Source organism: Lontra canadensis, unplaced genomic scaffold, assembly GCF_010015895.1.
Source record: "Lontra canadensis isolate GAN:19392208 unplaced genomic scaffold, GSC_riverotter_1.0 scaffold41, whole genome shotgun sequence".
NCBI classification, from domain to species: domain Eukaryota; kingdom Metazoa; phylum Chordata; class Mammalia; order Carnivora; family Mustelidae; genus Lontra; species Lontra canadensis.
In genome coordinates, this window is record NW_022631035.1 from 10,709,464 (window position 1) to 10,819,742 (window position 110,279).

Here is a 110,279-nt window from a genome sequence, read left to right on the forward strand (position 1 = left end):
TGTAGCAACATGGACAGGACTGGAAGAGATTATGCTGAATGAAATAAGTCAAGCAGAGAGAGTCAATTATCATATGGTTTCACTTATTTGTGGAGCATAACAAATAGCATGGAGGACAAGGGGAGTTAGAGAGGAGAAGGGAGTTGAGGGAAATTGGAAGGGGAGGTGAACCATGAGAGACTATGGACTCTGAAAAACTATCTGAGGGGTTTGAAGGGGCGGGGGGTGAGAGGTTGGGGGAACCAGGTGGTGGGTATTAGAGAGGGCACGGATTGCATGGAGCTATGGGTGTGGTGCAAAAACAATGAATACTGTTATGCTGAAAATAAATTAAAAAAAAAAAAGAAAAAATAATGGTAGTCCCTGAAATTGTCTTACTGGTGTTTCTGTCCTCTTTCATGAATGGTTATCAACTCATGTATACATCTAGGACATGTACTAATTACAGTAAAAAATCATGGAATGAGATTTTCAGGATTGATAAGCAGGGATTACTTACAGTTCTGATAATGTCTCCTATATTTGCTGAAAAATAAAAGCAACACAATCATGAAAGTTCCACCATCTCGCCTAAACTATTAAACTATGAGAATAGGTATTAGATACTGTTTTCATTAGTATAATTTTCATAGTGGTCGTTGAGAGTGAGGGGCTTGGAGTCCAAATGCGGCTGTGGACTCACATGTGGGCTCTGCTGTTATTTGAACATCTGCTGATACCTTCCACCTATAAGCCTCACTTTTCGAATCTATAACACGGTTGTGACTATAGCATCAATTTCATAGGTTTGCTTTCATTAGTAAACAAGGAAATTCGTTATAAACCCTTCCACGTACTTCCTAGCACACAGGATTCCATCAGCACGAGGAACAATGTCACGGAATTGCAGTTAAGTCTTAGGTGAAGGCTACTTGTGTGTATTTTTCTGATTTCTGAGAAGATTGAGCCTCATTTTCCCTCTCTCTGCTCCATTCCCTTTCTTTTTATTCTCTTTTTTGGACTTGGCTGTCTAATTTTTAATCGTGAAATGCTAATAAAGACTTACCCAACACCGTGGGGATTTTTTTCCTTCCTTTTGGAATCTGATTGCTTTTTATGAATGCTGGAAAGACAGAACAATAATTACCATGTGTCATGCTTAGCCAACCATCCACAGCTACATGGTCCCTGCAGAGTAATTGCACAAGAAAGACATGGGAAGAAACAAACAAACAAAAAAACACAAACCAACTTAGCAAGTAAAGAACATTTGACAGACTTTTTACACACGGACTGTGTCCTGTTTTCAGATGCCAAATTGAATAAAAACAGTTTTAAGTGAGGCAAACATTTGCAGAAGAGCCCTTGAAGGAATCTTAGCTGTTCTCCTAGAAAAAAGAAAACAATGAATCAGAGGTGCTTCTAAGTTCCTCACTCATTTTCCTGAGAGTCAAATTTGTTTTTAACCTTCCCCTTTGCACAAGGTGAGTGAGACATAAAGGACATATAGCCAATGCCAAGCATATTGATTGATAGTGTTAAAGTTATTCTATCGTTCTGATATTTCTAAATTAATGTGTTTTATATTGTAGACCTAATGAGTGATTTAATTTTTTTAAACTCAGTTATATAGGATTTTAGTGCAGGAGTAAAATGTAGGAGATACTCAGAAGTATGTACAAGTATAACTAATTTCTTTTGGTCAGATTTATACTTCCTGGGTAACATTTTGAGAATTCGTAAGGCAAGTATAGGCATTAGGACAAGTTACTTTTCTCTGTGGCTTTTTTTTTTTCTTTTAAAATGTCTTTGTGGATAGTTTCCTGAGCTTCAGACAGACCTGTACAGCCATAAGGTGAAGATGAATGTTTGATGTAGACGTTTTCTCAAATTTAATTTAGAGATTATTTTGATATTTGGTCGCTTTACCTTTTCTTTTATCAAAAAAGAAAAAAAAAGGAAATTCTCTGAAATTGAATTTGTGTATGACATCAACATTTATTCAAATGAATTTAAATAACCAGAGTTGTGATACCAAATCATCTCTGGAATTTCAAAGTGAAAACAGAAAGATCCCTGTTACACATCAAGATGACCTACAAATCAATGACCTCAGTCATACCCACTACTATGTTTTTGGTTTTCATCAGCATCTGTCTTATAATCTTAGTTCAAAAGGAGGACCCATGGATTTAATAGAAGAAATTAGCTCTTTGGGATTCTAAGAATGACTTTGATGTTATTTGACTTTGCCTTACTCAGTGGTTACCTAGATATTAAATAAGCATGCAAAAGCGTGCCATTCAAAGTATAGACTGCTCGTGGGCAATTCTCTGACAAAATAACTGGATATGTTTTATTTCTGTTATGCTTTTTAAAAAAAGATTATATTTATTTGAAAGAGAGAGAAGCAGGGGTGGGTGGGTGGGCAGAGGGAGAGGGACAAGCAGACCCCCACTGAGCAGGAGCCCAATGCAGGGCTCAATCCCTTGACCCCAAGATCACGACCTGAGCCAAAGGCAGATGCTTAACAGACTGAGCCACCCAGGTGCCCCTGTTATACTTATTTTCTTAAACCAAGTGAAGGGCAAAGTGTTTTTTGAATTCCAAGCATTGCTAACATTTTACTCCCTTATTTACTTTAGATTGTAGTAATGTCAAGATTTGGGAGAGAAAAAAAAAGTTACTTTTGAGACAAGAAAGGAAAGACCTCCTACAGCACTACCCTTGTTACCCATAGCCACAAGAGCCTGGAAAGAAATACTGACTGACAAGATAGTTTACATTCATTAATACCTTTACTCTCACAAAAACCCCTCCTGAATGTGTATCTGCAGTGTCGAATAAGGTATCAAGTCAGTGCATTTGAAGCAACATTTTCAAATGTTGAAATGTTTGAAAGCTTTTTTGTAATTGGACTTTTTTTGGTCTTTTCTTTCTTCTAGTTATTGCTGTACAATATTTACCTCACCCTCTCCATGAACAGGAGAAAATGATTGAAAGAGAGATAAGTATGTATCAACAAACTCAGGCCCTTTTATACAAGAATTTTCTTAAACAATGGAGAATGAAAAAAGAGAGTGTATTGGTATGGTTCACAATATCTATTTTTCCATATGAAAATCCATCCTTTAGTATTATGCTATTTTTTATTGCTTTTTTATAGTCACAAATTCCACAGGTTAGTTGATTGGGAATTCTAGATAAAATATTTTGCAAATATTGTGGAATGAGATATATTGCAGAAAAGGATAGTATTTATGGCAAATTGATGAGATCAACTAAAGAACTCCTAGGATAGCTCCTGAGAAGCAAAGTAACATTTTATTGACTTAGAAGGAGCCATTCTCCAAATAATTACTCCCTTTGGATCTTGTGGAGTCATTCTGATTTACTTGGAGCCAACTTTAGTGTTAGGGAAAAAAAATGAAATAGATTTTAAGTGAGTAAATGGTAGGACTCTACTGGGGACATTTTGATTAAGATTCTACTAGTTGGGAGGGCTGGGGGAAAAAAATTCTATGAGGAAAAATTAGGGAACCTTTTTTGGGATCTCTTTTCAAGTCTATGCTTTTTTATAAACATAGAATGGTTTAGGGAGCCAGATTTCTGATTGTCAATATCTTTGCATTCTGTTGAGTTCCTAGGACAAGGACATGGACATTAGGTGAAAGAAATTTGCTTTGTTTCCTTGAGATGTATCTGGGGCTGCCTTGGCTACATCGAGACTGTATTCTGTTTTAAAATAGTAACATTTCCCTGGGAGCTAGCAGAGTTCACATAGTCTTTCCATTCTGTGCAATAGCTCTTGAAGCATTCAGTTAGACTATTTAAACCACTATGTTGATGGGGGGTACATTTATAATAATCACCCACTAGAACCTTTTTTTTAAAGATTTTATTTATTTGATAGAGATCACAAGTAGACAGAGAGGCAGGCAGAGAGAGAGAGGGAAGCAGGCTCCCTGCTGAGCAGAGAGCCCGATGTGGGGCTTGATCCCAGGACCTGAGATCATGACCTGAGCCAAAGGCAGAGGCTTTAACCCAATGAGCCACCCAGGTGCCCCTAATCACTCACTACAATTTTAAAAGAACTTATCACAAATGTTTTAAATCTCAATGTAGAAATACTGGTCCAATAAACCCACATCCTTTTCTCTTCACCCACAACCCAGATTTGACAGGTGTTAATTTCTTGCCATCTTCGCTTCATCTCTGTGTCTCTCCTCTTTCAAGATATATGACACTTTACTGTCATACTTCAGCTAGAATCTACAAAATTTAAACATCTATTCTCTATAACCACTAATACCTTTCAAAAAATTAGCAAAAATTGCATATAATCATCTCATTTCAAGTTCAATTGCCTAAATTTCCTGAAAATTTCTTTTAAGAAATTTTAAGAAATTAAGAAAAATTTTTAAAGATTTACTTACTTATTTGCGAGAGAGAGCATGAGGGTGAGCATGAGTGGGAGGGACAATGGGAGAGGGAGAGAGAATCTCCACCAGACTGTCCTGAACGCAGAGCACCACATGGGGCTTGATCTCACAACACTAAGATCACAACCTGAGCCAAAACCAAGAGCCAGATGCTTAACCAGCTGCACCACCAGGTGTCCCTGAAAAATTTTTTTAAAGTTGGTTTTGATAAGCCCACAACCAATGAGACCATCTCTTATCTTGTTGAATATTCATATTCTGTATTTGTCTGATTCCTTCTTCATGCTGTCATTTAACTCATTCTTTTGCCTTCTTACATTTCTTTAAACAGAAAAATAGGTTGAAAAACAGCATTAACTTCAGGTTGAACATTTTTGGCAGGAGTATCTCATATTTAATACTAGGTACTTGTATTACATTACATATGAAGGCACGCATTCAATAATGGTTCACTATTCGGGTTGCTGTATTAGTGAGTTAAAATCAATGGACGCATTTTGAAAAGGTGTTTTCTTTAAAGGATAGGCGGTATTTGAGGAAGGCAAAAATCAGGGCAAAACGAAGCTCAATGCTCAATGACAATACTCTCTTTCTCAAAATGTGTTTGAATGTTTCTCGATATCTGAACCACTTTATAACTTGGTCCATTTTTCTTTTGTGTGCTGAGGGAATGGACAGTAATATTGCTTCTAGGGCTATATTTGTGTGTCTTTTCAGAACCCTTCAGAGCAATCCATCTTCCCGAACAGCCTCCTCATGTCCTGGGATGTATGGATAAATTTAACGACTCTGATCTGCTGTGGCGCATACCCCAGTCACTAACACGACACAGAGGTTAATGGAGAAGATGGCTTTGGCTTCCTTTATGAAAGGTGTGTTGCCCAGTCACCAATGTTTCATTATTATTATACAACGTGCACATGTTTAACTTTAAGTTCATTTTGCAAATTGAGTCTATTTGCTGAGGCTATGTTTTGGTTATTTTCAACTGGAACAAGGACCCTTACTCCACAGGCCACCTAGGGGTTGGTGTGGGGCTACAGGTGAGGGTAGGTGGGTGAGAAGTAATACAGACTTAACTGGGGGCATTTTATTTTAAGATTTTATTTATTTATTTGACAGAGAAAGACACAGTGAGAGAGGGAACACAAGCAGGGGGAGTGGGAGAAGGAGAAGCAGGCTTCCTGCTGAGCCGGGAGCCCAATGCAGGGCTCTATCCCAGGACCGTGGGATCTTGACCTGAGCCAAAGGCAGACACTTAATGACTGAGACACCCAGGTGCCCAAACTGGGGGCTTTTTAAACCACACACCTCTCTCATCCTTGAAATCTATGCTCTTGTGAGTCATTACTATTATATGATATGTAATCCAAAAAGTAAGGTTGGAATAGGAGAAAAAAAAATTTTGGACTCTATTCTAAATGATTTTACTTTTTACCCCAAGCAGTGTTTTCTGTTTTGTGATTCTTCATTGCAGCTTCTGGATCTCTGACTTCTGCCTGTCTCCCTTACCCTCATTGGCCATGTGCTCTGACTGACCAGCGTTCAGTCTACCCTGAGCTGGTTTCCCATGCCTCCCCCATTTGATCATTTACCACATGTCTTTTCAACTCAGGAAGCATTGACAAAAGCCACAGGGACTGATCTCCCTGCCTACACAGTGCATACTCTCTGCTGCTTTCTGTCCTTGGGGTCCCATGGCTCATGGGAGTCTATCCTTGAATGTGGCACCTGCCGTGCCAGCCTTTCCCAGTCAAGCTCCTCTCTTGTTGTATCATTCTACGTTTATCTGACTCAGCCTGTCCAACCCAAATACTCATGTTTTGCCCTTGACAATATTTGTATACTGCCAGAGAAAATCAGTGAAATTAGCAATGTCCTCATAAAAATATCTCAGCCTTATTCCATGTTTGGAAGGATGAATAGTTTTGAAAGATGTGGCTACACTATGAAAATAAATACCTTTTCCTTTTTCATGTATACCTTGTCCTGAGTGAGATGTAAATACTGTGTTAAAATCAGTAAAAATATTAGAACATAATACATGAAATTATTTTTTAAAAAGTCTTTCAAAAAGGAGGTCATATATTGGACTTCAGAGTTTCCAAGGTTTTCATTTGTAATGGATCAATTAACCACTTACTGAGTGGATTCCTTCTGAAGATTATGAGTTCATCCATGATGAATGTTTTAAACTCAATTCTAAGGGGTGATCTTGACTCTGAAGAACCTGTAGGTGGACTGTAACTACTTGTGACTTTGATACTCTGCTTATTTGCATGTAATTCATTTCTACTGGCATAGTACTTTCATGGGATAGAAATTAGTCCTCTTGGCGGGAAAAGAAAAACCTACCCAATTCTCAAGTATTTCAATTGATTATTTTAAATATTTTTTTTCTTTTTAATTTCTAATTAATCACCAAGGTGATACACCACCCTAAATAAAGCTAAGCAATAAAAACTGAAGAAAAAAGAAAATCCTAACCACAACTTCCCTCCCTACCATACCTCCCATTTAAATCTGTGGGTCTCTTTTTAGGATAATATGTACACACACACACACACACCTGGTCACACATATAGATGAATATATTCATGTATGTATATAGGCACACAGATTCGGTTTCTTTACTAAAATGGGATCACATTTTAAAAATGCTGCAAATTTTTTAAAAGAATTATTTATTTATTTTAGAGCAGGGGAGGGGCAGAGGGAGAGACAGAACCTCAAGCAGACTCCCCATGAGAACACAGGGCCGGAGGCGGGGCTTGATCTCACGACCCTGAGATCATGCACCTGAGCTGAAACCAAGGGTCGGATGCTCAACTGACTGAGCCACCTGGGGGCCCCTGCAAATAGTTTTTAAAAGACATGTCATTTATATCTTTTCACATATTTACGTTGAGCCTAAAACAGCCTGAAACGACTTTCAGTACCTACATGAGAAACACCAGTAAACCTAAGTAATTGCAACTTGGTTTTGTGTTCTCTAGGGATGAGTTGATATGATTATTGTTGTTGTTGTTTTTCCATACACGGGAGGAAGGATAATCATGAGGAATGCTGTTACAGAAATGATGGCTACGGCACGTTCAGAAAACTATCATGAAATGGTGGGAACTGTGTTTCGTGATACTTTTTCATATCAGCTGAAGTTTAGTTGGGGATACGAAGTCCTAAAGATGGAAGAAAACTCGGATTACGCAGGTAACTATATAAGAATTGATTCTATCTTTTTTGCTGCTTCATCAAATCCCCAGCTTGGAAGGACTGATAGAAATGTTAATAAAATCAAGAAAAGAAGTAATATACTTTTTATTCCTGAACTTAGTGATCAGTCTTTACTACAGAATTATTCTGTCCACCATTCAATAATACGATTCTTTATTCCTGTTTTGCAGAATGCTTTAAAAAATGCTCTAAATTGGGGTGCCTGGGTGGTTCAGTGGGTTAAAGCCTCTCCCTTCAGCTCAGGTCATGATCCCATCATCCTGGGATCCATCCCCGTGTCGGGCTCTCTGCTCAGTGGGGAGCCTGATTCCTCCTCTCTCTCTGCCTGCCTCTCTGCCTACTTGTGATCTCTGTCCGTCAAATAAATAAATAAAACCTTTAAAAAATACTCTAAATTATATAATCATGGGCTCTGAACAGGCATGTAGATATTTCCACTTCAGAGCCAAAGTTAAGGTTTTAATTCCATTGACTGTTTCCATTGCATAATGACGGGCATGTTTGTCTCCTTTCTTAAAGAACACTGCTAGGATTCTGATGATGAAGTTATTTGTCAGCCAACAAGATACTGTCAAAATGGGTTTGTGGCTTTTCAGATGGCCATTATCGCTGCAATTACAGAAGTAAGTGCCTAACTTACTTCTGTAAAATATAAAATATATAAAATATAAAAATATTTTATATTTTCTGTATTTTCTCCTTGTCTTCTGTCTGCACCTCCTCCTCTACTTAGCCTACAACTCTTAGGAGATTGTGCTCTGCCTCTTATTCTCAGAGGAAAAAGAAACTGATGGGAACACACACCCTGCTGAACTACAGACCTACTACTCCCTACACCCATCCTTTTCCTTTTGCCTCATCTCTGACGTCCTTCGTCAGTTCATAGGCTGGATCCTGTTCCTTCCATCATCATCATCAGGAAGGCTGCACCATGGATCTTCCCTTCTGTCTCCTCCTTCTTCAACTTCCCCCTCTCAACTAGATTCTTCTCTTTGGGATTGGGAAGTGTTGATTTCTTCACATATTATCAGGACCTTTCCTTATTTCCTCCTCAGGCAAGTATGTTAGCTCCCTCCTCTTAACGGCTAAATTTCTTGAACACGTTGCCTTCACCGAGGCTCCCCTCAACTCAGAACAATTTCTGTCCCCAATCACACCACCCGGATGGGTTTTTCTGAGGTCAGTAACAACTGTTAGTTAAAAATGGACATTTTTTATTCCTTATTTTACTTGATCTTTTAACTAAATAGCATAGTCTTCCCCGGATTTTCATGCACTTTTCTAGTCTTTCCTTCTCAGCCTTCTTGCCACCTTATCCAGCTTCAGACTCATGCTTTTTTTTTTTTTATTTGAAGATTTAATTTATTTATTTGACAGACAGAGATGACAAGTAGGCAGAGAGGCAGGCAGAGAGAGAGGGGGAAGCAGGCTCCCCACTGAGTAGAGAGCCCAATGCGGGGCTCAATCCCAGGACCCTGGGATCATGACCTGAGCCGAAGGCAGAGGATTTAACCCACTGAGCCACCCAGGCGCCCCAGACTTGTGCTTTTTTAAATCTATAGTTCAACAAGGTTCTAACCTAGACATCTTTCCCCATCCTATCTATGTTCTCTTTCCCCATCTACGTTCTCCAAACAAGGTTATTTACTTCCATAACTTTAATTGTAATTTACGTGCTGATAACTCTGAGAACCCTACTTCAACGTGTAGACCAGCAAACTTGTTCTGTAAGTGGCCCGGTAATAAATATTATAGGCTCCGGGGCCAAAGTTTTTCTATGATACCTATTCAGCTCAACTGTTGTAACATGAAAGAAACCGTAAACAGTACATAAAGAAATGAGTATGGCTCCATTCCAATAAAAACTTTATTTACAAAAGCAGGTGGTAGACCAGATTTGGTCCATGGACCGTAGTTACCTAACCTGTGCTCTAGTTCCATGTATCTGACTGTTTGCCGAATATCTCTACTTTGATGCTTCCTAAACGATTTAAACGAATATGTTCAAACCCGAATGTGGGTATTTTTCTCTTCATGTGGCTGAATCTTTTAAAAATTTTCCTATCTTAGTGAATGCAAGACTACCCACCTAGGTGACCCATTAGAAACTAGGGAATTATCAGAGAAAATTTCCTCTGCCTTACCCATTACCTCTTATCAGCCCTGCTAATCCTAAACTGAAATCCATGTGCTTCTCAACTCTGCCACCAGCACTAGTCCGAGCCATTACCACCTTTTGCCTAAACTGTGGGAGTAGTTTATTTCTCTAGTCTCACCTTTCTCCCTCCCTCCCCCACTGTCAGTTTTGCTGTGAGGACCTCTTTCCCGTGTCTCCAATGCATTGTACCCCTTCCTTCTTTTGCAAATGCTGTTTCCTCTGCTCAAATTTTTCTTCTCTATCCTCAACTTCCCTCCCTGCCCACGCTTTGTTTAGGTAAGATCACTGTATAAATAAATGTCATTTATTCAGGGAAGCCTTCCCTGTTTTTGTTCTCAGAACACCCGCTACTTCTCCTTTAGTGTTGTTGCTCAATTATAATCAAACTATTGATTGTGCAATGGGCTGTTTGATGCCTCACCTTCCTTCTCTGCCCCACTATGAAATGTAAAGCTCCAGGAAGAGTGAGGAATGTTTCTGTGGATTGGCTCTCTCTTTCCACCCCCCATCCCAGTATACTGGGCATGATAGACCTCTAATAATTTTTAAAATGACTCTTGGGGCCCCTGGGTGGCTCAGTAGGTCCAGCCTCTGCCTTCGGCTCAGGTCACGCTCCCAGGGTCTTGGGATCGAGCCCTGCGTCGGGCTCTATGCTCAGTGGGGAGCCTGCTTTCCTTTCTCTCTTTGCCTGCCTCTCTGCCTACTTGTGATCTCTCTGTCAAATAAATAAATGAAATTAAAAAAAAATAAAATGACTCTTATAAATAATGTCAACATTACTAATACCAGAAGTCATCAAGACTGTTCTGATGATATTAATAGTTCACCATATTTTAAAATGATAGCAATATGTAAGTACTGAAAATGAAAAGAAACAAAACATGTACCTTTTTTATAACATAATTTTTCTTTATTTCTAATATATTTTTCTGTAGTTAATGTAATAAATTTGTTTAATATCCCAATTTAGATCACGACAAATCATTCTATGATGGAAAAGTTGACATCAGTTATTGGAATGAATATGAGGATGCCACCTTTCATTTCTAATGGAGATATTATAAATAACCTGGTTTACTTTTATTTGTGTGGTTTATTTCTCCCCTTTTGTGTACTTCACATCATTAAATGTGACACGGGAAAGAAAAAAGTTAAAGAAACTGATGACAGTGATGGGTCTCCAAGAGTCTGCCTTCTGGTGAGTTAAGTTGCTTTCTTGCCTGTGTATCACACATTAATAAACAGAGAAACCCATTAAGTTATAAAAGAAATTAGATGCATTCAGGAGTTGGTTTTTTGCATGCATTCAATTTAATTAGCTTACCCGTACTACATTTTAAGATACTGGTAGTAGAAATGAAATAAGAATTATGCTTATGCTTTCCTGAGTTGAAGAATAGAAATATGGTGCTTGTATCTCTTAGCTATTGCTAGAAAGATGCTGCATAAAACACCATCCTAAAACCCGTTAATGTCAAACAACACTCATTTATTTCTTCTCATTTGTCTGTGGCATGACCGGAGTCTGGCAGATCCAGTCTGGGCTTGGCTGGGCTTGGATCCAAGTTATGGGTGGCATCAAGTCTGCCCCATGTGGCTCTCCTCCTCCGTGGTTCAGCAGCACAGCTGGACATACTCTTCTCCTTCAATCACAGAAGTGCAAGAGAGCAAGTCTCACTGCCCCGTGCATTTCAAGCTCCTCCTCAAGTCCTATTTGATAAAATCCCATTGGTTACAGCAAGTCATGTGGAAAAATTCAAAGGGCAAAAAAGCATATTCTGCCCGCCATAAAGCCAAAGCAAATCAAAGGGCCAAGCCCAGGATCAGTGATACGGGTAATTATCCCTTCGTGGAAGCGAAGCAGGGAAGAAGGGGTTGAAAAATTTGAACATTAAACTGATTTACCATGATGTTATCAAAGCTAGTTCATGCAGTTGGTCAATAAAGATGTTCTTCGGGTCAGACTGAGGTTTAGATGAGACAATATCTCTAAACAACTTAGCACAGTGCTGCTCCTGTAAGGCACAAGGCACAGAGTCAAATGAGTCTCTCTCTCTCTGTCTCTCTTCATTTGTCTATTGTCCCTTTCCCCATAGACTTTGGGATAGTATAAATAATAAAGTAAGAGTAGCAAACATGGAACTTTGAACCTACTGTATTCCAAGGACCACTCACAGTTTTTAGTGCTGTTAATTCACAAGAAAACCAAGGCACAGAAAAGTTAAGATTTTTGACTAAGAAACCTTCCATCCATCCTTCCTTCCTTCCTTTCTTTCTTTCCTCTTTTTTTTTTTTGTTTGTTTAATTTTATTTATTTGACAGAGAGAGACACAGTGAGAGAGGGAACACAAGTAGGAAAAGTGAGAAAGGGAGAAGCAGGCTCCCCACCAAGCAGGGAGCCCGATCCCAGGACCCTGGGATCATGGCCCCAGACGAAGGCAGCTGCTTGACAACGGAGCCACCCAGGCACCCCAAGAAACCTCTTTCTTTTAACCACTATGCTACATAACTCAAAAAGCTGAATAAAATGAAATTAGTAACAAGGTGATATTTTTCCCTTGATGGAGAAAGCAGTCTGTGAAATATGCCAGTAGAAATGCATACTGTATTGTCTTCAGTACATTTGGATCCAATTTGCTAAGTGCCTCAAATTAAAGAAAAACGCAGCTCAAAAGTTTTCCTGATAGAGAGCTGTCCAAGTTGGCAGGATTTACATTGGCTAGAGATTTTTAAAAATTAGTTAATATTGCATGCTACTGGAGGGAGTGTTTGTGTAAATATGCTGTGTCTTCAAACACAAGGAAAAGAGATTTTTACTTATTTTTTAAATAAAGATTTTATTTGTTATATGACAGAGAGACACAGCGAGAGAGGGAACACAAGCAGGGAGAGTGGGAGAAGAAGAAGCAGCCTCCCCGAGGAGCAGGGATCCCAATGCGGGGGCTCAATCCCAGGACCCTGGGATCATGACCTGAGCTGAAGGCAGATGCTTAGCGACTGAGCCCCCAGGTGCCCCTATTTATTTTAAAGATTTTATTCATTTGAGAGAGAAAGAGAGAGCATAAGCAGGGGGAGAGGCAGAGGGAGAGGGGAAAGGGGGCTCCCTGATGAGCTCGGAGCCCAATGTGACCTCGATCCCAGGATCTGGAGATCATGACCGGAGCCAAAGACAGACCCTTAATGACTGAGCCACTCAGGTGCCCTGGAAAAGAGATTTTTAAAATGAAATAACATGTATAAAAAAGTATGGATTTGACCATTTAACTTTGAAGAAAATACCATTACCAGATGCAGTCAAGCATCCCAGTTACTGGGGGGTTCCTGGGTGGCTCAGCTGGTTAAGCGACGGCCTTTGGCTCAAGTCATGATCCTGGAGTCTTGGGGTGGAGTCCAGCCTTGGGCTCCCTTCTGAGCAGGGAGTCTGCTTCTCCCTCTTACCCTCTGCCATCTCATGCTCTCTCTCTCTCTCTCAAAATAAACAAATAAAATCTTAAAAAAAAAAAAGCATCCCAGTTATTGGGGTAAAACTGATATATTTCTCATAAAGTCCCCACAGTTATTGTATATTTTACCCTCTTCCACTTTCTTCCTGATTGCTCACAAATTTTGCTATAATCTACTTAACCCAAATAAGGCTCAACAAGAAAGAATTTTCAGTTTTCAACAACAAAAAAAGAATGAATTTTCAAAAGATCTTGAGAGTAATTTCTTACACAAAACATCATGACTAGATCATGAGAATTATTTACAGTAGTCCCTTTCTAACTGTACATTTCTGTTACATGAAAGTCTAGCAATTTCAGTTCTACAAGCCATAATTATATTAACAGTTAAGAGAATTTGGTTTAAATATCCATGAATGATGGTTAGCTCATATTGAGGCAAATTTTTTTAGGGTGGAACAGGAAAACAAAGGTAAAACAAATGATTGTAAACAGAATGTTTTTGCTTAACTTTTTCCTTTATTAGATAATTGGCTGTTTGCCTGACATTCTTCAAAGATGACTGATTTTTTAAAATACCATTATAAACTCATGGATCTAAACATGTCTAATAAGTTTCAAGCCATTGTAATAAGTATTCCCATTGAAATTTGAATTGTTCCATCTTTGGTCAACGGGAACTGAAGGTTGGTTTCTGATTCTTTTTGTCAAGATTCTAAGTGGGTTTTTGGAAAAAAAAAAGAAAGAAAGAAAAGAAATAGGTACCTTGCTATTTTGTGTGGCAAGATTTCTTTTAGTTAGAAAAACTATTTCAGGAGCACTGCATACTAGAAATATCTTTTGCTATTGGATTGGTCATTGTATCTAGGCTTTTTTTTTAAAAGTTTTTATTTATTTATTTGACAGACAGAGATCACAAGTAGGCAGAGAGGCAGGCAGAGAGAGAGGGGGAAGCAGGTTCTCTGCTGAGCAGAGAGCCCCATGTAGGGCTGGATCCCAGGACCCTGGGATCATGACCTGAACCGAAGGTAGAGGCCCAACCCACTGAACCATCCAGGAGCCCCTGTTTCTAGGCTTTTTCAATAGCAGAGATAAAATCATGATGTATTTTCTACATTTTGTACATAGAATAACATATACATATTAAAGATAAATCCTTATGAATTCACACTGATACTTACAATTCAAATATAGTACTATTATACATATAATATGTCTTACAATACTAATAGTATTACTTCAATGTAACTGAAAGCAGTTAAAGTGCTTTTTTCCCACATGCTCTCCCAAGCCCCTCAACTGTTTATAGTTTAGTGAGTCTATACTGACGTGGTACAAACCATTTCTTTCTCCTTTTTAAAACATTATTTAGTCTTAGTCCTACAAGTAACTATAATTTTTTTAATCAAACATTTTTATTTGAGGTAGATACATACTCAGTTTTAAGAAATAGATTGCATGTACCCTTTACCTGGTTTCCCGCAATAATAACGTCATGTAAAACTGTCATGATATCACAATCTCATTGTGGACATTGATACAGTTAAGATACAGAACAGTTCCATTGTTCCATCATTATAGCCACAGTCAACTCTCTTCCTTATCCCCCATCCCTAACCCCTGCCAAACACCAATCTGTTCACCAGTTCTATAATTTTGACACTTCATGAATGCTCTATAAATGGAATCACATAGTTCATAACCTTTGAGGTTTTTTTTCCCACTAATTATAATTTCCTGGCCCTTCTTACAAGTTGTGTTTATCAATAGTTTGCTCCTTTTTATTGCTGAAACTATCCCATGGTAGCATATCTCTGTTTGGTTAGTTGTTCAGTCTTTCAAAGGGGTAAGGGTTGTTCCCAGTTTGGGAGAATTATAAATAAGATACAGTATAAATACAAATATATAAATATATAAAATACAAATAAAGCTGCTGTGAATATTGATGTTCAGATATTTTTATGAGCATAATTTTTCATTTCTCTGAGGTAAATACCCAATGGTATAATTTCTGGGTTGTACGGCAGTTTAGTTTAATAAGAAACTGCTTAACTGTTTTCCAGAGTAGACATACCATTTTATATTCCCAACATATAAGTGGCAAAAGCATAGAAAATAATTGTATTTGACTTGGTTTATGCTTTCATACATATATTGGAATTTATATTTGTCTAATATTCTTATTAATTCATTGAACACAGTATTGTGTAATTCAATCAATAGATCTGTCCATTTTTCTTCTTTTCTTCTCCTTAACTGATCTTCATATTTCATGCTCTCTTTAGTCCAATCTGTGACCAGCTCTTCTGAAAAATCATTATTATTAGGAGCAGATGTTTTTATATATGAAAGACTTACCTGATCTTCAAAAAATTAACTGAATAAGATTGTTAGGTATTTAGTTTTGTAGAAGATTTTTTGAATTTCAAATTGAATAATGAGAGCATAAGGAAAACTATGATCTTTTTAAAATTGGAATATAATGGATATATAATATTATATTAGTTTCAGGTGAAAAACATAATGATTCAATATTTGTATATATTATGAAATGATCACCACCATAAATCCACACAGGTTTACAACATTTTTTCTTGTGATGAGAACTTTTAAGATTTACTCTCTTAGCAACTTTCAAAAAGATGATACAGTATTATTAACTACATTCACTGTGCTGAGTATTTCATTCTCATGATTTATTTTATAAATAAAATAACTTGTTTATAATTTGTTTGTGTGCTTTTTAATCACCTTCACCCATTTTGCCTGCTCCCTACCCCCACCTCTGGCTACCACCAATCTGTTCTCCATATCTATGAGTTTGTTTGTTTGTTTTAGATTCTGTGTATAAGTGAGATTATATGGTATTAATCTTTGTCAATTTTAACTTAGCATAATGGCCTCAATCTTTTTTATTGCAAATAGCAAGATTTCCTTCTTTTTTTGTGGCTGAGTAATATTTCATTGTTTGAATATCTATATCACTTTTGTTTTCCTTTCATCCATTGATGGAGACATAAGTTGCTTCCATGTCTTGGTTATCGTAAATAATGCTGCAATGAGCATGGGGGGCACATACATGTTTTTGAATTAGGGTTTTAATCAGAGAGATTTCAATTTAGTATAAGGGAGTTTAAAGGTGACATTATTATATTTCCATTTCATATTTAGTTAGTCACTTGACTGAAAGAATCAGATTATCTGTAGTTATATGAATTTTAAAATTCATTCAACAATTGTAAAGTAATTCTAAGAACAGCTCAGCTAAAGAGTTCATACACAGTATCTTAAAACAAAACAACCGTATGAGGTAGCTACCACAATTAATTCCAATTCACAGACGTGGGTGAGAATGGAAAAGTCCTACCCATGACCACATGGCTAGAAAGTGCAAAGCCACAGTTTTATAGTAAATTTGACTCTGGTCTGTTTGTTTCAGAACTTGTACTCCTAATGGTTTTTGCATATGACCTCTCCAGACATTTACCTGTGTGTGACATTCTGAAGCAACACCTTGTTTCTACCATAGGCTCTCCTGGGGATTAATGCCTGCTGGTTTTGTATTTAAATTGTCCATTGTTATGGTTCTGATCATAACATCTATCCAAATTGTAGTAATTGTTGGCTTCATGGTGATATTCACACTCTTTGTCCCATATGGCCCGTCTTTGGTGCATTAGCCAAAGATATCTCTTAATTTGTTTTACATCTCGGATCTATGAGTAGATGATGTTTCTTCAGGATATTGCTATGGCATAGGCACTAATTTGGTATCTAGTTTTTTTATATGTTTTGAGAAAGTTTTTGACAGTGTGAAGAATTGATTAATATTGCTAAAAATGCTTCTCAAAGGAACAAGTACACCAATTGGAACTCTTCTTTCTTCCTTCAGATAGCATTGGCTTTCCTCCTGAGTGTGCTGATAAAGAAGCCTATCCCTGGGGCGCCTGGGTGGCTCAGTGGGTTAAAGCCTCTGCCTTTGGCTCAGGTCATGATCCCAGGGTCCTGGGATCGAGCCCCACATTAGGCTCTCTGCTCAGCGGAAAGCCTGCTTCCCCCTCTCTCTCTGCCTGCCTCTCTGCCTACTTGTGATCCCTCTTTCTGTCAAATAAATAAATAAAATCTTAAAAAAAAAAAAAAAGAAAGGAACCTATCCTTACCAGTTTGATTGGGTTTCTCTTCACTATATTTTGGGGACGTCTAGGAGTCACTGTATTGTACAGACAACTTTTTTATCTTTGGGATGGACATTAGGTCTTTTAGCCCCTTTGTCTTCATTGCTGGAATGACCCAGGTAAGGAACACAGTGATTTTATTTTATTTTTTAAATATTTTATTTTATTATTTATTTGACAGAGATCACAAATAGGCAGAGAGGCAGGCAGAGAGAGAGAGGGAAGCAGACTCCCTATTGAGCAGAGAGGCCGATGCGGGGCTCCATCCCAGGACCCTGAGATCATGACTTGATCCAAAGGCAGAGGCTTAACCCACTGAGCCACCCAGGCGTCCCACACAGTGATTTTATGATTTTATTTACTAGATTTTCAAAGTTATTGAAGAGTTTGGTTACTTCATGAAATTAGTGATTAGTCACCTTGTATTTTAAGAAGTTCTGTTGCATTCTCATCAAAGTAATAAGCAAAGAAGATAGATCATTTGTAAAAGCCTAGACAATTTAAAGAAGAAAAATAATTGTCCATTATCTAACCCCTCAGTTTGTCTGATTTATGTCCCCATTTAAAGAAGCAGTAAAATGTGGAGGTATGAGTAATAGTGAATAAGTTACAATGCATGAATCAGTCTCCTCTCTGCCCACGTACCAGCTGGGTTGCCTTGGGCAAGTCACTTGATTTCTGTAGCCTTCCTTTCTTCTTCTGCAGAAAGGGGATGTCAGTAAAATCTCCTCAATGGGGGGAAATGGGAGGGCTGACTGTGTTATTCTGTAACCATAATGCCAGTGCAGTTCCTGACACAAGCTATAGGAATGTGAACTATTGTCTTTCTTATCTTTAAAATGAATCTCTTCAAGTCCTCAATATTTATTTAATAGTTGAGTGTTTCTGCAATATCTTACCCTTAACATTTTTATATTTCCTTTACACGTCCTCCAGTTTCACTGCCCGCTCTGAGTTTCTCTTCCTACAATATGTTATTTTTGGCTTCTTGACCACTTCTCTAAATCCCCTTCTTTTAAAACTTATGTGGTAATCAATTAGTCAGTTAAATTTCTATTATTCAATTTGTCTTACTTTCTCAGATAGCATTTCCCACTTTTGTGGCAATAATTTTATTTGTAAAAAGCAGCACTCCTACTAACAACTTCACTGTGGATTTTTGAAGAAAAAGCTATTAAAATATGAACTATATTTGTCTAGCAGTACCATTTAATTAAAAAAAACCCTTTAGCCTTATAGGTTCATCTTTTGTTATTTTATTCTTTTTAATCTCAGATTTTACACATGGATTATTCCTTGATTGGCGTTATTTTTCCAGATCCATCTGGAGAGTCATACATAATGATGACTGCTTTCTTCATTCTGGCAGTTGATCTCGTCTCTATTTGATATTAACGTTATATTTTGAGCGAGTTTTGCCTGGTAAGTCATAGTGTGGTTACAGTTGAATTTAAAGCCATTCTGCTTCTTATAAGGTAATATCTTACTATTTGTTTGCTTGTAATTTAAGAAGCATTTCTGGTGGCAGAGGGAAGGAAACAGTTTCAAAATTAATAGAATCTCCTCATTGTCATCTCATTATTTAATGGTCGGACCAGAATTATTTGGTAAAAACAATTTAGACAAAAATAACTTGTAGTTCTTTGGGTTTTTATCTTTTATAAAGGTATGGGGTGTGTGTCTGTGTGTGTGTGTGTGTGTGTGCATGCGTGTGTGTGTGTTGGTTGCAGGTACGGAGAGAGAAGGAAACAACTCTAACAACTATTGAACACAATGATGTTTTTTAGTACTTGAATTAAACTTATGGACATTAAAATAGCTCATTAAACAGCTCATTGTGAAAATATTTTCTCTCTTTTGAAGAGTAGGTTATATGTAATGCTCTAGGAAACTTGTTCTTCGGAATATGAAGAAGGGACCAGTATAAAGTTAATGGATGAGCTGAGCTCTTCTCTTTCTTTTTATGGGATGACCAGCCTAACAAGAATGCTTTATAGAGTATCAAAAAAATCAGTAAAATAAGCTCATTAAATTACATAAAATTAGTTAAAAGTGGTTTTTAAATAATTATTGTTAAATTCCTATATAGAATGCATATGTCATCCCAGGAACTAATAAACTTATATTCCTTTCTGCCCACATAAAATCCACAAATTGTACTCATACATAATTCCTTCTCATGCATCAGAATCTGAATAGATCTGTCCTTTTCAAATCCTATTATTTTGGTGTCTTTCCTTAAACGTTTTCTAATTCAAGTATTCCATTTTAAAGCATGTATAGTTTTTTTTAGATATTTATTTGTTTCATTTTCTTTATCTCCATTACACTGTTATTTTAGAATTTTATCCCCTATGCCTCTTACTTGTTCCATTAATATAATTTCATTTTAAAACTTTATGGTCTATCATTTTGAAATATTGCATTTCTTATGCACTTAGCAAATTGCCTTCAAAATTACTTTGCAAAATTATTCTCATGAATAAACAACTTCTTAAAATTAAATGAAATTTCTTCTTTGAACAAAAAGTAGCATATAATAAATACATGTAACCTCTGAATCCAAGTTAACGTGTGTGCTTTGGCACGGGTCATAGACAAGAATCAGCACTCTAGTGTCCAACTGATTAGAAAATTTTACTTTCATCTCAAACCTGCAAAATGGAAAGTAAAATCCCAGATCTGATCTCCTGATGTATGCACTCACTCCCTTGTTAACATACATAGCAAAGGTCTTAAAAATTCCTTTTTGCTGAACCCTTAAAAGTGTCCCCAGCTAAGTTGGGGCTAGGATCTTCTCTACATTTTCATCATCTTTTTCCTTTTGGAATTTCTTATTTTCTCTTTTGCCCATTGTTTATAACCCTTTGTATATAAATCAAGTCAGTATGTTTTTAGCCCATCAGGCCCCGGAATCTAGTAGATAAAACTGAAATTCTTTCTTGGAAGTAGAGGAAGGCATAGTTAATGTTCCAAAGTTAATCTTCCCCTGTCATAACTCTGTGCCATATTGCCTATTTGCCCTCTTCTAAAGTTTTGTTTTTTTCTGCATTAACATTTTTTCCCAATACTTCCATCTAATATTTAATTTGTACTTTAATAGGTTAAATAGCCACTTTTTCTTCTAAGTTCTCTACTCATTCATAATTAGCTTTCTTTTCAAATACTATCCTAACCCCCACCCTCTACTATGGGAAGGCACAGTAAGTAATATTTATTTCTGGGAAAGTGGAATTCAATTTTTTTTTTCTGTTTCTATGTAGTCATATCATCAGAAAATTTTACCAATGAGTATTTAGTTCAGCATTTTGTACAAGCCTCACATTTTAGAGATGCCAAAGCAGTGGTCTGAGAGGTTATATGACTAGCCCAAGAACAAAGCAGAATTTGGGTGAAAACTTTGAAACTGACTTAGTGCTCCCCTTTTGGGTTTTTTTCCCCCACTGAATTCGATATTCATTATATTTATTATTTATGTCTTGTCTTTTGTCTCTAGAATGTAAGTCCCCCTGAGGAAGAGATGCTTGTGTTTTATTACACTGATATCTCCAAGCATCCAGAGCAGTCTTTGTCACATAGTAGGTGCTCAACAAATTCCTGATGAATTACATAAATGCATATATTTGTTTTCTTATTTGAACTTTCTTCCGGATATATAATGTGTTTTTCATCTAGAGACCACCTGGTGCAAAGAAGCTCTCAAATATTTGATGAAGGAATACAAGAATGTACTCTTCTTTTCCCTCAGCTTCAAGTAAAAAAATCTATTTCTTCTTTTCCTTCTTCTTCTTTTCCTCCCCCTTCTCTTTTTCCTCTCCCTCCTCCTTCTCTTCCTCCTTTTTTTTTTTTCTTTTTCCCACAAGTTTGATTAAGTCTCACTTCCCCTTACTTGGGTACAATATGTACTCTTTAACCCAAATTTTTATAAACATCTTTCAAATCCACATTTTTAGAGTAGCTTATATTTATTTTTTTTAAAGATTTTATTTATTTATTTGACAGAGATCACAAGTAGGCAGAGAGAGAGGAGGAAGCAGGCTCCCTGCTGAGCAGAGAGCCCAATGCGGGGCTCGATCCCAGGACCCTGGGATCATGACGACCTGAGGCGAAGGCAGAGACTTTAACCCACTGAGCCACCCAGGCGCCCCAAGAGTAGGTTATATTTAAATGTGTTTACATTTATCATTCTTTTTCTGGATCAAAATTTCCCATAAAATTGATACCAATTAGATATCAGATTTCATCTATGTATCTAATACATAACTTTGCTGATTAAATTTATGTGGGTCAATGGTCTGTGTTTTCAAGGCTTTCAGGGTTAGCATTGGAGACACTTCACAAATCAGTAATTAAATGTAGTGTAGGAAGTGTGATAGGAGAGGATACCACAAGGTTCTATGATAGTGTAAGTCCTCGGGTTGGTGGGAGGAAAGAATTTCAGCTGCATTTAAAGGATAAGAAAGTTTACCTGGTGGACAAGAAGGCATGAAAATTTTTATGGTCAAAAGGAATAGCATGTGTGCCGAGTAATGGGAAATGGCTGTAGTGTAGGGAAATGAAAAGTTATTAGGTAGAGCTAGTGCCACGTTTGGGTGTCAGATGTGGTTCTAATGTAGGAATTAATAAGTAGCTAACAAGAAATTAAAAGGGAAAATTTTTTCCAAATACACATCGTGCACAGCTATGGACAGGGCAATATAGCGTGTGAAGATCCCAGGGGGTTGAGCTTCACCTCCAGTTAAGTCCCTCTGTAGGTACCTGTGCTCGCTGACTCCACTGATCATGTGAAGAATTTGGGATTCTCTCCCCTAGTCAGTTCCAGTATTGGTGGTGATCCCTGACAAGGGTTTCTCTTGTTTTTGTCGAAATGACAAAAACAATGTGAAACTTAAATACCTTAATTCTTTCATTGGAAATTGTCTTTCATATTGTGAGATTATAGCCTTTACATATCTATACGTTTGTTGTGAAAATATTTTCTCTCTTTCGCAGTAGTGATCATAGCAAGATGGGAGGTTTTTTTTTTTTAATTGTCCTTAAAGCACACAGTATATATTTTTTTAAGATTTTATTTATTTATTTGACAGAGATCACAAGTAGGCAGAGAGGCAGGCAGAGGGGGTGGGGGAAGCAGCCTCCCCGCCAAGCAGAGAGCCCGATGTGGGGCTTGATCCCAAGACCCTGAGATCATGACCTGAGCCAAAGGCAGAGGCTTTAACCCACTGAGCCACCCAGGCGCCCCCACAGTATATTTATTTTAAAAAAGTATTATTCATCCAAGAAATTGAAGAACCTTCGAACCATGGGTGCAGGAAAGAGAGACAGATTGATGTAATCTATATAGGACTTTTCACTGCCGAGATTTATGTTAGGAAGATCACTCTGAGAGCTTGTGACATCACATATGAAGATTCTGAGTTGTTTAAATTACCCTATACTCTGAAAAATCTATTAAGTTTCCTCCTCTGATCACTAATAAATTCACATTTTTGTGGAGACATTATTAAAATGCCATCTCATTTTATTTACTTTGGTTCTTTAGATCCACAGCTGAACTCCCTATTAATTATTGCTCTATTTTCCTTTCTTACCATTTAACTATAAGTCCATTTAAATGTTAGACAATTTTTAATCAGTTATATTTAATATATTTAATATTTAATATATTTAATCAGCCCATTTGGCCTTGGAGTGATACCAACTACCTTGATGAAAATCCCTGTATAATTTCATGAGGCCATTCCAAACTTTAAGGATTAATCCATCTGGTTGAAAAAAACTACATAAAATAAAACAAATGAAGACATGGCAGAAACAATTTGATTTGTATTTATTTCATTTTCCTAATGAGTTTTTAATATGTCCCGTCCTTTCACTTCTGAGCCCTTAATTTTCTTCCTTTCTCCCCTTTTTCTATATGTCAGCACATATCCAGTCTTTTGCCTACCTTTCTTTTCTTAATAAATATTTTGTCTGATTTTCTTTTATCCTTAAGGTTTTGAAAAATTTGACTTTGGATTTATAGTGACTGATACACTCATTATTTTCAATGTTCATTTTCCTATATTATCAAAATAATATTTCTTCTTATACTGTGACAGAAATCAGCTTGTATAACTTCTCTTTTTTAACCACCCAAGTGGCTGGAAATCCTGAGAATGTTTGATATGATTTCCAACAGCTACTACTTTATCTTCTTTGATAAGCTTTTTTTTTTTTTAATGAACCAGAGCTGAAAATTCACCAAAGACCAAAACAGTCTTAACTTTAAAATCCTTACAATACTTTACTTTTAATGTGATAAATGTAATTCCCCAATTTAATAACTTAAATTCAAAATTGATACCAACCAAGAAAGACAAATACTGTATGATCTCACTTATATGTAGAATCTTAAAAAAAAAATTTCAGAAAAAAAACCACAACAAGCTTATAGAAAAAGATCAGATTTACAGCTGGAGGAAGGGGGAATTGGAAGAAGGATTTCCAGTTATAATGTAAATAAGTACTGGGGATATCATGTTCACCTCACCTCACATGAGGTGTATAGTCAGTACCACTGTGTGATACTTGGGAAAGTGTTGAGAACATAAATCCTAAGAGTTCTTATCACAAGGAGAACATTTTTTTCTTTTTATTCTTTTCGTTTTATTGTATCTATTGAGATGATGGATGTTAGCTGAACCAATCATAGTAACCATTTTACAATATATGTAAATCAAACCATCATGTCTTCAATGTATACAGTTATAGATGTTAATTATTTATGAATGAAACTAGAAAAAATAAATCATTAATGTGTAGAAAAAATTGGTATCAAGCTACACTAGGACAGACATCATTCTTTACCAATGTAGATGATGGATTCAATACCTAACTGTGTCTTGATTGATCAGATGAAGATGGCCCTTCTTTTTCCTCAAGTCTTCATTTTGGTCCCAACGTCAAAACACTCATTATGAAGTCTCTGAGGATTAAATAAATCCTGAGCATTCCTGATGACTCTTTTGAACCAGGGCCTCCAGAATTCCATGGAAAAGAAGCTATAAGGCAACTAACAAATGGTGCATACTTACAGGTAAAAGTTCAATAAACTAAGGGACAACAGAGCCAGCCACAGGTCAAATGTCATAGACGATGTGTTTTTTGAAAGTTCCTTTCTCTCAGGTGTTTCTGCCATCATTCCAAACTTTCGTTCATCATTTTTTTTCTAAGATTTTATTCATTTATTTGACAGAGATCACAAGTATGCAGAGAGGCAGGCAGAGAAAGAGGAGGACGGAGGCTCCCCCCTGAGCAGAGAGCCTGATACGGGACTCGATCCCAGGACCCCGAGATCATGACCTGAGCTGAAGGCAGAGGCTTAACCCACTGAGCCACCCAGGCACCCCTCATTCATCATTTTAAAAGTAAGTGTTTTTGATATTGTCAGCAGCAAAATTTAGTAGCCCTATTCATTTTCTTGTCCTTCATCTTTTACTTTCTATCCCGACCATTTATACCCTCCTCTCTGCATTCTCTTCTAATACACACAAACACACATATTATGATATGTATGTATACGCACATATAGTATATAAAACAGACACACGTTTCTTTGATTATCTGCCTTTAGGAAGTATATGGATTGAAATTTTGAAGTCGAAAGATTTCTCTATTATTTAGTAGCTTGGTAACTTTTTGCCGAACCATATGAGATCTCTAAACATCATTTTCTTCATTTCTAAGAAATGTGTAATATAATTCAACAGTACAGTGACTTCTTGAGGAATTTAAAGAATCAGTGAGATAATTAAATATGCCTGTTAGGTAACAGGAACTGGATAAATGTTAGTTATCTCTTTTTTTTCTTTTTTAAAAATCTTTATCTGTAGGGGTGTGGTTGATTGAAAGGGTATAAGTAAGAAATAATGTAGAGAAAAGCATTGATAAAGGTTTTATGGGAAAGCAGGAAGATGTATAGAAAATGACTGCCTAATTCTTAATGTCATCATAATTTAGTGCATGCTTCTTGTTTGCTTATTTTATTGAAGGAGATTATTGAGGAGTACTCCTAAATGACATTCCATTTATGTGAAGTGTATTCTGAGGACAAAATGGAACATAGTGATTACAATGTCCTCTACGGATTTAAACCACCTGGTTTAAATCCTGGCTTTACTGCTTGTTGACTGTATAATCCAGCTAAGTTACTTGCCTATGTCTCAGTTTCTGTGTCTTAAAAATGGGCATGGTACTGGAAATACGTTTGCTATGACAAGTAAATCAGCTACCTTGAGTAAAGCTTTTAGAATAGCGCCTAGCCCATAATAGGCATTCAGTAACTCTTTGCTATTAGGAATATCCCAGGTAAGTTCAATCAGATATTCTTAAATCGGTTCACTTATTTTGAAACAGGTCAAATGTGATAGGCAAATGTATCTGGGAGAAGGGGAAATGAGCAGAGAGACAAGAGAGGAAGGAAAAAAACTATAAACTGACACAGAAAGATAAGCGGAAACCCTCTATTCCCTGGAGTTAGAACTTCTCAAATTCTACCATTTCTGGTAGTTTTTCAAGCCCTAACGCCTATGTGAAAACTTAGGGGACACCTGGGTGGCTCAGCGGGTTAAGCCTCTGCCTTTGGCTCAGGTCATGATCTCTCAGGGACCTGGGATAGAGCCCCACATTGGGCTCTCTGCTCAGCAGGGAGCCTGCTCCCGCCCGCCCCGCAGCCTGCTGCTCTGCCTACTTCTGATCTCTCTGTCAAATAAATAAGATCTAAAAACAAAAACAAAAACAAAAACAAAACAACTTAGTTATTTCAGTTTACCATGTTCCTTACCATTAACTTACAGTAACTATGTTGACACCAGAAAATTTAGTTAAATTAACAAGCTAAATCAGGACTAAATCACATTTGTCAGTCCAGAACTTCACCCTTCAGCAACATGGTTCCATAAGTGCCCGGATATTAACCCTCAGTCACGTTCATCCAGTGGGCGATGAAGACACGTATGGTTGTGTGGTCATTCAGTTTTCCTAAGTGGATGCCACCAGCCGTCCTATTCAGTGGTCTTAGATCCAACTTGCTGTTGATGCTTTAACATGAAATGAGCATACCCCCAGGGACACGGAACAGCTCTAGCCTGTCTAAACCTGCATACTCTGTCCTCTACCTTGACAGCCCCTCTTATGCTTGCTACCCCAGTATGTCTCAAACCAGCTCTTTGGATCATTCTGGAACTGCTTCCGCATGGCAAATTAGTTACTTCATTTATTCATCACTCATTAGGCTCTCTCTGCCAGAACTAGGATTCAAAAATGAATGACAGTCTTTAACCTCAGGACAGGCAGAGCCTGGGGGGCAACAGGCACTTAAATAGATTATTAGTAAAAAGAGTGGTAGAGATGATGCAGAGAATAACCAAACCTAGGGAAGGATCATTCAGCCCAGCCTAAGAGTGGTAGGAAAGGTCAGAAGCAGGTGACTCTTGAGGTGAGTCTTATGGAAGGAAAAAAATCACGTAAATTGTGATGGGCATGTGAAGGTTCCTCCAAACAGACAATGCAGTGTGACCAGCATGGCACAGCAAGAAACAATCTGTGTATGTCTGAAGAATGACAAGAAGCTGACATTTCTGAGCTCAAAACACAAGGCTAAGAAGAGGGGGGAGAGGTAAATATTAAGAGATACGGGCCAAATCAGATCATGTGGGTTTTGTTTGCCAAGAAGGACAGGCTGTCTTGTATAGTGTGGGGGAATCACCAGGTGAATTGAGGGAGGCCAAGTAGACAGCGAGTCCTCTGGCAGATCATTTGGATAGCTTTCTGGAATGGATTTGAAGGAGATACAACTGGAGAAATGGAAACGTTCCAAAGGTTGTGTCAGTCTGGGTTTGGTCGGGACTAGTGAGTTGCTGGAAATATTGTACAAGTAAAGGGATTTGGTATGGAAATTAGTAATTTATAAAAGTACTAAGAATACAAGAGGGAAGGTCAAGAAAGTTGTAGCCAGAAAATCTATCCAGATGCATGGAAGTACGTAGGTCTCACTAAGTTTGCTGGGATCCTCTGGGAAAGTTCCCACCAGGTTTCTTAATCTCCAGCAGCAAAGCAGGGCTTGTCAAGAAATCTGAAAAACTGCTACAAACCTACAGTCTGCGCATGGGTCTGCCCCCCATGACCTTCAGAGAAAAATGACCTTTTTTCACTTCTGCTTTCCAAATCTTGCCCAAGTTCTCGCCAAGTCCAATACAGAGAACTATTTCTGGGAAGTTTATTCCTGGTATGTCCTCTGCATTGCAGGAGACAAGGGGCTAGGTTGATGGAAAGGGAAAACACCATCCGATTCAGAGGTTGAGGTGAGAAATGATAAGAATCTGGACTAGAAGGTCATAGACAAGTGATAAAGGGATAAATTAAAAGAGATTTCATAAAGTTAAATTCATAAATCCATAAGGTTAAATTATAGTAATTTTGTGGACCACAGGTTGAGGTGAGAGAGAGAGAAAAGAATCAAGAATGTTTTTTAGGCATTTAGTTGGCATTCCTGGGCAGATGTTGAAAACACCAACTGAGATAGAGAACACAAGTAGGACTGGTTTACAGGGGGAAATAATATAACCTATGTGGTATCTATGCACAGATGCAGAGCAAAAAAGCTGAATATGTACATTTGAGACTTTGAAGAAAGACCTAAAGACACAAATTTGGGAATCATTAGAATCTAAGTTAGAGTTGAAGCAATGAGAGTGGGCAATATCATATGGCAAAGATTTGACTGTGAAGACTGAGAAACAAACTGAGGGTTTTGAAGGGGAGGAGGGTAGGGGGTTGGGTGAGCCTGGTGGTGGGTATTAAGGAGGGCACTTATTGCATGGAGCACTGGTGTGGTACATAAACAATGAGTCTTGGAACACTGAAAAAAAACTGTGTCTTTTTACCATAAGTGTTGCTATTAAATAAAATTTTTTCTCTTAAAAAAATGGGGCAAATACATCTCTTTTTCTTTCAGAGCAAATATAAATTTTAATACGTTTGTGCAAAATACAAAGAATTGGTTTTCTTTCCTGATGCTCTGTGGCAAGGGGCTTCCAACCCATGCAGAGACCGCCTTCTTCCATATGTAAAATACTGCCCCAAAATAAACCCTAGGAAATGTCCTGGGCAAGTTATATTACAATGCATTTATGTGATGGCACTCTTACAATAAAGATTTGCTACCAAAAAAAAAAAAAAAAGATTTGAGAATAAGAAAAATAGTTGGTTAAATTTGGAATCCAGTTTAAGGAATCCATAAAGTATGCTGAGCAGAATAATAAGAGAAAGATATGGAAACCAAGAGGGTAGAAGCCAAGGAAATATAGCCTCGCAAGAAGGAAGGAGCTAGCAATTGTTTAATACAGCGTCTATTAAACAATGACCTGCAAGTGTCAGTGTCCGATGGATTCTGTAGAGTGTCTTTGGTGTCTTCACTGAGGATAGCTTCAGTGGAGTTATAGAGTCAGAAGCTATGTTGTCTTAGGTTGGGAATAAATGTGAGATAAAGCAATGGAAACATAAAGCTACCTGAATGGCTCATTTGGCTGAGTGGCTGCCTTTGGCTCAGGTCATGATCTCAGGGTCCTGGGATTGAACCCCGTGTCTTTGGGCTTCCCTGCTCAGTGGGGAGTCTGCTTCTCCCTCTGCCCCTCCCTCTTCTCATGTACTCTCTCTCAAATAAATAAATAAAGTCTTTTAAAAATTGGAAACAGAGAGTAGAGAGACTATATTTTGATAAAGTTGCCTGTGGAGGAGAAGAACAATTAAATAATAACTAGAGAGGGGTGCAGAACTGAGGGAAATCCTCTCTCCCTCCTTCGCTCTCTTTCCTGTTCTTTCCTTCCTTTCTTTCAATGGTAGCTCTCTCTTCATTTGCCAACTGAGAAGAATTGCTGGCATGTACGAAACGCCAGGTTTGATAAGGGTATGAGCAGGTCTGTGCAAGTCTCTTTGGGAGTGGTGTGAGATTTTACCTCTGCCCTCCTTGGATCCCATTATGAGGGTGACACCCTACCCGGTGTGGTTCAACATTAATCACAAACTGTCGTATTGCTGTCTTATTGACGGTTAACGTAATCTGTGTTACTAGAAAATGTACTTATTTCAAAGTTGCTTAATCATCTTTCAGAATCAAAAATGTTACAAAAGAGTATGATGGAAAGCCTGAAAAAGTGTAAGTATTGCAAGGTAAAGAGAAGACTTCATTGTTTTGATGCTGTTTTTAATTAAAAAAATTTTTTTTGTTGTTGTTTTCTGATGTTACAGACAGTCATAGTGGCAAATTAGAGAATGAGTCTAGATAAAAAGAAAAATTTTTTAAAAACCCACATTTCTACTCTGAGGGAGAGTCATCAATAATATAATTATAACATTTTTAAAAAGAAGGTTGTACTGCTCATGCTGGTTTATAATCTTTGACATAGATTTGTCAGACTGACTTTGAGATATTACTGGAATTGTTCTACTTTCACAGGACTTCTCATCACCTGTTTTGGGCTGTGGTCTTGTTTTTGATTCTCCAACAATATAATTCCGCATGTTATCTATCTTCAGAGAATCTCTTAAAATTTCTAGGTTGCTAACAGAACTCTATTGTTTCTCCATGGAGTTAGATAATGTTTCAAATATTCAAGAAAAATAAATTATCAAGTCCTGAGCACGTATATAGAAAAATGCCTGTGACCTGTTCTGGGTCCCCCAGATCCCTCTGGAGACCATGTTCACACTTTTGTGATACAAAACAGAGCAATGACCAGTGCCAGGGGAAATTTTACCAACCTCTCCTTAACCCGTGCTCTCTCCCTCCAAATATAGGATACATACCCCTTTGCTTCCATCCCTGGCCCTTCTGTCTCAGTTCTGGGAGCTTCAGGGAGCCTGCTTGTTCAGGCACAATGCTTTTCTTGGCTCAGAAAGCAAATACTCTGCTCACTCTGCTTTATTCCTTGTAGTCTTTGCTCTGTTCTTTAACATCGAATTAATATATTCTTTGGCATTTGAAGGATTTGGGTAGGGAGGAAGGTGAAAATTTATATTCTCAGTCTTGATCCAATTTCCCCAGAGAAATTAAAGTGTCATCTTCATAAATAGACACAAATATATAATTTTAGAGGGAACATATAAGAATACCAATAAATGAAGCACTGGGATACCTTTGACTCTTACAAACTTTTGTAAGGTCCATCCCACCTGAATATAATCTAAAGTCTAATTTTCACATTTTATTCTTAAACAGGCATATTTCTTGACATATATGAAGGACAGATCGCTGTAATACTGGGACACAGCAGAGCTGGTAAATTGACACTGCTAAACATTCTGAGTGGGTCGTCTGGTTCTACAGAAGGTAAGAAAATAATTTTAGAAGCAAGAAGACACACAAATGGCTCACAGACATATGAAAAAATGTTCAACATCATTCACCATCAGGGAAATTCAAATCAAAATCATACTGAGATACTACCTTACCCCAGTTAGAATGGCAAAAAATTGACAAGGAACAACAAATGTTGGAGAGGTTGTGGAGAAAGGGGAACCCGCTTACACAGTTGGTGGGAATGCAAGGTGGTGCCGCCACTTCGGAAAAAAGTGTGAAGGTTCCTCAAAAAGTTAAAAATAGAGCTACCCTATGACCCAGCAATTGCACTACTGGGTATTTATTCCAAGGATACAGATGTAGTGAAAAGAAGGGCCATATGCACCTCAATGTTCAGAGCAGCAATGTCCACAATAGCAAAACTGTGAAAGGAGCTGAGATGCCCTTCAACAGATGAATGGATAAAGAAGATGTGGTCCATATATACAATGGAATATTACTCAGCCTTCAGAAAGGGTGAATACCCATCATTTGCATCAACATAGCTGGAACTGGGAGAATTATGCTAAGTGAAATAAGTCAAACAGAGAAAGGCAATTACCGTATGGTTTCATTTATATGTGGAACATAAGGAATAGCATGGAGGACATTAGGAGAAGGAAGGGAAAAATAAAGGGGGGGGGGGAATCAGAGGAATTGATGAACCATGAGAGACTATGGACTCTGGGAATCAAACTGAGGGTTTTAGAGGGAAGTAGGGTGGGAGGATGGGTTAGCCCAGTGATGGGTATTAAGGAAGGCACGTACTGCATGAAGCACTGGGTGTTACACACAAACAATGAATCATGGAAACTACATCAAAAACTAATGATGTATTTTAATTAATTAATTAATTAATGATGACTAATATAACATTAAAAAAAAAAGAAGAAAAGAAGCGAGTTGGTTGATAAAGCAGGTTCCTCAATCAGATTGTGTAAAACAAAAACGTTTCTCTAAAGCAGGCTTTTTCACACAGTTGAGTAATTTAGAATAGGAACTATTTATTTCATATTTATATAAATTCATGAGAATGCTTGTATCTCCACTCTGCTATTGTCATTCCATGCCCTCTTTGCATTGCTGTGGAACCTGATATTTATGTTAAGAATAATCTGAACTTCTCAATGTATTAATTATGCAATTATGAAATGTGAAGTTTCTTCAATTAATACCCTATCTTAACACTCTTTCTAGAGTTACTATCCTGGTGTTGAATACTTTAAAATTTCTATTTACAGGATCAGTCACTATTTGTAATACTCAACTCTCTGAAATACTAATGTGGAAGAAATGAGGAAGAACTTTGGATTTTGTCCGTAATTCAATATTCAATTTGACTTTCTTACTGTGAGAGAAAACCTCAGGCTATTTGCTAGAATAAAAGGGATTCAGTCAGAGGAAATAGAACAAGAGGTTCTGTTGAACTCTTACTTCATTTTTTCATAAACAAAGCTTAATAGATGAAGTTCTTAGAATCTAATTATTAGAGGAGCTAATTAAAGTAAAATATTTTGTATTATGTAGAGTTTTTTTCGATAGATAAAAAGAGTTATAATGGAATTGGACATACAAAACATTTAAGATATTATTGCTAAAAAATTAAGTGGTGGACAGAAGAGAAAACTAACATTTGGAAATGCCATTTTAGGAGATCCTCGGGTAAGAGAAAAAAAATATTTTTTGAGATTAACTTTTTTTAAAAAAAGATTTAAAAAGATTTTACTTATTTGAAAGGGAGTGAGTGTGAGAGCATGAGTGGGGAGGGGCAGGTAGGGAGGTAATGGGAGAGGGATAAGCAGACTACCTGTTGAGCAGGGAGATCAACACAGGGCTTGATCCCAGGACCTTGAGATCATGACCTGATCTAAAGGCAGACGCTTAACTGGATGAGCTACTGAGGTGCCCTAAGATTAATTTGTATTGAAAGCTATCAAGCTATTATTAAAGTCCAAACTCTAATTACTAAATTATAAGGGAATATTTGTAACAAAGGACCATGAAAGCCTCTGAGGAATCCACTGGAGGGGCTGTATTTGAATCTAGAAATCATATGGGCTTCCATGCAACTTTCTAAAGATCCTCACTTGGAAGTAGAAGATGCTTTCACACTCTTCCTGCTCTGTAGGTTTTGCTACTGGATGAACCAACTGCTGGATTGGATCCTTTTTCAAGGCATCAAGTTCAGACCTTCCTGAAAGAGCATAAAACAAACCGCACAATCCCTCTTAGTACCCAGATCATGGATGAGGCTGACATCGTGGGTGGTGATTCTTGGTTTCTTTCTTCTAATAGTTTTTTAAGGATTGAATATTTGAGATATTCTCTATAATCTGTTTTTAAAAACAGAGAATCTTGTTTGTAATCCATTTGAGTGACTGCCTTGTAAAGATGAAATTTGCTTTGGAGGAATTCTGATTCCCCAGTGAGTTCTTAGGCCCATGCTTTATGTATCTTCTTGTCTGTAACTTTCTTCACTGTCTACATTAATCACAAGTATATTTAAAATTTTTTGAAAATCCAATATTTCTTTTTTTTTTTTTAAGATTTTATTTATTTGACAGAGAGAGACACAGAGAGAGAGGGAACACAAGCAGAAGGAGTGGGAGAGAGAAGCAGGCTTCCCGCTGAGCAGGGAGCCCGATGCGGGGCCCAATGCAGGACCCTATGTGGGGCTTGATAACAGGACCCTGGGATCATAACCTGAGCCAAAGGCAGACGCTTAACGACTGAGCCACCCAGGTTCCCCCTCCAATATTTCATATATAGTTTTTTTTATTGTTAGATTAAAAAAAACTTTTAGCTGGGATATATTGTTTTTAAATTTAAAATCCTTTGTTGTCCTCTTAGGAGGATGCTTTGTTCATTAAGCAACATGTTGAATGTGAACAAGAAAGATTGGAGAATTAGAGATGGAACAAATGTTCTGCCTAGGACATAGTGGCAGGTGGGGAAGACGAGTTTCAGTAAGTCAGGAATGGATGCAAGGCAGAATCTTAAAAAAATGAAGTCAGAAATGGACTCAGTGAAGAGAAATTTTTGCTGTCTAATGTGCAGTATAACCTTATTCTAAGTTTCCTCTATGAAATCTGACGTAAAATACACTTCCCCTCTTAGTCCATTTCCTCCTGCCTTAAAAAAGCTACAAAGCAGCCATCTCCAAACTTATTGTCTTAAGTCAGTAACTATTTATTGAGTGCATGAGTTGGAGGGTTGGAATTTAGGGTGGATTCATTTAGAAAGATTTTCATGTCTTTGACTGGATTTGCTTACATGTCTGGTAGTTGAGTGACCATTGGCAAGTCCAGTTAGGTAACCTAAGAGAGAATAGGTGAGAAATAGACCTAGGTTTTCACCTGAGCCCCTGGGAGTAGCTTTTTAATACGAGTGTCAATATAAGGGGTGGCATTTCATGTAATCCTCTGGAGATATAAGAAAGCCAATTTAGGGGCGCCTGGGTGGCTCAGTGGGTTAAAGCCTCTGCCTTCGGCTCAGGTCATGATCTCAGGGTCTTGGGATCAAGCCCTGCATCGGACTCTCTGCTCAGCGGGGAGCCTGCTTTCTCTCCTCTCTCTCTCTCTCTCTCTCTGCCTGCCTCTCTGCCTACTTGTGATCTCTGTCTGTCAAATAAATGAATAAAATTAAGAAAAAAAAAGAAAGCCAATTTAATATTTGGTGGAAATTGATGTACGTACAGTAACCAGTACAATGTATCTCCCTCATTAACATGTGCCTTGATATTTATCTCTTGGTTTTAAACATGTAACTTTCTAAATGTGTATCTTTCAATACAACATTTTTTGGCTAATATATCAGAAACATTTACAATTATGTTTACAAAAAGCAATTGATAATTTATGGGGAGCCTGGGTGGCTCCATTGGTTAAGTGTCTGACTCTTGATTTTGGCTCAGATCATGATATCAGGGTAGCGAGACTGAATCCTGTCTTGGGGTCTGTGCTGGGTGTGGAGTTTGCTTTAGTTTCACTCTTTTCCTTTTCTTCTGCCCCTCCCCTCTACTCACTCTTGAACTCTCTCTCTCTCTCTCAAAAAAAAAAAAAAGCAATTGATAATTTTTAACAAAACAATTGGCCCTAAAGTTCTGAAATTGTATTCCAAATCTACTTTATATGTCAGAATCAACTCTGATGTCAGAATATCACAGGGGATAATTTAAAAAGCATGACATATCAACAGGAGAGTTATTGGCATTAATAGAAGCCATTTGCCACAAGAAAGCAACCGTTTATTAAAAACTTTATTAATTTTTTAGTGGCCCGGAAGTAATAGTAATGTTTCATGTACTTTAAATCCTATTATATATATATGTGTATATATATATATAATCAATATATGTTTTTACATGCTAACCTGCTGTCTATCTATCTGTCTACCCATATATCCATATAATATGTATACTGAAATTTCCACTTACTTTAGTTACATTTTAGGAAGTTGCCTAGGGGTTTGGGGTTGACATGTAATGCACTGTATTTTTTCCCATTTAAAATAATTCAAGGCTCCCATTTAACACTTGGAAATAGAGCATCTTATTTTTTGGAAACTGATTACTGAAATTAACAGGAGATGCTGCTAACAAATACAAATTACTTAATAAAAAAACTGTCTTTTAATGAGTAGTGGTGTTGGAGATGAATTCAAAAGACTTACGCATTTTTTGAAATGTTAGTTTACACAGGAATGAAATGTGTAATCCAGAAAGAATTATATCCTTCATTAGCACATTTCTGATGCCACCTTAACAGCAGAAAGTGAAAAACACGTGTATATTTTGCCCTTGGAAAGAACAAATTTCCAGTAACTTACCATACGATCACATAGAATATAGCTAAGTGTCTATGATAGGCTGATTGCATTTTCTATTTTCCATCAGTTGAATTTTAAAGCTTATACACCTGACATTATTTATTCCTAGGACCTCTGCCTTCTGTTTTCAATTATCAGAAACCAGGTTTTAATGTGATAGCAACTAAAATTTCCATGAATGTATTGCACTGGAAAACTCAGATTTGATCTCTATGTCAGCATTAAATGAAGCTTTGAAATATTTTTTTGAAGTAGCAAAAACTTTTCATTTCTTTTAGAGACACTGATTAAATAAGGTCTTTTTTAAAAAACACTTGGAAGTAAGTCAACAAGGTCTTTGTAAAGTATTATTTTAATTGTAAGTATAATATGCTCAGTATAGAAAAATTAGAAAATACAGAGAAGGAAATATAATTTACCTATGCTTAATGAATTTTTAGGTAGATATACATACTTACACAAACATACACATGGTCCTAGTGATGCAAGAAATTTTAAATCTTATGAAAGAGAAAAGAGATGAAAAATAATTAAATTGATTTAAAGGACAAGAGAACATGGAAATATTTTTATTAGATTATTGTGGCAGCTTTAATATGAAAATATGTTTAGATTTGTCTATTCTGAGTAATCTTTAGGACTTTGTATTTTAGTGTACTTATTATCAATTTTAATTACATCATCTTATTACTGTCTGCTTTTTAGATCTTTACAGTGACCTTAAGAAGTGTACTGACCAGGGCATAATAAATTATGGTGTTTCCATGACAACTCTCAATGAAGTCTTCGTGAACCTAGAAGGCAAATCAACAGTTGATGGGCCAGATATACTGATGTGTGTCTAGCAGAAAATTAGAAAGAGAAAACAGAAAATGATGATATATTAATTCATATTTTGTATGTTCTTGTGTGGAATTCTGCCTAGAATGTTTATTAGATATAAAATAAGGTTGCCCACTTTTAAAAGTGTCATAATTGTTTTATATCTAACATAATCAGACTTGGTGCTAGGTAATGACTCTATTACAGTGCCCACTTCCCCATATCATCAATAGCTCTCTGCTAATGCCATGACTTCTGGCTTCATCTGTTACTTGCCATTTCCTATAAAAATGTACTCTTACTTAGGCAATAAATTAATTCTAATTGATGTATTCATAAAGAATAGATAAATAAGGTGATATCTTCCCTTAGTTTAGTTGGTAAAACTAATAATTAGAAGAATATAGGAGCTAACTATGTACCAGTCATTGTGCTCAGCTGTTGGGTTATGTTATTCTTAATTCCCATAATAACTTTGTTAAGCAGGGAGAAAACTGAGATTTGGAAAAATTGAATGATTAGTCAGAACCATATCAGCTGCTGTGAGGCATATATAGGATTCAAATAGGAGGTCCTTTCTGGACTTTTTATTGTTTAAAACTAGTGTCTTGAAATAGTCACTGGGATGTCAGTCATCAGTGATGAACTAATCCTGTGGAGGAGTTGTGGAGGAAGTGGAGACCTTGTAGAAATTCAGCTATAGGGGCACCTGGGTGGCTCAGGGGGTTAAGTATCCAACTCTTGATTTCGGCTCAGGTCGTGATCTCCAGGTCACGGAGTTGAGCCCTGCGTCAGGCTCTGCAGTCAGCATGGATTCTGCTTGAGATCCTCTCCCTCTGTCCCTCCCCATGTTCGTGTGTGTGCTTTCTCTCTCTCTAAAATAAATAAAATAAATTTTTATTATATTTTATATAAACCTTTTATCATTTTTTGTATAAACCTTGCTCTGCAAAAGTCCCTTAGTGAAGAGATGCTATTGGTATGAAAAAGTAAATGCTTCCCAAGAAGCCTAAACCACCCCCCAAAATGAATTTACTCACTCATTGCAATTAGAGTTGTCTGAACAACTTGAATATGAGTTATGGGTATTAGTAGCTTAACTTGTGAGAACAAATAGTCTGTTTTTTTTTCAAAGTTTGTAGAGAGAAAGTGCAAATAACATAGCCGGTTATAATGGTTTATTACATGGTTGTAGATGTTGGCATTCAGAAACAGGAGAAAGTCAGTGAAACAAGAGATACTGAAACTGATCTGAAATGCATCAGGCTCCTTCTTCTCTGTCTGGATTGAGAAAGGCCATCAGTACTGGAAGTCTCTGGAAACAACAGGTCTGGGCCATGGCAAGGCTTCACTTCTTACATTTGAGACAGGAAAGGAAAATTCTTTTGTCCTTGTAAATATCAGACTACTTTAAATCTCTCTCATCAATATATGCAAAAAGTTTAAATGTGAAGGAAATACGTCTATTAATTTCTTCACCCATTTAACAAAGTTTTTGTACTGCCTATAACTGTTATCCTACAGTAGTGAGCAGAGTTGACAAGGTCTTTCAACTTACATCTTCTGGGGAAGAAAAATACTAGTGAAATAATTACCCAATAAAGATGTTAATTGTTAAATTGTTAAAGATGTTAATTGTTCATTATATCACAAATCTTTATTGAAGCTTGTTATGTGTTAGGCATTGTTTAGGTGCTGTGGTGTTTACCTTCTGTTGGGAGGAGAAGGTAACAAATAACAAATATAAAAACTAAATAAGTTATATAGTAAGTTACACACAATAGAGTAAGGGGTTGGGAAAGTCTGGTGGGAGTTAAGTGTTCATTATAGTGTTGGCCTCATTGAAATGGTCACATTTGAGCCAAGAATGGCAAAGCCAAGGAAATTAGAGGGGGAGAACACCAGGGTAGAGCAGAAAGCATCAACTGTATTTGGCAAAAGGGAAGTCATGAAAGGTTTTAAGAAGAAAAGTCTGAAAATAGACAACTCTTTTTGCTTGACCACAGAGAGAAGTAGAAAGAATAGTAGTAGCCAAAGGGAGATTGAAATTAGGAGGACGTTTCTTTTTTCTTTGTTTTTTAATGAATGAGAGACATTAGAACATGCTTCAGTGATGATGGGATATGCTCGAAATAACTGAAGATGAGCTAACTGAGCAAGGTCACAGGGAGGGTGACAAGGGTCTGGATCCAGAGCAATATTGAGAACTGACTTTGATAGGGAGCAGAGACAGCATCTATGACAACAGAGAGGAACAATGATAGGATAGGTATGTTTTCTGGGGTTTTTGTGGGGGATGATAAGAACAGAGGGAGTTTCTATCTGATGGACTTCATTTTTTCCCTGTGAAATAGGCTGAGAGTGAGGAAGAGGGAGACAGAGCCTGAAGTCTGATGAGAAAATAGTCATCAAAAAGACAAGACTCACAACCTTATTAGAGAAACAAAAAGATTACTTGAAAAACTTTTACTCATGTCTGAGCTGGAAAAATGAATTCTAAGATCTGAAATAGTACATAAATATGTCCTCTAGTTTCGTGAAAATTAAAGTATGTCTAAAACAATGGCCAATGAAAATTGAAATTTTACTTGAAATTGTGCACATCACAAGTCTGAGGGCAGTGTGAAATCAGGTTTCTTTCCCTTTAAAACCACGTAGGCAGGCTGTTGGAGGCTCCTGGTTTTCCGTCAAATCATTAAACCGTTGTCCTATCAACCATCGCACCCACAGAAGAACCCACTTGGATCTCACCTTCTCTTTTTGATCCTCTGTTATCCTGGGACATCTTGCAATGTGAGAATGATTTATGGAAAATTTCGAGCCCATTTTCAGATTAATCACATTTTCACTTTATGTAACTAAAGGCCATATTTGCGTGTTGAATTTCCATAGGTTGGCATTTATATAGCATGTTTGTGACTTACAGGGAAAACGTTTTAGACCTACATTTTTATTTTCTTTTACTTAGGTTGCTGGTACATGGTATTCCTTTTGCCCCCACCATTTTCGAGAAGATAGTGCATCTGGTGTCTAATTACACTCATTGTTGGAAGCTTTCATCAAGTGTCTATTTCCTTCCTCTGAAACAATCCTCACAGGCTCCTTTTACCAGTCTGTTGGTCATCAATAATACAGGTGAGAAATAGGGACTCAATTTACTCTTGATTTTTATCATCAAAGACCTTTTGAAACAAAACCTGAGCAGCAAAACTCTACATTAAAAATGGCTTGAGATGCTGGGAGGAGAAAGTGGTGTGTATTCCACAGTTTGCTTCATTTTCAAATTAAGGAAATTGATGGGCACATTTTCAAATCAAGAAAAATAATGGAGGGGCGCTGGGGTGACTCAGTGGGTTAAGCCTCTGCCTTCGGCTTGGGTCGTGATCTCAGGGTCCTGGGATCGAGCCCCGCATTGGTCTCTCTGCTCAGCAGGGAGCCTGCTTCCCTTCCTCTCTCTCTGCCTGCCTCTCTGCCTACTTGTGATCTCTCTGTGTGTGTCAAATAAATTTAGAAAAAAGAAAAAACAATGAACATCATGGAAAATATCAAATTAACTTAGTTTCATAAAGTTTTTGAATGGGTTTTGAATGGGTTTTTGAATGGGTTACCGGGACAGTAAATATCATTGGTAGGTTAACCAGACATAGCAGTTTAGATAATGAGTAGGACTGATTTGTATCAGTAGGACAAGCCCAGGTTATAAGGTATATATTTTGTATATAGTATTTGTAGTTACAAATATTGTAGTTACATACAGAATTCTGGCAGAGTTCATAAAAATCACTAAGAAGTTTTATTTCTGTAAGAATTGCAATAAACCTTCTAACCCTTTAACTTTATAAGAATTATAAAATGTATTAACATATTTCTGAAAGGAGTCTGTTCCATTGAAGATGGTAGACCAGATTTCATGTCCCAGCATCAGAAGTAATTTCAGCCTATTCTCAGAGAGTGAAGGTCTTTACCATGTTCTTCTGGGTATTCCTTAACATGAAAAGAAATCATTCTTCTTTTCAACCTTTGTTGTTGATTTTCTTGCTGTTATGCTCCTTCCTTCATTGACTACATTAGGATCAAATATTGAAGACGTCGTTCAGGTGCTGAGGTGTCAGGATATACATTTAGAAGTGGACGACTTCAGAAATAGGAACGGCTCAGATGACCCTTCCTACAGTGGAGCCATAATAGTGTCTGGAGACCGGCAGGTATGTTTGCTTCCATGTACTCTTTTCTCATGAATGGTCTTTTGCCACCTTCTGATAGTTTAGATCTATAGGAAAGCACCTCAACTGTTTTATATCAGCATAATTTGAGTCCTTTTTGAGTAAGGTATGAAATTTTAATCCTTTGAAGGGCATGTTTTCTCTTAAAGATATCATCTTTTATTAGTGATTTTATTTGTTGCAAAAGCAATGCACGTTTTGCAACAACGTGTATTGTGGGCATGATGCTAAGTTAAATAAACCAGACAGAAAAAGGCAAAGACTGCATGGTATCACTTATACGTAGGAAAAAAAAAAAAAGTCAAACTCCTAGAAATAGAGAGTAGAAAAGTGGTTGCCAGGGACTAGGGGGTAGGGGAAATAGGGTTAGGCTGGTAAAAGGGTGTGCACTTTCAGCTATAAGATGAATATAAAGACCTAATGTATAATATGGAGACTATAGCTGATAACACTGTATAGTATAATTGAAATTTGCTGAGTAGAACATAAATGTTTTCATTTCACTTTCAAATGTTTTCATACACAAATGTGCACACACACACATACATATACATGTGAGGTGATGGGTATGTTAACTAGATGGGAGAAACCTCTTCACAATGTACGTGTATGTCAAATCATTACGATGTTCATTTTAAGCATCTTACAGTTTTGTTTGTCAGTTATACTTCAGTAAAGCAGAAAAAAAATTGCATGTTTAATAGAGAAATTTAAACATTACTAGAATATGTAATATAGAGGGTAAAATTCTCTAATTTCATTTTTTTCTACTTTTTTAATTTATTTATTTGAGAGAGAGAGAGAGAGAGAGAGCACAAGCAGAGCGAGGGACAGAGAGAGATGGAGAAGCAGACTGTCCATGGAACAGGAAGCCCAATAGTGGGGTAAGAGGGTGGTGATCCCAGGACCCTGAAATCATGACCTGAGAGGAAGGCAGACACTTAACAGACTGAGCCAGGCACCCCTCTAATTTTATTTCTTATTTTTTCCATATTATATTTCTAACTGTTAATCGTTTGGTAAATGTTTCCTACACCCTTTTCCTTTATAAAAACACAGACTCACTATTTATAGAGCCATCTTATATTTGAAAATATATTTTGTGAATTGGAATTGTATTAGAAGGTTCTGTAATTCTCTGTCACATAAGATCTAAATCTTTGACGTCTTCCCATGTTAGTGAATGTTCATCTATGTCATTTATAGAATAAGTCATTTGGATTACCAAAATAATACATTCTTATAATAATTTGACAATTCAAAAAGTGTCAAAGAAAAACTAATAGTCTCCTTCTCACCCTAAATTCCACCCTGGTAATTTATAAATTACACAATAAGTTATTTACTTTAAGAATGTGGAACTTGGATTTGTGTGTGTGTCTGTGTTTTTAAAGGATTACAGATTTTCAGTTGCGTGTAATACCGAGAGAATGATTTGTTTTCATGTTCTTATGGGAATTATTAGCAACGCCCTTCTTGGAATTTTTAATTTTACAGAGCTTATTAAAACAGAGCAAAGCACATTGCCTTTTGTAAGTATGGTACTGACTTATATAAGAGACAATTTAGCAAGGGGTAAAGGGCAAGAACTCTATAGCCTACCACCTGAGTTTGAATCCCATTTCTACTATTTATTAGCAAGTCTCTTAGCCATTCCTTGCTTCACGGTCTGCATCTGTAAAATGGGGAATAGAATTGTACCTACATTACATGGTTATTGTGAGGATTAAATCAGTTTCCTAAGTACCTAGAACAGAGCATTTTTCATTCATTCTACAAATACTTCTTGTCTACCTGGAACTTTTCGGGGCTGGGGATACAGCATGAACAGAATAGACAAAGGTTCCACTCTGTGGAGCTTACATTCTTGTAAGAGAGTTGGTTAGCATTCAGTCTATATTTGCTATTACTGAAAGATCAAGACACTTTTCAAGGGGTTTTATGTCTAATCTCAAATTTTTAATGGAAAAAAACAAACACATAATAAAATGTCTTGCCTTAGTAAATTAAATATAACATCACTTTCTATCCTTCCTGCTGATCTATTTTTCCCTTTATTACCACCTGATACTACACTATAGACTTGTTTTCATCACTGGCCTCATCCTTCTAGTCTAAATTCTTGTCTTCAGAAATGATACACAGCTCCCCAAGACATAGAACATTAGAAGGGCCAAGATCCGAAAGGATACTGAAAATTTTAAAATGACAGAGGAAAATAATAGACCTATTAAAGAACCACAATTTGGGCTTTGTTTGGCTCACTATCTTAACTAGTTCTTCCCATGTAACCTAGCTACCCAATACATATTTGCTGAAATCAGTGAATGAATGGATTTGCTTAAAATCTAGAACACTAGCAAAACTGCAAATGCAAATCCTTAGTTGTATATCACATCTTCCTAGGGAATTTGTTGAGTATGTGGTCTACATTGACTAAAGCCAGTGTGGAGAGTGTGTGAAATTTATGAGAATGTATGGCCCCAACTCTAACATTATGATTATTTAACAGTTCTGTAGTATTTTCTCTATCTTTTTAAGTTCTCAAGTGTCCTTTTGTGTGTTGGCTCTTTTATGTTCTATCACTTGTGGAATAGAGTGTAATTTTTGAGCATATATAATTTAATAACCATTCTCAGCCTTCAGATAATTCCTAACAGGTGTGTTTAATTATGGTAGATTAAAAAAGGACAAATTTTGGAAATTTATATATGCATAGTGGAGAGAGAATGGAATTTACAGTATGAAATTTTTACAGTAAGAAATTAATATAATGGCATCTCTATTTTTTTGCACGTGAAATAAGGCAATTTCTGTGCTCTTTTTTTTTAGCCTATTGTTATAACAGTAATAAATTACCCTGTCTGGGAAACAACTTAGATTTATAGTAAGACCTCTCCATGCCGTAAAGACTAAACATTTCTATAAGTCAAGAAATTATTTATGCAGAAAAGAGTTGCTCTCCTTTAATTATATCTCATAGCTAGGGACAAGAACATAGGAACACCTTCAAGGCAATTACTATTAGAGTTTTAGAGGCTATTATCTATAATTCATCTACTGGGAAACAGGGAACTGAAACAAATGGCAGCTTCCGAGAAAATCAGTGCAGCTCCAAAAAGTATGTGTCTTCATTTAACAATTACTTGATGCAAATATGAAAGAACCTGCACATGCTCTAAGTACACTCCTATAAAATTCAGATATTTTTTAAAAGTTTCTGTTGATATCATGGAGTTCCTGGGAATGGGACCTGCTATTAAGGGTAACAAAATATGGTTCCTTCTCTCTTTGTTTGCCATATGCTTCCATTCTGAACTTTTCACTATTTCTCAAAAACATATCTAATGTTTGACTGTAAGACATGTAATAATTTTGACAGCTTACAGATGTGCTTTGAACTTCCAGAATGTCTTAATGGTGGACACTGGTTCTTTGAATGGACCAGTATTTCTCTTGGTCCTTGCAAACTGTATTTCTCCTTACATTGGCATGAACAGCACCAGGGATTGCAAAGTAAGAGGAGAAGGGGAGGGGAAAGGGCAGGCAGAGGTGGGAAGGGGGAAGGAAGAGGAGAAAGATGATTTTATCTGACTATAGCAGTTAGAATTTCATTGTTTCATGCACTCAGGATAGCTCTTCAAGAAAAATATGTTTACACATAAATTATGTTGCTGCTCTAATCTCATTATAGATTCTATTAAATAGTTAATCATGATGTCAAAAGGGTCAGAATGTTCACTATTCAACACAGTGAACTTGCCTCATCTTTAAAGGGAATCATACTAAATCAACTATAGAGGTGAAAATGTGCTATTTTTTGACGTCATGTTGATATTCCACAATTCCAAAGGGAATTTGTATTTTTTTTAATTTTTTATTAACATATCATGTATTATTAGCCCCAGGGGTACAGGCCTGTGAATCGTCAGGCTTACACAGTTCACAGCACTCACCATAGCACATACCTTCCCTAATGTCCATAACCCAACCACCCTCTCCCTACCCCCCTCCGCCTGGCAACCCTCAGTTTGTTTTGTGAGATTAAGAGTCTCTTATGGTTTGTCTCCCTCCTGATCCCATCTTGTTTCATTTTTTCCTTCCCTAACCCCAAACCCCCCACTTTGCTTCTCAACTTCCTCATATCGGGGAGATCATATGATAATTGTCTTTCTCTGATTGACTTATTTCACTTAGCATTAATACCTTTTAGTTCCATCCACTTTGTCAAAATGGCAAGATTTCATCTCTTTTGATGGCTGCATAGTATTCCATTGTATATATATACCACATCTTCTTTATCCATTCATCTGTTGATGGACATCTAGGTTCTTTCCATAGTTTGGCTATTGTGGACATTGCTGCTATAAACATTCAGGTGCACATGCCCCTTCAGATACATTTGTATCTTTAGGGTAAATACCCAGTAGTACGATTGCTGGGTCATAGGGTTGCTCTATTTTCAACTTTTTGCGGAACCTCCATGCTGTTTTCCAGAGTGGCTGCACCAGCTTGCATTCCCACCAACAGTGTAGGAGGGGGGAATTTGCATTTTTACAAATAAGATATACCATATTTCCAAGCTTAGCTATGCTTTTGTAAATTGGCCTTTTAAAAATTTATGTGATAGTCATTTTTGTTTATCTACATCAAAGGGTAAATCAACTTCACAAGTAAGTCAGACTTTTCCTGTTGAGCCATTGGCTGTACATTCCCACACTGGGTGTCAGATACTTAGGAGAATGCTATTTTTCAGTCACAGAGACACTGTTTTCTTTGAGGTAGTATTAATATCTGAGATACTATTAATATCCTGAGTCCTGCTTACCTAAACTTTGGCTAGAAAGTTACTGATGCTCAGATTCACCATATAAAAGAATATAGACCAAAAAATACCAACAAAACATCCACCATCTACTAAAACATGCTATTTCTAAAGTTTATCAAAAATTAGGGGCACCTGGGTGGCTCAGTGGGTTAGGCTTCTGCCTTTGGCTCAGGTCATAATCTCAGGGTCCTGGGATCGAGCCCCGCATCAGGCTCTCTGCTCAGCTGAAAGCCTGCTTCCCTACCTCTCTCCGCCTGCCCCTAGGCCTACTTGTGATCTCGATCTCTCTCTATGTCAAAAAAATAAATAAAATCTTTAAAAAAATTAATACATTTTTGCATAAATGAAATACCTTTTCTACCTAACATTTCAAACACTTCTGTATACCTTCTGTTTCTTTATCAGCAAAAAATTCAGTCTCAGTTTATGGATTTCAGGCCTGTGTCCTTCAGCATACTGGATTGGACAGTCTCTGGTGGACATTCCATTATACTGCTTGATTCTTCTTTCAATATATTTAATTAACTACTTCATGATTTTTGAACTCATGTTTGCTCTTGTAAGTGATCATTTTTTTTCACCAGGCCAAATATAATAGAATCAAAACAAAAATCTGCTTTCATTAACACTGTATCATTAACAAAAGGCATATGTAAGAAAATTGCCTTACACAGCCTTATGGTCTAATTATCTCTCCATTTCTTGTCCCCACCGTGACCAGCCAGCTCTCAGCTTGTTATTGACCTCATTGTTCACAGGTGGTTTGCATAGTTGGTGGTCCAGCTTCTCTTATATTCTTCCCATACGTGATTTCATTCATCTTTTGCAACAGGAGAAAGAGTAGTGGCTTGTGGTCTCTTGGCTTTCTTATTCCAAGTATCTGTCTATGCAACTTGCACATTTATATTAAATTTCCTTAAAGCTTATTTTTAAAAATGGGAAGTTAAGTGTAAATACGTTACTTAGAAGAGAATGGAATTACATCTTTAGTACTTCCATTATTGTTGGATCATGTTCCTGGTTTCAGTATTGTTCATTTTCTTTTCCCTATTTTCCATCTGTTCTTTGAGGTCTTTCTTTTCTATCTGTGTTTCTTTGGAGGGAAGTAAATATCTGTAGAAATCCTGTGTGGCTAATCTATCATCAAAGACTAGAACACTTAGGAAAGTTCCCTCATTTTATAGAATGGCATCAGGTATGATTCCCAATGGAACTCAAGCCTCTCCACTCAATGTAGTTTTCCTCTTGAATAATACTACTTATTAAGGAAGAAGAAGAAGAAGAAGAAGAAGAAGAAGAAGAAGAAGAAGTAGTAGTAGTAGTAGTAGTAGTAATAGCAGTAGTAGTGTGATAGGTGGCCATATTGACTAGTAACATAAATATGAAAAAGTTTAGTTAATAATATCCCTTGTTGACATCTTAAGAAGATGCCATAGCTTTCTGACCATTTCAGATATTAAAACAGTTAATTAAGATCCACCTTAAGAACTAAAAAGCCAGCCACATCCAAATCATAACTTTAATCTCATTTCAAGTATGTCCTTAGTTTGGCGACCAGTAGTGAAAAAGGGAGCAAGGTCTATCTTTTCATTCTTCCTTTTTCTTCTGGATTTCCTTTTCTCCTGTATATCATGGGGACAGGATGGAAGTTTTAAGGGTAAAGAGATATAATATCTTACTTCTTTGGGGCTGTTACAGTCACAGTGGCCCATCTTTGTGGATAATATCCAAAGGTTGGATTTAGTGTGGACAGGAATGTCACAAGTACAACCAGTTGGAGAATTCAGTATGCCCACAGAAATCCTAAAGGCTACTTAATTGCTTTTTAGTCTGTAAGTGTCCTCCCTGCAATACCTAATCATATAATTCCTTGAGTCAATTTTGTAAGCAGTTGTGCTACAATAGTCAAATATCCTAACAAGGTAATACCTCCTTAACTATTGGAATTAGTCCTTGATCTATTTAGTTTTTTTCTTTATGTTTTCCAATAAAAGGTAGATTTGTCAGTTTCATCCTTTCATTTAATCAATTTTTGCTTTATATATTTTGAGACTACAGTTGACCCTTCAATAACCTTGGGGTCAGGGGCCCCCAGCCCTCTACATGGTCCTAAATATATATATCACTTTGGACTCCCCCAAAATTTATACCATTGACTGGAAGCCTTATTGATAAGATAAACAGTCGATTAATATATATTTTGTATGTTACATATATTATATACTGTATTCACACAGCAAAGAGAAAAAAATGTTATTAAGAAAATCATAAGAAAAAAAAGAAAATCGTAAAGAAGGGAAGATACATTTTCAGTACTGTATTTGCTGAAAAATACCCATGTATATTTTATAAACTGGGAGCACATATTTAGCTGACCTTTAAGTATGGAACTCTCAAGATGTCAAATTGGAGATGTCATCATCCTAAAATAATTTTCAGTTACTTTCCCAGGAAGTAGAACCCACAAAGAATTGCATAAGCCATCTTAGAGTATTATGACTTAATATGGGATTGCAAGGAATACTCACAAAGAGGGTTACTTTTCATTCTACTGAAGGTACTTGGAAGGAAGGACCTTAAGGACGGCCAAAGTCTTTGCCTCTCCATCCCCAAGCTGGAATAGGCATTTGTTCCCAAATCATTCAGATTTAGTGTTTACTTAATGGTCCAAGTGAGGTTTCAGACTTTGTTTCTGCCCTTAAAGAATTCCCTCACTGTTTTTCTGAGACTAGCAGGACATTTCTTTTAAGTGGTGTGGGTAAGGTCTTTTTAGGATATCTATTCCTCCATGTTTCTACATATAGAAGTCTACCACTAACTTATAAAAATGCAGTTTTGTAAAGCCCTGAATGTAGAATCTAGTTTATGGCAGATGGAGGAGTAAATATAGAAGGAGGAAGTAGAAACAGGAAGTGTTTTACAACTCCTTAAAATGTACTGTTGCTGCTGTTGTTTGCCAGAGGGAAGATTAATGGGAGGATTCTTTTTAAATTTCTTGATGTTTGGGACAAGATAGAGGAGGTAATTGGTGCAGTGAGATAATGGAAAGAAAGGGAGTAGGAGGAAGGAGGTAAGGTGGTCAAAGACAAGTTATGTCATTGCATTTACAGAATTAGAAAGTTTAACTCCAGTTTTCTAAAACTTAAGATATATTGCTCTATATTTTGTTAAGGCAAAACCTTTAATCTTTATAAATGGTATGGGCAATAAATCTTCAAGGAGATTCTGATACAAAACTATAAAATAAACTAATGAACCCTAGGATTTTTTCAGTTTATGCTTTTTTCCTTCAGAAAATGTTTCTTGTGCTTGTGGAGGAAGCATTATGTGCTTTTTTGTTCTATTATCACTTTCTTGTGTATCTTGATACCCAACATATCGTACATTGACTTGATGTATGGGCAGGTGACTCCTACAACAAAAAGAATAGTGGTTAAGAGTTTGGGGTCTAGAGTCGGATAGCCCCCGGTTTGAACTCTTGATCTAGCACAGACGAGTTAGAAGTTATTGTGCAAGTTACTTCAGTTAAATAAACCTCAGAAAATATGAGTAATAACAGCAGTACTCTAAAGGGTCAGGATTGAGTTTTTCAAAGCACATTAACTATCACAGTGCTCGTAAATAGTTCATCTAAGAACTTGGTAAATGCTAAATTCTCCATAGATGCCCAATATTCTATATTCTTCTCTTTTTCCTCTTTTCTTAAAACTACAGTAACTATGGTCCCACTTAACAAAGTGTTTTGCATAAATTGGACCCTTAATATGTGTCTTTTTTGATTGTTTGATGAATAAAAAACATAATAAGGAGAAATCCTCCTTACTCTTTGCCTTTCCAATATTCATGCATTGATATTGCATTTCTCTATGTGCCAGATGCTTTGCTTGAACAAAACAGTCTTTGCAATCAGAGCACTTACATTCAATGAAATATGTAAAAGAAAGCGATTCTTATTCAAACAAGATCAAACCATTCTTCAGAATGTCCCCTGGATTTGTAGTGGAAGGAGAACTGGAGACAGGGTGTCTGTTTAGGAAACTACCGAAAGAGTCTGAGTGGGAATATGGGTGGCTACGTACAGTGCTGTTATTTTTCTCTGAGGATATTTTTAAAAAGATTTTATTAATTTGTTTGACAGAGAGAGAGAGATCACAAGTAGGCAGAGAGGCAGGCAGAGAGAGAGTGGGAAGCAAGCTCCTCACCGAGCAGAGAGCCCAAAGCGGGGCTCGATCCCAGGGGCCCTGAGATCATGACCTGAGCTGAAGGCAGAGGCTTAACCCATTAAGCCACCCAGGTGCCTGGATTTTTTTTTTTTTTTAGTACAGTTGACACACAATGTTACATTAGTTTCAGGTGTATGATAAAGTGATTCCACAAGTAGATACATTAAGCTATGCTCATCCCAAGTGTAGCTACCATCTGTCACCAGACAATGCAATTACAATGTCGTCGACTCTGTTTTCTATGCTGTGCCTTTTATCCCCATGACTTACTCATTCCTCTGAGGATGTTTTAAACCTTTCAAAATTCCTACGTTAGTATCAACATGGAAAATTGCTTAACTATGGCAATAAATACCCACCTCAATATTTATTTTGTCCTTTTATCTTTGAAGTTCCCAAGTCAAATCATCAGTTAATTCTTAGTTATATCCTGATGGTGAAAGCATTTGAGGATATGAGGTGACAAAGTAAATAATATTACATCTCCTTCTTTTATTGTTGCTCTCAATCCATATCAGATAATGCAAAATCTTTTAGATATATATGTCAGACTATATTATAATCCTATGTTTCAGTTGTAATGATAGTTTCATGCTTTCTAAAGAAGAAATCTTAATAATATTGCTACATATCAGGTGAAAATTGAAAATGAGAATATCTCCTAGGAAAACAGATCATTCATAGAAAACAGCTTAAAATATTACATAGGACAGAAAATTATAATACCTCTGGCTATTTTTCTGCGAGATCTCATTACTTTTATTTATTTATTTATTTATTTATTTATTTTTAATTTTATTTTTTATAAACATATATTTATTTTTATCCCCAGGAGTACAGGTCTGTGAATCGCCAGGTTTACACACTTCACAGCACTCACCATAGCACATATCCTCCCCAATGTCCATAACCCCACCCCCGCTCTCCCAACCCCCCTCCCTCCATCAACCCTCAGTTTGTTTTGTGAGATTAAGAGTCACTTATGGTTTGTCTCCCTCCCAATCCCACCTTGTTTCATTTACTCTTCTCCTACCCCCTTAACCCCCCATGTTGCATCTCCTCTCCCTCATATCAGGGAGATCATATGATAGTTGTCTTTCTCCGATTGACTTATTTTGCTAAGCATGATACCCTCTAGTTCCATCCATGTCGTCACAAATGGCAAGATTTCATTTCTTTTGATGGCTGCATAGTATTCCATTGTGTATATATACCACATCTTCTTTATCCATTCGTCTGTTGATGGACATCTAGGTTCTTTCCATAGTTTGGCTATTGTAGACATTGCTGCTATAAACATTCGGGTGCACGTGCCCCTTCGGATCACTACGTTTGTATCTTTAGGGTAAATACCCAGCAGTGCAATTGCTGGGTCATAGGGTAGTTCTATTTTCAACATTTTGAGGAACCTCCATGCTGTTTTCCAGAGTGGTTGCACCAGCTTGCATTCCCACCAACAGTGTAGGAGGGTTCCCCTTTCTCCGCATCCTCGCCAGCATCTGTCATTTCCTGACTTGTTAATTTTAGCCATTCTGACTGGTGTGAGGTGATATCTCATTGTGGTTTTGATTTGTATTTCCCTGATGCTGAGTGATATGGAGCACTTTTGAGACTAAGAATCTATACACAGAAAACCATAAAGTACTCATGAAAGAAATTGAGGAAGACACAAAGAAATGGAAAAATGTTCCATGCTCCTGGATTGGAAGAATAAATATTGTGAAAATGTCTATGCTACCTACAGCAATCTACACATTTAATGCAATTCCTATCAAAGTACCATCCATTTTTTTCAAAGAAATGGAACAAATAATCCTAAAATTTATATGGAACCAGAAAAGACCTCGAATAGCCAAAGGAATATTGAAAAAGAAAGCCAAAGTTGGTGGCATCACAATTCCGGACTTCAAGCTCTACTACAAAGCTGTCATCATCAAGACAGCATGGTACTGGCACGAAAACAGACACATAGATCAATGGAACAGAATAGAGAGCCCAGAAATAGACCCTCAACTCTATGGTCAACTAATCTTCGACAAAGCAGGAAAGAATGTCCAATGGAAAAAAGACAGCCTCTTCAATAAATGGTGTGTGGGAAAATTGGACAGCCACATGCAGAAAAATGAATTGGATCATTTCCTTACACCACACACGAAAATAGACTCAAAATGGATGAAGGACCTCAATGTGAGAAAGGAATCCATCAAAATCCTTGAGGAGAACACAGGCAGCAACATCTTCGACCTCAGCCGCAGCAACATCTTCCTAGGAACATCGCCAAAGGTAAGGGAAGCAAGGACAAAAATGAACTATTGGGATTTTATCAAGATCAAAAGCTTTTGCACAGCAAAGGAAACAGTTAACAAAACCAAAAGACAACTGACAGAATGGGAGAAGATATTTGCAAATGACATATCAGATAAAGGGCTAGTGTCCAAAATGTATAAAGAACTTAGCAAACTCAACACCCAAAGAACAAATAATCCAATCAAGAAATGGGCAGAGGACATGAACAGACATTTCTGCAAAGAAGACATCCAGATGGCCAACAGACATAGATCTCATTACTTTTAATCAACATCATATCATCAGTTGAATTTGAAAAACTCAGTTTAATTTTATGCATGATTTCGATGTCTTTCAACACTTAAATTGGATTTTTCATGTTTTTAGTAAAGGTAAGCAATATTACCTACTGTGTGACTGGCCTTAACCCTGTAGCCCATTAATAAAATCTTTGCCCAATGTTGGAACAGGTGTAAAATTGAAAAGTTATTCAATGCTGTTAAGTTCTGAAATTAAGATTGCAAATCTTAATTTGAATAAGGTTCAAATTAATCTGAATAAGGTTGATGTCCATGTTTAAGTCTCTTTTCCTAAAATATAAGACTTCATGGAAGTTGTGACATATTGCGTTCTTTGATTCTTGCCACTTAGTGTCAATAAATTGCTTAGGAGGCATGATTGGTAAGGGTATGTATGTGTTGTTACAGAGCACTTCTGGGAGAAACAAAGCACTACTGAGCATTTGGGGAAACTATTGATAAATCTCATCTACCTCACAGTTCTGTACTTTATAAGTTCCACTAACAGGAAACTTGCAAGTGCCCTCCTTAACGAGCACAAGGTAATGTATGGAATGGTTGAATTACTATATTGTACTCCTGAAACTAATAAAACACTGTATGTTAACTAACTAGAATTAAAATAAGAACTTAAGTAAAATAAAAGAATACTATTTTCTTACTAGAAGGCAAATAAAAAATATATTCATTTAAAGGATGAATCAGAATAATTATAAAGCTATAGTTAAAGATATTTTGTTTTATTTTATTTCATTGAGCCTACTAAAAGGACTGAAATGATGTTTATTCTTAAAATGTGGTATCTGTACCATGCCAAACCCACTAAATGGTAGTAATTTTTAAAAATCCATTTTAAGGCTTACTGGCAGAAAAAAATATTTGACTCTTCTAAGAAAACATTCATTTTTTAATAAACTGAATAATGAGAATTATATAGTCTCCCTTGTTTACCTGTTTTATAGAACTGATAAAGTTGCAAAACTGGATTTAGTGCCTAACTTCAATAATTATCTTATTCTGATATTTAACACATTTATTTCTAGTTATTTTACAATTGTTAAAAAAAATAGGTGTCTCCTGTTATTTGGGTTTTAACACTCTGATCAGCTTCAGTTGGCTTCTGGAAGGAGATGAGAATGATGAAAACAAAACAATAACTAGAAAGAATACTGCAAGACCTCTAAGTACTGAGAATTTTTGTAGACATTAGGATACATCCAAACAAAATATATGGTATTTATATGTTTAAAAAAATAACAGGCTAGATGGGGGAAAAAAAGAAATCTGCAAATCCCTACTACATAAAATTGGAAGACAGAAAGTATTGGAGATTATAACCAAGGAAGAATGTCAGCTCATTAACAGACTTTAGTATCAGAGAACAAGTCTTATCCCAATTGATTGACTATATACTCTGACACCCCATGGAACATTAGGTACAATATATATGAATGTAGTGTGTAGATTTTATGTGCATCAAGCAGAGAGACTTTCATGTAGCCTTCGTTTTCCTTCAACAGCTAGCCCATGTATATATGAGACACTAGGAAGTTCTGGATAATGAAATCAGTGAAGGCCATGAGATCATTCTCTTAACAGTCTTAATCATAAGAGAAATTTTCTACCTGAATGTCTGTTGCATAGGATTCATAACTGTGTAATATACTTGTTCTTCTTCAAATAATGGCAAATTTAAATATCCTAAAAAATATTCTCTTACTATATTCTACATTCAAATATAATGGCAGCAAAACCTGAAGGTATTTTTTCTTTTTTTTTTAAATATTTATTTATTTATTTTAGAGAGAGAGCATGGGAGAGGGGACTCAGAGGGAGAGAGAGAATCCCAAGCAGACTCCCCACTGAGCACAGAGCATGAGTGAGGCTCAATCCCACGACTCCTAAGATTGTGACCTGAGCTGAAATCAAGAGTCTGTTACTTAACCAACTGAGCCACCCAGGTGCCCCAAAGGAATTTTTCTATATAGAGTCAAGGACAGTATAATGTATACCAGAAAAACTAAAGGCTTGATTGCTATTATTTTAATATATGTTATTGATATGATATGTGTCCAAAGACAATTTGAAGTGATTTATATATAAATACCACAAATGCTGTATGACTAAATTCATTTAACTATGTATTTAAAAAATACACTAATTTGAGTAATGAAAAATAAAAGTGAAAAATTAAGTGGAATTTAAAAAAATTTTTTTAAGATTTTATTTATTTCAGAATGAAAGAGAGATAGCACAATTGAGTGGGGGGGGGGCAATAGAGGAAGAGGGAAAGAATGTCTAGCAGACACCCCACTGAGTGTGGAGCCTGTTTGGGGGCTTAATCTCATAGCCCTGAGATCATAACCTGAGCTGAAACCAAGAGTGGGGTGCTTAGTCGACTGAGTCACCCATGTACTCCTTTAGTGGAATTTTAAACGAGAGAAAGACACTGAAGTAAAATATAAATGTTGTATCTTCCATGAGAAAAGGCAAATATTGCCCACTAAATTTGAATTCCATGATGATGCTAATTCTAATTCTTTCTTTGCCTTTAACCATACCTTCCGAATGTCATGTTCCTTTTTGTTATAAGGTGTCTGGAAATGAAGTGTGGAAAGGAAACAATGAGGAAAGATCCAGTTTTCAGGTCAGGAGAACATTTGTAAACATCTGGATATGATTTTTTGTAGCAGTACATTTGACATCAATTTATTAAGTTTGATTTGCTATCTAATTTTTAGCCAGGCACATTAGGCATTGTTATTCTGGGGAAAAAGCCCAAAATCGCATTGGACTGAATGCAGGTATACATAGTTTTGAAGTCATGGGTCTTCACCAATTTTAGGCAAGTTGAGTTTTTGTTCTCTGCATCTCTCTTAGTGGTTAAGCACCAAAGCTTGTTTTTTCTCCAGCTTACAGCAAGTTTAGTCCCCAAAGAGAGAACACGATAATGAGCTGGTGTGTTCAGTATGTGTGTAGAATGTTTTTAAAAGGAAAGAGAAGCCAATTCTGGTGATCTTTTATGATGTAATGTGGGGACAATCTGGATGGTGGCAGACGGAAAACATTATCTGAGGGAATTTCAAGAGCTAGTTGACAGATGGAATAAAAGGTTTTAAAGATAATAGTCAAAGAATGGGGCACCTGGGTGGCTCAGTCAGTTAAGCTTCTGCTTCATGGGTGCCTGGGTGGCTCAGTGGGTTAAGCCTCTGCCTTCAGCTCAGGGCATGATCCCAGGGTCCTGAGATCAAGCCCTGTATCATGCTCTCTGCTCAGCGGGGAGCCTGCTTCCCTCCTCCCCCCACCCCTGCTCTGCCTGCCTCTCTGCCTACTTGTGATCTCTATCAAATAAATGAATAACATCTAAAAAAAAAAAAAAAGAGCATCTGCCTTCAGCTCAGGCCATGATCCCAGGGTTCTGGGATCAAGCCCTGCATCCAGCTCCCGAGCAGGGAGACTGCTTCTCCCTCTCCCCCTGCCTGCAGCCCCCACCATGTCCCTCCCCCTCCCCACACAAATAAATAAATAAATAAATAAAATTTTAAAAAAGATAATAGTCAAAGAAAATATTTCAAGGGATATAGCTACCTACAGGGGAATCTTGTAGGTAACAAATCCATCATTTTTCTTTCCTTTAAGCAGAGGATAATAATTTAAGTGTAGAGGCTTACATTCTCTTGATAGTTGTACAGCTAGAATCACATTGTTGTGTTATTTTGTTTTCTTCGTAGGATCTCCCCAAGAAGTAGAGAAAATCATCCAAATCCAGAAGAGCCAGAAGAAGATAATGAAGATGTTCAAGTTGAAAGAGTGGACACAACAAATGCATTCACTACTCTGAACCTGAATGAGGTGAAAACAAGTAACTTGAACCCTTTACAAAACACTGGGCCAGGTAGCTTGTTCTGTAGAGTTGATGAACTCCCGGTTTTTATTTTCAAAACTTTCTTTTGTTTCTGTAACACTAGCATGTGTAGGTCATATTTAAATCCCATTCTTTGAAGTATCTGTCTTGTCATGACTCTGAATTTTCTCTTCTTCAGTTTTTTGTGGATCTTAACCTCTTGAGGTCTTTATTCATCAGTGTAATTCAAAACATTCTCTGATATTTTTATTAACCTTAACAAGATCTCACGTCTTTTGGAAGAGTTGCAGTTTCATTTAGCATTATATAGAAGCTGTGACATTAGTAACTGTAACTAGCAAGTAAATTTACACTGTATGAAAATCAATAAGAAAAACACCAGAAATGAAATTAGTGCCAAGGGCATAAGGCAAACACAATACATTTGATTAGGAATTAGTTTTCTAAGTAGTAAAGTAATCTCCATTCATGAACATACATTTGGGTACTTCATTTAAAACAAGAGAGAGGCTGAACAAAATCTGGTTATATTCATAACCTAGAACATGAAAGATAAAACTTGAGTGTACAACAAAACAGATAATCACATCAAAAAATGGGCAGAAGACATGAACAGGCACTTCTCCAAAGAAGACATATAAATGGCTAACAGACACATGAAAAAATGTTCATCATCATTAGCCATCAGGGAGACTCAAATCAAAACCACATTGAGATACTACCTTACACCAGTTAGAATGGCCAAAATTAACAAGACAGTAAACAACAAGTGTTGGAGAGGATGTGAAGAAAGGGGAACCCTCTTACACTGTGGGTAGGAATGCAAGTTGGTGTAGCCACTTTGGAAAACAGTGTGGAGATTCCTTAGAAATTAAAAATAGAGCTTCCCTATGACCCTGCAATTGCACTACTGGGTATTTACCCCAAAGATAGAGATGTAGTGAGAAGAAGGGCCATCTCTACCCCAATGTTCATAGCAGCAATGGCCACAGTCACCAAACGGTGGATAAACCAAGATGCCCTTCAACGGACGAATGGATAAAGAAAATATGGTCCATATATACAATGGAGTATTATTCCTCAATCAGAAAGGATGAATACTAGGGCACCTGGGTGGCTCAGTGGGTTAAGCCTCTGCCTTCAGCTCAGGTCATGATCCCAGGGTCCTGGGATCAAGCCCCACATTAGGCTCTCTGTTCCGCAGTGAGCCTGCTTCCTCTTCTCTCTCTGCCTGCCTCTCTGCCTACTTGTGATCTCTCTCTGTGTCAAGTAAATAAAAAATCTTAAAAAAAAAAAAGGATGAATACCCAACTTTTATATCAACATGGACAGGACTGGAAGAGATTATGCTGAGTGAAATAAGTCAAGCAGAGAGAGTCAGTTATCATATGGTTTAACTTATTGAGGAGCATAAGGAATAACATGGAGGACATTAGGAGAAGGAAAGGAAAAGTGAATTGGGGAAAATCAGAGGGGGAGATAAAGCATGAGAGACTGTGGACTCTGAGAGACAAACTGAGGGTTTTGGAGATGGGGGTGAGGGGTTGGGTGAACCTGGTGGTGGGTATTATGGAGGGCATGTATTGCATGGAGCACTGGGTGTGGTGGATAAACAATGAATTTTGGAAGACTGAAAAAAATTAAAAATTAAATTAAAAAAAATGAGTGTATAGAATATCTGAGATTTAACAGGAAAATCATGCTTTGTTTTGTTTTCCAGAAACCATTCATAATGGCAAGCTGTTTACACAAGGAACATAAAGGGAATAAAGAAAGTTGCTTTTCAATAAGAAAGAAGAAAATAGCCATAAGAAATAATCTACTTCTGTATAAAACAAAAGGTTTGGACAATGTTCCCTTTACCAGGAATAAATCCTTATTTATTTAGGTTTGAGACTGTGTAAAGGAGAAAATTTTACATTGTTTGAGACTGTTCCTCTATCTTGGTTAACATGTCATTATAAAAATACTTGACATGTTGGCAGAGAAACGTTTTCTGTTTCAATACCATGTCCCAATTCAAATGGTAAGAAACTCAGTCTTGGATCAGGAAGACCAATTTATTCTACTGTAAATCCAAAATCTTTCCATTCACACTGGAGTATAGAAGATTGCAAAGGGATTGTTTGAAAATGTTATTTTGTTTCAAAATATTACTAAACTAAGTGGTTTTAGGTTAGTCCAACTTTGAAGTACAGACATCAATGGTGACCCGTTCTTCCAGGTGAAGTTTCGGGATTTCTGTGACACAATGGAGCTGGTAAAAGTACTTCTATTAAAATGGTAACTAGAGACACAAAGCCAGCTGCAGGAGTGGTAAGTAAAGAAACAAATTTCATTGCCAGGGAAAATTTCACTTTAAATATCAATAGCATCCTTATATTTTTCTACCAGTAAATCAAATGATTTTTTAAGAAAACAAATAAATAAATGAAAGGTTTTATGAAATATCTCTGCATGTTCAAAAAATAGTGATGCTTAATGGTCACTCCCCGCCCCCCCCACGAGCTTGCAAGTGGGAAGAGGGAGAGAGAGAATCTTAAGTAGGCTCCACACCCAGCCCAGAGCACCATGCAGGGCTCTATCTCACAACTCCAAGATTGTGACCTGAGCTGAGTTGGAATGAGCCTCCAAGGTGCCCCTATAGCCACTTTTTTTTTAATGCAAGTAAAATTAATATGCAATGTTATGTTAGCTTCAGGTGTACAATATAATGATTCAACAATACTGTGTATCACCCAGTGCTCATTACCCAGTACTCTTATCTACTTCACCTATATTTCTCCCATCCCCCTACCAGTCTGTCAATCACATTTGTTCTCTGTATTTAAGAAAGCTTTTTATTGGTCTCAGTTTTTCTTTGTTCATTTGTTTTGCTTCTTAAATTCTGCATATGAGTAAAATCATATGGTATTTGCCTTTCTCTGACTGACTCTCTTAGCATCATATTCTCTAGGTCTATCCACATTGTCACAGGTGGTAGCATCTCATTGTTTTCTATGGCTGAGTAATATTCCATTGTAGATGTATACCACATCTTCTTTATCCATTCTTCTATCAGTGGACACTTGGATTGCTTCCGTATCTTGGCTACTATAAATAATGCTGCAATAAACATAGGGGGATATTTATCTTTTTGATTTAGAATTTTTGTTTTCTTTGGTTAAATACCCAGTAGTGGAATTACTGGATCATAGGGTAGTTCTATTTAATTTTTTGAGGAACTTCCATACTGTTTTCCACAGTGGCTGCACCAGCCTGTAGTCCCATCAGCCATGCACAAGACTTAGTGGCCACTTTTATCTCCTTTAGTAGAAGGAAGATTGGAGCAAAAGCTAAACTTGGATCTGACTTTCATTGTTTGATGCAGGTGGTTTTACAAGGCTGCAGAACATCACTGAGGCAATGGAAGATGACACCCTGAAGTGCTTGGGGTGCTGTCCTCAGGAAAACTCACTGTGGCCCAGTCTTAGGGTGAAGGAACACTTGGAGTTGTACGCCACGGTAAAAAGACTGGGCAAAGAGGACGCTGTTCTTAGTACTTCACGGTAGGGAGGGAAGGCTCATTCATACTTTGTAGCAGGAGGAAGGGGGGAACATGTCATTTCCTCATTAAATATGGAAAGGAGATCATGAACAAGGTCTTAAATTTAAATGCAAATAAAAAGATGGGAAACCTGAAGAAGAACCAAATCATAAGATTTAGTGTTTGTGATGATATTAATGGTCCTTCAGAATACTGTTTTCAGGTTGATGGTGCTAAGGTTTTCTATATTGCTATTTTTTTTAAGAGTTTATTTATTTGAGAGAGAGAGAGATCACAAGTAGGCAAAGAGGCAGGCAGAGAGAGAGAGGGTGAAGCAGGCTCCCCATTGAGCAGAGAGCCCAATGTGGGGCTCAATCCCAGGACCCTGAGATCATGACCTGAGCCAGAGACAGAGGTTTAACCCACTGAGCCACTCAGGCACCCCATATTGTTACTTTAGGTAGGAACATGTGTACCGTGAAATATCACAGTAGGGTTTTTTTCCTCAGACTGGTGGAAGCTCTCAAGCTTCAGGAACAACTTAAAGTTCCTGTGAAATCCTTATCCGAGGGTGTCAAGAGGAAGGTAGGAAGGGGGGTCGGGGTTACCCTGTGCACCCCGCAGATTAGTGCCAGATGTGCTGTTTTTGTTCTAGCTGTTCTTCATGCTGAGCATCCTGGGAGACTCGTCAGTGGTGATTCCGGATGAGCCGTCCACGGGGGTGGACCCTGAGGGGCAGCAGCAAGTGTGGCGAGGGGTGTCATATTAAGTGTAGAGTTAGTAGTAGGAGTCTGGAGTTAATATATATATATATTTACACTCCATTTATCTTTGAGGTTCACATCCTCTATTATTTAACTCAATGAAACTCAGTACAGTGCTCAAAATTCCCCAAGGAAGGAAAAAAATAGATTTTTAAGAATCTAATAGAATCTTGCCTGTATTTGTTTGGATTTTCTTTTTCTTACTCCTCTTCCCTGCCTCATTCTTCTTTTCTTCTTCAGTTACTGACGAACCTACAATCTGCTGCTTCTCTGCACTCCAACTTTTTAAACAAACATGACTTTACTCACTATTTCCCAGTCTCCAGCTTTTCATTCGACAAAGCCAATTAGTGTGGTAATAGAATTACATAATGCAGTGCAATTTTTTTCTTTCACTCTAGAACGGATTTTTTTTTTCTTGTAACTGAATACAAAATTTTCTATTATTCTTCATACTTCTTTCCGTTCACCTATTTTCCCAAATTATTTTCTAAATGCAAACACTCTCTTACTTTACCTTGAGGCAGGCAATTCAGACCATTGTTAAAAACGCAGAGAGGGGCGCCCTCCTGACCACTCACTCCATGGCAGAGGCTGAGGCCATCTGTGACTGTGTGCCCATTATAGTGTCCAGGAGGCTGAGGTGGGTGCCCGTCCATGCCCACACTTGGGCGCCAAGTTCTTGCAGAGAGAATTACAGTTCACTATGTTAAGCTCCTTGATCTAAGATCAAACACCTTCTTCTGTCTTTGCAATTGAGGAAGAAATTAAAGGACCAGTGTTCTTTTCTTTCAACTCTTTTTTTCTCTTCCTTGGATTAGGTGTTTTGGTTCCATTCAACATCTGAAAACCAAATTTGTTAAAGATTATTTTCTAGAAAGAAAAATGAAGGACTCCACTCAGATGGAGCCTCTCCACACAGAGATTCTGAAGCTTTTTCCACAGGCTGCTCGGCGGGAAAGGTAAAGGACGTTTTTGGCATGGGTAACAAGTGTACAGGTTTTCTAGCACACTGAATTTAGACTTGCGTGAATCTGGACAGGAAGAGAAAGGCTGAACTGACTTCTTTATTATAAAACAAGTTGTTTGGAGGTCACTTGGATGCATAGACAAAGCCACTGAAAGGTTATGTTCAGTGAATGCTTCATAGCTCCAAAAAGGTGAGTGGTGTGTGCGTGTGCACATGTGCCTGTGTATGTAAATGATGGAATCATCCAGAAATTAGGAACAAAGTACAAACAAAACCAGGAATTTAATATTTTTAATAGACAATGAAAATTACGCATCCACTTACATCATTTTTTCGAATGAAAAATTGTATTGAGAACTCCAATAACACACACTTATATGCTTGAAAAAGATTGACTTTATCCTGAATTAATTGTTTATTGCTCAGTTAATCCCCTCTATGGTTCTTTTAAATTTGTATATGATTCGCTATCAGTTACAAGCAAGAATAATAAAACCTATGTGAAGAGCAAAATGAAGTTGAATTGAATTTAAAGAAGCACACGGGGGTGCCTGTGTTGCTCAGTCGGTTAACCTCAGACTCTTGATTTCAGCTCAGGTCATGATCTTAGGGTCATGAGATGGAGTCCTACGTCAGACTCTGCTCAGCACAGAGTCTGCTTGGGATTCTCTTTCTCCTTTTCCCCCTGCCCTTCCCCCCTGCTCACACTCTCTCTCTCTCTCTCTAAATAATAAAATCTTAAAAAAATAATAATTCTTGAATACGTATTATATGCTGAAGACCATGTATAGAGTAGTCAATAAATAGAGAAGATTCTTTTGGTGCTTACAGCCTCTGGGGACAAGGCTATCAAGCAAATGAAGATACAAAGAAATGAGGAAATGACATTAAAGTGGGACTTTAAAACTGAGCAAAGTTTGGCCACTGAAGAGTGGGGATAAGAGGCACTCTTGAGAACACAGAATATGTAAAGAACTTGAGTCAAGATGAACTTTACCCATGTAGGGTGGCTCAGTTGGTTAAGCATCTGCTTTGGGTTCAGATCATGACCCTGGGATCCTGGGATTGAGCCCCACCTTGGGCTACCTGCTCAATGGGGGGGATCTGCTTCATCCTCTCCCTCTGCCTGCCACCCCCCACCCCTGCCTGTGCTCTCTTTCTGTCAAATAAATGAATAAAATATTTAAAAAAACCACATTTTTTTGGCTATTAATTTCTCCCCAAGGTTTTAACATTGTTATACATCTGATTTTTTCCTTCTCCCAGGTATTCCTCCATGATGGCATATAAATTACCAGTGAAAGACGTTCACCCTCTGTCTCAGGCCTTTTTTTAAATTAGAGGCAGGTAAGTTTAGACACACTTAGACTTTATCTATTGTGATATTTTCACATGGAATGTATACTATATGAATTCAAGCAGAAAAATTATATAATCAGTCAAAACTTAGAAAATTTCCACTGGATTCATCTTATAAATTCTATAGGGATTGTAGTACTGGCTCTACACTGAGGTATACTCAACCTTATTTTTCCTCTGCTATAAAAGAGACAAGAATATTCTGTCCTGATTCCATTGAATGGTATTGGAGGATAATTATCGACATGTTGTCCCAGAGAATACTGAGTTGAGCTTCTTGCATCTCCATATTTATCATAGTCAGAGGCATGAGGGAGCAAGGATGTGGAAACAATGACTGGGGGCCTAGATAGAAGGCCAGAGAAGGAAGGTACAGGGCTGATATGTGACAAGTTAAGATTGGGGAGGGATGAGGGTAGAGTTGAATTCATTCTAGAGACACTGACTAGAGGTCACCCTGGATATTTATGAGGCCTTGACTCATAGAAATGGGACCCACATACAGGGTACTTACTTGTCCATAAATTTATAAATATAGAAACCCAACAATACTCAACAGCTGATTTGAATCCTAACAATACATATGTAATTAATCAAAAGGGGACGTACTGAAACAGGCCACAAGAAGCTCTTCAGAGTGTACTGGTGATGTATACATTCCTGCATTGCTCTTTTTGTTTGGCCATATCTACATCTTTCTTTATCTTTCCAAAAAAATGTAATGACTTGGCCTATATCCCAAAAAATCACATGGATTTGACATTGCTGCATATATTGCACACTTTGAAAGCACTTTTAGCAGAAAACATGTAAGTCATTGATGTTAGTCCCTCTCAATGCAGTGAAACAGACCTTTGATGTAAGAATATAGCCTCTCTCAGGCTACCTTGGAACAGGTGAGTTTTCTTTTCTTTAAACCAGGGGGCATCATCCAAGGAGCCTTTGTATAAATCTCTGTGCACATCCATCTTACAGAGACACCCTGACATCTTTGTTTACTTACTTATCTTCTCCCTATTTAGGTGTTCTTAGAACTCTCGAAATTACAGGAAATATTGATGATGAAGTTGATACAGCAGTTAGATGGAAACTCCTCCCATAGGAACAGCCTTAAAACCCTGAATCTCCTAACATCAGGCTTTAGCTCCTACTACATTATTAGTCTCCAGAATTCTAGAACACTCTTCCGTATTACCACAGATAACAGACACACTCAGTAGTTCCAACATTCAATAATGATTAAGATTTTAGATGGTTTTTTAGACTTTAGAATGGAGGGGAGAGGCAAAGATAGGGAAAAGCAGTGAACATTAACATAATCAGGCATTATACTAATTGCTAATAAGGCCTATTTTGTGCTCAGTATTAATTTAAAAATCAAATAATGTTAGTTTAGTTTTTTAAATTATTTTCAATATAGCTGAATGCTGAGCACATTTTACAAACAGAACATTGAAAGGGGGGTCATGGATGTCTCAGTTGATTAAGCATCCAACTCTTGGTTTTGACTCAGGTTGTGATCTCAGGGTTCTCAGATCCACAGACCAAGCTCTGTGTTGGGCTCCATGCTCAGTGGGGAGTCTGCTTAAGATTCTCTCTCTCCCTCCCCCACTGCCACTCTTTCTCTCTCAAAAAAGAAATGACCAAAATATTGTAGGGTTTTTTTAACCTGAACTTTAAATATATCAGCTATTTTTAAAACATTATTTACTTAAATACCAATTTAAGATAACATTGACCATAAGTTGATCTAAGGAATGGATGGATGAAATTATACAGTATAACCTTTAAATACAGTTATATTTTCTGATTATAAGTATATGCTCATTGAAGGATATATAGAAATTGTGTGGATGAAGATAATAGTAATCTATAGTAAAACACCAGATTATACCATTTGGCCTACCTATAATCAATGGTCTTTTTATGAGTGCTTTCTCCAAGTCAACATGAGTGGGCATGGTAATTTGCTATATTTTTCCACTTCATGGTTCACGAGTATCTTGCATATCATCGTAACACCTTTGGGTTATGGGATGCCTGCATTGGATTCCTTTGATGTGTTATCATGGTTTTTACTTAACCTTTTTACTATTATCTGACATTTTAAACTATATGCTTATTTATCTCTTATGAATAAAGCTGTGATGAACTTCTCTTCAGTCTTCTTTTGTTATAGTCTTAGGGTAAATAGTTCTGACATCAACAGATGGCTCTCTGTTGTATGAGATCTAGGTAACTTTGTTCTCTGACCAGTAGGAAAATTCAGCACCCATTCTAAGTTTCTGAAACCCCCACAGGACCTTTTAATGTCATACTCATCCTTGATTCTGACTTTCCTCATCTGCTTGAACTCTTATTATGTGGTTGTGGTTTGTGTCAGTTCCTTTACTGTCACCTTAGCATTGACTTAAGGTAGAATTTGTCCCCTTACCTTGATTCGTACAGACAGACATTCCACAGGTAATTGGTTAAAAAAAAAAATACGTTCTCCTAACTTACAGGAATTTGATGTTTCTTTAAAATTTTTTGATAACAGTTTTTGTTTTATTTGTAATGTTCAAATTTTCTTAAAAAGGAAATTCCATTCACTCAATTACATAATTAAAACCAACAAAGAAATGTATTTGTGGTTTTGGTAGATGACTCATTTTCTATCCTTAGATTACCATACTTATTCCAGTGGTTCTCACTCACTTCTGTCCCCCACACAGCAGACAGATGACATTATTTGGAGTTGTTTTGGGTTATCTCAACAGAAGATTGCTACTGCCACCCAGGAGGCAGAGGCTAAAAACACTGCTAAACAGCCTAAAACCCACAGGACAGTCCTCCACAAAAAAATGATAATTCATCTCAAAATGTAAGTAGCACCCATATTGAGACACTCTGATTTTGGTTAACCATGTGAGCTCATTCTCTATGCTTTGATGACTTACCATCCAGCATTTGAGACTATCTCATATCCCTAAGTATTCTGTGATCTTCCAGGGACTCCTTTTTGTATGAGTCTGTTCTTCCTGGTCCTAGTACCTCGACTAGAAAAAAAATGTCTCAACAAGGGCTTCCTTCATATTTATGATGGATGATCACAACTGGTCAAAAAGAGAAGCTTGGTTAAAAAAAATAATAACACTTTCATTTTCTACCAATGTCCTTACTCCTGTTGAAGAGTGATTTACTTTGACCAAAAAAGACACAGCAAGGTTCTGTGATGTCTTCTGATACAACTGTTTGGTAGTGGGTCCTGCCAGCTACCTCATAAAAGTTCTTCCTCTAACAGCTTCCTTCAGCTGCTTTGAGTAGGCATTCTGGACTTTAACTTGGTGGATTTCCTGCTTCTACAAATTAAAATCATCTAACTGTGCTCAATTACATTTCTATGCTCTTAAAATTGTTGCTTGGTAGCTGTCGCTCATAATCTTATCTTCCTTGGCTACATGGTATGACTACCAAGAAAACAGTTTGGGAATAAGTAGAACACTCTCAATGCTTTCCAACCATGTCTTAATTTTTTTTAAGATTTTTTTTTATTTATTTGGCAGAGAGAGACAGACAGACAGAGATCACAAGTAGGCAGAGAGGCAGTCATAGAGAGAGGGGGAAGCAGGCTCCCCGCCGAGCAGAGAGCCAGATGTAGGGCTTGATCCCAGGACTCTGAGATCATGACCTAAGCAGAGGCCACCCAGGTGCCCCTAACCTTGTCTAAATTAATTACAAAAGGTCCACATTCTTGGTGATTTCGTATCTCACAAATCCCAGTTCCTGGTAGTGATTGTTGTGCTCCTTGGGTTGTCATGTACATTAATCCAGGTAATGTAGGGCTTGTGGTAACCCCAGACATATCCAAGAATTAGGACAGTTCTGAAAGAGACAATTTGAAGGTTATTGTGGATTCAAGACAGCCACAAGTATCTTTCATAAGTGGAGATTGTGAAATTTCATCTGTTATTTTGACCCATGATATAGACTCAGCTTCTTACTCTGCTGTGGCTATCATGAAATACAGTCTTCTTCAGCCAGTTAACTGGCTACAGCACTCACTGTTGACACATCTTTTCTCAACCCACTTCTGCTTACTTAAAGTTTTTGTTTACTTCTTTAAACTTATTAAAGTTTAAACTTTAAATCTTTAACTTAAAGTTTAAACTTTAAATCTTTAACTTATCCCATGGCCTCCCTTGTCTCCCCTGACTCATTGCCTTTCTCTGTGCATCTTTTTAGCTTCATCTCTACTGTTTGGTTCAGTTTCTGGAGAAGCTTGTGACTGGCTTTTGTTTCTGTTTGAGCTGAACTTTTTATGACCAACAGCGCAAAAGCTGAATGTGCTGTATAGTCTTGCACCAGTGATACAAATTTATGGTCAATTTACATTAAGAATAGCCTGGGCCCTCATCCCTCAGGAGGGCAGTTTCTAAGAAGCAGCAAGAAGTTGGTAAGCACCATGCTTATCACATTAAAACAAAACAAAACAAACAAACAAAAAACAGTATATAGAGTTTAACCCAGATATAGAATTCAGTCCTTTTTTTTTAAATATCTTGTTTGTTTGTTTAATGTTTGTTTTTATTTGTTTTGTTCAATTAGCCACTTTATAGTACATAATTAGTTTTTTTACAAATATATAATTTCTTTTCAGTGTTCCAGAATTCATAGTTTATGCAACACACCCAGTGCTCTATGCAATACGTGCCCTCCTTAATACCCACCACCAGACTCACCCAAACCCCCACCTTTTTCCCCTCCAAAACCCCCAGTTTGTTTCTCAGTGTCCACAGTCTTTATGGTTCATCTCCCCACTTAAATTTACCCCAACTCAATTTTCCTCTCCATCTCCCCATGTCCTCTGTGTTATTTTTATGCTTCTCAAATAAGTGAAACCATAAGATAATTGACTCTGACTGCTTGACTTATGCCACTCAGCATAATCTCTTCCAGTCCCCTCCATGTTGCTGCAAAAGTTGGGTATTCATCATTTCTGATGGAGGCATAATACTCCATAGTATACATGGACCATATCTTCTTTATCCATTTGTCTCTTGAAGGGCATCTTGGTTCTTTCCACAGTTTGGTGGCTGTGGCTATTGCTGCCATGAACACTGGGGTATATATGGCCCTTCTTTTCACTATATCTGTATCTTTGAAGTAAATACCCAGTAGTGCAATTGCAGGGTCATAGGGAAGCTCTATTTTTAATTTGTTAAGGAATATCCACACTGTTTTCCAAAGTGGCTGCAGCAACTTGCATTCCCACCAACAGTGTGAGAGGGTTCCCCTTTCTCCACATCCTCTCCAACACATGTTGTTTACTGTCTTGCTAATTTTGGCCATTCTAACTGGTGTAAGTGGTATCTCAATGTGGAATTCAGTCCTTTTAACACAGATCCTTCTCCCATTGAAAATGCCTTGCAAGATCTAGCAGGATTACTCTGGGTTAGGTTAAAAATACCAGTGGTTGTAGGTGGTTTTAAGTGCCCAGAAATTTTCAGTGTCTCAGTTCATTTGATCTTTTAAATATATTTTAAATAAAATATATGTATAACATAAAATTTGCTTGAAATAATCTAGATACAAATAGTGCATGAATATGAAAGCTCATAAGAAATATCTAGAGTAGGCAAATTCATGGAGACAAAAAGTAGATTAGAGGGTACCAGGAGCTAAGGGATGGGAGAATGAGGGTTATTGCATGGTGAAGAATTCCTGTGTAGGGGAGTGCCTGGGTGGCTCAGTCAGTTAAGCATCTGCCTTTGGCTCAGGTCATAATCCCTGGGTCCTGGGATAGAGTCCTGTATTGGGCTCCTTGCTTAGCAGAGAGCCTGCTTCTCCGTCTTCCTGCTGCTCTCCCTGCTTGTGCTCTCTCTCTCTTTCTCTGGCAAATAAAATCTTAAAAAAAAAAAATTCCTGCATAGGGTAATGGAAAAGTTTTGGAGTGAGAATGATTGTACAGTATTATGAATGCAATTAATGTTACTGAATTGTACATTTAAAAATGCTTTAAAAAGACAAACTCAGTCCATTTAATTTTTAAAAGTATAATTTAAAATAATTTGACATAGTACATGCTATTTGTAAGAAAATCATACAATTTTTACAGTTCTAGAATATAAAAGATTTTTTTGCTTCATTAATACATTTTTTTCTATCATACAGGCATATACCCAACACAGGTAATATTATATCTACTGTTTTGTGTTTGTCTTATTTAATAACATACTATGAGCATCATACTTTCCCAGTTTATTACATATCTACATCATTTTTATAACTTATGTATCATTTATTGTTTGAATATATAAAACATTACATATAATGTTTTGAAAAATCAATTGAAAGATACATAGATTGTTTCTAAATTTCCCTGTTGTAAAAAATGCTCCCACTAAAAATGTGGCATGTAGATCTTTGGCAATTATCTACCTAATAACTGGAATACATTCCTAGAACACACAAGCCCAAGGTTCTCTATGTGCCTAAGCTTCCAACAGAAGTCTCACTGAGGAGTTCCATCTGTACATTCCAGCCATTTCCTCGATTTTTTCCCTGGTGGCTCCTCAGAAGCAGAAATTTCCTAAGAAAGGAAGGAATTATAGACAGCAATAATGACAAAGTGAATACCATTTCCATAATCCCCTCACTCTTATCTGCTGAAATGAAAATAAAAACAAAGCAAAAACAAGATGGTAGATGTAGAATTAGGAAAGGTCCCAGATTCTTATTATAACCCCCAAATAACTTTGTTGGCAACTCAAACAACTATTTTTAAACTAAAGAAAGATGCCAGCAGTCAGCATACCTCTCTCCCGTCTGTGAGCAATGTGGAACCAGCCACAAGTGAAGCAGACTCTGAAAGCTCCTATTTTATTCTCCCTCCTCAGCTGGGGAAGTCCTGAAGGCATAATCAAGCTAAGGGAAAGCCTTTCCCTTCCCCCACACAGAACCAGCCTGAGGATCCTGTAGAGTGGAAAAAAAAAATACTAGGAAACCTTCAGATACTCAGCTAAATCTATCCCCAGGCCATAGCAGGAACTTAAGTGAAGAGGGCCTTTGTTTCTGAGTGATCTTCCATTTACTCACTTTATAGAGAGAAAGGGAGGGGAACCCCTACCACACACACATCCAAAAAACGAAAAAAAAAAAAAAAATAAGGGAAGTGTGGGAGAAAGAAAAAAATAGATTTTTTTTTTTTTTAATAATGTGATTTTAGAATATAGGTTAGGTTCCTTGGGGTGAGGTCCAGAGCTGATGACCAAGGAAGAATTCTTTTTTTTTTTTTTTAAGATTTTATTTATTTATTTGACAGAGAGATCACAAGTAGGCAGACAAGCAGGCAGAGAGAGAAGGGGAAGCAGGCTCCCCGCTGAGCAGAGAGCCCGATGCGGGGCTCGATCTCAGGACTCTGAGATCATGACTTGAGCTGAAGACAGAGACTTTAAGCCACTGAGCCAACAAAGAATTCTTGGGACACCTTTGATGCAAAATGGTGGTCTTATTAAAGCACAGGGTCGGACCGGTGGGCAGAAGGAGCTGCTGCATAGGGGTTGTGAGGAGTGGCTGATTATATACTTGGGAATTGGGAGAGGTAAGGAAAAGGGAGGTTTTTCAAAAGGATTTTCATTTGTTAAAGAGGACCTATAAGACAGAGGAGGCCTTGTCATTGTCAAGTTAAGGTTGTTTTGACCTCTGCCAATGTATTAACATTAAGGCTAATATTAAGACAGTTGGGAGCTCCCTGGAGAATGTCACACATATCCTACCCGAGACTTGGGGGGTGGTTAGGTTGCAGGGTGTCAGCTTGTACTTTGTCCTCAGCCAGGCTTCTGCTCCCTCATCAAAAGGAATGTTAAAGAAATGCCATTTATAACTCCTGATGAGTTCAGCAGTACCCCGGTGTGTATGAAGTCTCCCTCAACCTATTGTTAAATTAATGATGTCATGAAAGAAATCAACAAGGCAGTTATTAGTAAACATAACATCCTATATCAGCCAAAGATCCATGAGTTCTATGGCCAGAATTCTAGCACAGATTCACTGATGAAGAAACAAAAAATACTAAAGGTTATTATTATATAGTGGAAACTGACATAAATGAGTCCACAGCTTTGAAAGTTGACTTGAGGTTCTCTGTGATACTGAATATTCTACAACATTTCCAGAGGCTATCAGAGATCTGAGGGGGAGGTTTTACCATTATGTTATAACCTAAGGCCCTTGTGAGTTTTTTAATGGGCCAACAGTAGGGTTTAGGTTAAGAGGCTATTTCTATAATTTCTTTACATAAATAATCTCTTTAGCTTTTAATTTTCTTTTTCTTGTTTCTTCTAAAAATGAAACATTTTATGATAAAAATGTATATATTTAAAATTTTACTTTATTTTTGCAAATATTTAACCACCTACCATATAGTTCTCTGTGCTAGGTACATAATACAACTAAAAAATGTTCATATCTAGTTTTTGTGTTTAGTAGACCATGCTGCAGACCCCCTATGGTATCCACAGGTGTAGTATTGAAAGGTGAAGAAAATAAGGTCAAGGATACCGACACCTTTTGAAATTAAAGGTCATTAGTGTCTAAATTCCATCAATGGCATTTCAGTCCACAGGCAGACTTCCTAGAAGTTGGAATTGGAGAGTTTACTCATCTGATTATTCTACTTTCCCGTCTGACATTAGCATAGAACTTACGTGCAATGCTTTCAGTATAAACCAGTTTGTACTAAAAGCATCTTGAGATGGAAAAAATAACATGCGTGAGCAGGTTGCTAGTGGTAGTGGGCATGGAAAATGAGTGCTTGGATTATAAAAATTTAGCTATGTTTCTTCTCTGCACGTGGGAACACTGGTATTGAAAAAAATGGTATGCACCATTTTGGGGGCAGTTTTATCCCTATAACAGAGGGAAAAAAAAAGGTGAGTAGGCCCTGTGGCCTGGTTAACACTGTCACTGTGATGATAATCCAGTATATTAGGGACACTGCAAAATAAGGTAACATTCACCAAATCCGTTGCCCAGAGAGTCCACCAACAACCAGCTGCTGTGCTGCGCATTCTAGACCCCTATGTCATATGCCCTTAATGAAAAAGATCGTCAGCCAGATGAGAAGAATTGGTCTACAGAAAGACTGAACCTTACTTAGTAGGATGGTCAGCAAAGTTTTCTAAAGAAAGAAACACAGCTAATTTCAGAAACAGGGAAGACCTTAAAATACTATTTAGAATTTTATTTTAGTCACATTTAGGATGACTTCCTAAGGACAGCGTTATCTCTTTTTGGCAGCTCACAGAGTGGGCCGCTAGCAGCTGCACCTACATCATGGGACTCCAGCCTAACGATTACGACAGACAAGATGGGAACAGTACCAGACCCAGGCAGGGATCATGTGAGATCCGTCCCAGAGGTCTGAGCAAGAACAGAGTTGCTGGCAGCTGGCATACCTCTGTACAGAGGCTCACAAACTCTTGGTACTGAGGTTTTGTTCTAGAGTAACGTTGGTCTAATCCCGAGAGTGGATCCTAGTCCCTCTGACCACAAAATGGGTATTTGTACATGTTCTTTGTGAAGCAGATAAGCAACCTACAGAACCTTAGAAGAGGAAAACATGCACAAGGAGAAGAAATAGAAAGCTAGATGTACTGCTGCAGCTAAAATTCCAGGAAACTTATAGTTCTAGTATGCTGCCAAAATTCCCAAGTTTCAGTTTACTTGAAAATTTTTCTTTATCTAGAAAATGATTTATGAACACATACTTTGTTTTCCCTCAATAAAACTTTGATATAGTCCTAGATAGCCAAACCTCCCCAAATCCACAACCTTTCTGGACACAGTGAATCAGCTCTCTGCCATGTACTTGAAAGTAAAATCTGGGAGCCAATGGCCCAAATAAAGTTGGCAAGAAAGAAGAGGCATCTACTATTTCCACTTAGGAGTCCACAACCTTTCAAGAGAAAAGCTGACCTTTGCCAATAGCCTCTCCCATATATACACCATCAATGCCTGACCCTCTCACCCTTCATCATAATTTCCTGACAAAACCTCAATCTTGGTTAAACCTGTTTTAGGAGATGAACATTGGTAGAAAATACACATGAACAAAATAACTAGTCTCACTTTAAATGAAGGGCCACTGTCTGTCTTCAAGTGGAGCCTTGGTTCTGCTGGGCAACTGCACTGCATTCCCCTTGTCCACTCACTCTGTCACCAGATTGGATGATTAAATTGCTTAACCACAACTTTCTGCTTCTCAGACTCTAACATCTCTCTCTCTCCTCTTTCACTCTCAGCCAAAGACCTTGCTTCCCACTTGACTATGAAAACGGAAGCAATTAGAAGAGTGTTTTCATGAGCTTTCACAGTCTGAGCAACAAGCCAGGTTTCAGTATACCCATATACTGTAACATTCTTCCTATTAGTGTGAATGAACAGCATTCCTATATAAGGCCAGTATTCACACCTGTGTACGTCATCCTATTGTCACCCTGTTCCCCTGTTCATAAACATACACTGTCAAATACCTGTCCCCGTCTGCATTATCTTTTAAAATTATAGCTCATAAGGACAGCTTTTTAAGTGAAATGGGAGGATTTCTAGTGACTGAGAGTTGAGAAGGACAGTAATTCCAATAACTTTGAACCCCCCCACAACATACTCTGAGGAAAACAATGGCGTAGCACTCGTGCAAAAATCCCTAGCATTCTCTGATCCCATGCCAACTCTGTCTCTGTTCTTCTCTTTTCTCTTTTCTTTTCTTTTTTGTCTCTGTTCTTCACTAGCAATTAAAACTCTGCAAAATCATAGACACCTCGGGGTGTCTGGGTGGCTCAGTTGGTTAATCGTCTGAATCTTGGTTGTGGCTCAGGTCATGATCTCAGAGTTGTGAGAGATCAAGCCCTGGGATGGGTGCCATGCTCAATGCAGAGTCTAAATGGATTCTCTCCCTCTCCCTGTGTCCCTCACCCACCCCCACTCATGTGCATGCTCTCTTTCTCTCAAATAAATAAATAAATCTTTAAAAAATCATAGGTACCTCTGAGATTTCATTAGCAGAGACTGAAGAAATGTACAGGCTGGTGGGAGGTTATGCATCCTCTCCCACAAAATATTGTTTACAGTCAAATAAATAATTAGTACTGGGAACTTATTTGTCAAACACTTCTGAGATTCAACTCTTGGTATTTTTAAAACAAAATTTTTTTTTAAGATTTTATTTATTCATTTTAGAGAGATAGAGAGAGCACAGAGGGAGAATGAGAGGGAGACATGGACTCCTCACCTAGCAAGGAGCCCAGTGTGTGACCATCCCAGGACTCTGGGATCATGACCTGAGTCAAAGGCAGATGCCCAGCCAACTGAGTCACGCAGGTGTCCCTAAAAATTATTTTTAATTGAAGTATATCTTTTCGTTTTCTTTTAGTCATGCTGCATAGGAGGTAAATTCTTTCTGAGGAGATCTTTATTTCATGCACATTTAACTGAGTATAGAATTTGAAATTGACTATTTTGTCTCAGCACTTTGACATTATTTGATTATTTATGACAACATTTGGCTAACTGTTAAACCTTAGTTTATAGCTCATATTTTCTGTTTTGTTGTTTTTTTAGTATTTCCCTCTCTCCACTCTCCTTCTTGATCATGTTTTGAAAACTCACCACAAAAAAGTTAGTTGTTGGAATTTTTTTTTTCTTTTCTTTTCTTCTTCTTCTTCTTCTTCTTTTTAATCTGAGGGCTCATATCTTCAACTCTGGAAAATTTTCATCCAACTTGTTTTTGAAAATTCCTCTTATTTATTCCCTTTACTTTCCTTACTATAAAATGCCTAGTAGATATGTGCTGGAAACATCATTCTGTCTTTCATGTCTTTTAATTTGTCTTTAATATTTTTCTATCCTGTTCTGTCTTTACACTAAATCTTATATAATTTCTTCAGTTACATTTCTGGTTTATTGATTTTCTCCTCAGCCGTGCCTAGTCTGCTTCAAAACTTATCCATTAAATTCTTAATCTTAACTATTTTTAGTCCCTTTAAATATCTGCAAGTTCTAACGAGTTATTTCCCTATTAGTCTTCCTTGTCATTGCTTCCTGTTCTATTATTTATTATTCCTATGTAATTTATATTACTTCTTTAGTACTAATAGTCTCATTTTGTTCACCTGTTGATTCTCTTTCATGATGGACATTTTTTTAAAAAGATTTTATTTATTTGAGAGAGTGGGAGCACAAGACAGCACAAGTAGGAGGAGGGGGAGAGGGAGAAGCTGACTCCCAACTGAGCAGGGAGACCAACAGGGGCCTCAATCCCAGGACCCTGGGATCAGGACCTGAGCTGAAGGCAGATGCTTAACTGAGTCACCCAGGTGCCCCATTCCGTGGTGTACTTTTCTTTATGAGTTTAGTTGCTGGAAGGAATATTTCTTTAACTCTGTTGCCTTGTGCCCTGAATCCTGGACATATCTCTGTAGAATTGTTTTCATCTTCTCTGTGGGCCTCCAGATTAATAGTAATAATAAGAGGGGCTCCAGATTAATAGTAATAGTAAGAGAAGGAGGAGGAAAAGAGGAAGGAGGAGAAAAAATAGGAGGAGTAGGATTATTAGCAGCAAGTTACATTTTTTGAGTTTTGATGATTTTCCAGGCATTGTTTTATGAACTTTACTTATATTAATGGATTTAATCTCCACAGTAACCATACATACATACATACACAGTTATAATCTCCATTTTAAGGTGGGGGGTTTTAAATAGATTGTGCAAAGTCACACAGCTGGTACATGGCAGAGCTAGAATTCAAACCCAAGTTTGGCTCCAGATTGCAACTAACTGCTATGATATTTGCTGTGTTTCTAGATGTGTTACTATGCAGGAAGAAGAAATTAAGATCCTTTTCCTATGTCCTATATCTGGCATGTTCTACATATGCTCATGCTTTTCATTACTATGGTGGATATATATTTTTTAAGCCAGAGATTGGGTAAAGAATATACATCCTTCCTCTTCCTTGGGGAAGTCAGTAGTTTTAATAGTTTCTATTCCTTAACACAGAGCAGTCCTGTCAATTTTCTGGATTCATGTAGAGATATGAAATCCAGCTTCATAATCCATCAAGTCTAGGTCATAGAGTTATTGAAACACCTCTTTGAACAGCTGATTGCTGACATAACCATTGATAGTTCTGGCTTTAATTTCTCTTTTCATTTTTAATACCTAAGGATATTCCTTCCTTTCTCTTTATTTCTTCCATTGTTTCTTGGTTTATTTTCTTTACCCTTTTCTTATTTCTTTTTAAGATTTGGTTAAATAGGGGTGCATGGGTGGCTCAGTGGGTTGGGCCTCTGCCTTCGGCTCAGGTCATGATCTCAGGGTCCTGAGATCGAGCCCTGCATCATGCTTTCTGCTCAGGAGGGAGTCTGCTTCCCTCTCTCCCTCTGTCTACCTCTCTGGCTACTTGTGATCTCTCTCTCTGTGTTAAATAAATAAAAATTTTAAAAAATTAAAGAAAGGATTTGGTTAAATATTTAAACTCCTTTTTTCCCCTTTTCTCTCTCTCTTTTTTTTTTTTTTTTTTTTTGATATATTTTACTCACCATTTCAATGTACTTCTAGCCAGAGTTTGGAAACTTCATCTTATTACGTTACTGTTTATGGGGAAATCTTCAGGCTTTAATAAAGAAAATGACCTTCCAAGTAAAAACAAGTCAGAGTAAATAAGTCAAGAAAGAGGAACAAAAGGCATATATAAGAAACAATGATAAAAAGTAAAACTAATAAAATATCTAAATAATTATTGATATTGCATTTGTGCATTTTAATGCAATTGTAAACCAAATGAAAATTCCTAAAATAGATTTCTCAAATAAAGTACATAGGATCTAAAACAACAACAAAATTAATAAAAATCTAAACTATATTCCAGGTAATTTAAAAGGAAAAAAATTTTTGTTTAGATCATTGACCTATTATTGATACAAAATTTTAACAGTGTTTTTGACCTCAGGACTTTTAGGACATCTTTATTGCCTTTAGGACATCTTTATTACCTTTGTTTTTGCCAATTTTTCATGTAAAAGACATGTAACAGTTCACTGTTGACTCTTTTTAAAAATAGAACTAATTACCGAGGAGAGAAATATACATATATAATACCATGGCTTAATTAAAAAAAAAAATTATCCTCTTTTTTTTTTTTTTTTTTTTCAGAACAACTGTCAGCTTTATGATTATTAACATCTGTGGTTTGGGAGCCATGTCAAATATTTGAGATTTCCCAATTCATGGACTTTGGCTTCCTGTTTTGCCATTTACTTTGGCAGGTCAAGAAAAGTTTGCAATTCTTTACAGAGAGAGATAGACTATATGATGGCAGTTGGACAAATTTTATTTTTTCCCCAGTCTTCATGCATAAAAAATTGACCTGAATCTTTTTATATATTTTTTAGTCCTTGGCAGTCTTACTTTTATTTTGTTCGTATGCTTTCTGAAATCCTGCATCCACCATGAGCAGAAAAGAGAGAAAGGAATTTGTTCATAATTATTCATTTGTCCAAATTGTTTCTCCGAAGCGGACTATGAGTTGCTTAGCTTTATTAGGGGGGAAAAAAGTCAGCTTCAGCACATTCTGCCCATTCAGGACCAATTAGTCAAATACATCATTAGCAGTTGTGTTTAGGCATTAGCAGCAAAAAAAAAAAAAAAAAAAAAAAAGCTAAATATAGATTTCACATACACATTTAACTACTTTGGTTAGTGATTGTTTTTACTTGTTTATTGCTCTTTTCCCATCTTGGTCTCATCATGTCCAAAAGGCTAGTTCCATTTTCCTTGTTTACCATTTTACCCCTTATCCCTGAAGTTGAAAGGCCAAGTGCACAAACACAGGACTTTTTTTTTATTCCCAACCAACCACTGAACCATCATTTCCCTGCAAATAATTGGCTTAGGGAAGAAAAGGCAGAAAACAAAACAAGTTCATCATGTGCAGCTTGGTCTGACTACACCCCCTTTCAGAAAGCAGCCTGGGTAAGACACCCATCTAAGGAATAAATGAAGAAGTAGCAATAAGGAAATTTTAATTGTTCCTGTACACAAAAAGAGAACTGTGCGTTGACAGTGTTTCCAGAGTACTTTCCTAATTTTTCTGACAGTAAGTAAAGTTCCATTTTGTTGTGCTATGCCAAATATGTGGGGGGACACTGCTAGAAATCAGTCTATTTTTCAGAGGTTTCCAAACACTCATATGTATTATATTCTTCAATATAAGACCTAATGATAAAGTTTTTCTCTTTTTTCCCCACTGACTTTTATTGTGTAGATACAACAGCAGAATATAGGAAAATAGTAAAATTTGCTTCTCTACTAGCTGGGGAAGAATTGTCTGAATATTGTTATGCAAATCTAAAATAATTTAATTCTGAATATTAGAAAAACTGAAAAAAATAATCTCTGTTTGCAAACATTTGGGCAAAATTACTTTCCATGTGATGCCTGTCTTTCTTCTTTCCTGCTTTCTTGCTTTCTTCTTACTTGGTCATTTTTCCTCAGTTATTTAGGTCCTTCTGAATTCAGAAAATTGATATGAGTTGGGTTTTTTGGTGTCTCACAATCAAGTTTCAGCTAGTTTGAGTCTGGATTCAGCTAGTTGAGACTAGAGCTGTTCAGTTTAATCTGGAAGGTAGTACTATAGGAGAACAGTTCACTGAGGTTACATCTAATGGACATAATTAATTATTCACATGAATTTAATTAATCAGAATGTTGATTAATTTGGTTGGCTCTGGCATTTCTATTTAAATACAAAGAACAAAAATTTATTATTAATCAGATGAGAAATGATTCAATTACTCTATTCATATAGTTGAATTTCTGTTATAAAAGGTAAGAAAATGTGAAGAATCTTATAGGTTTTAAAATCTAATGATATATTTTCCATTGTTGGACTCAGTATTTCTGTAAAAATTGTAAGACTGGCCACTATCTCCCCACCATTACCCACTCTCCCAAACAGCTTACTATGAGTAAAATTTTGCAGTCATGTGGTATTAAAATAATATTTTAAATACATTTTTTTGTTGTTCTTAAAGGTAGGGAATGTTTTCCCCCAAAATATGATCAAGATTTTTCTTTTCTTCCCCACTCTCCAAGGTTTTTCTTATTACATTTATTTGTCTAGTTTATGTTCTACCTTGTTTACCTTTTCCTTGTTTTTAAATGATAGGCTAAATGCATATGAAACAGAAAAGTGTGTATCAGCAAACTCAAGCACTTCTGTACAAGAATTTTCTTCAGAAATGGAGAATGAAAAGAGAGAGTTTATTGGTATGTTTGAAAGTGTGCCTCTTTCTGCAGCTCACATCATTCTTCTATTTTACTGTCAAATGATGCTCTTATTTTATATTTTAAGTAGCAGACTGGATTTATTGTTTTTAAGGTTATCTCCCATTGTACAAGTTGAACCAAGAGACTCATAGCAGTCCATGAAACATAATGTAAAATTGCAAAAACTAAAAATATTACTCACTTTTTTTAAAGAATAAGTGAAAATTTAATTGTATGGTAAATTATAGCAACTATTAAAGCTGCTACCATATGTAATAAAGTTAGAGTAAGGAAATAATAAAAAGGATGGCTGACAGTCCGACAAATTTTAATTTGGGGGACTTATTTTCAAAACCATGGATTTTATACACAGAGATTATTTCCAAGAATTATGACCAAGTAACACCACTGATGGTTAGTTCGCATTAGGTAGGTAGGCTTTCTACAGGTAATAACCCCAGATCTCAGGGGCTGAGCTCAGCAAAAATTTATTTTTCTCTCTGCTCATAGTCTAAATAAGGTTGGCAGTGAAACTGAAGTAGGTCTGGTAGGTGAAGGAGTCTCCTCCACACAGCCATTTAGGGACCCAGCCTTCTTCACGCAGGGACACTGCCATCTCCCCCAGGCCTTAGAGACCTCCCCTGGATACTCTGCATCCAGTCAGGTGGCCTGAAGTATGGGGGGATCTGGGTGGCTCAGTCGTTTGAATGTCTGACTCTTGATTTCAGTTCAGGTCATGATCTCAGGGTCATAGGATTGAGCCCCTAGTGGGCTCTGTGCTCGGTGGATACCCTGCTTAAGGGTCTCTCCCTCTCTCTTTCTTACTCGCCCTCTCCTCCACTCTCCATTAGTCCCTCCCCACCCCCACATTCTCTCTCTAAAATAAATACATAAATCTTAAAAAAAAAAATCAGGAAGTACAGGGACTGAGATAGAATATAGAAGGTTGTGCATGGTTCCTTGAGCCAGGCCTTGAAGGGGTGCATAGCCTTTCTGCCCACATTCCATTGGCCTGCCTAATTTCCAGAGGCTGGGAATGCTGTCTAGCATTGTGCTAAGCTGGAAGAGATTACCGATATTGGTGAGTTAATAGGCAGTCTCTCCCACTCAGTTTCTTTTCATGTTCTTTGATTTTCAATAGAAGAATGTGACAACTGACAAAAATGTTGCTATTTGCCACCATGAATTCTGTCTGGGATAGTCTGTGTCTTATAGACTGTAAAGTCAGATGCCCATGCCTAAGAATTGCCATCGTTTTAGTCACTCTGTTAGTTTCTGTGATAGCATCTGCGGTAGTTCATGATTTAATGCAAATTTTAGTTCTAGTTTTGGGCAATAATATACATGGCAATGATCTCAGTATGCATCTTTTGTTGGGTTCCCTTTGCTCTGAAAAGCAGAGAACGAAGTGGCAAATTGGAATTTGTCTTCAACAGTTCTTTGGTATTGACTGAACTTTTTAAGGGAATATAATCTGAATTCATTCTTTTTTCCTCTGTTATAGGAATGGGCACTCCCAATACTTCTAGGGCTGTACATGGGACTATTTTCACATTTCAGAGAAAATATGTATTTTCCTGAATTGTCTCCTCAAGATCTGGGAAGGGCAGATCATATTAATAACTCTATAGCTATTGTATACACACCTGTCTCTGATCTAACCCAGGAGGTAATGAATAAAACAGCATTTGCACTTTTGAAAGGTAGGTGTACTAATGGCAATAAAGAATTACTGACATTATTTTATATCTTTTTTGATACAATGTAACTGTGTTTAATTTGAACTTACAGTGATTTATTATGCAAATTATTTAGGTATCATGATTAGCTTTTTCTTTCTCTCATAACAAGTAGCCTTGTAAACCCTTTCTGCTTAGTGGGACTCCAGTTTAGGGAGTTCTACATTTCTACTGGAATTTACCTAAAACAATAAATTTATAATTTCAGATTTGTAGCATAGTGTCTAGGAGAACACATCATTTGTGAGTGCAGATGTTCTTAACATGGAAAATCAGTGATTAAGATTGATAACTCAGGAAAAAACATCTAAGTAAAAGAAATGAAGTCATGGTTATTAAACAGTAATTTCAGAACCATGAACAGTAAAGATGGATAATCTCAAGATATCCTGTCCGCATTTGGTATACTTTATAAACATCTTTAAAGACTTTCATTCTAAATGAAGTCACTATGTAACTGAGATAACTATGGTAAAATGTGTATTTCACTCATGGGCAAGTGGGTGCAGTTTGGCTGTCTACTCTCTAATCCTTGATTCCTAACAGGTAACATTGCTGGCTGTTAGGGTCACTGTGCATGCGGTCTTAGTTTCCTCACAAGGCAAAGCTCAGATGAGGTGTCTTTGCTTCAGGAAATCTGACATCTGAAATCCCTTGACTGTATAATAACTTCTCCAATTACCTCTATTTTTGTATCCCAATTCTCCAACACATACTTACCCTAGTGTCATATTTTTATAGACCTGAAACTTGTCATAATACTTGCCATTATTAAAAGAAAACACTAAATTCTCATGCATGTCTCCTGATTCTATAATCTAAAACACTAAAAAGAAAAAAAAACAAAACAAAAAAGCACCTGCTTGTCTTTAGGGATCAGTTTAATTTAAATGGAAAATGATTTTAGTTTAATTCCAGTGAAAAATATTTGATGACACAGTTGGATATCACATCCCATTGTGGTGAAACTCTGTATAACCCTTCATGTCTATTTTCACCTTGTCATTCACAGAAAGAAGGATCATTGGAGTACCGAACCAAAAATCCATGGATAAAATACTTCTAGACAATATCACAGGCATCGCGGGAATTGTCTTCAATGACACTTTCTCTTATAAGTTAAAATTTTTTCAGGGATATTACATTCCATTTTTGAAGGAAGATCTTTTCGCAGGTGACTTTCCATATAAAATGGCACTTTTCATGTTTTTAACATAAGGGATAGGTCAGGATGGGCAACAGAGATGTTTTTGAGAGAACATGAGAAAATAGAGAAAGCACATTTTATTGCTAAACTTATTCCAAGGTCAGTCCTATCTTCCCACTAGAAGATGACTCTTAAAACATTATTGAATCATCTAATGTAAAGTGAATGCGTAGGTGAAAGTTACAGAGAGTGATGAAGACTGAGAGATCCTAGCCTCAGCTGAAGTTCAGGTTCGCAGGAAAGGCAGGCATTGAACAGTAATGACAAGTGCAAGAAAAAGGTGCTGAGGGCAGGAGACTTAGACCTGATGTTCCTCATAGGCTGTGGGATTAGAGAAGTCCTGCCTGGCAAAGTGAGGTTTCAACTAATGAGAAGGAATAGCACATAGGGGGAGGGTGCTAAAGGCAGTGTATTTCAGAGAGAGGAAGTGCTGGTGTCAAAGGCTTGGGGTGACAACAGGCATCTGTTAGTATATTTGGAAGAAGAGCTGTTTAGCTGAACAGAGAACACGAACAGGAATGGGGCTGAAGTTACCCCAGGCCAGATCTTGTGATGTCCTGCAAAGCTAGGGTGATGGAGGGCTGTGGTGGTTCTTTAATCAGGGCAGAGAAGTGATAACTCCTCCCAGGCCTATGGGAGCTCTCTGGATATAGCCCAAAGAATGGATTACAGAGGGGTGAGGGAGAATGCAAGGAAACATACCAGGGAGCCAATGGCGGCTTGGACCAGCGTGGAGGCAGCTGAGGAGAGGGAATGGTTTTGAGGACCTTTTTGGAAGCAGAATTGATATGGCTAATAGAGTTGGTTGTTTTCCATTCATTCACTGGGTGTCTACTCTGTGTCCTGCACTGTTCTGGCCCTGAGGATGGAAGTGACTGAAACATAGAGCCTGCTTGCCTGAATTGCTCCAGTGAGGGACAGGGGGTGGGGCAAAAACAATGCCCTCTGCCAGGGTTTGATACAACCACCACGTAAAATAGAGCAGGCTTAGAAGACAGAGCCTGAACGCTCTTTTAGATGTTGTTACTTATGGTAGCCAGGAAAGACTTCTGTGCCGAATTTGCTTCTGAGAAGAGATAAGGGTAGAGGGAAAGAGTGAGCCATGGATCCATCTGTAGGGAGAACATATGAGCAAAACAGGTTGTAGCGTTAGGGTACATTTAGCATTTTGAGACAGAGCAAGGAATCTAACATGGTTGGAGCAGAGTGTTTGCTTTCATCGTCTTTTTATTTTCTAAGACTTTTATGGAAGCTACGGTCTCCGTGAACAAAGTTGCCTCTGTAAGAATTTTCATTTGCTCCTCTTTTTTTCTATGTGGCTGTAAGTTCTGACTGGTGGAGCCTCCTCTAGACTGATTTCTCTTGGACTCTTATTTTTTATTCTTGAATTGCTTTCACCTGATAATGTTGGTTATGCTCTTCTTTGGGCTCGTAGCTCATTGCTGGAATCTGGATGATGATGAGCATTCCTGTTCTCTGTCCAAATACTGGAGTAGTGGATTTGTGGCTTTACAAGCCGCAATTAATGCTGCTATTATACAGGTAACGAAAGTTCTAAAGTTAATGTAAGCTAATTCCATAGGCATCCAGGTTGTGATGAAAGATGACATGTATTCAGGTTTTCCTGTTTATATAATGAAATTGAGGCACCTGGGTGGCTCAGTTGGTTAAGCGGCTGCTTTCGACTCATGTCACGATCCGGGAGTCCCGGGATCCAGTTCCGCATCGGGCCCCCAGCTCCGTGGGGAGTCTGCTTCTCCCTCCGACCTTCTTCCCTCTCACGCTCTCACTCTCTCCCTCAAATAAATAAATAAAATTTTTAAACAAAACAAAACAAAAAACATATGCTGAAATTGGATTTAGGCAAAGGAACACATTGTTTTTGTTTTTAACTTTAAATTTTCAAGTAGTTCCAGAATGACAAGAAATTTCAGAAACAATGTGCAGGGAGGTCCCTGTACCCTTCACACAGTGTCTCTTGTTATATCTTGCATAACCACGGAATAATATTAAAATCGGGAAATTGATATTGCTATAATCTCCATAGCTTAATCAGATTTCACCAGTTTCTATTTTTTAAATAACGATTTTGCTTGTTTAAACCCTACTGTAGATCACAACAAATCATTCTGTGGTGGAAGAGTTGATGTCAATTACTGCTGTAAATATGAAGACTTTACCTTTTATGTATAAAGACGTTCTTCAAAAGGAGCTGTTTATTTTCTACTGCCTGCTTTACTTTTTCCCGTTTATATATTTTGTATCACTCAATGTTACAAAAGAGAGAAAAAAGTGCAAGGATTTTATGAAAATAATGGGTCTGCAAGAATCAGCCTTCTGGTGAGTGTAAATGAATAATCAGAAATTTGGAAGCAGTAAAAATGTGTTATTATTTCACAACATTACAGTTAAGCTTGACACATTGGCTATTTTTTCTTTTGTGCTGATTTTTTGATTTACTCCTTTTAAAATTTTGTTATGCAAAATAGCGATTATGATTTGCTGAGCACTTTTCCCACGCCAAAGTATGTTACGCTAATGCTATGATCGAGGTTCCAGGAAGATCAAAGAGGGTAAAAGAGTTGCCCAATATCAAATGGAAGATGTGTTCCAGAGCTGGGACTCCAACCCAGCTGCCCGGATTGCAACTCTCCTGCTTGGTCTGCCCACAGTTATCATTTGATTTCTCCACACATCCTCACGTTGAAAAAGTATGACCCTGTAATGGCTAGCTTATGTTCAGAGGTTTGGTCATGAGGGATATATATATTTTTTAAGATTTTGTTTATTTATTTGACAGACAGAGATCACAAATAGGCAGAGAGACAGGCAGAGAGAAGGGAGGGGAAGCAGGCTCCCTGCTGAGCAGAGAGCCCCATGCAGGGCTCAATCCCAGGACTCTGGGATTACGACCCAAAACGAAGGCAGAGGGTTTAACCCACTGAGCCACCCAGGTGCCCCATGAGGGATGTATTTTTTGCAGCACTTAAATGCCGTATGTTGAAAATGTGGCCAGCACATACAGCACTTAGGATGGCATATAAGAATGGCTTAATAAGAACATTTGCTTCCTATATTGTTATATTTGTATCTTGCTTCATTCACAAATGATTTCAATGATTTTTAAATATACTTAAACATATGCATATTTATGTATATATCTGTCTACACGTATTTTTATTACAATAAAAACAAGTAATTGAGGAGTAGAAACAAGGACCTAACAAAATGATAAGTAGGTAAGACTAGCAGGTAAAAATGCAGATCATGTGAGCTCTAAGCTTCCAAGAGGCCAAGCAGAGAATTCTGCAATGCAATCAGTTACAAAATCCATGTTATCTAGGAAAAGGAAAAAAAAATGAAAAATAATCTGTTTATTTTACCCCCAAAGAAGCTGAACATTTTCAACATTGAATCCTAGACGATATTTCTTTGTATAGTACCCATATCAAGAAAAATAGTGTTTGTGGGGCACCTGGGTGGCTCAGTGGGTTAAAGCCTCTACTTTCAGCTCAGGTCATGATCCCAGGATCCTGGGATCAAGTCTCACTTTGGGCTCTCTGCTCAGCAGGGAGCCTGCTTCCCTTCCTCTCTCACTGCCTGCCTCTCTGCCTACTTGTGATCTCTGTCAAATAAATAAATAAAATCTTTAAAAAAAAAAAAAAGAAAGAAAATTAATGCTTATGAATGTGGAGTCGACTATCTGGAATGGATAAGGAACTATTTGCAAGCCACATGTTCTCTGAAATAAAATTACGGTCTAGGAAATTTTAAATTTTCTATAAAGTGTATTTGGTTAAATGAGGGAGTTTTGATTCTATTATACCGTAATCATGAAGTAGAAAAAAGAGGAAACATTTTCTGAAATGAAAAAGGAAGGAGAAAATTGGTCTGCAGTGGAACTTTGGCAAATGCAAAGGAATGAATGGAGTCTGTTAGGAAGAAAAAACGGGGGGGGGGGGCAGGAAATCTGTGTAAAGAGGACTATTTTTCAGTCCAGTGAATATCCTATGGGGCAGCATCCTTGCAGTCTCCTGAGAATAGGTAGGCACAAGTCAACTCTAGATTAAAATCACAAAGATATTGGATATTTAGATGTAGGTTCATTCTCAGGATAAATACTTTCTCCTATGCATGTAACCTAAATTTAGCAAAATGAATTTATATGTCCTTAAAACCAAGAGGGAAAAAAATCTGAAATATTTTTATTAAGTATAGGCTGTCTATTGGAAATAAATTTTATGGCAGCCTTTTTTAAAGTAATGTAATAAATGTGAAGTGCATGAGAATTTCTGAGTTACTTTGTTAAATTACTTTATGTGATGTCTGAATTACTGTGTTTTTATCATGAAGGTTTTTATTGCTTTATTAACATCTTCCTCTACCCCACACTCTGCAATGAGTTCCCTTTTCTAGGTAATGTTTTAAGTTCCTTTATGTGTTAATTCTCCTACTCCATAGATTTTCAATTCCTACCTATAGTAGTTCCCTTCTGTATTCAGGAAGTGGATTCTGCAGAATGCCATATGCTTTCCAAAAATGCTGATGTTTCAAACAAAGCCTGAATCATTGTAATGACATGACCTTTAAAAAGAAGTTGAATAAGCAATAATTAAACCTGTTGTACTGGGACATGTTGATGCAAGTTCCTGGTTTTAATAGTCTCGCTATGTTTTTCAGCTGTTGAATTCTCATTTAGTTAGGCAATTTTATGTAGAGGAAGGAGCTGTGAACTAGGAAGGGCTGCAACAAATCTTAATTTTGTTATTGATATACTTTGTTGACCCTGAAAAGGCCCATTAAGTATAATAGGAACTACAGTTTACTTATCTGGAAAATGAGAGGCTTGGACTCAAACACCCTGCAGGCTTGTTAGATCCAAGACTGAATACTATTTCTTAATAACTACCTCATAAACATGTGAACACCAGCACATCTAAACCAAAGCAGTGTGAACACTGAAGGGCATACCATTATTTATATTAGTTTAAGAAAAATCATAAATAAGAATAGCAATAATAGGATGGGCTTTATGGAGTTATAAAATTTCAATTTTCTACTATTAGGGAGAGTGGAGGTCCCTCTAGCTGAGATCCTCAAAAATGTTCAAATTGTTATCTGCCCCCAGTGCTTCCATGGTTCCTGGATTGATCAGTAGCTGTTAAATTTCCTGCCACATCTACAATTAGAATATCTCAGTAATATGTGATAGCACCAAACACACAAAAGCTTATTCTCTTCAATTCAGCCATTACATCTTAGATAAATTTTTGTGCTTTTTCCAAAAAAGATACATACAAGGATGTTCTTTTTTCTTTTCTTTCTTTCTTTTTTTTTTTTTTTTTAATTAATGTCAGAGGCAGAATTTAGTGCTTCATCAGTTACATATAACACCCAGGACTCATTCCACTCAGTGCCCTCCTTAACAAACCCTCAGTTTGTTTCCTAGAGTTCAGCGCCTCTTCCGGTGTGCCTCCCTCTGAATTTTCACCTTATTTTGTTTTTCTTTCCCAAGTGCAAGCGTGTTCTTAGTAACCATGCACCAGAAATAAAAATTGGAAACAACCTGAATGTCTATGATGAGGAAAACTTTGGGATATATTCAGACAATGAGATATTACACAGCAATGTATAACATTGTTAACGGCAAGCAGCAGAAGGACACATACAAAATGATACAATTTATGTAGCATTCATCCCATTTATACAATATGTGAGCACAGAGCTGATGCCTAGCCAGTAGATAAGCCGTACAGCCATGCCAGTGTGGTTGATTAGTAATACTGTAGTTACTAATCTAGGTGGCAAATAGAAGGGTAAATATTGTGCTATTCTTTAGATATTTTTGTATATTTCAAATATTTCATAATGAAGTTGAAATCATTGAAATAACTTTTTGTCTTTTTTTTAAGGCTCTCCTGCAGCTTAATCTATGCTACCTTCATCTTCATTATTTCCATAATGATTACAGTTATTATAACATCTACCCAAATTATAGTCATGACGGGCTTCATGGTCATATTTACACTCTTTTTCTTATATGGCTTATCTTTGGTAAGTTCATACATGTATTACCACATTCTCTGTTTTAGATCTTAGCTATCTGTAGCAAAAAATAATTTCTCTGGAGGTTACTACAGTTATTTCCTTCATGTCTAGTGTGTGTGTGTGTTTGCTTCAGAAAGTCTATGAGTGTGAGAAAATGATGTAAATAAAATTGGACCTCTCTTTTGCATAAAGGTCTGAATTAATGTATGATGCATCAAAAAGAAAAAAAATTCTGATTCTGAAAATATTTTGACTCTAAGGCTTTTCTTTTCTTTTTTTTTACTCTTATTTATTTATTTATTTATCAGAGAGAGAGAGAGAGAGAGAGAGCAAGAGCACAAGCAGGCAGGCAGAGGCAGAGAGAGAAGCAGACTCCCCACTGAGCAAGGAGCCCAATGCAGGACTTGACCCCAGGACCCTGGGATCATGACCGGAGCTGAAAGCAGCAGCTTAACCAACTAAGCCACCCAGGTGTCCCAACTCTAAGGCTTTTCTAGAATATTTTAGTGAGGATGCCCTTGAGGGGTGGACCCATCTCCTTTCCCCAAAGTTCTCTGTAACGTGGTGGCTTTCACAGTTTCTCCCTCTGACACTCCCCCTTGTCCTCACTCCCCATGTCATGCCTCTTCCTTCTTCTAAAACAGGAGCCTCTAAATTCTGCAGATGGTACATAGATGCTCTTTGTTAATACATTAATGTAGGTTCTCTCAATGTTTCCAGGTCTGCATTTCTATTCTTTCCCCAACTCTCAGACAGCTTTTCCCCTGCCCTTTCTTTAACAACAAAAGCCCAGTAGCTGAGGAGGGCAAAAAAGGATTCTCTTTACAAAAGCATTGAGGCAAGAGCTGATCATTGTTATACATAAATATTTTCATCACTGTCTCACTGATAAATACTTGTGATGTAAAGATCCAGGTTTTTTTGTGCTGCCAATTCTCGGTGAACTAAATCTGTTGAACGCCCAGATTATCTTCTCTCTCTCTTTCAGATTGCTCTAACGTTCCTGATGAGTGTGTTGTTAAAGAAAACTCTCCTCACCAATTTGGTTATGTTTCTCCTCAATATCTTTTGTGGGGGTGTGGGATTCACTGTGTATTATAGACAACTTCCTTCCTCTCTGGAGTGGATTTTGAGTTTTTGTAGCCCTTTTGCCTTCACTGCTGGAATGAGTAAGGTAAGAACATAGTTAATTTGTTTATTACTGAACTTTCAAAAGAATTTGCTATTTCATGACTCTTCACAAACATTTTCAAAATAAGAGCATTTATTCTAAACAGTTTTTTTTCCCCTAAAGCTAGATTTGAAAATGTTATCATTGCATTATAGAAAAATCATCATCATACCAGGAAACTTGATTAAAACATCTTGACTAAGACAGATTTTCACGTCTTGGGTGTATTTTCATTTTGAAGTATTCTCTTCTTATATTTCATATGCAACTGTTTCCCTTCCCTTGTACTTTACATAACAAAGGCATTCTCTAGTTTATTAAAAATTGTTGTGTAAACCTCTGTTTGAAACCTAAAATCTGAGAAGTTTTCAGGACTATCAAGAGCTTAACAAATAATTATTAAGTATATCAAAATAATCATGAACCAGATCAAGAAGTAGACGGATGCCACAATGTCAAGTCTCCAAACACTCCTTCCTCTTAAAGATAAAAGTGTTGTGATCATCACTTCTTGCCTTTTCATTTATCGCCTAATGTGTGTTTCTGAGTATAATTTTTTAGTGTTGCCTGTTTTCAACTTTATGTAAGTGCTACTCTATGAAGTGTTTTTTGTTGTTTTTTTGTTTTTTGTTTTTTTTTTAGATCTGGCTTTTTTCCCATTCAGCGTTGTGTTTTCAGATCTTACCCACAGTTGGAGTGTCGCTGTAGCAGAGTGTCATGCAGTATTCAGTTGTGTGACTGTGCTATTGATTTTCTTATTGATGAACAAAAATATTTTCCAGTTTTTGACTAATATTAGTTCTGCAAAAAAAAATTCCTACACATGTTTCCTAGTGAATATGGGCATTCAATGCTCTTTGGTATCTATGTAGGAGTTGAATAGCAGGACTTAGGATATGTGTATCTTAATCATCATAGCTACTGCCAAATAGTTTTCCAAAGTGATTGCATCAATTTACTTTTGCACCAAGATTTCAGAGTTACACATGTTTACTGGCATTTGGTATTGTCAGTTGTCCAAATTTTAGCCTTTCCGGTAGATCTGCGGGAATAAACTTTGTGGTATTAATTTGCATTTTCCTGATTTTTTAATGAAATTTAATTCTCTTTCATGTGTGTAGAGGTATTTTGGGGTTTTTCTATTTTATAAAGTGCCTATCCGGGTCTTGCCCCCATTTTTTAAAAAAGATTTTGTATTTATTCACTTGAGAGAGAGAAAGAGCAAGAGTAAGAACATGAGGCGGGGGGAGGGGCAGAGGGAGAAGCAGACTCCCTGCTGAGCTCACGGGGATGGAAACCTGAACCAAAAGCAGACATTTCACCAGCTAAGGCATCCAGGTTCCCTTTTCCCCCATTTTTTACCTAACTTTTTTTAATCTTTTCCTCATTACTTTGTAGGAATTTCTTATATATACTGCATATGAGACATTTTTCAGTTTCTCATTGCTGACATTTTTACTCTTTTAATGGTGTTTTAATGAACAGGTTTCTTAATTTTGATAAAGTCCGGTTTGTCAAGTTTTCTTCTCTGTAGAGTGTTTTTGTACTTTTAAGAAATCATTGCAATCCCCAAGATTATAAAGATATTCCCCCATTTTTATATGAAAGCTCAGTTGATTAGGCTTTTATATTCAGATACAAAATCTATTTCAAAATAACTTTTGTTTATCTACAGGTAGAAAGAATATTAATTTTTCTACATGAATATCCAATTTCTCCTATTTCATTTATTGAAAAGGCATTCTTTCCCTGAATGGATTGCAGTATTTCCTTTGTCACAGCTCAGCCAATCATGTATTGACCTGTCTATCCTTGCTCTGTTGCCACATTGTCTTAATTGCTTTTACTGATCTGTCTTGATATCTGGTAGTAATAATTTTACCACTTGATTTTCTTTTCTAAGAAAGTCTTTTCTATTCTAGGTTCTTTGAATGATGTAAATTTTAGAATTAACTTATCAAGTTATACACACACCTATTTATGTGTGCACAAAGCTGTTGACATTTTGGTACAGTTGAATTTTTCAATCAATTTGAGGGAAATGGACACTTTTTAAAGAAATTTAGTTTTTTATTTAAGAGAAAGAGAGAACGTGAGAGAGAAAGGAAGAGAGCACTTGCAGCAGGGAGGGGTAGAGGGAAAGAGAGAATCTCATGCAGACTCCCCACTGAGCATGGAGTCGATCTCAGGAGTGGATCTCATGACTCTGAGATCATAACCTGAGCTGAAATCAAGAGCTGGACATTTAACTGACTGAGCCACCCTGGCACCCTGACACTTCTTTTTGATCATGAACATAAGATATCTTCACATTCATTTTCACTTAGTAATTGTTTTAATTTTAAGTATTGAGCCTTGCACATTTTTTATATATTCCAAAGCTTCTGATACTTTTGATGCCATTATAAATAGTATGTGTGTTTAAATTATTATTTTTAAATGTTTGTTAATGTAGAGATACAACTGATTTCTGTAAAAAACAGAAATCACTGTATCCAGTATTCTTGCTATATTCTTTTATTAAAACTAGTATTTTTCTGAGCTTTATTTTGGGATTTTCTTACATATAGTCATGATGTCTACAAATAAGGATAGTTTTTTCCTTTTTGCAGTTCTTATGCCACTTACTTTTTTTTTTTTTTTTTTTGGTCTTATCATGGAGACTGGGACCTTTAGTACAATGTTGAATAGAAATGAAAGCAAAGGAAAAGCTTTTAACATTTCATAATAAGCATGACTTTTGATGTCGGTCTTTGTACATCTGTTTTACCAGGTTAAAGAAGATTGCTTATTTCTTAGTTTGTGAAGAGACTTTTTTCATTATAAGTGGATATTAAATTGTGTCAAATGATTTTTGTGCATGTTCAACGATTAACCACATTAGTGTCTCCTTCAATCTGTTTTATGTTGAATTACATAGATTGATCTTAAAATTCCAACCCAGACTTGTGTTCCCAGAATAAACTCAAATTTGTCATTGAATGTTAAGATTTTAACATAAATAGGGTTGTATATTGTCTAGTGCGAGGAACTAAGCTTGAGAGCTGGACTTCCTTTGTTCTGAGTTCACCTTTGCTGCTCCTTACTATGTAATTTTGACTTTCGTTGTTTAAGCTACTCAATTTCTATTTGCTTCACTTCCACCATATGTAAAATGCACATAAAAATAAGATTTCCCCCAGGGGGTTATGATGAGGATTAAGTGAAGTATTATAAAAAGCCTTAGAATAATACCTAGAGTGCAACGCCTATGGTTACATGACAGAATTATAAACATACCTTTATTTGCAGTAATAACTAGAAAAAGAAGTTTTCTTATCATTATCCTACTAAGATGCTTCAAATAATTCTTCATATTCTTTCTAAAATGACTATTTTTTGCTGCATAGATATTTTGCAATATTGCAATGACTTTATGATTATCATTTAATTTAATTTAAATTCCTATTCTTAGTGGCACCTGGTTGCTCAGTCCCTTAAGTGTCTGTCTTCAGCTCAGGTCATGATTCCCAGGGTCCTGGGATCAAGCCCCGTGTTGGGCTCCCTCCTCAGTGGGGAGTCTACTTCTCTCTCTGCCTTCCCTTCCTCCTGCTTGTGCTCCCTCTCTGTAATAAATAAATAAAATCTTTAAAAAATATTCCTATTCTTAGAATGTTGCATTTTTTAAGTTGGTATTAAGTTGGTACTTCATTCTAATAATCCTTGGATTGCTGTCATATAGAAATAGTTACACTAAGAACTTCATTATAAGGGCTTCTCAAAAAAGCTACTTAATAAAATGATAATTCTTGCTGCTATGCCAAATTATTATATTATAATATTTATTTATCTTAAATATTTACTAATTACTATTTTTGTCCAAATTTTAGATTATCTACTTGGATAATACTATGAATGGTATAATTTTTCCTGACCTTTCAGGAGACTCGTATGTAATGATCGCAACTTTTTCCATTTTGGCTTTTGATGCACTTTTCTACTTGGCATTGGCATTATACTTTGACAAAATCTTACCCTGTAAGTAAAGGTGTCTTTTCTCTGACTCCTGCACATACTGATCACATCGTATATTTTTTACTGAAGGTTATATAAATGTATATTAAGAAATAAAGAATAACAAATTTTTCCCATCACAAGCTGAATGAGTTCTTAATTTCTCCTTCAGAGTTTTAATGGTTTGAATTTAAATGTAAAAACAATTATTCTTCTGGTTTTAATAATATACATTACAAATACACAGTAATTAAATAATGTTAATTTTTTTTTCAAGAATCCCAGAACATGTTTTTAAAGAAAGATATTTAAGACTTTTTTTTAGAACAGGCTGAAATAAATTAGTTCTTAACACGACTTTGGCTAGTGTAGAGCCATTGTACAGTGAAAGTGTTTCTTATTAAATAGTTCTTGGGGCACTTGGGTGGCTCAGTCAGTTGCGTGTCTGACTCTTGGTTTCAGCTCAGGTCTTGATCTCAGAGTTGTGGGATCCAGCCTGGTGTCAGGCTCCCTGCTCAGCGGGAAGTCTGCTTAAGATTCTCTCCCTCTGTTCTTGCCCCCTCCCTGTGCTCTATCTCTCTAATAAATTAATAAATCTTTAAAAAAAAATAGTTCCGACAAGAATGTGGGGCCGATTGTAAACTAAATAGCTAGAAAGGGCCTCAGATGTGAAATAATCAGGTTCTCACTGATTCCCCTTGGGAGGACCATTTCAGAAGGGGAGATGTCCATCCTTTAAGGAAATAACAACATAAAAATTAGAATATTTTCAGCATTATTCTGAAACTTTTTTATATGTTGTCCATATTTACAAAACTACGTTACTCCGTTAAATTTTCTCTATCTCACAAACAAAAATTTCCCAAGTCCAGAATTCCTTCACATGTGCTAGAATCAGAATGCCGTTTTTCCTTGCAAATCTTATTTATTTATCTTATTTTTTATGTTCTTTCCGCTTTGTAGTTAAAGCTGTCTTATATGTTTTTATGCAATTATTTTATATATCCCTATCTTTCTGTGACTTCTGGTAAAGTCCTTAGTGACAAACCCCACTTCATTGTTTCAAATTTGGAAAATGCAAATATATTTTTCCTGAACAGATACAATTTCTCCCTGTACTTTGCACTCACATACCATGGGAATTTCAGTATGATATTCAACCCTACTGTTGTGATCAAGTGATTTTTTTTTAATTTTAAAATTTAATTTAATTTTTTTCATTGTTCCAAGATTCCTTGTTTATGCACCACACCCAGGGCTCCATGCAATACGTGCCCTCCTTAATACCCACCACCAGGCCCACCCAAGCCCCCAACTCTTCTCCCCTCCAAAACCGTCAGTTTGCATCTCAGAATCCACAGTCTCTAATGCTTTGTGATTTCTTTTTTTCTTTTCTTTCTTTTTCTTGCTTTTTCTTTGAGAGAAAACGCCATGAGTGAGGGGAGGGGCAACAGTCAAGATAAAATCTTAAGCAGGCTTTATGCTCAGGGCAGAGGCTGATGAGGCACTGGATGTCACCACCCTGAGATCATGAGCTCAGCCCAAATCAAGAACCAACCATGTACCCCTGTGGTCAAGTGATTTAAGTTCACAAACATGTTTTAGTTGTTTTTATGTGCTGTGTAAGGACTCTTCCCCCAAATATTTGGTTTCACTCATTCTAAATACCTTTTTATTACATTTTTTCAGAACTTTGGCTTATACATACTTTCTTGAAAGTTCTATTATACTGTTTAACTTTTGTGGTAACATATTATTTCCTTTGAATTTTCATTGTTTGCTTCACGACAAGTTTTCTTTTCAGTAATAGGAAGTAAGGAAGAAAAGAATTTCTCTATGATGCTTAAAAGTCAGATACTCTGTACAGTTCTGAATAAGTCTTCTTTACTTATTGTTCTAATGTGACTGATCCAATGTTTTATTGCCTTTTGACTGATTAGATGGGGATGAGCGCCATTATTCTCCATTATTTTTCCTGAACTCATCTTGTTTCCGACACCAGAGGACTAATAATGTCATTGAGAAAGAAATAGAGTCTGAGCCTCCTTCTGAGGACTGTTTTGAACCGGTAGCTCCAGAATTCCAAGGAAAAGAAGCCATCAGGTAATCACACTTACAGCCACATATGGGTGTAAGGCAAATGAATTATTGACCAACAGCAACTGGCTGAGCCTGGGTAAAATATTGAAGAACAAACTTGCCTTTGTGAATGTTACTTTGAACTCTTCCATGTGACCACCAATGTCTCCTGATTGCTCCTAAAAGAAAAATTATTTTTGCTTCGCTCCATATAATATTATGACATCACCCTCCGTTTTGTCTTCCTCCTTATTTCTGTGTTGATTCTCCTTTCCACAGGTGCTCTCCCCTTTATAACCAATGAGAACTTCCTCTTTCCCTAGCCAGCTGTTAGCTATATACATCTGGCAGTATAGAGGAACTCATGAAGAATTCTACCCAGAATCATTATTTTGCCTATGTAAAAATATCTATTTTTATTCACAACTGGCTCCCTCTCACCTATTAGTCCCCTTCCAATTTTTCCTTCTCTGGGGACATTTGTTTGCACAACTATCCACTCCTGTAACTTTAGCTCATTCATGCAATATTCCCAGAACATAGGCAGGATGTCTGCCCCAAACAAATGGCTATTGGCTATCTTCATCTCTGAAATCCAAAAACAACTGGTGGTTCTAATGGAAGTTTCTTTATTAAAATAAAGCCTAAAACCCCCATTTAATGGGTGTCTCCCTGTTCAAAGACAGGCAGAGATAAAACACCCTGTCAGATTCAACACCCTTTAAGTCTTTCTCTTTCGTATTTCCTGACTCTTTGGTTACCCATCCCCCACCACTGCCAGCATCCTGGTTGAATAAATTTCTTTACTTTCATTTTGATTCATGCTCAGAGAAAAGGGTGGCTCAATTCTGTTTCCCCCTGAATTTGAAGATGCACTGATCTTATGTAGTCATGACATTTCTCATCTGTCAAACCTGGTTCCTGCCTTGTCCTGCATTAGTTTCCTTTGGGATTCTAATATGCCTTCAAGTTTGGTAATCACTCATTTAGAGAACACACGTGTGATGTTCAGATGAAACCTTTAGATGTGGGAGCCTAATGCTCAGGGAAAAGGATAGGGTCAACTTTAGGTTGGTGTTAAAACCACAAGAATCAGTTAGATAACTCATCAAGAGCATCTAGAGGTGAGAAGACCAGAATGTACATGGAGAACCCTGTGGAAGACCAAGATGATGTATTTGGCAAATGAAGAGGACCTTCCAAGGAAACAGAGAAAGATGTGTTGGGATGAGCACTGGGTGTTTTATGTAACTAATGAATCATTGAGCACTATGACAAAAACTTATGCTGTACTGTATGCTGGCTAATTGAAAATAACAAGAAGAAGAAGAAGAAGAAGAAGAAGAAGAAGAAGAAGAAGAAGAGGAGGAGACATTTAGAAAGATAGAAGGTAGGAGGGAAACCAGTAAGTTCAATGTGAACTTGAATGTAGGTAACTTGAATGTAGACACTTTTAACAAGGACAGTAGACACTTTTAACAAGACCAATAGCAACTCATTATTCCATAAGTAAGGATAGAAAAAAAAGTCTTTGTTGCAATGTTGCCTCACTACTGTAATGGACTCAAAAGCCAGAGTGACTGAGAAAAAAGTGAGAAGTGAGAAGGTAGATGTGGCAAATTTATTTTGTCTTATTTTGTAAAATGTTTTACAATAAGGGGAGGAGCGAAATCTGATTGTATCCAAAGCAGAGTTATAGGCCAAAGAGAAGCTATCAGAGAGGGAACTATAGAAAATGCAGGTGACAGAGGGTCTGATTAATGAGCAAGTTTGGAGGGAATGGGAGAGGGTGGGAGGGGATAGTTAAAGAGTGCAGATAAATGAACTGATCTTGCACAGGGTAAAACACATCAAATATTCTAAGGCTAGAGGAAGAAAGTAAGAATAATTCCAAAATGTTCTCCTTTTCTAAGCAAAATACTAATCATTTAATTGAACTTTTCAAAAAGACTCTTTTATTTTCTCTCTGAGGGGAAATGATTAATCAAAAATAATCTTTGTCTTTCTGAGTAGTCTGGATATGCCATCCCTTATTTCACATAAAGACGTTGATGTATCTGTCACTTTAACTGGGGTTGTTCCTGATCCCTACTTATTTCTGTGTTAGCTGAGTAAACACCACTTCTGTCGTTTCAGAATCAGAAATGTTAAAAAAGAATATACCAGCAAGTCTGGGAAAATAGAAGCATTGAAAGGTAAAGACAAACATTTCATTGTTTCATTGACTTCTTTATTACAAAAAATGGAGGAAGTTCCATGTGAAAACAGAAAAAGAAAACAATCCAAACTATATAACTCTGCCCCTTGGAGATTAATGATTAAGATCTGGCTATAAATGCTTCTAGATTTTCATGCATCTATCAATTTCCAAGAATGGGGTGACACAATGAAAAGTGTGAGTTCACTTTGTTTTTAAAGATGAGCTTGCTAAAAACCATATTGTGTTTTATTTGCACTATGAGGAAAGAATGTTTAGCCTTAAATTTGATAATTTTTTATACCACCCAGGGAATATACATAGTTTCTATGTACTGGTGAGATTAACTAAAAGAGATGAGTAACACCATAGACTGTGAATTATATTTCTTAAGTCACTATCCCCAGGGAAAACAAAGTTATAATTTTGAATCAGCCAATGTATCTGATAGTAAATTCTAACAAATAGAGTTTTCTATAGTAAACATTTAAGTAAACCTCCAAGTTAGTGGCTACATTTTGTAGAGGACAGCTTGCTTTTATTAATAATAGTTTTTAGGGAGAATGTAATTGAATTTTACAAGAGATGGAAGCCTTAAAAGTTACAAAAGAAGAGCCATGGAACTCCCCTAAGGTTGAGAGTTGTCTATCCGATGCGTGTATCGCACATTTACTTTCTGGAAGAGAGTGCCCCTTAACTCAGACCTTATATAGTCCTCTGAGATCATTTCTCACTTTGAGAGTTTCCTGTACCCTCGTCAGCAAATTGCTTCTCACCTCAGGTTTGTCCCCTCCAATGCCATCTAGATCGGTGGTTTCTTTCTTTAATTTTAGCCAAGGATATATTGAAGTCTTTTTTAAATTTGTCATTTCAATTTCCAGAGCACATGATGCACTACTTCTGTACTCATCAATAACCATGAACTACTTTTTACATCTAGACATCTTCCAAAAAACTTTTAAAGTGAAAACCAGTGGGGGTGCCTGGGTGGTTCCGTGGATTAAGCCTCTGCCTTCAGCTCAGGTCATGATCCTGGGGTCCTGGGATCGAGCCCTGCATCGGGCTCCCTGCTGGGCGGGGATCCTGCTTCCCCTTCCCCCTCTGTCTGCCTCTCTGCCTACTTGTGATCTCTGTCTATCAAAAAATAAATAAAATCTCAAAAAAAAAAAAGAAAGAAAGAAAAAAGAAAACCAATGAATATTAGTGCATGGAAAACCATATGAAATCACCAGTTACATTTGCTCTTTGGGAAGTAAGGGGGGAGCTGTACTCTCTCCATCTTTTCCCCACGCAGCTAGCTCCTGTAGCAGCTTTGGAACACCTTTGGGAACACACTTTGAAGTCCTTACCTACAGCCTTTCAGTGGCTGACAGGATTCTGTTGTATGGCTGTCTTGACTTACTTACAGTCATGTACACAGTTTGGCTTGTTTCCAATTATTCATTATCATAAAAAAATTCTATAATGAGCCTTCTTGTTCAATCTTTGTAAATATAATTTCTGAATATAAATATCTAAGAGCAGATTACTCAAAAGGACTATATATTTAACCTCCTTATTCATATTTCAAATCATTTCCCTTCAAGCTTACAAAAATTTATATACTTGTGGGAATAGCAATAATTAAAAATAACAACAATAATAATACCAACAAACACTTTAAGTTTATTGAGTTCTTAGTGTGTTCTGGCAACTATGATAAGTGATTTTTTTCATTTAATCCTATGAGATACATAGTATCTCTCCCATTTTGCAGATGAAGAAGCTGAGGGTTATATTTATTTTTTTCTGATTAATATAGATTAGTTCCAAGATAGATATCATCAGTTTTCTCTCACCCTGGAAAACACCATTTTTTTTCCATTTAAAAACAGTAAATATAAAATTTACTGATGTGTTTATTTAGTTATCCCAATATTATTTGTTAATTAATTCATCTTTTTGATAAATTTAAAAGACTCTTTCATTTATCTTTATTTTTTATGTTTACTTTGCTCCATCTTGGGCTTCTTATGCCTTCCATCAGTCAGTGTATTCTGGAGTAGTAACATTATTTTAATTATGATATTTATTCCACTGGTTACTGTATTACTAACATATTATTTTAATTATAATAGTTCTCCAAAATTTTTTTAAAGATTTTATTTATTTGAGAGAGAGAGAGTGAGCAAGTGAGAAGGGGGTCAGAGGGAAAGGGAAAAGCAGACTCCCCGCTGAGCAGGGAGCCCAACTCAGGGCTTGATCCCAGGTCTGTAGGATCATGACCTCAGCTGAAGGCAGATGTCCAACCAACTGAGCCACCCAGGCTCCCACTTCTCCAACATATTTTAATACCACGTAGTCAAGAGTAGTATCTTGCTATTCTTTAACTTTTTGTAATTATTTGAACTTATTTTTCTAATTTTTTAAAGATTATTTTAGTCAAATTATAAGTGAAAGTTTTAATGGATTGGATTACAGTAGGAAAAATTTTCTCTTTAAATGTAATTATTATTACCAGCACTTTAATAGCTGAGTAAAGTGAACTTTGCAGTGTTTAGTTTATCCAAGATCACCCAGTTAGAAAATGGATGAACTGGAATTCATCCCAGTTGTTAATTAATTTCAATAATGTTTGAAAGTAGGTCACATAATTTAATTGAAGGAACCTGATCTCTCAGATATAACGTATTATAAAATTCTTAAGAATTTCATCCAACAACTTTTCATAACAGAGTTTGGTTTTCACTTGATGGTAAACAAAACAAAAAATAATAAAGGATTTTTTATAGATAAATAATTTTTATTTAGATAAATAATTTTTTCTACTGCCCTGTAAAGGCAAAATGTTTGTAATAAAAGAATAGAACATTTATAACAGGTGAAAATATACATTTTTGGTGAATATATTTTAAAAGGTAATTAATGCCATGAAAAATGTTCATCATTTAACATTTGAAAATGTAAGCTAGGAAAGAAAGAGTATGATAAAAATCCATATACATATATATTTACATGTATATATATATTACATGTATATACATATATATTACATGTTCATATATGCAAACCTGTATACACTGGAAGTAAGTGTATTAAATGTTAATACTTGAAATTACAGTTAAGTTTATCTTCTTAAGTGGTTGTATTTATTTCAGAAATATTCTACAATAACTATTACATTTTTAGCAGCCAGCAAAATATTGGATATTATATGTTTTAAGCTTGAGAATATATAGCGAAATAAATTTTTTGTTCTGCTTTTGGAACCAGCTCTTTCTAATGCCCTCTTATTTATAATGTTAACATTTTATTTTAAAAACAGACTTGCTCTTTGACATATATGAAGGTCAAATCACAGCAATTCTGGGTCATAGCGGAGCTGGCAAATCTTCATTGCTAAACATCCTTAATGGGTTGTCTGTTCCTACAGAAGGTGAGCAAAAAGAAATTTCTCAAAGGCAAGGTGTCTAGAGGTCATGTGTTGCCTTTCTTATTTTAAGGTGAAAGTGCTTAAGAGAAAATAATGTTTCTTTATCTAATATCGTTTACCAGACTATAGAATTTTGACTGTACTTTATATTTCACAAATTTTTATGAAAATCATTAGCCTTATCCCATTGCTATGTGATATTCCAGAGAAAATATATGCTACCCTGAACGTAGATATGTTAAGATTTATTCATAGTTGTTAATAAATGGTGAAGTCATTATTTTAGATATTTGTGAATATATGCCAATATTTTCCTGAATAAGATCTCTAAGTATTAATAAAATGTATTATCTTGCCCATGTTAAATTATTCTCAACTTGTATTTTTAGGATCAGTTATCATCTATAATAAAAATCTCTCTGAAATGCAAGACTTGGAGGAAATCAGAAAGATAACTGGTGTTTGTCCTCAATTCAATGTTCAATTTGACATACTCACTGTGAAGGAAAACCTCAGGCTGTTTGCTAAAATAAAAGGGATTCAGCCACAGGAGGTGGAACAAGAGGTAAATGCTCATGCTTAGATTAATAAGCTAAATTTGCCAAGTTAAATCATGACCTAATCAGAATTTGCCTTAGTGATTTACCTGCCCTGTTATGAATACAACTTTGGCAGTGAGGTCCTTTAATAACTACCTGGTGTAACAGATAGTTAAAATTGTATCGTATGAATCGCCTTGGATTTTAAGCTTTGTGTATTTTCTTGCATAGGTACAAAGAATTTTATTAGAATTGAACATACAAAACATTCAGGATAACCTTGCTAAACATTTAAGTGAAGGACAGAAAAGAAAGCTGACTTTTGGGATTGCCATTTTAGGAGATCCTCAAGTAAGTGAGATTCTGCATGCTTTGGAATACAGAGTGATTAGTAAAACATCAAGCTCTTCTTTTAACCTGAAACGTGGTAGAGATTTCATTTCAATGCATCAAGAGAGAATCTGCTGTAAAACTACAGATATAAGTATATCGGACCTAAATGGCTGGATAGTTACCATTTGTTATCCATGCTGCCCTGTGGGAAGAGTCAATGTGAGAAAGCTACATTTTATACATTATCATCCTCTGTAGATTTTGCTATTAGATGAACCAACTGCTGGGTTGGATCCCTTTTCAAGGCATCGAGTGTGGAGTTTCCTCAAGGAACACAAAGCAGGCCGTGTAATCCTCTTGAGTACCAATCTCATGGACGAAGCTGACATCCTGGCTGGTAATTATTGGTTTTATCTCAGTTTTGTAATAAAGAAATTGGGAAATGTGTATTTCTAAAATAAGCACTGTGTTCCCATGACTTTCATGTGTCTTTCATTTCAAAGCAGTCTGGGGAATGGCAAGTCTAATCCCCCTCTAGAATTCCTCACTGGCTGTACATTTGCTGGATTATAGCCGCTAATAAAAAATTATAGGGTTTTATTTTTTAGCTTTCAATTAATTTAAGCATTGAAATCAGTATACGGTTGAAAAATAACCACTTATTCTTTAGAATATGGAGTGGAAGATGTGGCAATGTAATTTCTGTGTTTTGGTTTTTTTTTTTCAAGAAATTTTGGAGGGCACAGAAATAGACTGGAACTCATAAGCTTATTTTAAATGCATCAGTTTTAATGTGTGTTTCAAAAATTTTAATGTATGTTAGATACATTTATTTTCTTTTTTCCTTTTTTTTTTTTTAAAGATTTTAGTTATTTATTTGACAGAGAGAGATCACAAGTAGGCAGAGAGGCAGGCAGAGAGAGAGGAAGGGAAGAAGGCTCCCCACTAAGCAGAGAGCCCGATGCGGGGCTCGATCCCAGGACCCTGAGAGCATGACCTGAGCTGAAGGCAGAGGCTTTAACCCACTGAGCCACCCAGGCACCCCTAGATACATTTATTTTCTATAGAGCACTTCTCTTTTGGAAATCTGAGCATTGACTCCTCACCTATATTTTCTAGAGAGTGAAGAAATGACTACCATCAACTTTTCTTTCTTGCTTCCTTTTAATCAGATAGAAAAGTGATCATGTCCAATGGGAGACTGAAGTGTGCAGGGTCTTCTGTCTTTTTAAAGAGAAGATGGGGTCTTGGATATCACTTAAGGTAAAGACTTTGGGGATGTATGTGTGTGTGTGTACGTGCACACATGTGTGTGTGTGTGTGTATACATATATATGCTTTCTTTTTTAAAAGATTTTATTTGTTTATTTGAGAGAGAGAGAGAGAGAAAGTGCATGAGTGGAGGGTGGCGAGGGGCAGGGGGAGAGGGAGAAGCATGCTCTCGGCTGATCAGGGAGCTGGATGTAGGACTCAATCCCAGGACCCCAGTATCACAACCTGAGTAGAAGGCAGATGCTTAGCCTACTGAGCCACCCAGGCACCCAATGTTTTCAATACTGGAATTTCAAAAAGGCAGACAATTATGAGGGACAGTTGACTTTATGCTTCATCTTTGCCAAACTCTTGGCTAGGGTTTCCCAGATGTTTTTCCTGCCTCCTTGTATCTTTGTTAATGCTAATGACAAGCAGAATGTCCAAGTTCTAAGCCTAGGCTCACAGATCCCAGCAAGTCTACTTCATGGACCACTTTTGCAGGTACCTGCTCTGTGCATCCTCAGTCTCTCTCTTCTTCCCACTGTCCGTCTCCCTCAGCTGATCCATACAGTCTTGTAACATATTTTCATTCTTGCATTGGGCACAAAATCAAATAATTTCAGAGGCTAGTATCAAAAGTAGGAGAGAGTTAAGAGCACTGTAGCTAATAAGAAAGTGTGTGCAGGTGAAAAGTATTTTAAAAAACCCAAACCAAAAACCCTATGGCCAAACAAAATGTGCATATAGGCCAAACTTCCCTATTAGTCACTAATTCCTGATATCCACACAATCTGGTGTAATTACTTTCCCTAAGCAATTTCTTCTGCCTAATGTTCTTGCCTTGCTCTATTTATCTCCCTATTTGAAAGACAGTCTCCCTTCCAGCATGCATGTGTTTGTATATTTGTAGTTGTTCTGAATTTATGCAACTCCTCTGTATAGATCATAAGATTTTCCAAACTGATGGTATTATTATTATTACTTCTGTTGTTGTTGTTATTTACTCATTTTGTTTGTTCCCTAAAGGCAGGTAAAGTAGTACTCAAAGGTTAGGTATTCAATAAAAGCCCTGCTTTTGTAATAGCAGTAGAGAAAATATAAATCAATGATCTTTTCTTTTAAATATTAGCTTGTACAGAAATGAAGTATGTGATCCAGAAAAAATAACATCCTTCATTAATCATTACATCCCTGATGCTAAATTAAAAACAGAAAACAAAGAAAAGCTTGTGTATACTTTGCCCATGGAAAGGACAAATAAATTTCCAGGTAACTGAAATACGATTACGATGGCATGAAATTTGGGAGCAAGTGTTCACCTCATTATTACAGCTTTCATTACTTAATGGATTTGGATTTTGTCTTAGGTTGGGTTCTCTAAAAAGCAGAACTTGAAATGAGGACTTTAGCGCACCTTTTTTTGGTAACTGATACCTAGAAACACCAGGAGGGAATGGGGACATGAGAGTGAGAAGCAAAGGAGGCTACGGGAGTGTGCATTATTGAGCGGATGGTTGCAATATGAAATTGAGATGTAATACCATTGGAGTAAATAAGTGAATAAGTGAGCAAGGGGCTCAGAGTTATGTCACAAGAGCGGTGAGAAAGCTGGGGTATTTATTTGACACTCTCCACCCTTCATTGGTTAAGAGATGCTTTCAGGAGCATTAATCTTCTAACCCAGATGGCTTGTGCTCAATACGAGCTTGGCAAACTTCACAGCTCAGAACAAAATGCCTTCAGGCAGGGCTTAATAAGCAGATTTACTATGTATGAGTATGGAAGGGATGGGTGTGGAGCACAAGGTGTCTGCTATAGGTTCCCTTTTATATTTTAATTGTGTATATATTTATTTTGCAGAAAAAAACCCATAGTTTATTTATTCTACAAAAGTATTCACCATAGGTTCCACGTCTGCTGAGTAGCAGTCCCAACCTAGGATTTGTTTGATAAGTAACTGTACCAGCTAACTCTTTGTACAATGTTTACTATGAGTCAGGCACTGTTCCTAATAGTTTCCTATACATCAATTCATTTAGTCTTACAACCACTCTATGTGGTAGGTGCTATAGTCTTCCCTGCCTCACAAATGAGGAAATATATGTCTTTTTTGTTATAAAAATGTTCTTTTTTATCTAAACATTGGGTTTATTAAAGGTTTAACTCTCTGCAGCCCTAATTTAAAAGAGGCTCATTTGGATGATTCAATCTTATTAAGCAACTACTCAGGGATTCAGATTTAGTCTGACCCCCAAATAAGGCAGCTCTCTGTGCCCTTCAGGAGCTGCAAGATGGTGTTCTCAAATCCATAGGCTATACCGTGTTATTCTCTCCAATGAGCTACAACTAGGCTTCTTTTTTCATTTGGGGAAGGAAAATAATGAGTTATATGTTGATACCACTATAAGAACATGTCCCACCAGAATTCCTGGTGTTAATGTTTTGGTCTATGGCAGTCTCTTTATGCTGACCCTAGACCTCTGCAAGTCCAGTGGCATTCTTACATCCTATCGGAAATATGGAGGGTAATAATCAATGTTTATTGGGAACCTATTATGTAAAACTCATTGCTTGAGACACTAGTGGTATTGAGTTAAATAAGACATCTGAGTCCCTGCCCTCACCAAGGTTACATTCTGTTGGGTGGGGAGAAGTGGACACACACAATAAGCCAAGGTATATTACGATTGTATAATGCATACATTATATGTGTTGTATAATGCATACCTTATACAGAATGTATAATCCTTGTTTAGCAAGGTCATATGGTTTAGAGAGAAAACCAATGTCAGGCTATGGGTTTATATAGAGTGCCAGGAGTACAAAAGAAGAAAACGATCAAAAACATTCCAAGCAGAGGGAGGGGAAGAGATGTCTGGAGTGTAGCGAGTGCAGGAGAAGACTGGCAAGTGGGGATGGGTAAGGTTGTAGGAATAGATAGAGGTTCGAGCATACAGCTTTAGAGGCTGCTGTGTGGTGTTCAATTTTATCTTAAATGCACTGAGAAACCACTGAAAGTCATTAAATGGGGGATTGATGTGATGTGACTCACATTTTCATTTTCTGGCTATAAAAGAGCACTCTGGAGATAGAAGAAGAAGAGTAGATTCTGGGAGACCAGCCATAGGACCATTTCAGACTTACAGGTGAAAGATGAGATCATTGTGCGACCATGGTGCCCACTGAAAGATGGATGAAAAATCCAGAGGGACTTCTAGAATTTTGGCTCAAGTCACCAGGTGGAAGATGGTGTCATTTGTTATAAAATGATGAGAGAGACAGTTGGGTAGGATGGAGAAAGAGGAATTAGTGTTCTGTTTTAGAAACATTTGCTTTGAGATGCTTTTAGACTTCAAAGTGGAGATGTTAAGTGGTTAAGGATACAGTTGGTTATAGGATATTGGAAATCAGAGAATACTCAAAGTGAGGGTTGGATTTGGGAATCTTAACATACAGATGGATTTCATGCAAAGTGATTGGATTTGAATGTATGGAAAGAGAAGGTGAGCCAGGACTGAGCCCTCAGGAGAAAGTAGAGGACGAGTCAGAGAATGGTGGAAATCAAGAGCCCCCCCCCACCCATGAACTTGAAAGAAAAACAAAAGAATATGTTTGTTTTTATTAACTCAAGAGAGACAATGTTTGTAGAAGGACAAAGTTGTCAACAGTTTTGAATGTCCCTGAATGAGAGAGGGAGAAAAAGAGAGAGAGAGAGCTAAAAGAGTTTTTAAAAAGCTCTTGTCCATTGAATTTAGATTGTGGAATCGTTGATGACCTTGAGAAAAACAGTTTCTGTGGAGGGATAGAGATAGCATTTAGATTTGTGGGGGTTCAGTTGAATAGGATGCGACCAATTGAAGGGGATGAAGTAGACAAATCCTTGGGCCATGGGTGCATGTGTGTAGCAGGGGGCCCATTGGAAAGGGAGACTGGGTTTTTGCTTTTTTTGTTACTTGTGTTTGTTTACTGGATTAACTTCTAGAGCATTTTTCCTGCTGTTTGGGATGGCCTGGTACATGTAGGAGAAATTGATGACACAGGCCAGAGAAGGGCAGGAGAGATTAATTTAGAAGGTTCTTGAGGTACCTGATTGGAACAGGATTCAGAACACAAGTCAAAGAGGTAGACTTTGGTGGGAGCAGCTCTAAGTTGTCCACCCATACAGAACCAAAACCCAGAATACGGGTAGAAATTAACATTGATTTGTGTGGAGGTGAGAAGATGATGTTCTTTCTGATTGTTCATCTTTCCTTAAAGAAGTAAGTGTTCTGGAAGTTCATGAGTTGGGAATATAAAATAGAGTATAGATGGTTTGAGGGTAGAGAGGAAAGTTCTGACATTCAATTCAGAGAAGAAGAACATTCTAATAAAATTTTGCTTTTGCTTACTGTGATACTCCAAAGACATGTATTTCCTGAACAATATTCTGGATTACCTTTTAAATAAGTGTTAATTTACTGGGTTTTGTTATCAGTGTGATATTTAAAAATGTATCTGTTCTGGTCTGTTGCCTTAGACCTTTTCAGTGAGCTTGATAAGTGTTCTGGCCAGGGTGTGACGAGTTATGACATTTCCATGTCAACTCTGAATGACGTCTTCATGAAACTGGAAGGAAAATCAACTATTGGACAAGGTAAATGCATTGTATGACTGACAGACAATCAATTTTCAAATAATCATGTATTAATTTGGTATTTTATAATTCTTTATGCATGATTTACACTAAGGAGTGTGAATAATTCCAAATATGACTAATGTTGGGAAAGGTTGTATTGTTTCCTAACATCATTACTAGGACTGAACACAGATCCCTTTTTGGGATATAACAAATTTGTCCTCGCAGACTCTTTGTTTCCTAGTTCAGCAGTTTTCTCCTATCCCCAGATGCTCACTGCTTCTTGGATATTTTGAGGATGTGAAAGGCTCTCAATCAAGGTCATGAAGTCTGAGCAGATATTTCTTATAAAAATTGCTCCTAGCTTGTTAATGTAGAAAATTTCACTAAGGTCATAATGGAGAAAACACTAGGATCATCTCCTGTGTATTTTAATGGGTTGTAATAATAAGGACAATCATTTACAGAGCCTCTACCTGGAAACTTTGATCAATGTGTGGATATAGTGTATTACCTTTCTACAATAATCTTTCCAACAAAAGGCATTGGCACCATTCTATACAGGAGGAAACTAGACACTTAGGTTAAGTGATTGGTCCTAAATCATGCCACTTATAAGTTATGTATTTGGGAATCAGGTACAGGTCTGGTGACTTTAGAGCTAGTAATCATTCGCCCACATTTTGAAATTATCGACAACTTAATAGCTGACATTCAGGCATCAATGATTGACTATTTCTATGAAGAATATTTCTTGAAATCCCTCAGAATATTGTTACATATGGGACCTTTTATGCCTTTTCAAAGGCTAGGCATAACAAGGTCACCCTTTACTGAATTCTTCTTTGGGTATGAAGTTAGTTGTATTTTATCATTGAGTTTATTGAATGTGGAGATTATAAATTTAATTTGTTTCTTATATTGTCTGCTCTGTAACTATCATAAAACAACTTCTAATGTTATGAGAAAGAGAAAACTGTGATGTCCAAGGATGGCATTAATAACGTGTGTGCATGTGTGTGTGTGTAGATTTTGAACAAGCAGAGATAAGAGGCACAGAAAACCTACACGAAATAGAGCCAGCTTGCCCTTCTTTCCCTGAAATGCAGAAGGCTGCGAGTGACATGGGCCTCTGGAAAATGCAGATCCGCGCAATAGCATGGCTCCGTTTCTTAAAGTTAAAGCGTGGAAAGAAAGACCTTTTGATTCTGTGAGTATTAGAGGACTGTGCTTTCGTTAGTGAGTTTCAAGGGAGGGTTCAACCAGAAGAGAATTTAAAATTAGAACATACTACCCAACATTCTTGCCAGAAGATGGGTAAATACAACATCTCATTTTACTAACAGTAGGAATGTTTGGGTGGTAGCATTTAGTTAGCTTTATCAACAGGGCTGCTTAGTTTTCATGGTTTGATCGCCTGGTGTTTATATAGCCTTGCCTTTGGTACTGTGTGGGGTGTGAGGGCCTGATTTTCAAAATTGCAGCACCTATAATTATGGCCGGCATAGACTGTGTAAAGTCTGATGATCAATAAAATTGCTACAGATTAATGTGGTTATTTTCTCTTTATTGGTAGACTCTTGGTATTTGGGATTGCAATGTTCCCTTTGATTGTGGAAAAGATAATTTATGCCCTATTAATTCAAAAGAGTGATTGGGAATTTAAATCTGAACTGTATTTCCTCTCTCCTGGACAACCTCCAGAAGACCCCCGTACCAGCCTGTTGATCATCAATAACACAGGTGAAGAGAAAAACAAAATTGTAATCCAGAAATAAGTTATTTTTATGTAGAGGGAAAAGAAAGCAAATCATATGACAAGAAAATAATGTATTTAGGCTTCATTCATAAAAAATATTAATAGAAAATATTTAAGGAAAATAGGGGAGGTATGGTGTATAGTTCTGATTCTGGAGATGATGGAGATGGTGGGACAAGAGAGAAGGAGCGTGGGTTTCTATATAACCTGGTAAAAGCAGATTTTCCTATCTACCTCACCTCCCTAAGCTTTTATGTGAGAGAGAAGTAAACTTGTATATTGATTGACTGAACCACTCTATTTGAGATCTCCTTGTTACAGCAGCCTAACCTGTTCCATAAATATTACACACAAATAATAGATATAATAATAATAATAATAGATATTATAAATAATATTATATACAAATGTTATATGATTGACATATGAAGAAAAAATTTTTATACCCTATGCCCCTTCAACAGGACCTAGGAAGATTCCTTAGGACAATTTGATACCCATGTTCTTGTTAACCTAAATTAGGGTAGTTGGTTTTGTCTAACTCTTTAATTTTGAAGAAGCACTTGTTTCTGTCTAAGATATAAAACACATGTATATATATATATATACATATAATATATACATATTCATATATACAGACCATTAAATATTCATATACAATTGTGACTCAGGATGATGGATTCTCCTCTTTATACAAAGGTGGTCTTTTAATTTTTGCCTTCATTCTTTTCTATTTGGGTTTTAGAAAGTAAGTTTTATATTATTATATATATAGATATAGATAAATAGATATTATACCTATTTATATATATATATAAATAG

At 36.9% G+C, this 110,279-nt stretch overlaps 1 protein-coding gene and 1 pseudogene across 2 annotated transcripts in view; both read left to right on the forward strand.

Moving 5' to 3' along the window:
- Window positions 1-7,477: 7,477 nt before the first annotated feature.
- LOC116875518 lies at window positions 7,478-63,903 on the forward strand (annotated as a pseudogene).
- A 13,835-nt stretch (window positions 63,904-77,738) lies between these two features.
- ABCA6 (ATP binding cassette subfamily A member 6) overlaps window positions 77,739-110,279 on the forward strand; it is a 59,805-nt gene continuing 27,264 nt past the window's right edge. For both annotated transcript variants that reach the window (XM_032870754.1, XM_032870755.1), the window contains exons 1-20: window positions 77,739-77,939; window positions 79,011-79,111; window positions 80,616-80,814; window positions 81,863-82,024; window positions 83,493-83,599; window positions 84,171-84,397; window positions 87,970-88,111; window positions 89,094-89,279; window positions 93,146-93,293; window positions 95,210-95,372; window positions 97,485-97,543; window positions 100,850-100,960; window positions 101,347-101,522; window positions 101,728-101,847; window positions 102,088-102,226; window positions 103,002-103,092; window positions 104,213-104,352; window positions 107,600-107,716; window positions 108,728-108,908; window positions 109,275-109,441. In XM_032870754.1, the coding sequence (XP_032726645.1) occupies window positions 79,016-79,111; window positions 80,616-80,814; window positions 81,863-82,024; window positions 83,493-83,599; window positions 84,171-84,397; window positions 87,970-88,111; window positions 89,094-89,279; window positions 93,146-93,293; window positions 95,210-95,372; window positions 97,485-97,543; window positions 100,850-100,960; window positions 101,347-101,522; window positions 101,728-101,847; window positions 102,088-102,226; window positions 103,002-103,092; window positions 104,213-104,352; window positions 107,600-107,716; window positions 108,728-108,908; window positions 109,275-109,441 (2,731 nt within the window). In that variant the 5' untranslated portion in view covers window positions 77,739-77,939; window positions 79,011-79,015. The remainder of the gene's footprint in view (window positions 77,940-79,010; window positions 79,112-80,615; window positions 80,815-81,862; window positions 82,025-83,492; window positions 83,600-84,170; window positions 84,398-87,969; window positions 88,112-89,093; window positions 89,280-93,145; window positions 93,294-95,209; window positions 95,373-97,484; window positions 97,544-100,849; window positions 100,961-101,346; window positions 101,523-101,727; window positions 101,848-102,087; window positions 102,227-103,001; window positions 103,093-104,212; window positions 104,353-107,599; window positions 107,717-108,727; window positions 108,909-109,274; window positions 109,442-110,279) is intronic.